Genomic DNA, 144179 nt, shown 5'->3' with positions numbered 1-144179 from the left:
CCATTAAAACCGTCTAAACCTGGAGCCTTTGTAGCATTTAATTTTTCCTTTATAACATTTGTAATTTCTGCTATTGTAATTGGTGTGTTCAAAGAAATAAATTGTGATGGCCTAAGTGTTGGCAGATTACAGGCCTGAAGAAATTTAGCAGTTTCACATATAATACCCTTTGAAGAAGCTACCTTTTCCCCATTATATAAATCAGTATAAAAATCCACAAAGGCCTTATTTATTTCCCTAGGGTCATTAACATATGCCCCCTTTTTAGTCTTAATTGTCTCAATTGTTTGTACTTTTCGCAGCCCTCTCAATCTCCTAGCTAAAAGAGTATCCGGTTTATTTCCCTTTTCGAAAAATCTTTGTTTTGCCCATAGCATTGACGTATATGTATCCTCAGCCAGAGCCAAATTTAATTCTGTCTTAGCTGTAACCATATCCGCATAAATACTGGCATCTCTATTTAATTTATATTTAGACTCTAAGTTCTGTAATTTATTTGTTAACTTATTTATATGTATCTTCCTTTTTCTTTTTCTTTCAGATGCTAACTTAATTAATATACCCCTTATAACTGCCTTATGTGCTTGCCACACCATTGGCATAGAGGCATCTCCTGTATCATTTTCAGAAAAATAAGTCCTTATAGCAGACGCCAGATTTGCTACCTGCTCAGGAATACATAGCATAAATTCATTAAGTCGCCATGAATACCCTGGACGAACTACAAATAATCCCTCCAATGTGGTCTTAACCATTGCATGGTCTCACCATGAGATTTCCCCAATAACAGAATTAAATATTTTGTCAACATAAGGTTGATTAATTAATATATAGTCTATCCTTGTAAATGACTTATGAGGATGTGAATAGAATGTAAAATCCCTCATAGTCGGATTCGCCAATCTCCATGTATCCAACAAGTTATGATCCCCCAGAAGATTAACAAATCTGCACCTGTTTGGGTGACCATCCCCTGTCTTCCCTGGGGGGGGACCTATCCAAAATCTTATCATGTATTGTATTAAAATCTCCTGCTAGCATTACTATGTTACACCAATTAATATTTAATATTGTTGACAACACCTTATAAAATTGAGCATCTGCTTGACTCGGTGCATAAACATTACCCAGAAGACAATCTTTTGCATTGATTGAACCTTTAAGAAACAAATATCGACCTTTCTTATCCACAATTTGATCATTTAAAGTGATACTGACACTAAAAATGTTCTTTTCAAAATATTAATCTACATTAAAAGTTACATATAGGTTGTGTTGATCGTTTTTAGCTGATAGCTCTGCTTTTGTAACTAATTAGTACTTAAAGTTCCTAAACCTGACTGTTTTGCCAGCCTGACTGTCCCATCTCAGTCTGTCAGTTACAGTTTCTAATGCTAACAGACTACTTCTGTACAAATATGGCAGCCCCCTCATAGAGGAACATGGGGGAAAGAAAGGTAATGTAAAAGCATCAGGCAAATACTTTTATGGCAAAATTATAAATAGCATTCAAAGATAATGTTATGATGGATATAAAAAAGGTTATTTTCTGGTGTCAGTATCTCTTTAACTGGAAGTTCAAATTTTTATGGAGTAAAATCGACACACCATTCTTTTTCTCCTGATCTGTTGCATGAAACACTACTGGGTAGGTTTTATCCCCCCATTTGGGGATCTGATCTGTTTTAAAGTGTGTTTCCTGGACCATAATAATATCACCCTTGGAGACCTTGTAATATCTTAGTGCTTGACGACGTTTTTGCGGTATATTCAGACCTTTGACATTATGTGAAATTACATTGATTGCCATTGCAAAAATCTAATAAAATTTTGCAAAAAACTCCAACTCCAACCTTTGCACTGAGCTGCATTTTGGGTTACTCCTATAAAAATAGTACAACAAACATTTATCCCTCCAAATATAACAACCTTGACAAGCATCAGTAACCACCCAAAAAAAAAAAATTTAAATAAATATCAAGGGTAAACCCAAACCCTGATATTTAGTTTTGGGGGTGATTGGGACTGGTCAAAAGAAAATAGGCCTTAAATAGCCTCTGACTCCCATATAGCCCTCCCATAGAAATATTTTTAAATATTTTCCAAAAAAAAAAAACACAAAACAGAAAAAGAAAAAAAAATTTGGGAAAATAGCTTAAACACTCTTGATGTACATAATTATAAGCAGGCAACCTTGAAAACTCTCTATAAAAAATCGTTAGGGAGAGAGAGAAAAAAAAAATTATTATCTTATTAGTTCATTGCAAAACAGATTACAGTTTAGGGGCTTGGATACCCATGCTCTGTAGCCATTCTGTGCCCTCTGCTGGAGTTCTAATAGAGGTTGTAGCTCCATTTCTTGTTACCATCAACTTAAATGGGAACCCCCATCTATAGCGAATATCATTATTACGCAGAGTATCTGTAATATATCGCATCTCTCTTCTCTTCTATAAAGTAATTGGAGAAAGATCAGTGTATAGTTCAGGAGAAGAGCCGTCTATACAAATCTTACTATTCCGTGAGGCATAAAGAATTTTTCTTTAACGGAGAAATAACACATCTTTATTTCTATATCCCTCGGACGCTCACCCGGGCCCGGTTTTTGCCTGCTTATTCTGTGTATCCGGTCTATCCGTAACTCCTGGCGAGGCACCTCTGGGAGCAGTGTATTAAAATAACGTAACATATACGCTTCTAGGTCCGTAATATCCTCAGACACAGCCTTAACTCTTATATTAGATCTACGGGACCTATTTTCAAGGTCCTCATGAGCTTCCCGTAGCTCCCGGATCTCCGTCTGTAAGGCCTGTACTGATGCTCCCAGCTTGGTCGTAGTATCGGTAATCTCTTCCTGGCGTAACTCTAGTCGCTCCGTTCTGTTACCGATAGCCGTAATGTCCGTAGAGAGAGTGAGTTTGTAGGTGCAGCACCAAGGAATCCAGGAGGTAGAAAAATTAAAAATATAAACCTTTATTCAAGCATTTTAAAATGGTAGTAGGAAAAAGCATGCCCCACACTAAACAAAGGGCTGTTCACTCAACGCGTTTCATGGCTCTCGCCACTTCCATGGCGAGAGCCATGAAACGCGTTGAGTGAACAGCCCTTTGTTTAGTGTGGGGCATGCTTTTTCCTACTACCATTTTAAAATGCTTGAATAAAGGTTTATATTTTTAATTTTTCTACCTCCTGGATTCCTTGGTGCTGCACCTACAAACTCACTCTCTCTTTGGAAGCAACCGTTGGGATCTTCGGTTTTGTGACATGCACAGGTGAATCCTAGTACCTGGTAAGTGCTCCCACTATTTTTTGCAAGTTTTGTAATGTCCGTAGCCAGGTCTGACAGGCCTTGCTGAAGGTTATCCTGTAGATCCCTCTTCATATCCGCAAGGTATTCACGTAGCTCTGTAAAATCTTGCTTCGTGCATGGCTGATCAGCCTCCGATGCCATTTTAGCCTTAGTTTGGGCCTTTGTTTGAGTGCCTCTCCCGGAGTCCATTACCACAGAGGACTGCAATGGTTTCTGTGACAGTTTCACAAAGGGTAGCGGTGTAGAAATCGTGGGAGACTTCTTGTTTCTCTTAGCCATCCCCCGTATAATCTATACTGCCTCTACGGATGCACACTACCGCATACTGTGTACTTCAAGTTGCTACAGGGAGAGCAAAAATACGAGCCAGCAGCTCACGCAGCCATCTTCCTCGAGCGCAGACTCTGCCCCTATGCTGGTTTTAATGCTAATACTAAATAAATTATATTATGAGTGAATTAATGATTGTTTGAAGAGTGTTAATTAAAAAAACATACAATATGAAATAGGATGTCTATAGAAACCAAGACTTGTTTAGGTTCTAGTGATCCCAGAAGTTCAAGGCTGTTGTACGCTCACAAATAATGGTGATATAGTAAAGTAGCACAATTTGAGCTCACTTCTAAACCACCTACAGGCATGATTTAAAAAAAGATATATAAAATATGAGTATGCTGTATACCAGACCCTCTTAAGAGACCCAGCACCTTTTACTGTTATGATAACTAACTGAAAACATTTATAAAGGAAGTTTGGTTGTCAGTGGATGTTGTCAGTTTTATGACAGATTACAAATTTTTAACACTGATGTTGCTGTACCCATTCTGCCCAGTCATTGCCTTCTTAATTTGCAAGCACTTGCTATCTTCACACTTTTCCTCTCTGCATCTCCTGCTCTGACGGACTATGTGCCAGGCACTAGGCAACCACCATATCAAAAGGACAGCTCTGCTTATGACTAAAATAAATAATTTCCCTGCCTTAGAAAGATCATCTTCTGTTTCACCAGTTCTCTTGAATACTCGACCAGAAGAAAGGATACAGCAAATAATATGTACCCCATTTACATGAGGTAATAAAACACAGAATAATAGTAAGGAAGTATTACAAAATTTCCATAGGAATTCTTAATTTGAACAAGGTCGATTCACAAAGTCTGCAATCAGCAGATAACGCAATAACAAATTCCTCAGCGAACACGCTGTAATGTGTACACAGAAATAAGACTCGGGCTTAGGATTGAGATATTGCTAAACTCCTAAGGGTATCTCTATTCCACCCATATAACCAAACAGAAGCAGAGATATGATATATAGGTGTTGTTCTCATTATTCTTTTACTTATAGCAGCTTAAAAAAACAGTGCCCACCTCATCCTCCTAAGACACACCAGATCCTGACATCCAGGCCCCACTTTCACAACAAATAAATTTGTAAAGTTGTACAACACCTATAGGTGGGCCTGAAATATGTTTTTAAATATTGTGACTTGCTAACAGTGCACCCTGGCAACCATGTGCAACTCCCTGCAACTTCCAGCTGTGAGCAATAGCTTTCCCCTTAGGTGGATCTTGGCTTGATTCCTGGTACACAGATCAACCAGCTTGTAAGTGACAGCAGTCCAGGGGTTGCTTCAAAACAAATAACTTCTTTATTGAACAAGGCAGTAAATCTTGGTCACAGCTAGTGATTGGCGAATAAATTCACCAGGCATGAATTTGCGGTGAATTTCCTTATTTTGCCGCAGGCAAATACATTTGCAAAGCTGTCGAAGAAATTCGCCGGCGTCAACAAAAATCTGGACGCACGTCGGCATAGTCACTCGCATCAAAACCGTTGCACGTCAACACTATTTGGGCGCTTTTGGCAAAGAGAAACGGGACAAATTCACCCATCACTGGTCACATCATTCAGGCAGTATAGATCAGAAACATGGGGCATCAGTCAGGTAATGTAAAAGCATTGTACAGATACTTAATGGCAAAGTTATAAGTAGCTTTCAAAGGCAATATTATGATAGATGTAAAAATGAGTTTAATTTCTGGTGTCAGTATGTCTTTAAGATATTGCAACTAGATCCCTCTTAAAGGAGAAGTAAAGTCAAAAATCAAATAAAGCTCTAACTGCTGACCATGAAATAAAAGTATCCTTACCAGTAAGCATTCCCTCATTCGTTTTTCTACTAAGGTTTGTGCTGTCATCGTTTTTAAAAAAAGCTCAAAGCTGTATATGGAAGCATTCCCTGGCTGCAGTCCAAAAACGAGTCCTATTAGGGCACACGCATGCGCAATCATTCACAGCAGTGCCCTGCACATGCGCATGAGTATATTGTGGCTTTCCTTTGAAGAGCTGACGTTGCAGGCACGTGATTTAGCCTTTCCTCATTCCTGACCTCTGCCCCCGCCTGCTTTCACTCAACCGCCAATCGCGATGCTTCTTCCCTGTTGAAGCTTACATGCTCCTGCGCTCACTCCGGTTTTAATTTACAGCTTGGCAGTGAGCACAGGAGCTGAGCAACGGAGGTCAGCTAAACATTCCCAGCGTTTTGGTCTGTCTGACAGAGGTCTGTCTAAATACATGTTTAATAAAAGGGAAAACAGCGCAAATTAAAAAGAAGCCTTTATTTTAACTTTGTTTTAATGCCTCCTTGTTTAGAGGCTGTCGGTCTGAAATGAGGCGCATGCGCAGTACAGTAGAGGCGGAAGTGAGGTACCGAATGGAAAATGGCGGCGCCAAAGTTTGAACGGTGGAGAATCTAACGAACAAGGGTACACAAAGCCACTACTAAATAGACACTTTTTAATATGGCGTTTCAGGAGGTGGGCTGCTGGTACACAGAAAGAAATAGGTATCGTTTTTTAACTTTACTTCTCCTTTAATGGGTAGTGCAGCCTGTCTTGGTGATTTTCCCTAGCACAGGGGTTCCCATGGGGTAACTTGCTCCTTGGCACCTTCCCTGCTCCTGAGCTCACCCACTTGTGTCCCTGTCTGGCAGCTTGATCACAGCTAACCCCAACTACTCTCCTTGTTGGAGCTAGAAAGCTGCTCACTAAATACACTGCGTCTAACTTTTGCTTGCTACAGCGACTATTACAGAACTTAAATAAAACTTAAATAAAACTATTACAGAACTTAAATACAGACACTAAATAAAACCCACCCAAACCAGGACCTTTCACCTGCTAAGACCCAGTCCTGTACCCACCTCCCACATGGTGGGATCCAGTGAGAGAGCCCTGAGCATGTCTGTGCTCCCTATTACAGTATACTTTCAAAACTGCCACCTACTTGGTAAGCAATGAACCAGATCAGATTACTGATAACATTCAGGAAAAGGGCTCACTAAGAACCACTTTAGGTGTCCAAACTACAGGGGGAAATTGTCCGTGGAGAGGCCTAACCCTCAGGATCTCTATATAGTCCTAAATCTTATAGCTGCTATGTAAGGCTATGACTTAGACCCATCAGGGCCTAGGTCTCAAACCCTGGCAGGCAAGTCTAAACCTGTATAAAAAGACTACTTTATATAAAAGATATGACACAGAAACATTGTGTTTACAGATTGTTCATAAAATAAACATTTTAAGGACCAGTTTATCAAAAGACCTATTTGTGAAAAAAATGTCCTTTTTACTTACTATGGTCTGTCAAGTTGAAAAGCTCTGGTATAACAGTTCTGCGAAAGTGGATATGTCACAGAGAATGTGGGGTAGTGTCACACAGAATAACTATTTAGCTATGATTGTGCCCCTGTTCATTACCAAGCATTGGGAGGTATATAAGTTGCTAAGAATTCTAGTGCCTAATGCACCATTCAAGACCAAAAATTTGGAAAACCCTGACTAAAATATGAAAAAATATAAAATATGAAAATGAAACTGATGAAGACCATTTCTAGCCAGTGGAGAAAAAGAAATTGGAAGGCCCCATGCGATACAGTGGTTTGGTTTCCTCAGTCTCGGAAAAAACACCTAAACCATTGGGCCAGGCAAGTTCCAAACCTTACTGGGCTGCAGTGCCAAGAGCAACAGGTGGAATTTGAATTGTCAAACTATTTTTTCTGGGGATACCCACAGACGATCATCTTTGTGTAGTTCATATAAAATTGGTATTGCAGTATTGCAGTAACCTTCTTTTAATTAGACCTTTATCTCATTTTGAAATCTGAGCACAAAGGAACATGATGAATTACGTACTAGCAGATATCTTTGACTTTATGCGTTATTTTGATTCTTGATGTTCGTCATTCTCAGTGTTTGCAGGACAGATTGCATAAAGTGCCTGGCATCTTTGCATCTTTAAGTACACAGATCAAGTTCAAGTACCACCCACCCACCCACCAATCCCCTTGAACTATAAACAGTAGCTCAGGTTGAAAGGTTATATTCACAACTGTGGGTCATCAGAACAATGAGGATTATGTGTGTCATAATCATCTTTTGCAGCTTCACTCACCCAGGTAAAGTACACACTAATGCTTTCTTGCTTTAGTTTTAGAATAATATCACAGCGCTGCTACAATTAACGGCGCATGGAAGAGTAATTGGTAAAAATGTTTCACCTCACATTCGATTTAATGAGAACTGTCTTGACACCACGAATGCAGACAGTTTCTATGCTTTAATGTATATGTATGGGCCAAGAAGATTTGCAAATATTTATTTGCAGGGCCTATCTTAGTAAGTGCAAGGCCCAATTTGGATCATTTTGGTGGGGCACACTACACATTGTGATGCTGCACTCCAGTACCTGCCTCTACTGCTACTGTAACCCTGCCTTTTTATCTCTCTCTCTATCTTGTTCCATTATTCTCCAGCATTTCATGGCACAATCAATCATTCTAGCATTTCATGGCACACTATGGCAGCCCACTGCCACAACAATTACAGAAAAAAGAAAGCAGGAGTCCATTCTGCTTTCCCTTTTTTTCTGGAAATTATCACTCCTGCCACCCTTCATTTTTACACCATTTATCTTTTCTTCTATTCCAGCTTTCTCTATCCTGTTTTGTCCATTGTCTGCATATTGTAAAACAGAAAATGGATAACTGCGTCACTATATTATTGTAATATGAGCGTGGCGTGGGTCCTGCATCCAAAGCAGATTACATTGTGAGAGCTTCTGTCACTATAGGCATATTATATGGTGCAATGCAGAATTTCAACTTTTATGTGCTTCTCTTACTTTTCCTTCACATACCGGATATTTTTTTTTTTTTGGATTGTAAACCTTTTCACACTTTATTGGTTTTGGTCTCCAAAACCAATAAAGTCTCCCAATCTCTCCCAATCTCTCCTGCTCTCACATTCTCCATAATATTTTTCTCACATCTCACTTGTTTCTTTCTTAAATTCTCCTCCAGTACAAATGTTTCATCTGCCATTACCCTAAGGATTTGTATTAATGATTTTGATGATGTTGCTATTAATTTAGTAAAACATACAACATAAATTTTAATGTTTTGCAGGGACTTCCCGCTGCACTGGTATGTAATAATATGTTACAATATGAACAAAATCTCAATTAAAAAATATGTGATTAGTGCATATGTGTATATATATTGTTTTATTATGTTTTTTAATTTTACTTGTTTGTTGTTCTTGCAGCTCCTCAAGGTAAGAGACCTCGCTCTGTTGAATGTAGTTTGGGCGGTGACTTGGTTGTTATTGTTGCAGAACTTTTCACACAGTTATTGATATCACAAAAATGCTCTTCACTGCTAATAAAATATTCATAAGACACAGTCCCATGGCACACCTAAATATGCTCAAGGGTCACTATTTCAATATGCTCAACATTTTGTAAAGATGGGATATTATGGATAACTAATCAAGTAAGTATAAATAACATGAAGTATGTTCAGTCCGTTACGAACCTGGACACTCAGAGTTTTCTGTAAACCTAGTATATCTGCTCCATATTACAACCTCTGTCAGTGCTGGAATATATATGTGTGTATATATGTGAACTGGATAGGGGTCATTAGGAAGGGTTGAACTTGATGTTCATTGGTCTTTTTTCAATCCAACTTAACTATGTAACTATGTACCATGTACAGTAAGTATGTGTTACGGTAGGTACTTCAGTTGATATCTAATAAATAGCTGTAAAAAGCATAGCAGAATAAGATTGAAATATGTTTGCAGATACATGAGAAGTGTTAAGGCTCCAGAATTATATGGCATAGAATAGGGATGTCTAACTGGAGGCCTGAAAACTGGATAAAGCCCTTTGTGGTGTTTATACAAATGGCCTGTTGATGTCACTGTGCTCAGACATACTGTGCATACTTCCTGGACAGCTTAAAAGTGAAAGTTACTGTTTTGTAATGGCTGCATGAGAGCCTGCTAATAAAGCACTGTTATACTCTACTCATCCTCGGCTACCTAACACATAACAAATTGACGATGAGATGGCTCTTCTACCTATGCAGCAGCCTGCACCTTTTCTTCCAAACCGCTACCCAAAACATAACACGCTTCAAGAGATTTTTTATGCCTCTAGCATGCATTCGATCTCTATGGACCAATCTGTAAGATATTTGTTTGTTTTTTGTTTTTTCAAATATGGTCCACAGCATGAAACATCTTGGACACCACTGTCATAGAACAAAACAATTTTCCAGAATATGTAGACATGTTCATTTATTATAAGTACAACATACTATTCAAGATATTTTTGTTTTTAAGAGCATCTTGCATTGTGTCCAGTGCCTAACTGGGACTTCCATCAAAATGAGTTGTACACCCAAAATTAAGAGCATGGTGGCCTGGTGGTTTTCATTGTTATAAATTCAACAAGCCAGGTAAAAGCTCACCCCAGTGGTTCTGCTCTTGACAAGCTTGGCTGTTGAAAGGTAATCTATAGTATATAAAGCTTTGGGAAACTGAGCATGCAGCTCATCATATTTGAGAATGTGATTACTGACTAGTAAACTGATTCTAACATCTAGAAAGTGGGGTCACTGAAATGCACGAAGATGAAGTCTGGGTCTTCATAGTAATAATAACAGTAATAATGTAGATTTACATAGAGATTATACAACCAGACTATTCTGTCAAGTAGGATGCATGATGACTCTGCTGTCTACACAATTTTATAATCTATAAATTCCTCTCTGTAGTAATGCTCTGTTCAAGTTGTCCTCAGGAGAGGTGCAGTGAAAATGGCTGCCACTGCATCTCAGAAGGAGGAAACAAAACATACTCTTGTACAGATGACAGCTCCTGCTTGCTCCCCAAGATCAGCTGCTGCTCTGAAGACTCTGTGTTTGATAACACCACCAAATGCTGTGAAGGTAAGTACAGTTATTTTGCCATTGCAGATACAATTTGCATTACAACCAGCTTTAAAATCCTTGTACTTGTATTATTTAGTATGCAAAAATTTGAGTTAAGTTCTTCATTAGTAAAAATACTAATAAGACAGAGTTTCCAGTTTTCTTAGTAAAAAAGGCTTTAACCATGCTCCACATTCTTTTTGGTGTCAGTACAAAGTACTTAATGTATATATGGGGATATCTTTGCATCAGCACAGGCAATATACACAGTTTTAATAAGGTAACATGTTTTAAAACATCAGCACTGACAAGGCATTAAGGCAACTTGTTGCATGATAAAGAGCTAGATACACAAAAAATAATTCCTAATATTACACCAACGTATTATTCACCCTGGGAAGAACAAATAGGCCAGGAGATTTTGGTTTAAATATTTTGCTCCATTTGAAGCAGAAGGGAAAGTGCAGACATGACCAGGATAGTGTTAAGGCCTCTGATTGTCCCTTAAATGTTATTTATAACAAACATAAGCAGAGTCCAGGATGGATGTGAAAGGCCATGGCTTTTATTTTCACAATACTAATTAACAACAGCAAAGTATAACATAAATAACATGGTAATCATCGCCCTGAGAATGCATGCCCACAAAACTCTACTAGAGTGCCATGCCAGAATGTGCCATGAATTGGCATTGTCCCTGTGGTTGGTAACGCTGGCAAATTGTCGCTAGTGTTGCCCCCTTTGTCCTTTAGTGAATCTGCCCCCAAATTTGCCCAGGAGCAGTAACCCATAACAACCAGTTATGTTTTGGGTAGCCGAGGATGCGGAGAGTATAACAGTGCTTTATTAGCAGTCATGCAGGCATTACACAACACTAAGCTTTCAATTTCACTTTTAAGCTACCAGGAAGTATGCACAGTATAAGTATGACCACAGGCAATTTGCATAAACACCACAACCATCAGAAGGTAGAATTTTTAAAAACAAAGATAGTATTGGTTGCTATGGTTTACTGCTCCTGTGCAAACTTTGTCACCTTTTATTGCATATGGGGGTTTGTGCATTAAAGGGATACTGTCGCGGGAAAACATGTTTTTTTAGAAATGCAACAGTTAAAAGTGCTGCTCCAGTAGAATTCTGCACTGAAATCCATTTTTTTAAAGAGCAAACAGATTTTTTTATATTTAATCTTGAAATTTGGCATGGGCATGGGGCTAGACATTTTGTCAGTTCCCAGGAGCCCTCGGGTCAGGTTATTTCTGCTCTGACAAACTCCAGTCACTCTTTACTGCTACACTGCAAGTTGGAGAGATATCAACCCTCCCCATCAACCCTTCATAACAATGGGAAGGTAACAAGAAAGCAGCTGACACCTCTGCTGAAGGCTTTGTTTGCATTGCTAAAATCTCTATTGGTAGACATGAGAATAGCACTCAAGCAGAAAAAAACCCTGCTTTTTCCTGCTTGGGTGCTATTCTCATGTCTACCATGCCTTGGGTCGTATTGAAGTACAATAAAAAGGGGAGAAACGGAGAGGGCGGAGCCGCATGCCGAGCCGATAGGCAGCAAACCTAGGGAGCTCCGCAAGACACAATCCTGAGCAGTCCATATCTGACCTGTTGGAGGGTTATTGCAGCGACCAGACTGTGAGGCGGACACGCAGGTGATACAGCAGCGTGACAATGGGGAAAAGCGCACAGAGGACGCGTTCTGTAGCCGCCTCAAAGCTGGAACAGTTTGCCCGCCATGCTCCGCAAGATGGCGGCTGCGACTCTCCGCCTAGGCAGCAGCATCAGCCACAGCAAGCAATGGGTGAGTCGGGCAAAGCAGACCCAACAATGCAGGACATTATTAATGCTATAGCCTCCTGCCAGTCCTCACTGACGGCGACCTTTACAACTAAAATAGAGGAGGTAAAGGTAGAACTGTCTCTACTGAAGCAAGACGTCCAGGCCATCCGAGAAAGGACTGGGGCCTTGGAGGAGTGTGTCAGTAGTTTGGAGGACCGCACATTACCAATGCCGAACGACATTACACAGCTGCACAAGTTACTCAGGCAAACTAATGACCGCATGGAGGACATGGAGAATCGGCAGAGAAGGTCCAACATTAGAGTGGTGGGTCTCCCTGAAAAGAGTGAGGGGCAGAACCCTGAGAAGTTTGCAGAGCAGTGGCTCAAGGACACACTTGGGACTGATATTTTTTCACACCAATTTGTGGCAGAGAGAGCTCGCATGGTCCCCACACTACCACTTCCTCCTGGTGCCCCGCCTAGACCGTTCCTGATAAAGCTTCTTAATTACCGAGATCGGGACACTGCATTACAAGCAGCAAGGAAAAAGGGGGACATCTACTTTCAGGATGCCCTGGTCTCCTTGTACCCGGACTTCTCTGCAGCACTCCAACGCCAGCGCAGCACCTTCAACGCTGTTAAAAGACGCCTACGTGATCGTGGGATCAAATACAGCATGCTCTATCCTGCTAAGCTGAGAATTATGGATGCAGGGAAAGTACATCTATTCGAGCAACCTGATAGTGCTCAACAATGGCTGGACACACGCAGGGCCGGCCTTAGGCCTATTGGACCAATTGGGCCCAATAGGGCCCCGCTCCTCTGGGGGCCCCGCACCACAGATAATATTTCCCTCAGCACATGATGCTGCCTGGCCTGCCCCCAACTTTGAGAGTCCAGCCCATCCCCAACTCTGACAAGCCAGCCTATCCCCCAACTCCATAGGTCTAGCCTGCCCCCAACTCTCATAGGCCCAGCTTTCCTCCAACCTTGATAGGCCCTGCCTGCCCCCAATCCAACCAAGCCTGCTCCCAAGCTGAATTGGCCCAGCCTGCCCCAAACTAATTGGCCCAGTCCACTCTCCTATTTCCTCCCTCTCTCTCTTACCCTGTGTGCCCCTATTATGTTCCCCTATTTCATCCCTCTCACTCTCTTACCTTGTCTGCCCCTTTCCTTTCTATTTTGTGCCTGTATGCCCTTATTTTCCTAAATACTTGGTGTGTCAGTAGCCAGCAACACTTTGTCTAGGGGCCCCGCCAACATGGTCCCAATTGGGCCCCACATTTGATAGGATCAGCCCTGGACACACGCCCGCGATCTCCACACAACAGCCCTCCGCAGCAGCAGAACAGCCCGTCACACTCACCGCAACGTGCGGAAGCGGCAGCAGTCTGAAGGGTACTGTAAGTAGCCGAATCTAGGCATTCGTGGAATAAAGATACAGGCCTGTATGTTTTGCGCATCATTGGGGAACGTAGGTGAATGTGGTACAGTCCTCAACAGCGGACAAATGCAACTTTCCACATCCACACCTTTATATCGCTACCCAACACAGAGTCAGTGACTGATATTTTTTGCGGTGCATACCCATCATTTTTGGACATATATCATGTACTATATTTTTCAGCCTCACAAGGCTATATAAGTACAAGAGCGATACAAGTTTCACTGCCGATTGGTAGTATAGTTGAGAGTTTGGCTATTGGTTTCAACTATGTGCTCTCACTCAGTAAAAGTGTTATGGGAAAAATGTATCTCCTGTTTTTTTTTAGGTGATACCGGGAGGGGGGACAGTTGGGAATGTTATGCAATACTTGATCTTCTATGCTTCTACCTTTCTTCTCTCCTTTTCTTTGGATGGGTATATCTTGAAATGTGTAATTCATCTGTGCCAGTACAGGGGCTAGGTCACAAAAGCAATAAGTACTACAATGGCAGGTACAAACCTTAGATTTGTTTCTTGGAATGTTAGGGGTCTAAACGATAAAGTGAAACGATCCCTGATACTGGACCATCTAAAAAAACAAGGGGCTGAAGTGCTACTTTTGCAGGAGACACATTTGGTTGGCCAAAAAGTGCTATCTTTAAAGGGATACTGTCGTGGAAAAAATTTTTTTTTACAAAATGTATCAGTTAATAGTGCTACTACAGCAGAATCCTGCATTGAAATCCATTTTTCAAAACAAGAAATGGATTTTTTTATATCTAATTTTAAAATTTGCTATGGGGCTAGACATTTTGACATTTCCCAGCTGCCCTCAGGTCATGTGACTTGTGCTCTGATAAACTTCAGTCACACTTTACTGCTGCACTGCAAGTTGGAGTGATGTCATTACCCCTCCCTCCTACAAGCTGCTGTAATGTAAATAGAGCCTTGTCTGCTGAGCCTGTCAATTGAACAATAGGCAGGAATCAAGATAAGCTCCCACTGACACCACTTCAGAAGGACTGAAATAAGATAGTCCTGTGATCACTGCCCCCACTTACGTTTCAAAAATAAATAAATATATATATATATATATATATATATATATATATATATATATATATATATATATATATATATACACACACACACACAATTCATTTTGGGCACTGGAAAAAATATTTTATAATATAGTTTATTATATTTGTTTACACAAAAATGAAACACCGGAGAAACACAGGAGTACACTCCCACGACTGATGACAGGGAATAGAAAAAAAGGATAAAATAAGGAGGACATACTTGAAAACCAGGAAAACTTAGGAGGAAGTCTAGGAAGGGTTAAAATAGCTCAGGAGAAAGGAGGCAGTAAGTAGTAAATGAAAAAAGAAGTATTGCAGCAGGAAAGGAGCAAGGTCTGAGTGAGGTGGATAGCAGAGGGAACTCACAGCTCCTTTACCTCATCTAGTAACCAGTAAAACACACTAGGAAGGCAGCAAGGAGAGAAAGCTCCCCCCTCCAAAGGAAAGCAGAGAACAAACTTACAGAAGGGCAGGAGCTTTGATAGTGTCTGTGGGAGGAGGGGCTGCTAGTGCAGCTGTAGAGCAGGAGGGGCTGCTAGTGCAGCTGTAGAGCAGAACGTAGGAAAGTGAAAGTAATTGGTTCCCTGCAACCATGTGACCTCTCTCCTCCAAACATCACACGCATGGGCAGAGAGGGGAGGGGGAGTGTAAGAGAAAATTAATACCATACTTACCGAAATTTTCTTTTCCTGGTTAATACATGGCATCACCTTACAAGAGGGTAATTCCCGCCCCCACATCTGACTGGACAGAGCACGTCACACAGCAATCCAAGAAAAAACTCCCCCTAGGTTATATTAACTGTTCCCCTCGCCCTTGCTCCTTGTCTTTTGTAATTAAGCATATATCGGGAGGGTCTTGTAAATTATGCCATGTATTAACCAGGAAAAGAAAATTTCGGTAAGTATGGTATTAATTTTCTCTTTTCCCTGGTTAAGATGGCATCACCTTACAAGAGGGTTCTACAAAGCAATAATGGGTGGGTCAGATATAAGCACAAATGTACACACAATCTCTGCTTTTCCAGAAAAAATAAACTTTTATTTTCCTGCCAACTGGACTGCCCTTAAAACGCTTTCTCCAAATTGCGCTTCAGATGTTGACTTCACATCTAACTAATCTAATGCTTTATAAAAGTTGCGAAAGAGCTCCACGTTGCTGCTCTGCATACTTCATTTGGTGTGACCTCTGCCTCAATAGCCCATGAGGTACTTACAGATCTCGTGGAGTGTGCCTTAATCCCCATTGGCATCTGTTTTCCATTTGCAGTATAAGCCTTCTGTATACTACAAATAATCCATCTGCTTATTGTAGATGCTGCTGCTGCATGTCCCCTTCTTGGTCCTGAAGGGATTATGAATAGCTGTTGCGACTTTCTCCACTTAGCCGTTCTCTCCAGATATACCGATAAACATCTGACTAGATCGAGTTTACTCCACTTTTTCTCTAGTTCAGATTGAGGTTCTGGAAAAAAAGATGGTAATACAATTTCTGTATTCATATGAAAAGGTGTCACTACCTTTGGTAGAAATGATGGGTTGGTTCTTAAAATGACCTTATCTGTCGATAGAACCATATAAGGATGTTCAATTGATAGTGCCCTTAATTCACTCACTCTCCTTGCTGAAGTAAGTGCAGTCAATAAAACTGTTTTATATGTCAGTATTGTCTCTGATACCTCCTTTAGAGGTTCAAAAGGCTGTTCCGTTAATGCCTCCAGAACTAAAGGTAAATCCCAGGAAGGTGAAATATTTTTCCTTGGAGGTCTTAATCTTAGCACTGCTGCCATAAATTGCATCATTGCTGGTTCTTGAGCCCATGATTTTCCTGAAAAAGCAGATATGGCTGATACTTGTGACTTTAAGGTTCTCATACTGAGCCCTTTGTCTAGACCTATTTGCAAAAAATTTAATACCTCTGTGATTGTGAGATCCTTTAACTGCATTCCAATCTTCTCCATATATGTTATAAATACTCCCCAAGTCCTCTGGTATGATCTATTTGTGGACTTTTTCCTTGAATTCATCATGGTATCAATAACTGATGTTGATAGGCCTGCTCTCTCTAATCTCTTCCTCTCAAATGCCAAACCTTGAGGGTCAACGTGTGAACTTGTGGATGCTGGATCGGTCCCTGTGTCAACAACCAGGGACGAAGAGGTAGTTTGATCGGACGTCTATTGTCAATCTCCTCAATAGCGGATACCATGGCCTTCTTGGCCAATCTGGAATTATCGCTATTACATTCGCTTGGTCCTGTCTTATCTTTTTCAATATTCTGGGCACCAATGGGATTGGAGGAAATACATATAAGAGGCCTCTCCCCCAGTTCTGTCTCAAAGCATCTGTTGCTATTGCTGTTGACTCCGGTAACCTTGAATAGAATCTTTTCACTTTCCTGTTGCCTCTTGTTGCTATCAGGTCTATCTCTGGTAATCCCCACCTTTTGACAATCTCTTGAAATATCTCTTGATTTAATTCCCATTCGTGTCTGTTTAATAAACTTCTGCTCAAGAAGTCTGCTGCCTTGTTCTCTTTCCCTGGTAAATATACCGCTGATAGATATCTCAGATTGTTCTGAGCCCATTGCATGATTGGTTCCATCTCTGTCATTAATTGTATACTCTTTGTTCCGCCCTGTTTCTTTATGTAGGACATTAGCTGCTACATTGTCCATCTGAACCAGCAATGACTTGTCTCTGAACAAGTGCCCAAAATTTCTTAACGTTAATGCTACTGTTCTTGGCTCTCTTACATTTGCTGGTAAAATGCTGTCCCTGGCCGACCAAAGTCCTTGTGTTGTCTTCTCTTGCCAAACTGCTCCCCAACCTGTGGAACTGGCATCTGTAGTCATCACTTCCCATCTTACATCTCCTAATAGTCTTCCTCTTGCCAGGTGATTGGTATCTGTCCACCATTCCAAGGCTGTCTTTACCTCTTCTGAGATAAATAATCTCTGATCCCAATCTTCTCTTAAAGTGTCCCATTGTGAGAGAAATTCTCTTTGTGGAATCCTCATGTTCCATCTGGCCCACTGAGTCATCGGTATTGCTGAAGTCAATAATCCTATTAGACTCATGAACTGTCTTGCTGAACAACTCGTTCTTCCTTGTATCCATTCAATCTTTTCCTTTATCTTCTGTTTCTTGTCTTCTGTCATAGACACTATTCCTTTGTTTGTCTGAAATCTCGCTCCTAAATATGTCAGATCTTGGGACGGTGACAACTGGCTCTTTTCTATATTTATGACCCAACCATGATCTTGTAGGAATGCAATCACTTGATCCCTGTGTTTCATCAGAATGTGCGGCTCCTTTGCCAGTAGAAGGATGTCGTCTAAGTAATAAAATATGTTTATCCTTTCTCTTCTCAATTCTGCTATAAGTGTCACCAGAATCTTTGAGAACACCCTTGGTGATGTTGCCAGACCAAAAGGCAGACAAGTGAACTGGTAATGATGCACCTGTCCCACTGTAAACCGGAGAAACCTCTGATGAGTTATTGCAATCGGTATGTGTAAATATGCGTCTTTTAAATCTATCGATAACATCCAATCTCCCGGCATAACTTCTGGAATTATTGTATATAATGACTCCATCTTGAATTTCTTTACTATAAGATGTTGATTCAGACGTCTTAGATCTAACACTGGCCTGTAGTCCCCTGTCGTCTTCTTCTTCAACATGAATATTGGTGAGTAAAACCCTGTCATTCTCTGTTTCCCTGGTACCTCTGTCACTGCACCCTGTGCCTTTAATTGTTGTATATAGTCTTGTAGAATTTTGCTCTTTTCCCTGTTGTGTGGAATCTGTGATATGACGAAATGGTTCTTCTTTGGCATCTCTACAAATTCTAAATAGTATCCTCTTTTGATTGTTTCTATCACCCAGACATCTGAAATTGACCTTGCCCAGACCTCTGAATATTCCTCTAATCTTCTGGGTATCTTTAAGGTCTGAGCTGCCTCCATCTCAGAAATATCTTCTGGATCCTCTTGTTGAAGGATTTCTGCCTCTGTAAAGTCTTGCGGTTGTACTTTGTCCTCTTCTCCAATCCTGTGCCTGTGGGTATTCTCTACCTGGTCTGTATGTTCTTTGTTCACGAAAGGACCTCTTGTCCCGAAAATAATGTCTTTGTCTATCTGATGTTGATTCAGTCAAAAATTCTTGTCTACGGTCTTGAGGCAGGAAGACACTCTTTCCCCCTGTTACCTTCTTTATTAATTCTTCCAGCTTTGCTCCAAAAAGCATGTCACCTTCAAATGGCATATTGCACAAATTTATCTTTGATGCCTTGTCTGCACTCCATGATCTGAGCCATAACGCCCTCCGTGTTGAGACTGATAAGGCTAAAGCTCTGGATGATGTCTTCACTAAATCAATAGATGCATCCGCCATAAAATCAGCTGCCATCTTTAGTTCTGTCAATGATTTAATAATACTTTCTCGATCTACCCCATGTTTTAGTGACCTTTCCACATTGTGTATCCATGACTGCATAGCACGTGATACTGAAGTTAAAGCTATGGCTGGTCTGCATGCAGCTGCCGTAGCTAAATAATTCTTTTTCAGGATAGTTTCCATCTTTTTATCCATTGGATTGGCGAAGGATGATATATCATCTACTGGCAATACCGTTCTCCTTGACAATCTTGCCACAGCCGCGTCCACCTTCGGTGGTCTTTCCCAAATTCTCTCTTGCTCTGCCGCAAATGGGTACAATCTCTGCATCTTCGTCTGCACCGTGTATCTAGCATCAACTTTTCCCCATTCCTTTACAATTATATCTTTAATGGTTTCATGCAGAGGAAAAGTGGCTCTTTCTCTCTTGAGCATCTTAAATGGATTACTAACAGAGGGTTGACTTTCCTGTGTTTCTGGCAATTTAAGTTCTTCTCTCACTGCATTTATTAATGGTTCCACAAAATTAAAATCAAACATTTCAAATTGCTCAGAAAATTCCTCTTCTTCATCTTCTGATAATTCACCCACTGATAATTCTCTATCAGGTGATTCTTCTCTGGAAACTCTTTCCTTTTGAGTAATTCTCTTTCTTGTTTGCTTTGAAGTACTAGGTACTGCTGCCTCTTTTATTCCCTGTGCTACCGCCTCCTTAATCCAAGACATGATGTCTACTGAATCTGCCGATGATTCTCCTGCAAGCTTTTTTGTACAAGCCTGGCAAAATTTTTAATGTTTTGCTGATGGATTATCACATGCCACATATCTTGATCTTTCTTTAGTTCTTATTGGGGAAGACACACTAAAAAAAAAAAAAAAAAAAAAAATTAATATCTTCCTCTTTTTTTCCTTCCTTAAAAAATATCTGCTGCAAAATACTGCCCACCTCTGGGCTATGAGAATGTCGAGACTCCATCCCACACTTAGTCTGTAAGAGAGAAGCAACCATAAGCATACATCTTGTAAAACTTACTCAGGTTTTCTTTTAAGCATGCCTACCAATTGCGCCAACTGTAATGCTTCTGTAGCGTCTGACACGCTGCTCTCCGTGTAGGCCAACGCTGCCGCCGTCTCTGACTTGCGCGCGTACCTAATGCTTGTCCCCGCTTATGACATCACTCTTGTGCGCCTGATTGCGGAAGTAGCCGGCTGTTGCGCTGCGTGTCAACAATTCTATCTTTCTGCCTATCAGCCACCAGGTCTGACAATCCGCAGTCTCATTACTGCTTACCGAACCATCAGGTAAAGGTATTTTCGCAGTATCTCACTCTCTCTTAGCTGCGCTCTTAAAGAAAAGCCACCAGGCGTTCTTTGATATTTAAAGAGACACAACCAATAGGCAATAAAAACTCTTGGTGGGCAGTAAAAAAAAAAAAAAAATGCTCCTCCAGTCATTGTGAGACAGAGAAAAAAAGACAAGGAGCAAGGGGGAGGGGAACAGTTAATATAACCTAGGGGGAGTTTTTTTCTTGGATTGCTGTGTGACGTGCTCTGTCCAGTCAGATGTGGGGGCGGGAATTACCCTCTTGTAAGGTGATGCCATGTTAACCAGGGAAACAGCTAGATTCTCATGTCGTAGTGCGACCTGGCTTTTCATTACAGAGTGGCTGCCTCCAAGCACACAGGTAATGCTGTGCCTGCTGTTAGAGCAGCACAGGATGAATGTGTAATGAGCAGAAATGGAAGCCCCCATGACAAAATACAAACTAAAATAACTTATGCATGGATTTGTGGATTAACATTTTATTTGCTAGACAGTGTTTATGGATGTGTGTTTTTTATAAAAATGCAAAAAAAAAAGTTTAAAATGACGACAGATTCCCTTTAAGGAGACAATGGCTGGGGCCTATTTTCCACTCCGACTACTCCTCCCATTCTAGGGGAGTAGCAATTCTGTTTAAAAAAACAGTGAGACCAGCTGTAGAAAGGGTAATGTCAGATAGGATGGGGAGGTTCATAATCCTAAAGGTAACAATTGCCACCCAAACTATGATACTAGTTAATGTTGATTCCCCTCCCCCAGGTGATATTAGCATACTGCACTTAATACTCAGGAAAATTGCAGAAATTGGCGATCTACCCACATTTTGGTTTGGGGATTTCAATGCAGTCCCTGATCCAGACCTTGATAGGTTAAGACCACTTAAAAGCGACTCAAGAGGGTTAGGGGAATGGCTCCAATCTACCAATCTGACAGATGTGTGGAGATGGTCCCACCCTCAAGAACGCCAATATTCCTGTTACACTACATCTACTTCTGCCCTGTCGCGAATAGATTTAGCCTTAGCGTCACCTCAAGCTTTGCAGGCAGTAGTCTCAATTACCATTACCACAAGAATTTGTTCAGATCATGCCCCTCTTCAAGTGAATATTAGGGTTGGTAAAGGGGGTGGACCGCGACAGTGGAAACTCCCTACCAAATGGATTTATCACGAACGTATAAGTGAAAACTTTAAAAAGCAGTTTAGGGAGTTCTGGGTACTGAATGAGGGTACTGCGCAAGACCAAATTATTTGGGATACCAGCAAAGCATATACTAGAGGCCTGTACATTTCTCTGATTAAGGAGGCAAGAGTTAGGCAAGAGACTGAATTGACATCCCTTCAGGACAAGTTGGGTGAGTCCGAGAGAGTTTGCAAACAACCCAACCGAACTCCAAAGCACGGCCTTGGCATTAGCGCAAAGGGACCTTAATCTAGCGTATGTTAACAAATATTCCCAATCGGAACTACGTAGGATAGCATCTTGGAATGATAAAGGAGATAAATCGGGCAAACTTTTGGCAATCCTATCCAGGGAACCAACACAATTGACGTCTATACCAAGATTAATTACCTCTGAGGGCCAAGAAATCCGAGATCAGAAGCAGATCCTTTCCCAATTTGTGGAATTTAACTCTAATTTATATAGTCCTAAAACACAGAACTCCCCCAAAATGCTTAGTCAGTATCTGGACACCGTTCCTCTTCCCCGGCTAGGATTGGTACACTCAGAACCCCTTAACCAGCTTATCACCTCGGAAGAAATAACAGAGGCTATTGCTGAGTTCCCTAACGGGAAATCACCCGGGCCCGATGGGATCCCTATCGAATGGTACAAGGCACATAAAGAGATAATCGCACCCAGGCTATGTTCCCTATTTAATGCCATACAACAAGGGAAGGGCTTGCCAGAAAGCTTAAAGTTAGCTACTATAACCTTAATTCCCAAAGCAGGAAAAGCCCCAGAGAAGTGTGAATCATATAGGCCAATTTCACTCTTAAACTCAGATGTTAAGATACTGGCAAAAATTTTGGCCAATAGGTTAAAACAAGTGATAGAACATTTAATACACCCAGACCAGACCGGCTTTATGCCTACCAGGGCCACAGATATAAATATTAGGAGACTTTACAATAACATCTGGACCACTCATGATGTCACAGGAGAAAGAGTAGTGGTGTCCCTTGACTCCGAAAAGGCGTTCGACACCGTGGAATGGCCCTAGCTCTGGGCACTCCTAGAACGATATGGGCTAGGTAATCCCTTTATCAATTGGGTAAAAGCCATATATGACGCCCCGAAAGCCCGCATACTGGTGAATGCAGAGCTTTCACAAGAGTTCCCTCTGGCGCGGGGAACCAGGAAAGGATACCCACTATACCCATTACTATTTGCCCTTGCCATTGAACCTCTAGCGGTGTTAATTCGTAATAATCAGAGCATTGCAGGGCTTAAGAAACAAAGACTTGAGGAGAAAATTTCGTTATACGCTGATGACATGTTGATTTATCTGGCCAACCCCAGGGAAGCACTCACAGAACTTCTGAAGGAAGTCAAGAACTTTGGGAATTACTCAGGCCTTAGGGTCAACTGGGCAAAATCAGTGGTATTTCCTATAGATGACAAGGGTAATAGGCCAGAACTGCACTCTGCACAGCTGCAATGGGTGTCCTCCTTCACTTACCTGGGGATGGAAATCCATAAGGATCCTAGTAAATACATGGAATTAAATTTAGCCCCAATAGTCAGGTCATTGAAGACTAAAACCCAACAATGGCTCAATCTTCCGCTGTCACTGCCGGGACGCATTAATATTCTAAAGATGATTTTTCTTCCCAAATTTCTTTATGCGTTTCATAATTCACCCATTCTGCCTACCAAGCAATGGTTCAAAGAGGTGGACGCATGTATTAGAAATTTTGTCTGGGCAGGGGAGCACCCCCGAATTGCCATGCGAATGCTTCAAGCCTCAACCAACAAGGGGGGATTAGCCCTTCCCAATCTGACACTATATTTCTATGCCAGTCAACTGGTGTACGCGTGGTGGTGGCTTAATCCAGATCCCAATAATCAGGCCACTGTTCTGGAGGCGGCAGTGGTCTCTTCCTTTGAAGCCTTAGCTAACCAACTACATAGGGGTTTGCCATCGATTTACCCCCTAACGCCCCCTATGAAGACAGTGACACAGGTGTTCCATAGGACTGTGACAGTAGCGTACAAAAAATCAAATAGCTGGTCCAAATGGACTCCCTTGTGGGGAAACAGCACTCTAACGCACTTTTGGGCTATCCCAGATGTAAGCATATGGGCAACTGCAGGGGTAAAATACTTGAATGACATAGTGAAGCAGGGAGAACTTAAGCAGTTCGATCAGCTGAAGCAGGAACTAGGGCTGAGCAACCAAATGCTGTTTCGATATCTTCAACTAAGGCATGCATACGCTGCACAGTTTTCGGGGGAAGCCCTCATGGTTCAAGAGCTTACTCTAGAAAGGTACCTGCGTCGACCGTATCTTTCCAGGCCTCTTAGTTGGTTCTACGCCATCCTGTTAAGGGAAGATCATGATCCCATTGCACACATTCGCCGTAAATGGGCTCAGGATCTCCCCCACTTGGAGAAGGGATCCTGGAAGGACATTTTGGAACAGGTACCCGATGTTCACATTTCAACTAGGGACAGATATATACATATAAAGTTTTTAAACAGAGTCTACCTAACACCCCATAGGCTGGCACAGATCTATCAGGGACATCCTGATGTTTGTGTGAAATGCAACTTTGAACAAGGTAATTATATGCATGTATTTTGGGAGTGTCCTAAAATCCAGAGGTTCTGGGCAGCCGTTCTTCAATTCATGGGATCCTCATTAGGTCTGCCCCAAATTCGAACTCATGAATATTGCCTTTTGGGGCACGTGGAGGACCTCAGCTTACCAGTTGGAGACAGACTTTGCCTGCAGCAACTACTTCACTTTGCAAGGAAAGCCATTCTTTTGACATGGAAGGCCCCTGAACCCCCAACTCTGGGTTTTTGGATTAAGCTGATAGATGAGACGCTTCCGAAACAAAAACTTACCTACATGGCACGCGGCTGCCCAGCCAAGTTTGGGAAAATTTGGGGCCGGTGGTTGATTGATCCACAGACAGACAGCAGATCTGTAGATATTTTGGACTGAATGTACTATTAGAACCTGGTATATCACAGGATGTAAGAAACCCATCCCCTTCTTCTTTCTCTACCTCTTCTCTTTCTTCCTAATTCTAACTATCTCTACTATCTATGTTATAATAAAAATCAATAAAGAAAACCTTTAAAAAAAAAAAAAAGGGGAGAAACAATACCTGTCTCAAAGCAGTTCCATACTGAAGAGCTGGTTCCTTCTCAAAGCTCAGGTACAATGCACAAAGATGGCTGCCTCCACACCAATATTACAGTTAAAAAATACTGTAGATTAAAATGGTAGAGTGAATTATTTGCAATGTAATGTAATTTATAAATAAAAAGTAAACCATAAAAATCATGACAGAATCCCTTTAAGTCTACTACAAAATCATGTAAATATTAAATAAACCCAATAGGCTGGTTTTGCTTGCAATAGGGATTAGTTATTTCTTAGTTTGGATCTAGTACAAGGAACTGTATTATTATTACAGAGAAAATTGAAATCATTTTTAAAAATATAGATGATTTCGATAAAACAGAGTCTATGGGAGACGGGCTTTCCATAATTCAGAGCCTTCTGGATAATGGGTTGCTGGATAACGGATCCCACGCCTGTATTGCAATATATTAAATGGATTTTGTGGTCACAATAAAACTTCACCCCGCCTAATGGTTTAAAATTTATAAAAATGTTCTCTTTTAGCTTTATCTTGGGACTTCCCCACATTTATTGTACAACATAATTAAGCAAGTTCTGTATAAATCTAAGAGAATGTGACGTCTCCAGTTATTTAACTCCACCTCTGCTTTTTTTCTAGTTGTTTTGGTGATAATCCCAGCTACCATTAGCTCCCCAAGTTCTGGTAAGATATGAGTCCATATGAGTTTTTCACAGAATGAGGTAGAAAAACAGACAAAATTCAGTTAACCAGCAGGGCTTATTTATTAAAGGAGTATATTGTAGTAAATCCCTGCACAGAACTACCCCTCCTTTCTCCAATTGCCAATGATCTGATTGAGCAAATAAAGCAAAAAAGTTATTTCACCCGCAGGTTTGTAATTACTTAATACAACAAACAAATAGAGAACTATGGGCTGTGACCATTGTAGCCCCGGGGTACAGTCTCTATCTTAAATTCAAACCAGTTCAGGTAACAGTATGACTGAATCAGTGCTGACATTAAAACTTTACCTTTAATTCATTATATTTAAAAGTAGTAACCTAGGCCGTGCCCACACAAAACAACACAAGAATTTACAGACTCACTGCATTTCTACTAGATACGTTGGGATCGGATGGGAGCTACTTCCCCCACCGTCCACCTATTGGGTAATTTGCCTATGGGGAGTCAGGTATAAGAAGGGAGGGGGCTTACAATACACTCAATAGAGCAGATGCAAAATTAACAATAACTGGCGGCTTCTCAAAGCAGGTACTTGAGACCATCATCCTCCACCTATTGTGGCTTTTTAATTGTATTTGCTTTTAAAGGCAGAAGTCCTGCTCTGCATAGATTACGAAATGCAGTCTGTAAATACTTGTGGTGTTTCGTGTGGGCGCGGCCCAGGTTACTACTTTTAAATATAATGAATTAAAGGTGAAGTTTTAACGTCAGCATTGATTCAGTCATACTTTAATTATCACCTGAACTGGTTTGCATTTAAGATAGGGACTGTACCCTGGGCCTACAAGGGCCACAGCCCATAGTTCTCTATTTGTTTCTCCAATTGCACCAAACAGAAACCCCAGAATGGCTCTGTTTCACCATATCTGAACTGCCATATCTAGCTTCTTCACTTCAAGCCCCTGGCTTTCAGGAACAAATCAGCTTCCACTGCACATTTCAAGGCTAGTTACGCATATCATTCCAAATAATTGTAAAGTCTGCCTGCTTAGTGGTTGCTATTGGTTACTACACCAGTAGCAAACCTTTTAGGTTGTATTACACAATGCTAGTGCTAAGTGCACCTCAGCCACTAACAGCAGAGATGATCAGCTTCAAGATAAGCTCATTAATTCAACACCTTCTTTTTTCAGCTGCTCTAATAACAAATGCTGCCAGTGACAGACTCAGTGGAGCAGGTAATACATACAATATGATATTTTAACAACTGAAATCACTGAAATAGCCAAGAGAAATTACTATGAAGCATTTCATACAAGTAGGAAACTGTTATCCTCCCTATGTTTTATATACACAGATTTTCAATTATAAGGTCAAACCATATAAAAAAAATCTGTAACACCCGCAGGTTTGAATTAACTATATGCCAAACATCAGAACACTGAGGTATTGTGGGTAGGTTAGCCCTAGAATTACTAAGCCCACTCCCCCACACCCATGCAAACCAATTCAGGTGACCAGCAAATCTGGCTAAAGTAATAAACTGACTGATAAAACTTCACCTTTAATCGTTACTTTAGAAAACAATAATTCACAGCAAACCAAACTAAAGTATGTGCAAACCCACTGCCATTCACAGATATGTACAGTGCAGGAGTTTAGCCTTAAAAAACACTTATTTAAAAACTGCATAAAGGTGATAGATGAGGATATCTAGATACTGCTGGGTGTTTGCAGATTATCAGAGAAAAGTTTAAGAAAGTATGAGTCAATAGTCTTCCGCTTCCACTCCCTTCTTTTGCCCATTTCCCCAGTAGTCAATTCTACCTATCAACGTTGGGAACGGGTGGGAGCTAGGTCTCCCACTGTCCACCTATGCTGCCCTACGCATTTCGCCATCTATACGGCTTCCTCAGGGGCATATGTCATAGGACACATTTGTTAATGGGTTTGCATGGATGTGGGGAGGGGGCCTCGTATACACAGCTTTTGTTGTATAAGAGAAAGGCCAAATCCTTTGTGTTGAGATGAACCAAATGTGTGATTTTAAAGATTTGGAAAACAAAAAGAAATCCTTTTAATTAAATATGGAGATAAGAGTTTAACATTTGTTCACATTGAGATGGCCAAATTGGACAAGTTCCAACTGTTCAGGAAGCTGGCCATACAGTCAAATGATACCACATATGTATGACTGGAGTAAGGCCACTTTAATACCATTTAACCAGGCATCTGCAGATGGGTGAATTTACTATTAATCAATCATCTCAAATGAAATCTAAAATTGTTTAACAATAACTGTCCCTATGACACTTTGGGAGAGTAGCAGTGGGTAGAAAGTATTTTCTGTTGATCAGCTGTTTTCAGAATAAATGACAATTCTTGAGAAAATTCTAAACATATCACTTCAATACTATATGGTTCTATTCTGAACCAACATTCGCTATTTCTTCAATTTTTGTGTTTTCAGAACTATGTCCATATCTATTGTGCATCACTGTAGTTGAAATGTAAATTGCCGTCTGGTTACTAATCCTTATTAATCCTATTACAGGATCTTACAAATAAAACTCTGTAACATTGGATTAAAATTCCAAAAATCCTTTCATTAAAAAACTAAACTGTTGCATTAATTTAATAAATACCTTAATTCATAACATATTTAAGAGTTAAGGTAAAGTTTGGCAAAAATTTTTGCCAAATCTGAATATTCCAAAAAAAAAAAATCAGTAGAATATGGGCAGCACCCCTAATGCAAGGCTCAATTCTGGCTTTATTTTTATTTACTTTTTTAGTTTGTTTTCTCTCCTATTCATCTTCCCTGAGCCTTCCTCTTGCTCCTAGAATGACAATAACATAACTAGCTGTCACTAGCTAACTTTATCTATAATTCAACATACAGTGTCGGACTGGCCCACCGGGATACCAGGAAAACTCCCGGTGGGCAAAAGTGTCAGTGGGCCCTGAAGCTGCTAAACTTTTGGCCTATTTCATGGCCATTCCCTATTATATGAGAACAAATAGGCTAAATAAATGGAATAATAGATTATAGTATGTAAAGTAAACAAACTAGGAGAATAGAGCTTGATTGAGGAGATGAAGAATATTAGTACTGAGAGTGGGCCCCTGGTCTAAGGTTTTATGATGGGCCCCTAGTCTAAGGCTTTTTGGTGGGCCCCTGGTGTCCCACTCCGACACTGTCAACATAGCTGTAACCCTGGCCCTGTAACTACCTCCCAGAAAGGTGAGGTCCCAGGAAAGACCCTGAGCACATGGTGCTATACCCTTTTATAACAAGACACACTGCCCTCTACTGGGCAACCCACAAACTAACTGACCCAGCAAAGGGGACAATAGCTGCCTGATTAAATCAAAGGTGTCCAAATATAGGGGAACTGTCTGAGTAAAATCCTCAGGATCTCTACAAAAATACAGGGTGTTTATATGCAGGGTTATCTTACTCATCTGTGCCACTGCTGCTAGGTATGAATAAACCAAAACTTTGACTTTTTTTTTTTAAGGTTTTTCAACAAACACAAGTTTGCATGTATAGTCATCTGTCTTAGAAAATAAGGCTATATAGGTATGGGATCTGTTATCCAGAAAGTTCCACATTTTATTTAAATAGTTTAGATTTTCAAAAAAATTATGTAATTTTTCTCTGTAATAATAAGACAGTACCGTGTACTTGATCAAAACTAAGATATAATTGATCCTTACTAAAAGCAAAACAATTCTATTTCATTAATGTTTAAATTGTTTTTAGTAAACTTAAGATCCAAATTACAGAAAGAACGCTTATCTGGAAAATCTTAGGTCCCAAGCAGGTCCCATACCTGTATTTGTCTCTAACAGGATATAGTAGGATACGACTACTAGAATCTATATCTTTCAAAACATTGAATATTGTGGTATGATCTCTTTACAGGTTTCTTCACTATTCTTTTGTTCTGGAGTGTTATCTGACAACAAAACAAGACTGAGCAGCCCTTTGCGCCCCCTACTTCTCTTTACTGTTTATCTGTTGCTCATGTGATGTTTAGAGAAAACTGTGTTGTAACAGCTTATCCTGAACAAAGTGAGCAAGCAGAACAGTAAAAATATTTTTTATTGCTATATATAATATTGAATGCTACATTAAAGGGAAACTAAATCCCAGCACAAACTTCACTAAACTTAATCAGAATCAGGGCATAGACTACTGTATTATTACCATTAACAACTGCCCAGTGTTATTTAAGATACTCCCCATATCCAGTGGTGTCATTAATGACCTTTGGTTCACATCTGAGGAAGTGACTGGAAACAATGATCTGTGCTATGGTTATTTAATATAATTCTGTTCATGGTTCATCTATGTTTTTAGTGTAAAGAATAAAGGAATGTTTAACCTAACAGAAATTTCTCTGGTGCTTATTGGTATTATCCAGTTATACTTTTGGTTGAAGATGCCAGTCAATCAATATCACTTTTCCTTTCTGCAGTCAGATGCAATTACCGTTGCCTGATGCAGGCCAGACTACTCATGTTCCCTGACCCTTTCATAAGTGTACTTTATTAGCTCACCAGCTAGTACGGGATATGACATATGGGGCTTTAGGTCCAACACCGCACAACTTTGTGAAAATGTTGCCTTGTGTCCCTAAATATGTTAAAGTTATAACTTAAGTGTGCCATGCCCAAGCTGAAAACTCACACATCATGTGCTAAAAATGCACCGTGCTTTTGAAAATCTAAGATGAAAGCAATTTTTTATAATAAAAATGAGGACACACCATGCATTGTGCCACAAACCACACTCTTTCTTTCCCTTATAACTTCAGGGCATATTGTGACCTATCTATGATTTTACTTGCTTACGTTAAAGCACGTAATGTTAAATTTCCACATGAAGGTGGTATACTGCATCAAGGAAATAACTTTGCAATTGAATTAATCACCTTTTAAAATAGAACATTTTGCAGTATATAATCTCTCCTCACTAATATCACCCATCCATTCCCCTTCCTGCTAGCTGCTTTCTTTGGTTGTGTAGGAGATCCTGCAGCCAATCAGCATTTAGGTAGACCTGACAGAACTGTCATTATGTGAAGGCAGAGGAAAGCAGGATATAGTGAATAAAGCACCCCTATTGTAAAATATAAGGATATAATAAGTCACCGAGGGGTTCCATGACCATATAAAAGCACGAGGCCAACATCACTAGTCACCATTTATAAGGATATAATTTACAAGATATTCTTTCCTTTAGTGTATTATATATGTTTATATATATATGTAGAACAGGACAGCTCCCACCTTCAATTAAAGCTACCTTGTAGCTGCCCCTGTGCCCGGAGTAGAATGCAGATACAAAGAGAACAAAAAACCAGCACCAGGGGTCTTTGCAGTGAAGAAAACTTGTATTGTTACATTGGTATGTATAACCGACGTTTCGGTCCCTCTTGGGACCTTTATCAAGATAAAGGTCCCAAGAGGGACTGAAACGTCGGTTATACATACCAATGTAACAATACAAGTTTAGGTCCCAAGAGGGACCGAAACGTCGGTTATACATACCAATGTAACAATACAAGTTTTCTTCACTGCAAAGACCCCTGGTGCTGGTTTTTTGTTCTCTTTGTTTTTATATATATATATATATATATATATATATATATATATATATATATATATATATATATATATATATATATATATATATATATATATATATATATATATTATAGTACAAACACCTGCACTCTGTCCTCTTTTTTCTCCAAGCCGGGTGCTCGGTCAAAGTGTTTATATATGCATAGAATGGACCAGCACACCGTTTTCTTCAATCAAACGTGTTTATTCAATACACACTGTGCATCCAACGTTTCGGCCCGCATCCGGGCCTTTATCAAGGATAAAGGCCCGGATGCGGGCCGAAACGTTGGATGCACAGTGTGTATTGAATAAACACGTTTGATTGAAGAAAACGGTGTGCTGGTCCATTCTATGCATATATATATATATATATATATATAGATATATATATAGATATATATATATCTATATAGATATATATATATATATATATATATATATATATATATATATATATATATATATATAAAAAACAAATGCTTCACCGGCACTCACCCTCAATAGATCAAGTCCCGGGTGCTCCTCAGAGGAAAATAGATAGGTACAATCAGGAGCACTCACGGTTGTAGTGAAAAAGGTATATCTTTTATTGGAGCATTACAAACTACCCCACATCAACGCGTTTCGGTTCTGTCAGAACCGTCGTCAGGATGCACCCAGTGGTCGTCACATGATGTATAAATACAAACATCCACCAATCAGTGTGAAGTGTCAATTGAAAATTCATGTCAGTGAACAAGCTCATCGTTTAAATGTCAATCACAATTACAATACTCATTGAAAACATATACATAAGTGATAAAATCATATACAAAGTGTAAAAACGTGTTCCTAAAATTGTCATAAAAAAGCACTGGTGCTGGTGAACCAACCAAGCCTCATCAACATATGGGCATGTGTGTTAAAAATTATTTTACATAACTAGAGGTTTTTAATAAACTGGGTTGTCATGGATGCCATGGAGGAATAGCCACAATCTGGGGTAACAAATAATCGAAAAATTAACATTTGAAAAAATAACATTTGAAAAAATAGTGTCGGTAGAGGCTTAAATAGCAACAATGTTGCATAAAAAGCCCAACCGACCATTTACCTTAGAGTGTACATCATTGCCAAAATGTCAATCAAGTAGGTTTGCATCTATATTTATGCTGCATACAAGATGCCGCAAACCAATATTCATATCGAACTTTTACTTTGATCCAAACTTCTGAAGGTTATTTAGAGAGGCATTTTGCATGGATAGGCCAATTCCTGCGGTCATCCCCGCAACCCAGTTTCTAAAGCAACATTACACGTATAAAAACAATTATCAAAAAAATTATCAAAAAAATTGTGACAAAGTGTCACCATTAACAATGCTAGACTCTTATAGGACCCTCTAATGTCTCCGACCATTGTGAAATTAGAGGAAAGACTAGAAAATTAAAAACTTATGTTGACAAAAATATATAGAACTGGTGAAATCTGTATAAAGGATGGACAAACATATTATCTAAATGAAGCAAGCCAATGAATACATCTCATTAAGGCCCCTCGGGGCAACTGTCTCGAGAGTCCTGATCCACATGGCCTCTTTTTGCAGTAGTATTCTCCCCCTGTCACCTCCCCGTTTAAGTGGAGGGACATGATCTATTAATACACATTTAATGGAGGGGAGTGAGTGTCTATGGTTGGCACAATGTCTAGCAAGTGGAGTATCGGCTCTCCCAGAGGTCAGGGCAGTACGTATCGTGGATCTATGGTTGTTCATGCGGATCCGAAAACTTGTGGTACATTTCCCAACATAGTATAAACCGCACGGGCAAATAATGCAATACACCACAAATTCTGACAAACAATTGAGCCTGTGCCTGATTTCATACCTCCTGCCACTGTGTGGATGGGAAAAATGAGAACCCGTTAACAAGAACCCACATGTAATGCATCCACTACACCTAAAACAACCCAGCTTGTTGAACTTCAGCCAGGACTGTGATGAGCTGGTGTCTCGATCGCTCTGCAAGTCTGTGACCATCAATATGTCACGCAGGGCCCGACCTTTGCGATAAGCACATCGCGGTGGTTTCACCTTAGTGAATGGTAAATTATTATCCATTTGTAATATGGGCCAATTTTTTCTAATGGTGGCACCTACATCCTTGCTTATGGGCGAAAAATTGGAAACGAAAGTCAGGATCTCATCATTGTCTGACACTCCTGAGGTTAACTCAGATGTACCTCTATTGTCATTTTTTAACGCTTTCTCCAATTCTCTGTCTAGAAACTCTCTTTGATATCCACGCTGTAAAAACCTGTCGCGCATCTCATACGCCTGTTGCTTTGCCAATTCACAATCTGAATTATTTCGAAAGACTCTTAGAAACTGTGTGTATGGTATTGATCTCAAAATCGCGGGTGGATGAAAACTGTGCGCATGCAAAACGGTATTTCTGTCGGTGTCTTTACGGTATAATGTGGTACCGAACCGAAACGCGTTGATGTGGGGTAGTTTGTAATGCTCCAATAAAAGATATACCTTTTTCACTACAACCGTGAGTGCTCCTGATTGTACCTATATATATATATATATATATATATATATATATATATATATATATATATATATAGAATATATATAGATATATATATATCATTGTTCTGAAAGTACCTGCACTCTATGGGGCAAATTCACTAAGCGCCGAAGCGCCTAACGCTAGCGTCAATTCGCTAGCGTTGGTCATTTTCGTTACTTCGCAAATTCACTAACGAATGCTGGCGTAAATTCACTAGTGTTACTTCGCACCCTTACGCCTGGCGAATTTTCGCAACAGACGTAACTACGCAAATTCACTAATGCACGCATTGTACTGAACGCTACCTTTTACGCTAGACTTCCTTCGCCACCTCAGACCAGGCGAAGCGCAATAGAGTAGATAGGGATTGCTTCAAAAAAAGTTCAAATTTTTCCTAAGTCCCAAAAAACGCTGGCGTTTTTTCTATATTATGGGTGATAGGATGAAAAAGATCTAAAAAATTTTTGGGGCTCCCCTCCTTCCCCCCTACATTTCCTAATCATGGCAACTTAACTATACAGTGGGCACATGTGTAGGGCAAAATAAAAAATTTTATTTGATGTTTTGAAGGTTTCCCAGGCATTTGTAGTGATTGTACGTATTCCTCCATTGAAATTTGAATTTGGCGCCATATGCAAATTAACCATCGCTAGCGTAACTTCGCTTTGCGAATCAACGCTAGCGCAACTTCGCAACCTTATGCTACCCCTGAGCGCAACTTCGGATTTTAGTGAATTTGCGGAGCGCTGGCGAAACTACGCCTGGCGAAGTGTGGCGAAGTGCGGCGAAGTTACGCCTGGCGCAACTACGAATCTTAGTGAATTTGCCCTTATATCTTTCAAAACATTGAATATTGTGATATGATCTATTTACAGGTTTCCTCACCATTCTTTTGTTCTGGAGTGTTATCTGACAACAAAACAAGACTGAGCAGCCCTTTGCACCACCTGCTTCTCTTTACTGTTTATCTGTTGGTCATGTTCAGATAACACTAATGTTTAGAGAACACTGTGCTGTAACAGCTTATCCTAGAAAGAACTTAGAAAGTGAGCAAGCAGAACAGTAAAATTATTTTTTCTATTGCTCTATATAATACTGAATGCCACATTAAAGGGAGCATAGATTACTGTACTATTACCATTAACAACTGCCCAATGTTATTTTAGATATTCCCCATATCCAGTGGGGCAACTGAATGACCTGCGGTTCACATATGAGGAAGTGACTGGAAACAATGATATGTGCTATGGTTATTTACAGCGCCGCATTTAGTGGGCACACGCCCCAAGGCCGCGCAGTCCTGGCGCCCGCCCGCATACCCCTCTCCAGTGCGAGCGCGCACTCACCACAAATTCGGGCCTGGTTATTAAATATAATTCTGTTCATGGTTCGTCTATGTTTTTAATGCAAAGAAAAAAGGAATGATAAACCTAACAGAAATTCCTCTGGCACTAATTGGTGTTCTCCATTTACAATGTTGGCTGAAGATGCCATTCAAGCTAAATTTACTTTGATTATTGTTTCAATATTGCTTTTTCTTTCTGCAGTCAAATATGCAATTACTGTTGCCTGGTGCAGGCCAGACTACTCATGTTCCCTGACCCTTTCATAAGTGGACTTTATTAGCTCATCAGCTAGTAAGGGATATGACATGTGGGGCTTTTGGTCCACCACTGCCACTGAATGAAAATGTTGCAATGGCACAGTACCCCTTAAGTTATAATTTAAGTGCACTATGCCCATGATGAAAACGAACATCATGCTCTAAAACTGTGCTTTTAAAAATCTATGAAAATGAAAGCATTTTAATACAATAAAAATGAGGGGACACACATGCATTGTGCCTCATAGCAACAAAATCCACACCCACAAAACAAAATAAATCATCTCAAATGTTTTCTTTCTTTCCCTAATAACTTCAGGGCAAAATATGCCATATATATAGATAGATAGATAGATAGATAGATAGATAGATAGATAGATAGATAGATAGATAGATAGATAGATAGATAGATAGATAGATAGATATAGATATATATATAGATATATTGATAAAAAACTAACCAATGTGGGGCTATAAACAGGGTCCAAATCTAAGAGGGTCTGTTAATGAAAATCGTCCAGTGTTATGAACCTAAAGGTAGCATCCTTGGTAAATTAAAGAAAGGCTGTTATAAATGTGCTGGATTTACTACATGTAGATCTATGATGTCTGGTGATACATTTAAACAAAATAATTAATATTAGACATCATATATCATGTAAATCCACAAATGTAATTTACATCATAACATGCCCATGTGGTCTAACATATGTGGGCAAGACCCAAAATACGCTAAGTGAAAGAATGGGCAATCATAGATCATCCATCAAAAAAGCTTTTGAAACTGGTAAATCTGATCAACCCCTGCCACATTTTCTAAAAGAAGGACATAGGGGCAAATTTACTAACCTCCGAAAATTCGCCAGCGACAGCGTCGCTCACATCTCAACAATTCGCCAGGCGTAGATTCGCCAGGACAACGCTAATTCACTAAAATCCGAAGTTGCGTCCAGGGCGACGAATGCTGGCAAAGTAGTGCTAGTGTTACTGCACCAAGCGAATCGAAGTTGCACTAGCGTTGCCTAATTTGCATACGACAGGAAGTTAAAATTTAATGGAAGTATATGTTGCAGCCAATACATTACACCAGTGCTGTCCAACTTCTATGGTACCGAGGGCCGGAATTTTTCCAATCTGCATGGTGGAGGGCCGATAACGGAAGCCAGTGATAGCCACTCCCTGTTTTTAGACCACACTCACTTTAAACCACACAGACCACACCCATGTTACTGCAAGACCATACCCACATTAATAGCACACCAAAAAAACAAATGGTTGGTGCTCACTGCAGGATCAGGGCCGGAACTAGGGGTAGGCAGAGTAGGGGCACACTTTTTTCAAGCATTTATTTAATAATTTGTTTCAGTAATCATGGTCACCCAGTTGGTGGAATCCATTTCCTTCCCCTTCTCCCTCTTGCCGGCAAGTAATAGCTCCTTCTGTGCGGTGCACCGCGATGCTGGCGGCCTGCTTGGTGTGGCTCTCACTGCTTTCAGCCTTGCACAGTTGCACTGAACTGAAGACATTCTTTCTATTACTGTAAAGTGTTGAAGCTTCCTGCTGGCACAGCCAGGTACAGATTTGGGGGCCATATGTTTGCTGTTGCTGCTGGGCGCTGGCACAGTTACTTAAATACTTGGGGGCAATATGATGTGATCAGATTTATTTTTGGCTGCTGCTGACACAGGTAAAGATTGGGGGCAATATGATGACTGCTGGAGGGCTGTATGATGGATGGCTGCTGGGCTTGCTTGCACAGGTACAGGGGGCAGTAATATAAATGAAAAAGTGTTGTACACTTTCTTGCTCTCTATTTATTTAAAATATTTACCATCATGGGAGGGAAATGGTAATGCAGGACAGGGGGCACTGATTGAAGCTCTTGCCTAGGATGCCGAACTACCTTGTGCCTGCCCTGGCAAGGATGCCACTCATATAGGAAAAAAGATAAGTCATATTAAGACATACCCATAAATCCATATGCCTCCTCCTCCCCTGTGTATAATACAGTACCCCAGCATATGATTAAACAGCTTATGGGCCACTAACAATAATTTTCAAATGCTAACAAACCCCCAGAACAAATACCAAAGTATGACACACACAGTGAGCATAGGGAAGGCAGAACAGAGCAGGAGACAGGAATCAGGACCAGTCTAATATGTACTACATACAGTCATACAGTGCTGGTGCCCAATTACCATTTTGTATAAAGTTTCACAATATCCAAAGAATAGAAAAGAACCCCCACTAGAACAGACTAAACTCAGGCAGTCACAAAGTATTATTGACACACTTATTTATAGTTAGTTGAATAGACACTTGAATATGCCACTTATTAAATTGTTATAAAGTGCTGTGCAATAAATTATAAAGTGCAGTGCAAGGATTATTAGTGAGGAGCTTGAAAGACCAAATTTCTTCTTTCCCACAATATTATTAGACAATTAATAGAGTGATACCAAATTGATCACCAATTTCTAAATTACTAGTAGTGCTAAAAAATTTTTTTAATAATTATAATTGATTGACTAAAATGAGAATATTGAATATATTAGATTATAAAGTGCTACAGTGCTAAATGAATTTAGTAGTCCTTCCTAATTAGTAAGGTTAAATTCGTTAAATAACTAGACTGCCATTAGATTGGATAAAAATAAGAAATTAATTAAATCATTGCTCAAATTCATGAGAAAAGGAGGAAAATGAAAAAAGAGAGGGTGGAGTTGTCCCAAAACTACTACCTAATTTGTTCTATCCCTAGGACACCACAAAGATGGAGAAGGCAGAGTAACCGGGACTGTGGTCTCGTGATTAACTAAGCCCTAAGCTGATTTGAGAGACTACGATATCCTATAAAACCACAATTCCACGGTCTCCTGGGAGTTTAGTATTGCAGAGAAAGAGAAGGAGTTGAACCGAGCAAAGATTCTTTCCACCACCCTCCAAAAATTGTTTGACCCCAAGTTGAATATATAGTTTTAAAAGATAACCAGATCTGGAAATGAAACGCCGACGCGCGTTTCGCTATGTTAGCTTTGTCAAGGCAGAATATTACGCCTTGACAAAGCTAACATAGCGAAACGCGCGTCGGCGTTTCATTTCCAGATCTGGTTATCTTTTAAAACTATATATTCAACTTGGGGTCAAACAATTTTTGGAGGGTGGTGGAAAGAATCTTTGCTCGGTTCAACTCCTTCTCTTTCTCTGCAATACTAAACTCCCAGGAGACCGTGGAATTGTGGTTTTATAGGATATCGTAGTCTCTCAAATCAGCTTAGGGCTTAGTTAATCACGAGACCACAGTCCCGGTTACTCTGCCTTCTCCATCTTTGTGGTGTCCTAGGGATAGAACAAATTAGGTAGTAGTTTTGGGACAACTCCACCCTCTCTTTTTTCATTTTCCTCCTTTTCTCATGAATTTGAGCAATGATTTAATTAATTTCTTATTTTTATCCTATCTAATGGCAGTCTAGTTATTTAACGAATTTAACCTTACTAATTAGGAAGGACTACTAAATTCATTTAGCACTGTAGCACTTTATAATCTAATATATTCAATATTCTCATTTTAGTCAATCAATTATAATTATTAAAAAAATTTTTTAGCACTACTAGTAATTTAGAAATTGGTGATCAATTTGGTATCACTCTATTAATTGTCTAATAATATTGTGGGAAAGAAGAAATTTGGTCTTTCAAGCTCCTCACTAATAATCCTTGCACTGCACTTTATAATTTATTGCACAGCACTTTATAACAATTTAATAAGTGGCATATTCAAGTGTCTATTCAACTAACTATAAATAAGTGTGTCAATAATACTTTGTGACTGCCTGAGTTTAGTCTGTTCTAGTGGGGGTTCTTTTCTATTCTTTGGATATTGTGAAATTTTTGAATACTGACTGTAGTCAGACCTCCACCGGAATTGGAGGGATAGGAATCAAGGGGTGATTCGTGTTTGCATTTTGTATAAAGTGTGAACAGGAGAACAATGTGGGCAGTTTCAGTCTGGGTCTCAGGTGTGAACAGTACAGGGCTTTAGGGGAGTGAACAATAGAGGTGTCACAAGTGAGAACAATATAGGGGGATCACAAGTGTGAACAATGCAGGGGATTAGTCTGAATTTGTGGTTTAGACAATGCAGGGGCCAGTTTATCTCTGTAGTGATACCTTTTAAATTTTATATATGGTAAGCAGACACAGCAGGCAGACTTTGATTTGGAGGGCCATATGAGGGGGGGGTCGCGGGCCGCCAGCCCTGCATTACACTATACAAGGCCGGGAAACCTTAATAAAATAGAGTTGTTATATTGCCCTACACATGAGCCCAGTATATAGTTTATATGTTAGGAAATGTAGGGGGGAAACCGGGTACCCCAGAAAAAAATTATGATCTTTTGCAGCCTATCATCCTGAAAAATGAAAAGTCACCAGCGTTTTTTTGGGATTTAGAAACTATGTTTTGAGGAAGTCCGATCTACGCTATTGCACGCCGCCTGGTCTGAGGTGGCAAAGGCAAGTCTGGCGCAAGAGGTAACATTCAGTAAAATCCGCATCTCAGTGAATTTGCATAGTTACGTCCATTCGACAGAGCGCAACTTCATCAGGCGTAAGGGAGCGAAGTACCACTAGAGTATCTCTTTCGCTAGCGAAGTTATGCCATACGAAATAACGTCACGCTGGCGAATTTTCACTATGGTTAATCCCTTCGCCCTTTAGTAAACCTGCCCCAGAGGCTCCCCACTCTAAGATTCATGGGTATTGAATCAATCCCAGAACCCAAAAGAGGAGGAGACTGGGGTCGATTATTGTTACAAAGAGAGGTATATGGGATTAGAATTCTTGACACTGTAGCTCACAGAGGTTTGAATAAGTATTGCTCTTTCACACCGTTTTTAGAAGTGTAGTCAAAGTAACTTCTAATGTATCATTGGAAGAGATGATTATGCTGTTTTTGCAAATATATTCAACATGTAAATTTCTTTTAGAATCTATTTTTAAATATTTATATATACATGTGGTACTATTTATATGTAGGGATGTGAAAATCTTAGACACCCTTACACATTACAGACAGGCACACCCCCAGTAATATGGACACCTCAGTGGGTCCTTATGGGGACCTTGTGCTTATGTAATCCCTGCAGTTTTTCACAGTGGATGCTAGATGGCACTGTGGTATAATATAAAAGGGCCTGAAAGCCATGAGGTAGAGGTCATTGCTGCTGAACCTTTCCTCTGTTAGGCCACAGAGGTTAGGGGTGGTGGAACTCAGCCTGTGTATAGTGAAGTGATAGTTACTCTAGGAGTGATAGATAGGGTATGTAGTTGAGCAGCTCAAAGCTCCGACGAGGATATTAGAGGATTAAGATCCCGGGTATTACTGACCCCATAGTAGGGCCTAAGTGTTAAGCACAGGGAAGTAGGAGTTTCTGAGTTCCACTTAAGGTAATCCTGAAGATTGGGGAAATACCTTCCAACAAGCTGTATTGTTTTCTACATGTACACTTTACTCTTCAGAGAGTTGTTCTATATTAATACAGTGAGTATGCCTTGTTACCTTGATTAATCTCTGTTTTATTCTATGTTCCATGCTCCATGGTGAACTCTAGTTTTGGTTAATAAACTCTGTTCATTGTTCAAGCAAATAAAACTACTGGCGCCCAATTTCATTTACAGTTATACTACACCCTGCCTCCACCCCACTGCGAGGGCTTACCCCTGAGAAAGAGAGCTCATCTGTGGTCTCAGCCCACAAAGGAAAGTAGTGTAAACTGCCCTCTCATAAAGCAGTTTACTATAGCGCTACATATATATTTATTCACTGTATTGGTATGGGTTATTATGCGCCACTATTTATACTGTTACTTTTATTGGTTATAATTGTTTATAAGTATAAGATATTAAAAGCTTGCTAAACTCAATGACCGATCACCGTTTAAACAAAGTGGTTCGGGTGCACTATGCCCTGAACCCCTCTCTTATTATGTTAGGCAAATCCATCCATGGCAAGTGTTACCCCAATTCTCAATCTAAGGAGGCAACTTGTGCAAAGACGAACCAGATGAGCTTCAAATGGTTAAAAAAAGTGCAAATAACATACTTAACATTTACCAATTGTAAACATAATCCCACATAAGAATATGAAAAAACGCCAGTATTTTGTCTTTTTTTTGCCATACAAGATATCTCAGGAAAATAATGTTGAGGATATATGGCAGGCAGAACCTGGGGAAACAGACTCTGTCAAAAAGGGTAACATGTTTGAAAGTTCGCACTTTGATAAATTTGTAATGATTTGTAATTGAGTAATGATCGTTCAAAAATCTGAGCAAAACTTCTCTAGGGATGAGCTTTTTTGTTAGCGAATTGTACACTTTGCCTTTTAGTAGATTGGCGATGTCCCTGCGCATTGTCATTTTGGCGAATTCGGGCTAAAAAAGCCCCCTTTGCCCTTTAGTAAATCTGCCCTTATGAGCGAATGAGTGGTATTATGTAGTAGTGGTGGGCGAATTTTGTCACCAGACATGGATTCGCAGAGAATTTTCCACGTGAATGTTTTTGCGAAACTGCGGCAAAAGTTTGCCACAACAACAACAAAATTAATCAGATGACCATTGACTGGAATGCATTTGGACAAAATAGTCGCTCGTGTAAAAACTGTTGCACATAAAAATTATTTTGCTGCCTATTGACTTCAATGCATTTTTGTGAATTTTTCGCCAAACACTGTTCATAAGTGCTCATAGTTGATGGGCATCAGTGAATTTTTAGTTGGTAGCACTGAAGCAGCACAGTACGTGATGAAAACTGATATATAATATATATATATTTATATAATATATCTATCTATCTCTATCTATATAATATATCTATCTATCTCTATCTATCTATCTATCTATCTATCTATATATATATATACTCCAATCAAGAAAAACCAGCACCAAGGGACTTTAAGTATGAAAAAAAGGTTGTATTTAAAACATATGTATCACCGACGTTTCAGTCCCTGTTGGGACCTTTTTCAAGGTACAAATACATATAAAAGTGTCCATTAAATAGAAAACACCCCCCCCCCCTCATGTGATCGTGTCTGTGACATCATGTGCATTGTTAACCCCTTGTAAGGCTGAATAACAGCAATAATGCAATATAAAACTGCTAAAATTCCTCTTTAAATAAGCAGTCAAAAAATTACATATAGTGTACAGCTTCAAATTTAGGTTAAAACTCAATTTAAAACCCTGTGTTAACACATTTAAAATAATCACTGATGGATCATTTAGACCGGTATTATCTCTAATTTGTTATGTAAGTATGTAAAAGTAACAATATTAACTTTAGATACAATCTATTCAACATAAATAACTCAAATCAGATTTTTTAGAGATAAGGTTGTAACACTGTTTCATCAACCTTTCAGAAAGAGACATTATCTTTTATTCAAAAAGCCATTTAACTGTAGCGTGGAGTTCAGTCCTTTGGGGGAAACACATCCCAATTCGAAAGTCCAAAATGCCTCCCTTTGTAGCAGTAACTGATCCACATCTCCTCCCCTACGTGGTATTCTCACACAGTCTATAGGCATGCATTTGAATGAGGCAATGGAATGGTGTGCATTTAACCAGTGTTGTGCTAATGGTTGCTTAGAGATATCCTGCTTCATCTTTTTATTGGCATAATTAGGGTCTAATGCTGCCCGTATAGTAGAACGGTGCATGCTGATTCTGTCCTTCAATTGTCTTGTGGTTTTTCCACAGTACAGCATCCCACACGGACATTTAATAATGTACACAACATTTTGGGACTGACACGTTAGTCTCTGCCGCATATTGTAAGATTTTCCATTATGTGGATGGTAAAATTTATCACCTAAAATAAGTGTATTGCACATCACACAATTGTTGCACACACCTGGTTTGAGCAAACTGCCTCCTGTTGACTGTGTATATTTGCTTGCTGGATCAGCTGGTGACAGTATTTCTTTCAAATTTCTGTTCCGTTTGTGCCCAAAACGTAGTTTCTTACTCACTAGTTTGGACATCTCCAGATCTGTATTAATCAAAGGCCAAAACTGTGTAAGAGATTTTTTAACCAATGAGGTACTAGGTCCATATGTACACATATAGAACAAATCATTTTTAGCTTTATCTCCAATTTTAGTGTCTTTCTGGAGTAAGGAAGCCCTATCCAAAGAGAGGGCCCATTCCTTGGTCTGGGATATGATCAGTTCCGGATAGCCTCGTTCCAAAATTCGTTTGGACATTGCCTCAAGTTCATTTTTCCGTTCCTCCATCTCACTTGTTATCCTTACAACCCGAAGCATTTGTGATCTCGGTAGTGAGTGGATTAGGTGCCTGGGATGACTGCTGTTATACTGGAGTAATGTATTTCTGTCAGTCAACTTTTGATAAATTTTTGTTTGCAATTTCTTTGCAATTTTATCCGAATATACCGTGACATCCAAATAATTAATTATTTCTTTGTCAAAATGTACGGTTAATTTGACTGGATTGGGCAACAAATTCAGATCATTAGTAAATGTAATCAGTTCCTTTGAGGACCCATACCAAACAAAAAACAGGTCGTCGATGTAGCGCCTGTAGTACGCACCAAATCGACGAAACATGGGATGACTTAAGATGTTGTCAGATTCATATTTATACATGTAACTGTTAGCATACATAGGTGCTACATTAGATCCCATAGCAGTGCCGGTTAATTGGATATAGAACTTATCCTCAAATTTAAAATAATTTTTGTAAAGGATAAATTCAAGTAGGGAGATTAGGAATTCTATCGGTGGACCTTCATGTTGAGCATAATTGCTTAAAAGTTGCCTTACTGCCTCCAAACCTTGTATATGGGGAATGCAGGTATAAAGGCTTTTTACATCCATAGTAACGAAGTAAAAGTCCATTTGCCCACATGATATACTTTCCACCAACTTTAGAAAATCATTCGTATCCCTCAGGTATGTACTTAATCCTTGAACCATGGGTTGAAGCCATTCATTTACATATATAGCTATGCATTCTCCCAACGACCCTCTCGCAGCTATGATGGGTCTTCCTGGCGGGTGTGTCAGGTTTTTATGAACCTTAGGTAAAGTATAAAACACTGGCCTTACCGGTTGTTCCACGTACAAGTAATTCATTTCTTGTTCCGTAATCCAGTGATGTAACACCGCCTGGTCCAATATTCCCTTCAACTGTAGCTGGAATTTAGAGGTCGGATCAAACATTAATAGTTGATAACAAGACGCATCTGATAGCTGTTGTAAAATTTCCTGGCGATAATATTCAGAATCAAGCACAACCACCGCTCCTCCCTTATCGGCCGGCTTGATTATAATGTCACGATTATCAATCAGATCCTTAAGTACTTTCCTATCTTCACAAGACAAATTATCCATGTACTTAGCACTGTGCGTTATTTGTGTTGATTGATCATTAATGATCCTAGTGAAAGTCTTGAGTGAGGCATTATTCGTGGCCGGATCAAATGTACTTTTCAATTTAAATTTACTGCCCTCTGAGCCTAAGTCCCCCTGTGCTTGTACGTTAGTGGTAGAAAAATATTCTTTTAGCCGTAATCGCCGTGTAAATTTATAATTATCCACTATTGTGTCAAATGTCCGACTCCTCGCAGTGGGGACAAATGTAAGCCCTTTAGATAAAAGTCTTACCTCCCTTGCTGTTAGTTCGTGTTCCGAGATGTTGATAACTACTTGGTCCTGGTCACCCGTCCCCCCCGGCGGGGTGGCTTGCTTGCCGATACTCCTGTTCTTATGTTTTCTGCCGCCACGTCGGTGCCGTGCCCTCCGGGCTCCATCGCTTCGGCGTTCCCCTGTTCTAAAAAATTACTGGACTGCCGCGTCTGTGTTTGAGCTCCCTCTGCATCTCCCTCTGAGTCTCCGCTGCTCGATTGGTAGTCTGCAGGTTTGCGTGGTTTCCGGAACACCGGTCTGCGCCTCTGTGCGCCCTGGGTTCCCCCGTGTCTCCACCGATAGACGCTATTTTCCTAATAATGCCTCACTCAAGACTTTCACTAGGATCATTAATGATCAATCAACACAAATAACGCACAGTGCTAAGTACATGGATAATTTGTCTTGTGAAGATAGGAAAGTACTTAAGGATCTGATTGATAATCGTGACATTATAATCAAGCCGGCCGATAAGGGAGGAGCGGTGGTTGTTCTTGATTATGAATATTATCGCCAGGAAATTTTACAACAGCTATCAGATGCGTCTTGTTACCAACTATTAATGTTTGATCCGACCTCTAAATTCCAGCTACAGTTGAAGGGAATATTGGACCAGGCGGTGTTACATCACTGGATTACGGAACAAGAAATGAATTACTTGTACGTGGAACAACCGGTAAGGCCAGTGTTTTATACTTTACCTAAGGTTCATAAAAACCTGACACACCCGCCAGGAAGACCCATCATAGCTGCGAGAGGGTCGTTGGGAGAATGCATAGCTATATATGTAAATGAATGGCTTCAACCCATGGTTCAAGGATTAAGTACATACCTGAGGGATATGAATGATTTTCTAAAGTTGGTGGAAAGTATATCATGTGGGCAAATGGACTTTTACTTCGTTACTATGGATGTAAAAAGCCTTTATACCTGCATTCCCCATATACAAGGTTTGGAGGCAGTAAGGCAACTTTTAAGCAATTATGCTCAACATGAAGGTCCACCGATAGAATTCCTAATCTCCCTACTTGAATTTATCCTTTACAAAAATTATTATAAATTTGAGGATAAGTTCTATATCCAATTAACCGGCACTGCGATGGGATCTAATGTAGCACCTATGTATGCTAACAGATACATGTATAAATATGAATCTGACAACATCTTAAGTCATCCCATGTTTCGTCGATTTGGTGCGTACTACAGGCGCTACATCGACGACCTGTTTTTTGTTTGGTATGGGTCCTCAAAGGAACTGATTACATTTACTAATGATCTGAATTCGTTGCCCAATCCAGTCAAATTAACCGTACATTTTGACAAAGAAATAATTAATTATTTGGATGTCACGGTATATTCGGATAAAATTGCAAAGAAATTGCAAACAAAAATTTATCAAAAGTTGACTGACAGAAATACATTACTCCAGTATAACAGCAGTCATCCCAGGCACCTAATCCACTCACTACCGAGATCACAAATGCTTCGGGTTGTAAGGATAACAAGTGAGATGGAGGAACGGAAAAATGAACTTGAGGCAATGTCCAAACGATTTTTGGAACGAGGCTATCCGGAACTGATCATATCCCAGACCAAGGAATGGGCCCTCTCTTTGGATAGGGCTACCTTACTCCAGAAAGACACTAAAACTGGAGATAAAGCTAAAAATTATTTGTTCTATATGTGTACATATGGACCTAGTACCTCATTGGTTAAAAAATCTCTTACACAGTTTTGGCCTTTGATTAATACAGATCCGGAGATGTCCAAACTAGTGAGTAAGAAACTACGTTTTGGGCACAAACGGAACAGAAATTTGAAAGAAATACTGTCACCAGCTGATCCAGCAAGCAAATATACACAGTCAACAGGAGGCAGTTTGCTCAAACCAGGTGTGTACAAATGCAACAATTGTGTGATGTGCAATACACTTATTTTAGGTGATAAATTTTACCATCCACATAATGGAAAATCTTACAATATTCGGCAGAGACTAACGTGTCAGTCCCAAAATGTTGTGTACATTATTAAATGTCCGTGTGGGATGCTGTACTGTGGAAAAACCACAAGACAATTGAAGGACAGAATCAGCATGCACCGTTCTACTATACGGGCAGCATTAGACCCTAATTATGCCAATAAAAAGATGAAGCAGGATATCTCTAAGCAACCATTAGCACAACACTGGTTAAATGCACACCATTCCATTGCCTCATTCAAATGCATGCCTATAGACTGTGTGAGAATACCACGTAGGGGAGGAGATGTGGATCAGTTACTGCTACAAAGGGAGGCATTTTGGACTTTCGAATTGGGATGTGTTTCCCCCAAAGGACTGAACTCCACGCTACAGTTAAATGGCTTTTTGAATAAAAGATAATGTCTCTTTCTGAAAGGTTGATGAAACAGTGTTACAACCTTATCTCTAAAAAATCTGATTTGAGTTATTTATGTTGAATAGATTGTATCTAAAGTTAATATTGTTACTTTTACATACTTACATAACAGATTAGAGATAATACCGGTCTAAATGATCCATCAGTGATTATTTTAATTGTGTTAACACAGGGTTTTAAATTGAGTTTTAACCTAAATTTGAAGCTGTACACTATATGTAATTTTTTGACTGCTTATTTATAGAGGAATTTTAGCAGTTTTATATTGCACTATTGCTGTTATTCAGCCTTACATGGGGTTAACAATGCACATGATGTCACAGACACGATCACATGAGGGGGGGGGGTGTTTTCTATTTAATGGACACTTTTATATGTATTTGTACCTTGAAAAAGGTCCCAACAGGGACCGAAACGTCGGTGATACATATGTTTTAAATACAACCTTTTTTTCATACTTAAAGTCCCTTGGTGCTGGTTTTTCTTGATTGGAGTATACACTAATTTTTTCCGTGCACAGGGGCAGCCACAAAATGACTTACCTGACATGAGGTGCTGTCTGCTACGAAAATTTTTATATATATATATATCAGACGTAACCATAGGTTTAAGTAACTCCCTACGTTCAAGAGACATAGTCAAGTCTATGGTTTCCCTGATTAATGTATCGGGGTAGCCTCTCTCCAGGAATCTCTGGAGAGTGTATAAAAATGTTTGTTTTGCTCCTGACGAAGATCCCTGTGGGGGATCGAAAAGTTGAGGCTTAATAATAAAAAATTTTTTGTTTTTTCACTAAAACCCTGCGAGTGCCGCAATCCTTTTTCACTGCTTATTTCCCATGCTGGCACCCAGGTATTAATTTTGTCTACGGAGTGCACCATTCCTTTGGTTTTATATATACACACACACATACACACACACATACATACATACATACACACACATACACACACATACACACATATACACACATATACACACATAAACACATACACACACATACACACAGTTATGCAGTTTTAAGTTTAAAATTAAAACATATTGTAAATTAATTAGATCGTATACTATATTTTAGCTATTTTTAGAATCCAGAACAGCAGTGAAACAGTTACAATATCAGTCAGATATACATTGGACTTTTACAGGTTATGCTTGGAACTACCCTGAAACACGGTTCCACATCTTACTGGGAAAATGAGCATTTTCATCATAATGTGTTTCCAGATTTCTATGTTATATACTGTCAAGATGTAAAAATGAAGATTTCAGAACTAGCACAGAGGATTATATTCAAATATAGTTAAGTATGAGTTTTGGGAGTACATTTGGTAACAGATGACAGAATAAATTTATATAGCCTATGTAATAGAAATGCAGTGCTAACTTACTTTATAGTTATAGAAGTATTTAGTAAAACATACCATGCAGGTAGGGTTGCCACCCTACCTGCATAGTAGCTGCCGGTAATTTGTAATACCCTTAACAAAAGCCCTTGGGTGGAAACTTACCTTTTCTTCATTTTCTGCTCCTCTCGCGATGTGGCCCCACCCCTTTTTTTGCAGCACAACCTGTGGCTCTGCCTCTTTTTACATCACAGCCCGCCCATTTAGTTACCGCCCCCACCACTGGCTGGTAAATTTTTTTATAAAAAAAGTGGTAACCCCACATGCAGATTTATTCTACAAAGAGACTCTATCACCATTTTTGCATTAAATATACAAGGTGGTTTAGTGGGTAGCACTACTGCCTTGCAGTGTCAGGGTCCTGAGTTTGATTCCAGCCAGTGAACTAACTTCAAGGAATTTGTATGTTCTCCCAGTGTCTGCATGAGTTTCCTCCCAAGCTAAAAAAACATACATGTAGGTCACTTGGCTCCTGATAAAAAATTGGTTGTGTGTGAATGTTATATGGTCATTAGATTGTAAGCTTCACTGGGGCAGAGACAGATGTAAGTGATTACAGGATTACATCAGCCTTGGAGTTGGTTACTGCCATGATAAATTGTGGCAGAAGTATTAAAGGATGTGTAAACCCTACATTATTCTACCATAAATATAAGTTGGGCACATCTCCCACACCAGAATCACATCAATTACCCTAGCAACCATGCATTGATTTGAAAAAGAAACTGGAATGTGAATAAGGGAATAGAAAGATCAGCAATTAAAAGTAGCAATAACAATACATTTGTAGCCTTACAGAGCATGGGGTCAATGACCTCCATTTAAAAGCTGGAAAGAGTTAGAAGCAGAAGGCCAATAATTAAAAAACTATTTAAAAACAATTGAAGGCCAATTGAAAAGTTGCTTAGAATGAGCCATTCTATAACATACTTCATCAGTACTGATGGCAATAGAGTTAGACTAAGCTGAAACAAAAATATAATTATTCTAAATTATCTGAAATAACTATGCACATGATTACTTTATATAAGCCAGTTGAAAGCAAGGAGAGAAGCCATAAAGGCGACGAGGAGTGCTGCAACCAAGGCGGGGCACTTGCTAAGTTAGCTTAGTACGAAACCTCTCTATACTTTATAGCTATAGGACTGGTTATCCAGAGTGCTCGGAACCAGGGGTTTTCCGAAAAATTAATCTTTCCATAAGTTGGATCCCCGTGCTTTGTCTACTAAAAAAATTAGATAAATAAAGCCCAATCGGATTGTTTTGCCAATAATAAGGATTATTTAGATCTAAGTTAGGATCAAGTACAAATATACAGTTTTACTATTACAGAGAAAAAGGAAATAATTGTCAAAAATGTTTCAGGAAAACATCAAAGGTAATATTGATGGATGCAGGAGTTGTAAGACTTGTGTTCTCAGGAGTATTGGACACAGACCTTTCTCTTGCATTGAATGCAGCATTTTTAGACTCATAATATAGAAAAGCATATCAGCTTATTTCTATAGTGGTCTGTTGGGTGGTTTTGAGCTCTTTGTCACTGTCTTTTAAGCTATTTAAGAATGTTGAGAGCTATAGAAAAAATGTCATATCACTGGAGGATTTGTTGGAGGATGTGATGAGCGAATCTCTCCCATTTCGCTTCGCCACAAAACCAGCGAAAAATATACGAAATGGCAAAAAAAATTGTAAACACATTGAAGATCAGTGGAGCATTTGTTGATAATTACTTCCCATCGCTTGCAAAAATATCTGTATCATTGCAATTTGGACAGGGCCACATTGGGCCCTTGAGAAGTTTGTAGGAGAGATCAATTCTGCACTACCCTGCATTAAATTTACCTCCGCATTAAAGTTGATGGGCATCAAAATAATTTTGACACGCAACAATTTTTTTTGTGGCAGCGAATGTTTCCACTGCAATTTTTCGCAGCAATCCATGCCTGGCGAATAAATTCGTCCATCACTATTAACAGGCATTGTTGTTGAGTAAAAGAAGGAAAGAGCGTAAAATAAATTTTTTTTAACACATTTAACACACATTTCTGGTCTAGTCATAAAGTAGGTGAAATTTCTTACTGTAAGTGGTGCCAATAAGATCCATTATAATTCTACCACATATGTCCATGAATATATGGATACAGGTATAGGATCTGTTATCTGGAAACCCGTTATCCAGAAAGCTCTGAATTACGGCAAGGCCATCTCACACACACTACATTATAATCAATAATTGTGAAGCAAGTGACAGAATGGCATTGAGAGGAGGCGAGTGACGGCGGATCGGGCGTTTGGTGTTTCTTGTGCACCACAGTAGCAGCTTCCACTCACTCCGGGTGCCATCACAGCAGCTGCCTGGCGGGGGGCACTTGCGTGTCTTCCTGCCCTGTGGATTGTAAATCCCCCTCCCTCTCTATTCCTTGCCACCGCAGAGTCGCTGGTAGGAAGGCGCAGCTAATCACAGTTTAGCCTATGTGAGGCATTTGTATCATATCTTTCACAGCATGCATCAGCAGTTCAAGTCTCACATTAATTGCAGCAAATCTGGTCTATTATAGTTTAGCACAATCCATTAGAAAAGTATATTTCTCAAAATCAATTAGAAAGATTTGTATATAAATATATATATAAATAACAATGTCATGTCATAAATACTTTGCACTAATAGCCAGTACCATAAATATATTCATATTATAAACATTAAAAACCGTCACTTATTCTTTTTGTCACCAATTCTCTAATAGGATTATTTGTTCTATTAATCATTCTCCAATAAAGGTGTTCCCCACATTTCGAAGAGATCTCTATTTTTGCATATTCAGGTATAGCAGGTAACATCAAATTCATGATTGAGTCCTGATGGGAAACGTGTACCTAGGTGAAAAATCCAGAACACTTCTCTCCTTTCTAAAAGACTTAAATGGTCTCCTCCCCTCACTCCTAATCTCACTCTTTCTATCCCTTGAATGGAAAAGCAATCTATGTCCCCTCCATTACATGCTGTAAAATGTCTAGTGATATTACTCTTTTCTGCTGCTCGGGGATTTCTAATCTGACTCATATGTTCTCTTGCCCTTTCCTTCAGTTTCCTGCTTGTACACCCCACATATTGTTTCTGACATCTCGAACACAAACAAACATGGTGTTACAATTAATATACCCTTTAATATCAAATTCTTTGCCTGTCACTGTCAACTTAAATTTCTTGGATATCCTCATATGTTTACATATGTTTACAGGTTATACACCTACGGCTCCCACACCTATAGTTGCCTTCCAATGTAAGTGGACCCCAGTCCCGTTCCTGACGATTTGTTTCAAAGTGACTAGGCGATAGCATGTCTTTCAAGGTCTGAGTCCGTTTTGGGACAATATTTATTCCCGAGCTCAATACCTTGAAAAAGTGCTCCTCATCGTAGAGAATGGGTAAGCACTTCCTTACAATTCTAGAGATTTCAAAGAATTGTTTGCTATACCTCGTGGTCAAAGCCACTTTCCCAGACCATTCCTGTTTTTTATTTATTTATTTTTTTGTTAGTTCCTCCTCCTTCAAGTAGGTCTTTTCTATCACTTCCTTTTGCTCTCTGAAATGCTTTCTGTATAGTCTTTTGCTTATAACCCCTCTCCAGATATCTCATCTGCATATCCCATGCCTGGCAGCCAAAGTCTTTATCTGTGGAACAGTTCCTCCGAAGCCTTAGGAACTGTCCCATAGGTATGCCTTCAATTAAAATCCCTCCCAAAATCCCAGTTCAGTAGGGTTAAACGTATTGTTAAGGACGAGTCATTACTCAATTTGAGACTATCTGAAATGCAGGACAAATTTAAGGAACGGGGTTATCCAAATAATTTGCTAAAAGAACAACGTAATGAGGTAGAGAGAACTGATGTTAAAAGTAAGAGATCAGGCCGGGAAACACAACAGGAAGATCGTATTCCCTTTGTCTCCAAGTACAATACCTTGTCTCACAATGTTGCCGACATTGTGAAATAACATTGGAAAATTTTAAAGGAAGGCCTCCCCAATGTTACTAGCTTCAAAAATCCGCCTATTATGTCTTATAAGAAAAATAGAACCATAGCCTCAGTATTAGTAAAGTCGGACTTGGGGAGCCAAAAGATGAAACAAGGTACACTGCGGTCAGTAAAAAATGGCACCTTCCCATGCCTAGGGTGTAACTGCTGTTCCAATTGCCAGAAAGGGGGGAGTGGTTTATCATCCCTGACAAGGTACCCCGATTAAAATACGGGGTTACTACACATGTGCCACAAGTTTTGTGGTGTATAGCATTAAATGCCCTTGTGGCTTACTGTACATGGGACAAACATCACGCCCCATTAGAGAAAGAATTAGAGAACATAAATTTGCAATCAGAACAAAAAAAAAGGAACAACCAGTTGCTGCCCACTTTTTAGAGGCTGGACAGATAGTACTGAAATTCCAGATAGTGGATCTTGTACCTACATTCAGACGAGGTGGGGGCCGTACTAAATTTTTACTGAGAAAAGAAGACTTGGGACACTTTCCCCACATGGGTTGAATAGGGAAATACGATCTACAAGCCATTTTTCGCTGTTTGTTTTTATCTAGATTTTAATCTGTTTCTTTTAAATATTTTGTTTTACAGCAGGGGTCAGCAACCTTTACTATCAAAAGAGCCATTTTTGCCCCTCTCCCAATAAAGAAAAATAGTCTGGAGCCGCAAAACATAACATAACAGCTTATAAACTTTTTTTAACCTTTTTTTAATTGTAACTGTTACAACAACAGAATACAACAAACAGAAGTGCAGTGTGTATATGCAGGGCTACTTTGAAATAAATTAAACACTGAATAGCCCTATTAAATGCTAGTGTTCTCATCTGTTTAATGTGACTTCTGTTTCTGAAGCTCCATGCTGATCGTCTCTCTTGTCTTGAGTGTGTGACCGCGGTAAGGACCATGATGAATCATCTTGCTGTGGCTCACTCTTGACTGTCACTCCTGGGACGTCTATACAGCCCTCGCGCCTGCTGGCGGCTTCTTGGGTGTGCTTACCGCGGTCGCACACTCAAGAAGCCACCAGCAGGTGCGAGGGCTGTAAATACGACCTGACAGGCAAAGCCGCAAGACTGAGCCGCAGCAAGCAGGATGAAGAGCCGCATGAGGCTCTGGAGCCGCAGATTCCCTACCCCTGTTTTACAGATAATATACATTTGATTGGTCTGTGACCTACAAAGAGTTAACCACAAAACTAATTGAGTTGAACTACTTAGTAACAGTATGTATGTAACTTGTTTTTCAATATTGATATGTAACCAGTAGATGGCGTTTAATGAATAGACTTGAATTACAATTGTAACAATATGTATGTAACTTGTTGATAGTACTAACTTACAACCAGTAGATGGCGAAAATCTCCCCTATATAAAGTTTAAGTTTAGGGGCCTGAAACGTTGCGGACCAAGTTGTTTGCCATGTGAATTTCCATTTTAATTTTACACTACTGGTGCTGCACGATCAGGTTTTATGAAGTTGTGGTCTAACATCATCAAAGCTGAATTCCCCAAGCAACACTACCTGATACTTTTGTTCAGCTTTCTCATTTTTTTGGCCCCTTTTTGTTCATGCAATTTTTGAAGGAGTACAAACGAAAGAATACGATGTGGCTAATGGCAGAGCACTTCCCTTGCACGCCAGCTCCTGCTAAGCCGCAGCTATCGCGATAGATCGGCTCCTTCTAGCCGGCTTCCACTTCACGCTTCTGTTATCGCTGCAGAGCGCAAGTTAGTATCAATTTGTTGGCTTTATTGAGCACTTTAAAATTGCTGGGGAGGGGGATTCACATCTAACGCGTTTCGTGTCAGAAGACCTGACACTTCATCAGAGTAATTAGTGCATACCTGTGTAGGTGCTTTAATAGTGACATGTATGCATATCATTAATAAATTAAAGGTGAAGAACATTCTTGTGAAACAGCAAACAAGTTCTTAAGATTAGACATATAAAAATAAATAAAAATAATACTTGTACCAAAGTGACATTCGTTATTACTAAATGTGATACCTTTTTCTTAATATTGTGTGTATATTTATTTAAAAGGTTATTTAAAAATATGTGCATTGTATTAATAATTTATTGTACTCCATGTTATCATATTGCTGTAAATAAATAAAATGTGAAATATATACAAGAAGTACTGTGTTATATTAATAAATATAAACTTAAAATGAATAAATTAAATTCTTAAATGACCATTTTGTGATTAATTCGTTAACAAATATTAGTGTAATAATTTGGTTTTAAATTTTAAATGTCTTAATAGTTAGATAGTGCACTTATGTTAATAAAAACTTTTTTGTTCAATTGTGTATATCTTTACATTTCTAATAGCAATTAAAAGTACATATCCATATAGATACAAGAAGACCTGATTAATGTATTAATATGTTCATTATAAACATTCCGAACCATTTCCTTTGTTTCTACTTAATTTTTGTTCGTATCCAACCCATTGTTGGAACAGTTTGATAGATAAGGAATTTCTCTAAAGAAAAAGTGCACTAGCCTATTCCAATTTATTCTAAATTATGAATTAATAAAACATATATTGGAAAGATTAATTCCACTCCATTCACTCTTTACTTATTTATTTCAATTAGTTTAAATTTTTGTTGTATTTAGTAGGTTATTTAGTAGATTATTAACTAATATTCTCATGTTTGTTCTTACTGTACTTAATTGAGTTTATTCTCTTGACTCTATGGGAATAGTATCAAATTGTAATAACAGAATTGCAATATCAAAATAGAATAAGGAATGAATGTATAAACAGTAATCTATCCAATAAAGTTTTTTATCTCACATTCTCTGTTCAGCCCATATGGTGTAACTGTATCCAATAGGGTCATCCATTTGACCTCTTTCTTAGACAACAATGTATCTATATCGCCTTTTCTCTTCCCCAGTTTAACTGCTTCAATTACCTGGAAAGATACAAAATATTCATTATCCTCGTGTTCTTGTATTACATGTTCTGCTACAGCTGAGGATACGTCTAATCTATTTATACATGCTAGATGTTCTAGTACTCTATCTTTTAACCATCTCTTTGCCTTACCGACATATTGCTTACCACAGCGACATGTTGCTAGGTATATAACATCTGATGTCCTGCAGTTGCCATATGTTCTGCAGTTATAGATTTTTTTAGTTACAGTACTCTGAATTTACTTTGATACATTTATAAATCTACAACAGTTGCAGATATTCGCACCACATTTGTATGTTCCAATGACATTCAGCCAATTAGTTTTATCTTTCTTATTAGGTAACATACTTGGGGACACCTTATCTCGCAGATTATTTGCCCGTCTATAAATAAATTGAGGTTTCTTTAAATCTAATTGTGTCAAAATAGGGTCCGATCTCAATACCCCCCAATGTTTTAAAATTATAGTTTGTATTTCCCTGGCCTCCATACTATATGTAGTGATAAATTTCATTCTGTTCTTATCAAATGTTGTCCTCTTGTTTCTGTATTCACTTTTCTTGTTATTCAAAAGGTCAGATCTATTGCTAAGTACTGCTGTTTCATAAGCTTTCCTAATGCATTCCGTACTGTAACCCCTAGATGTCAATCTGTCCCATAGTTCCATGGACCTGTCGTGGAAGGAACCCCATGTGGAGCAGTTACGTCTTAGGCGTATAAACTGGCCCACCGGGATACCTTCCAAGAGAGGTCCAGGGTGATTGCTTTCCCGCCTTAATAAGGAATTTCTACTGATGGATTTTCTATATATATATTGGTGTCTATCTGGGTGCCCTCAGTAATAAATTGTATGTCTAGATATTCAATTGTATTTTTATCACAGTTATATGTAAAACGTATATTTTTATCATTAGTGTTGCAGTAATCAACAAATTGTTTCAACTGTAATTCTGTCCCTTCCCAAATGAGTATTAAATCATCAATAAAGCGATAATATCCTTTTATGTTAGTACTGTATATAGATTGTTCACAAAAGATATGATGTTTCTCGAACCAGCCCATAAATAAATTAGCATATGAGGGCGCAAATCGTGCCCCCATTGCTGTCCCACATCGCTGTAGATAGAATTCATTGTTAAACATGAAATAGTTGTGGGTCAATAGATACTCCACTGCCTCCACTATAAATTCATTCTGTTCATTTGTGTAAAGATCCTTTTCTTTTAGCCAATATTGTAATGCATATATCCCATCACTATGTCTGATAGAGGAGTATAAAGCCGTGACATCCATCGTCACCCACATATACCCTTGTTTCCACTCAATATTGGTAAGTTTATTAATAGCATCTCCACTGTCTCGTAGAAAAGAGGGCAATTGCATTACTATCGGCTGTATAAGTTTGTCTATGTATTAGCTTAATCCCTCATTTAGGGAACCTATCCCCGCAATTATGGGGCGCCCCTTAGGCTGTTCAAGTCTCTTATGCACTTTGGGAAAAGTATGAAAGACGGGTATTTTAGGAAATGGACGCCATATGTACTCTATTTCATTCTCACTCAAGATACCTTCAAATTTGCCATATTCTATCAGTCTCCTGAGTTTTTTTTGAAAACAGGATGCCTTTGATGGAGGCATTCAAATATTAGTGTGCTATAACTCTATAAAAGTCATTAGTTACAGAATTCTAGTCTAATTAAGGTCAGGTCTTCGTTCTCTTTTATGACTTCTAGCATCATTCCAGCTAAATCCATGACACTGTTAAGGACCCCTTGGAGCAGATAAATTGTATAACTGTAGTAACTCTCAAAGTCATGCACAAATTATTCATAGTTGCTTTTATTAGGTACCAGAACAAGACAAATTAGGGGTCATTTACATAGATCCTGGGAGCAGTCATTTTGAGTATTTGAGCTTGGACCGCATACTGAATAGAAAAGTCTGGTGCAAGGTGCACCCAAAAAGAGTACTTTACAAACTGAAAGCCTGGTTTCATACAGTTTACAGATGTATTCTCCTTTATATACCAAAGGAAAAGCCTTTATAAAACGAAATCCAATCTTTCTTAGTTTGATAGTGTACATGAGGAAGTGTTGTAACACTGGTTTATAAGTAAATATACTATTTGATGAATCAATACAGATGCTCACAGTTATACTGTATTTATTCTCTCTATGAAAAGTGAATAGTGAAATACAATTTGATGTCTGGTGACATCTTGTGGGTGTTTAGGAGTATTACAGATATTACATATTTAAAGAGCTACTGTCAAGATTTTTTAAATTTTTTTGTCTACCTGCCACAGCTTCTAATAATAAATCAAATTCACAAAGGGTGATTCACATAGTGTATTGGTGCAATTTTTCATGTGCTTCGGATCACCCACTATAAGCTAAAATATGCAGTTGAAAAACCGCCCAATATGTCATTATTTTCAGAACCAGAATATACTGGTGTCTGGGGCATGGCACGAGTGCTAACCTTTCCTAAGTGCTAAAGTTTCACAAGTGCTTAGAAATGACAGTTAAACAAGGCAGTTGGACAAGACATTGACAAGGCAAAAGGAACCGGATTCCCCTGCAATCAACAGTGAACCATCTGGGATAAGAAGAAAACAGATTTGTTTGTACCTGCTAGTTTGTAACTTCTTACTCCAAACATGCTTTATCCTGCATTTCTCCTCCTTTCACTCTCATGTTTCATAAAACATTTTTCACTACCTCCTCCATCAAATCCCAGTTCTATACAAATCTCAGCCTCTCTACTCTCCTCTCCTTCCCTCTCCACACATGAAGTTTATAAAGTACTCTGTTAACTATTCCACAAAACTCCTCCTTTTCATACAAACCAAGGACTTATAAATCCCACTCTCACTTAGTCTATCTTTCCTTTCTACTGCTGGCAGCTGGGGACATTTCCCCAAACCCTGGCCCTTACCCCATCCCAGTTATATCACGGCCACGAGCTCCTTCTCTCCGGAGCAATTTCAAACAGTACAGAACACTTACTCCTATACCCAAAAACCCAGTTAATCTTTCATGTGCTCTCTGGAATGCCAGATCTGTTTGCAACAAACTCACCACTATACACGACCATTTCATTGCAAATTCCTTTAACCTACTTGCGCTTACTGAAACCTGGCTCTCTCCTACTGACACTGCCTCCCCTGCTGCCCTGTCCTATGGGGGCCTACACCTTACTCATACTCCCAGACCTGGTAACAGACCTGGAGGTGGGGTGGGTTTGCTTCTCTCTCCCCGCTGTACTTTTAAAGTTCTTCCACCTGTTCCCTCTTTATCATTCTCCTCATTTGAGGCTCACTGCATTAGGCTCTTTTCTCCTGTTTCACTCTGCATTGATGTTATATATCGACCACCAGGACCAACTGCACAATTTCTGGACAACTTTGCTGCTTGGCTTCCTTACTTTCTTTCATCTAACATCCCATCCATCATATTAGGTGATTTTAATATACCCGTTAACAACATCAACAACTCTTCTGTCTCTAAACTTCTTTCACTAACCTCCTCCCTAGGCTTATCTTCAGACTCCCCCTCTCACTCCAATGGTAATGCTCTGGATCTCATATTTACCAGACTCTGTTCAACCTCCAATTTTACTAACTCCCCATTTCCCCTCTCTGATCACAATATGCTCACATTTCAACTCTCACTAACTCCCTCCTCACCCCCTGCTATTCCCCAAACACGTACTTACCGTGACTTGCAAGCTGTAGACGTGTCACATCTCTCTTCTTCCTTTGACTCTCTTCACTCTAATATCTCAGCCATCTCATGTCCTAATGTGGCTACCTCTGTCTACTATAGTACTCTCACCACTGCCCTAAATGAGCTTGCTCCTATAAAAACTAAACGTTCTCGACCCAAACCACTTCAACCTTGGCATAATGCTCATACAAAAGCGCTCCAAAGACAATCACGTGCACTTGAGCGTCGCTGGCGCAAATCCCGTTCAGAATCAGACTTTTGGAGCTACAAATCTGCCCTGCGCTCCTTTAACACCAGCCTCTTCCAAGCCAAACAAACATACTTTACTTCACTCATTAACTCCCTTTCTAAAAAACCAGCACAACTTTTCTCCACCTTTAACACTCTCCTTTCCCCTTCTCCACCCCCTCCATGCACATCTGTCTCTGCTCAAGATATTGCTGAGCACTTCAAAAACAAAACTGACACTATCAGAAGGGACATTACACTACTCAACCCCCCTAGACTTCCACCACCCTCCCTCCACACTGCCCAGTCTCTCCTGTGCTCCTTCACCCCTGTCACTGATGAGGAAGTCTCAAAGCTTCTGGCCTCTTCTCACCTTAACACCTGCCCGCTTGATCCAATTCCCTCAAAACTTCTCCGCAATACCAATCCTTGTCTAATCAAAGCCTTAACTCACCTATTTAATCTTTCGCTCTCAACTGGACTGTTTCCTTCTCAACTAAAACATGCTCTTGTCACCCCCATTCTGAAAAAACCCTCTCTTGATCCCTCCAATCTTGACAACCTCCGACCTATCTCTCTGCTACCTTTCATCTCTAAACTACTTGAGCGCCTAGTCTACAACCGACTTACCTCATTCCTCTCTGACAATAACCTGCTGGACCCCCTACAATCTGGTTTTAAGCCACAACACTCCACGGAAACTGCCCTGACTCGACTAAATAATGACCTTTTAACCGCTAAAGCCAACAATCATTTCTCACTACTAATACTGCTTGACCTCTCAGCCGCATTTGACACTGTAGATCACCCTCTCCTCCTCCAGTCGCTTGGCCTTCGTGACACAGCCCTGTCCTGGTTCTCTTCTTACATCACCAATCGTTCCTTCAGTGTCTCCTACAATGGAGTATCATCTTCTCCCCTACCTCTTTCTGTTGGAGTTCCTCAAGGCTCTGTCCTGGGACCATTACTATTCTCCCTCTATACTTCCTCCCTTGGCAAATTAATAAATTCATATGGTTTCCACTACCACCTCTATGCTGACGATACTCAGATCTATCTCTCATCTCCTGATCTCAACCCAGAACTCCTAACTCGCGTCTCCTCCTGCCTGTCCGCTATCTCTACCTGGATGTCGCAACGCTACCTTAAATTAAACCTCTCTAAAACTGAAATGGTTCTCTTTCCTCCAATTAACACCAGTAGCATCCCCGAAGTATCCATCATAGTTAACAATTCCACTATCACCCCCTCTCCCCAGGCCTGGTGCCTTGGGGTTATCCTAGATTCTGCCCTGTCATTCACTCCTCATATCCAGTCACTTATTAAATCATGTCACTTCCACCTAAGGAACATATCCAAAATACGATCATTTATCATCCTAGATGCTGCCAAAATTCTTATTCACTCTCTCATCGTATCGCGTCTAGACTACTGTAACTCTCTTTTAATTAGCCTCCCCCTCCAGACACTGTCACCTCTCCAGTCCATAATGAACACTGCTGCGAGGCTCATACACCTCAGCAACCGCTCCTCCTCTGCCTCACCATTCTGTCAATCCCTGCACTGGCTTCCGTTACCTTTCAGAATCAAATTCAAATTAATGACACTGACTTTCAAAGCACTTCACAACTCTGCTCCACCCTACATCTCTGAACTCATCTCTATATACTCACCCACTCGCTTACTACGCTCCTCTACTGACCTGCTACTCAACTCTTCTCTCATTACCTCCTCACATGCTCACATTCAAGACTTTGGAAGGGCTGCACCCCTCCTCTGGAACGCTCTCCCACGGTCTGTCCGACTTTCTCCCAACCTTTCTGCTTTCAAAAAATCTCTGAAAACGCACTTCTTTCGAGAAGCCTACCCTCACTCTGCTTAACTACCAAACGCAACACCACATACAACACCACATTTCTCACCCACTTACTTCGATTTTGCCCACTCCCACACCTTGTGTATTACTCCCTTCCCTTTAGACTGTATGCCTATGCATAGGGCCTTCCTCACCTCTTTGTACCTGTATTGATTATTGATTATAAATACATGTTAATAATAATAAAATACTGTTTCTGCATGTACATGATCATGCATAATGAACTAATATAGCGGCCCACAGCTGCTACTTATTTTGAAACACTGGTTTTCGGAATTTGTTTATATTGAAGTTTTTTTCCTCTAGAGTGGCCCTGTGAGGGGGGGGCACGGACTGATAAATTGCCTATCTTTGGTCCTGCTAAGCATAATCATTGAGTTTCATAAATGGCAGCTGTTGTAATTGATACAATAGCTGCTTACATTTCACAGACACTGCTGAGAAGTAGCTCAAAGTATGCACTGGGATTACTGAGCTGCCAGACTCAGAAAGAAAAGTAAAACTTCAATTTTAGAAAAACTAAATAGAAAAACCCCTTGTTTTTGGAAGGTGAACAACTCTTTTAAATCCTTGGTATGTGCAGGGTGCATTCACAGACTGGGAATCAAAATACTCTAGCATATCAAGTACACACTACACAGCCCACCCACAGGCCCAATACTGTCTACAGCAGCTTGTATGAGGTCTTCTGGCATTTGTCAGAATATCCAATAGCCTATGATTAAGCGCAATATGGCACAAAACATGCCAGGCTTCAGAAATGTTGCTGATCTAAAGATATATTTTTCTCAGTGGCAATGTGGATCTTTGTAGCGCCTGTTTTCCAATTTTTGCTGTTAAGAGAATATCCAGTTTGCAAATCTAGTCCTGTCTGTGTGATCCATACTGGGTCCCTGTTGGAGAAGTGCAGTGTCATCCAATACTAGATGGCTGCTAGGGAAGCAAACTTAAATTAAATTGTGGGGAGCACAGGGAGTTATAAAAAATATGCTGGCAGGCCATAATGTGATCAGTCCATTGCTACTTGGCGTGTGCTGTGTAATTTGTAGCAGGCTACTATTAAAACACACAGGGATATATCATGCTGCTGGGGAGCACAGTGTTATCCAGAACCATGGAGCTGTTGGGAGAAGTGCAGAGTGATAAGCAATTTTTTTCCGCAAAGTTTCACCGCAAAAATTATGCCCATGGGTGAAAAAAAATTGTTATGCATCAAAAATAAAATTGTCAAAAAAAAAAGCTGCCCATAGACTGCATTTCGGCAAATTTACAGTTTCACAAATTTTCGGCAAAGCAAAACGGATCAGATTCGCCCAACATTAGTGATAAGTATAATGTTGCTTGTGGGGTTTAGTACAAATCTGTTTAAAACCCCAAAGTTATATTTGTTATTATAAAGGCTGATCTTCCAAATTCATTAATAGAGCTGTATAATGAATATAATGACCAAGTTGCAGTGACAAGCTTGGGGACAGTGTCGGACTGGCCCACAGGGATACCAGGAAAACTCCCGGTGGGCCAAAGTGTCAGTGGGCCCTCATGCTGCCTATTTCATGGCCATTCCCTATTATATGAGAACAAAGAGGCTAAATAGATGGAATAATAGATTACAGTATGTAAAGAAAACAAACTAAGAGAATAGAGGTTGACTGAGGAGATGAAGAATATTAGTAATGAGAATGGGCCCCTGGTCTAAGGTTTTATGGTGGGCCCCTGGTGTCCCAGTCCGACACTGCTTGGGGATGCTAATGTGTTACTACAGGTTACTACATCTATGCACTTTCACAAGTGCCATTAATATGAGCTCCAGTGTCACATTAACATAAGCATATTAAGTTTCCAATGTGAACTTTATTTCACTTAGTAAATAATACGTTTGCAAACATTTTAATTGCAAATTTGATTTAATAAATTATGAAACCATAAATGACAAAAATATTTTCATGGAGGATATTTGAAAGAACACTTTTTCAGTTGTAAAACTTATTATAAAGAAAAACTTCTGTTTCACAGAAAAATGGCACACAATTTAGGGTATTTTTATTTTTAGCTAATAGTAATGGCATGCAGTAAAATTTGTTGCCTACAGAAAAATCTGCGCTGCCGCAGTTGAAAAATTTCCTGAATATGTCTTGCCACTGCATAATATTACGATAGCCGCAAGAAAACATATACTCGCAGTTATCTGGCTTAATCACAGAAAATAACCTTGTTTTGCATTTTCCCATGATTTAGTCATGATTATCTGTTTTACTAGGGACAAGCGTGTAATGTTCCTTAATAGCAAGTCTTTTTCAGGAGATTTCTTAACCACGGTAGTGCTGGTGACAAATCTTACCATGCACAAAACTCTGAGCAGGCAGATAATGAAACACTAGAATTGCCCCTCCCCGTGCATATCAAAGGCAATCACATGGAACTGCAGGTGTATCCGGGAGAGCACATATTTGCACAATTCTCAAATGACAATCACCTGATCCACGTGTGAAATCAATTGCCATTAAAATGAATGAGGGATGGTTCTAAAGGTTTAGTTGCCTACAACGATAAACATCTTCACAACAGCTTGGGTGCCAATATTTGCGATATATTAGATGCCCAGCTCTTCAAACAGTCTGCACTTTTTTATAGATACAGACTTAAGAAATAGAACAATGTTTCTGCCCTAATCCCCTGTATTTATTAACAAAAATCAGGTGCAAAATATTGACAGGCTGCAGAAATGGATGTGTTTGGCTTCTTCATTGCACTGATTTACAGATATTACCATATAATTATTTATCATCTTTATTACAGAACCAGAAGATCCCATGGAGCAGTTAAATCTACTCTTGTGGAAACAATTTTACACTGCTTAGATATGAGTTGGTGATGCTAGTACTAGGCAGAATTTTGAATGTGGTTCTCTTTGTGTGTACCATCACAGTACGGAGGATTTTTTGTCTGTTTGCAGCCACAAAGCCACACTTCTTTGTCCTCTGTGGGTGTGAAGCGCAGTGGTGAAAGGCCAGGGGCAGCTTGTCGGTGGGAACCATCACAAAACGGCTAAAAACAATGGATAAGAAAAGGTAGATGCAGTGTTATAATGAAATGGAGCGTGCCTGGGGAAAAACTGGCTAGAATCAAACACGATATAACTGAAGTAAGAAGTGGCACAATGCTTTCTGCTTTGGGAGAACATGGAACGTTCCTCTTCCCTTTCCTACATTTTTTTGTTTTATCGGTGACTTGGTGTAAACTGCTTCCAATAAGCCCTCCTTCTGTCCCCTTCCTCTCTGGGTAGTCCTTTACATTACCAATTGACCTAGGGTTACCAGATCATTTGAAAATTCAGGGACCCCTCTCATAAATGCATGTTGCAGGGCTGGTCATATAAAAAAAGTTTGGGAACCCCTCTTAATTCTTTAGAGTTTTGTTTATCATTGGCTGAGCTTTCAAAGTAGCAACTTCCTTTATAACATGCCTTATGGAAACAGTAGTATTTCAGCAGGGAGATAAAGGTTAACAGAAAATATGCAATATGCATCATAACAAAATTAGACAGGTGCATACATTTGGGCACCCCAACAGACATATTATATCAATACTTAGTTGAGCCTCCTTTTGCAAATGTAACAGCCTCTAGACATTTCCTATAGCCTTTGATGAGTGTCTGGATTCTGGATGGCTGTGTTTTTGACTATTCGTCCATACAAATCTCTCCAGTTCAGTTAAATTTGATGGCTGCCAACCATGGACAGCCTGCTTCAAATCATCCCATAGATTTTCGATGATATTCAAGTCGGGGGACTGTGAAGGCCATTCCAGAATATTGTACTTCTCCCTCTGCATAAATGCCTTTGTAGATTTCAAAATGGGTTTAGGGTCATTGTCTTGTTGGAATATCCAACCCCTGCGTAACTTCAACTTTGTGACTGATACTTGAACATTATCCGGAAGAATTTGTTGATATTGGGTTGAATTCATCCGACCCTTGACGTTAAAGAGATACGGACACCAGAAATTAAAACTTTTTTTACATCTACCATAAAATTGGCTTTGCATGCTACTTATAATTTTGCCATAAAGTATTTGCCCAATGCTTTCTCATTACTTATTTGACATCCTGTGTTCGTCCATGAGGGGGCTGCCATATTTGTGCAGCAGGAGTCCATTAGCATTAGAAACTGTAACTGACAGGCTGAGATGGGACAGTCAGGTTGGCAAAACAGTCAGGTTTAGGAACTTCAACTAACAATTATTTTCAGCAAAAAAACAGCATGACCTATAGGTAACTTTGAATGTACATTCATATTTTATAAAGTAGTTTTTTAGTGTCAGTATCACTTTAACAAGGGCCCCAGCCCCTGAACTAGCCCCACAGCATAATGGAACCTCCACCAAATATGACAGTAGGTAGCAGGTGTTTTTCTTGGAATGCGGTGTTCTTCCATCATGCAAAGCGCTTTTTGTTATGACCGAATATCACTTTGTTCCAAAATGACTGTGGCTTTTCTAAATGAGCTTTTGCATAGAACAAGTGACTCTGTTTGTGGCAAGGGCTTCTTTCTCATCACCCTGCCATACAGATGTTCTTTGTGCAAATTGCGCTAAATTGTAGAAAGATGTACAGATACACCATCTGCAGCAAGATGTTCTTGCAGGTCTTTGGAGGTGATCGTTGGGTTGTCTGTAACCATTCCCACAATGCTCCGCATATGCCGCTCCTGTATTTTTCTTGGCTTGCCAGCCCTGGGTCTTACAGCAACTGTGCCTGTGGCCTTCCATTTCCTGATTCCATTCCTGACAGATCAAACATCTAAGATAGCTTTTGGTAGCCTTCCCTAAACCATGATACTGAACAATCTTTGTTTTTAGATCTTTTGGGAGTTGCTTTAAGGATGCCATGCTGTCACTCTTCAAAGGAGAGTCAAACAGAAGCACAACATTGCAGTTGGCCACCTTAAATACCTTTATGAATGTTTGGACACACCTGCCTATGAAATTCAAGGCTTAATGAGCTAATCCAACCAATTTGGTGTTGTCAGCAATCAGTATTGTGCAATTACATGCATTCAAATTAGCAAAATTACAAGGGTACCCAAATTTTTGCAAAGACAGTTTTTCAGATTTGATTTAAATTCATACAACTGAATACTGCTTCACTAAAAATCTTTGTTCAGAAAACACCCCAGTACTCAGATGTTCCTGGGAGAAAGACATACCACTGTTATCTATTTTGTTGAAAGTGGAGTGAATTATTATGCAAGCTGAGAGGGGTTCCCAAACCAACATTTTCATGTGACTCTCTCTCTCTCTCTCTCTCTCTCTCTCTCTCTCTCTCTCTCTATAAGCTTTGATAGATACGGGTAAGTGACTAATCCAAAGGCATGTTCTAATATCTGTCCAGAATATATGCCCCAAAGCCTTTATATAAAGACCCTATTGAGATGATAAATGTAATGTCACACAAGCTGCTATACTCACTTGCTTCTTGCTATGTCCGCAACTACACCATGGATACATCTTTCCTGCTTTCAGTTGCACCTTAAAGGGGTGCTTGGCAGCAATAATGGCGGTAGACTGTGAAGTTGTGCAGGCTTGCTAAGAGGAAAATAATAAATATGGCAATAGACTGAAATAGCAAGTATACAGGTCAAGAGCAAACAGTTAACATTTTATCAAGCATGTAATAATAAGTATGCACAATTCCAAGGAGTGGTCAGTAAGGATATCTTAAAAGAGAGGCTCATTAAGGGGTGGTTCACCTTTAAATTAACTTTTAGTATGTTATAGAATGGCCAATTCTAAGCAAATTTTTAATTGAGCTTCATTGTTTTTTATATATAGTTTTCAAATTATTTGCGTTCTTCTGACTTTTTGCAGCTTTCAAATGAGGGTCATCGAACCTATCTAAAAAACACAAATGCTCCATAAGGCTACAAATGTATTGTTATTGCTACGTTTTATTAATCATCTTTCTATTGAGGCCCCCTCTTGTTCATATTGCAGTATCTTATTCAAATCAATGCATGATTGCTAGGGTAATTTGAACCCTAGCAATCAGATTGCTGAAATAGCAAACATGAGAGCTGCTAAATAATTCAAAACCACAAATAACAAAATATGAAAACCAAAATATCTCTCTACATCATACTAAAAGTTAACGCAAAGGTGAACAACCCCTTTAATGAGAATGAATGTTAAAGGAGAAGGAAAGCCCCAGGGCGCAAAACCCCTCCCCCCCTCCCGTGTATTGCCCCCCCTCCCTCCTCCCCCCTGGCCTACCCCTCCCGCTGGGCAAATGCCCCTAACTTGTTACTCACCCCTCTGCGCAGGTCCTGTCCACGGAGTTCACAGTCGCCATCTTCTCCCACGCGCGTCTTCTTCCTGCTCTGACCGGCGTCTTCTGGCGCATGCGCAGTAGGAACAGGTACCGGTACAGCTCTATTGCGCATGCGCCGAATGTCACGAAGTTTTCCGATTTCACTTCGTGACATTCGGCGCATACGCAATAGAGCTGTACCGGTACCTGCTCCTACTGCGCATGCGCCAGAAGACGCCGGTCAGAGCAGGAAGAAGACGCGCATGGGAGAAGATGGCGACTGTGAATTCCGTGGACAGGACCTGCGCAGAGGGGTGAGTAACAAGTTAGGGGCATTTGCCCAGCGGGAGGGGTAGGCCAGGGGGGAGGAGGGAGGGGGGGCAATACACGGGAGGGGGGAGGGGTTTTGCGCCCTGGGGCTTTCCTTCTCCTTTAATGATGGGAAAAAAAGGATTAATGAGAGTGTTGCCAGAGAGAGGCAAAGGTTAATAAAAATGTGTGTATGCTAAGTAAGTCAGAATTGGTCAAAAGGATAAGGTTAATGGGGGTGCTGGAACTCTTACTATTTCAAGGCAGCAGTGCATTGCTTGATGAGGCTAGACAAGTTAAAGGGGAACTATGTGAAAATGAAAATTTAACATACTGTAAGCTTCAGCATATTGAAATAAGAAGTATTCTGAAATGTTTCTGAAATATTGAAGTTCAAGTTACTCTTCACTATCCCCCTCTCAGCATCTGTCTCTCTTCAGTCGTCTCTCTTCATGCAGGAGTTGGGAGTCTGATTTTGAATGACAGTTAAATCCAATATATGTTTTAAGGCAGGGGTGCCCAAACTTTTTGCAACGAGGGCCAGATTTGGCGAGGAGAAAATGTGTGGGGGCCGACCATCCAGCCGGACATTCTTTGACCCATTAACATTAAATTACAGGAGTAATTTTAGCAGTAATATTTGGGCACATTACTGAAATGATCTGCCACTTGGTCTATACTGCTGCCTGTATGCTGAAGGTGTTAGCAAGAGACAAGTATGTAGTGTCGCCATACTTCTTTAGTTTACTGTACTGGCACATCAGTACGTCTATTAACAACTTCAGCCCTAGTATGCGAAAACAGCGCGTCTCTACCTGGCAGTAAGTTGCAAATCATTTCACTAATGTGCCTTAATATTACTGCCATGGGATTCCTGGTCGCACTGTGCTGGAGGGCCTCATTATTATTAATTTCATGATGGAGGCTGAGGGCCGGTGTAAATTTGAAAACGGGCCACAATTGGCCCCCGGACCACACTTTGGAGATGCCTGTTTTAAGGTGACTCTTTTTTTTCCAAGAAGATAGATAGAGCTCACTATATTAAAATCACCAGAAATCCTGTCTCTCTACATGCAGGGTCTGTGTCGGTCAGTTATTTTGTTAGATTTTGATTGTACTGGAATCAGTTATTTGATTGAGCTCTAATACATCTGCTAAAAAAAGGGAGCCCCCCTAAGGTTAGTTCACACGAGGATATTTGGGGAGATTTTGTCGTCTGGCGACTAATCACCTCGTCTTCTGAGCGACAATCTCCCCGAACTGTCTCAGCGTGTTTTCCCATAGGCTATAATGAAAAGTCGCCTGTGCTAATGCACACGCGAGGCAACTTCAGGCAACTATGGAAAACGCATCGCCGCGTGTGCTTTAGCGCAGGCGACTTTTCATTATAGCCTATGGGAAAACACGCTGAGGCAGTTCGGGGAGATTGTTGCTCAGAAGACGAGGCGATTAGTCGACCAGGCAACAAAATCTCCCCGAATTTCCTCGTGTGAACTAACCCTTAAAGATACATTGGATCAAACGGTCAATGAAAATCTGACACCCAACTCCCGCATGAAGACAGAATGAAGATAAACAGATGCCAAGAGAGGGACAGTGAACATAAACTTGATTATTTCAGAAACTGTCCAGAATTTTTAATTGATTGTATTTATTAAGTTTCTTATTTCAGTGTGATGAAGCTTATAATACATTTTCATTTTCGCAATAGTTCCCCTCTTGCCGTCCAAGAGGAACCATGGGAAAGGGTTAATGATAGCTGGATGAAAAGGTAAATGTTAATGAGATCTCAACCCATAATGACTTGTAAGTTTACAAAATAGTCTGCTGAGCACATCTGCAAGTTACGTTTCTAAGTGATTTAAGATATCAGAAGTTTTAAATGGCTTATAGCAGACTTGGCTCACCAGCCATTTTTGAATACCTAGACTGCCAGTGACCCAGTCTATGCACTTAGTTAGCCCTTTGGTTGCTGAAAGGTCTAAAAATGCACATATTTCAGTAATACAATAAATGTAAATTGAACAGTGCTCAGAGATGAACTTAGAGAGTACGATTACATCAATTAATCTTTGAGTTTTGAGTTCGTTAAAGGAAAACTATACCCCCCAAACAATGTAGGTCTCTATTAAAAGATACTGAGTAAAACAGCTCATGTGTAAAACCCTGCTTCATGTAAATGAACCATTATCATAATAATATACTTTTTTAGTAGTATGTGCCATTGGGTAATCATAAATAGAAAATTGCCATTTTAAAAAATAAGGGCCGCCCCCTGAGATCGTACGATTCACTGTGCACACATACACACCACATGTAAGGTCACATGAGCCAATTAACAGACAGAGTTGTGTCTTTTGCTTCCTCACTTCTTCCTGTTACAGTTAGTGTTGTAGTATTTCTGGTCAGGTGATCTCTGAGGCAGCACAGATAGAGTCACGAAATGGTGGTTCAAGGCAAGAGATGTAAAAGGGCAATATTTATGTAAATATATATTCCAGTTTGGTAAGATTCTTTAATATGTCATTCAATTTGATATAAACTATCTGTTGCTTAAGTATTCATTTTGGGGGTATAGTTTTCCTTTAATGAAGCTGCACATTAATAAAAGAGTGCTAGCTAAAAGGCAAAGGTTAATAGCAGTGTAATCAGAGAAAAGGAGTTAATGCGTGTGCCTGGCCTGCTGGGAGTTCAGCGTGTAAAGCCACGACTTTGAGAGTTGAAGTGTAATAACAAGACATGCAGCAATTGCAGAATAAGGTTCTATGGTGAAGTTGAATAACCGATCTGTACCGTAAGAGAGTAAAAAACTGGGGAACACGGAGGTAAAATTCAAACGCTTCCCATGTAGCACACACTCACCCGAATCACTATAAAGCGTAATGCCTGCATTGCTTTCATGTTTCTCCTTGACAGACGCTAGTCTGTACAAGCTTCGGGAGGGCGTGACGTCACAACCATGTGACCAAACTGTGGGCGGAAGTGTGGGTGGTCAAAAATTAAATTACTGCTTTAGTTTAGAAAACGGCAAACACCCCATGAGCACAGCAAACCACCCCCCCAAAAAAAACCTGTCCCCCTAATAATGCATCTGCAGAATTCCCACTCCCCTTTGACATATTAATACAACGTTATCAGAACGTAATATTTAAATCGTCCCTTCCCTTTTCTGTATGGTCGGCAACATTCTGAGCTGAAACTGTGACATCATGAGTTCAGATCTGTTCTTTCTAGCATCTAGTCATCATGTGGAATAGTTGCAGGCAGCATGGAGTTGTGGATATTTTCCATGTTTACAGTTCAAGAATATATTTATTTGTGAACAAGACACATGCAACGTGTATTTAAAAAATCAAGGGAAACTGAATAAACAATGCAAATGGCAATGGCAAATTTTAGTCCTAATTTGCTTTGCCTAGGGGATGCTATATGCTGAAATTAAATTTTTACCACAGATAAAATAGTAATATAATCCCGTTGAATGCAACTTCATTTTTAATGCCCCCAGAACCAGGATATGCTCGGAAAACACATATACAAAGTGTCATCTTTTATGCTTTTGTGTTCAATGTTCCAGAACACATCAATTGGCAACTGTATAATTTAAGCCCGTAGCAGCAGTATAAATACAGAGACAACAACATGTTATTTAGTGTTTTATTCAGCAGCTCTCCGGTTTCAGCAGTCTGGTTGCTAGATTCTAAATTACCCTAGCAACTGTGCATTGATTTAAATAAAAGACTGGGATATATCCAGTATAAGTATAGGAGAGGGCCTGAATACAAAGATAAATAATATAAAGTAGCAATAACAATACATTTGCAGCTTTACATCACATTTGGTTTTAGATGGGGTCGGTGAACTCCGTTTGAAAACTATAAAAATAAATAATGAAGACCAATTAGAATGGCCATTTTATAACATAATAAAAGTTAACTTAAAGGTGAACCACCCTTTTAATATTTCAGGCTGTAGTCTACAGTGGCAAAGGTACCATAGCCAAATGGATGAAACTTTGCATTGCGGGAGCCTATAAACAACAGCTAGTACCAGAAAAGCTTAAAGCACATTCTACCACAATGTAGTGCCATTCTGCACCTTCCAAGCTCCAGGCCTCTGAAGTTTTTATGTAGACCTGCACTTCACTACATGACATATTAAGGCTGCAAGAATTCCATGACACACTGCAGCATCTGTACTTCATGAAGGATACAATATGGCAAAAGAATTTCATGTCTGCACCCCTTATAAAACAATGAACAGCACCGTCCATTAGTCCAAAATTAAAAAGCCTTTTTTGTAACATCATGGCTTTAATCACAGATACACAGTAATATTTCAGGCCACTTTAGGCACTTTTCAGGCTAACTCAGCTTCATTATGTTTACATGATGGTTCATTGCATGAATGAAACAATACAAATGTCCAATATCTATAAAAAATATTAAAGCAGCAATGGCGCAACTATAGATGAAGTAGACCCCTTTATCATAGGGTGGCCTGAACTGCGGGGTCTGCTTCCTCTACAGTTAAATGGAACCCTCCTTCTCAGCCACTTCTTACTTTTGGCCAGGGAAGGGGGATGCTGGCTACTCCGGCCTTGGGCAGGGAGTAAGCGGGCATGACGCGGGAGTAGCTGGGTATGGGGCAAGGAGTAGGCGGACAGCTTAGGAAGTGCAGTGCACTGGGCGCTCCAAAGATTTTTTTGCACTGTAGTTACACCACTGCAAAGCAGAAATGCTCGAAGTGGGTGTACATATATGCGATAAAAGCACCTTGCAGATCCATCAATAGAGCACTGTGCAGCCAAAAGTCCAACTATATTGCTATTAAAGGGGTTGTTCACCTTTAATTTATTTTTTTGTATGATGTAGAGAGTGATATTCTGAGACAAATTTCAATTGGGTTTTGTTTTTTATTTTGTGGTTTATGAGTTATTTAGCCTTTTATTCAGCAGCTCTTCAGTGCAATTTCAGCAGTCTGGTTGCTAGGGTCAAAATTACCCTAGCCACTATGCACTGATATTAATAAGAGACTGAAATATTAATAGAAGAGGGCCTGGATAGAGATGAGTAATAACAATACATTTGTTTTTCTAGGTGGAGTCAGTGACCCCTATGTCAAACCTGGAAAGAGTCAGATAAGGAAGGCAAATGAATAAACAATGCAAATGGCAATGGCAAATTTTAGTCCTAATTTGCTTTGCCTAGGGGATGCTATATGCTGAAATTAAATTTTTACCACAGATAAAATAGTAATATAATCCCGTTGAATGCAACTTCATTTTTAATGCCCCCAGAACCAGGATATGCTCGGAAAACACATATACAAAGTGTCATCTTTTATGCTTTTGTGTTCAATGTTCCAGAACACATCAATTGGCAACTGTATAATTTAAGCCCCTAGCAGCAGTATAAATACAGAGACAACAACATGTTATTTAGTGTTTTATTCAGCAGCTCTCCGGTTTCAGCAGTCTGGTTGCTAGATTCTAAATTACCCTAGCAACTGTGCATTGATTTAAATAAAAGACTGGGATATATCCAGTATAAGTATAGGAGAGGGCCTGAATACAAAGATAAATAATATAAAGTAGCAATAACAGTACATTTGCAGCTTTACATCACATTTGGTTTTAGATGGGGTCGGTGAACTCCGTTTGAAAACTATAAAAATAAATAATGAAGACCAATTAGAATGGCCATTTTATAACATAATAAAAGTTAACTTAAAGGTGAACCACCCTTTTAATATTTCAGGCTGTAGTCTACAGTGGCAAAGGTACCATAGCCAAATGGATGAAACTTTGCATTGCGGGAGCCTATAAACAACAGCTAGTACCAGAAAAGCTTAAAGCACATTCTACCACAATGTAGTGCCATTCTGCACCTTCCAAGCTCCAGGCCTCTGAAGTTTTTATGTAGACCTGCACTTCACTACATGACATATTAAGGCTGCAAGAATTCCATGACACACTGCAGCATCTGTACTTCATGAAGGATACAATATGGCAAAAGAATTTCATGTCTGCACCCCTTATAAAACAATGAACAGCACCGTCCATTAGTCCAAAATTAAAAAGCCTTTTTTGTAACATCATGGCTTTAATCACAGATACACAGTAATATTTCAGGCCACTTTAGGCACTTTTCAGGCTAACTCAGCTTCATTATGTTTACATGATGGTTCATTGCATGAATGAAACAATACAAATGTCCAATATCTATAAAAAATATTAAAGCAGCAATGGCGCAACTATAGATGAAGTAGACCCCTTTATCATAGGGTGGCCTGAACTGCGGGGTCTGCTTCCTCTACAGTTAAATGGAACCCTCCTTCTCAGCCACTTCTTACTTTTGGCCAGGGAAGGGGGATGCTGGCTACTCCGGCCTTGGGCAGGGAGTAAGCGGGCATGACGCGGGAGTAGCTGGGTATGGGGCAAGGAGTAGGCGGACAGCTTAGGAAGTGCAGTGCACTGGGCGCTCCAAAGATTTTTTTGCACTGTAGTTACACCACTGCAAAGCAGAAATGCTCGAAGTGGGTGTACATATATGCGATAAAAGCACCTTGCAGATCCATCAATAGAGCACTGTGCAGCCAAAAGTCCAACTATATTGCTATTAAAGGGGTTGTTCACCTTTAATTTATTTTTTTGTATGATGTAGAGAGTGATATTCTGAGACAAATTTCAATTGGGTTTTGTTTTTTATTTTGTGGTTTATGAGTTATTTAGCCTTTTATTCAGCAGCTCTTCAGTGCAATTTCAGCAGTCTGGTTGCTAGGGTCAAAATTACCCTAGCCACTATGCACTGATATTAATAAGAGACTGAAATATTAATAGAAGAGGGCCTGGATAGAGATGAGTAATAACAATACATTTGTTTTTCTAGGTGGAGTCAGTGACCCCTATGTCAAACCTGGAAAGAGTCAGATAAGGAAGGCAAATGAATATTATAAAACAAATTAAAAAATGAAGGCCAATTAAAAAGTTGCTAAGAATTAGCCATTCTGTAACTACAAATACCAAAAGACTCCTGTTCTTTTACCCTTGGAGTACTTGAGAAGTAATTTTCTTTAACACATTTCCCTGAGTTTATGTTTCCCATATTCTACGGCAATCGTCAACTCATTTGGGAGTAAAATTTGTTCCCTGGTTGAAGTATGCATTATAAGCAAATAGACACAAAAGACTTTGTTTTGGTCAGCTATTAAAAGCGGAAGCTATATTGGCGGCGTCCAGCCAGGATTTTTTTTATTTAAGTAAGTGACAGCAGCACAGAGCATGTGCAGTGAATCAGCAGAAAAGAAGATGGGGAGCTACTGGGGCATCTTTGGAGACACAGATCTTTACTGCTAAAGGGCTGTGGTTGCCTTGGGCTGGTACAGAAGCCCAAAACATAATGTACAATATTTCTAGCTACTTCTTTAGTTTAACTTTCCTTGTCCTTTATCACCAGGCACAAAACCACAGGCATCTTGACAATTAGAGGGTAGCAGGCACTAAATTGCAGCAGGAAAATTGTGGGCAATAAGAATGTGATATCAGCAAACATACTAGTGCAGTCACCAGCACACGTACTAGGTTATTGGAGAAAGCAATACAGACTTGGCTAAAACCAGGCAGCCATTATACCATAGTCAGTTATTGCTTTGTGCATCCCCCCTCCCTACAATGGGCTTTTAGTGGCAACATAGTGTCTGCTCGGGGGAAGCAAATGCCAGGTCCCCAGGTTACAGCGGACTATAAAGTAGTTATATGAGGGCGGGGGGGGCGAGATTGGCCTGATGATAGTGTGCTGCGTCATAGCATGACATGATAACTGTGAGTTGTTTTCAGTCAGAAATAGCCGTATTCATATATGTTCTACATATATAGACTAACTATCACAGATCAGCGGTATGGTCATATTATAAGAATTATATATATAAGAATATGTATCTATATAATATTGTGTGTGTCTGTGATCACAATGACCAGTCCACCTCCCATAGGCTCACAGTGTAATGCAACCCCTCCCTCACTTTGTTCCATTGTGAAGTGGTGGAACTATAGGCTGTACAATTCTTCTATAGGCTGTACAATTCTTCTATAGGCTGTACAATTCTTCAATAGGCTGTACATTTCCTCTATAGACTGTACATTTCCTCTATAGGCTGTACAATTCTTCTATAGGCTGTACAATTCCTCTATAGACTGTACATTTCCTCTATAGGCTGTACATTTCCTCTATAGGCTGTACATTTCCTCTATAGGCTGTACAATTCTTCTATAGGCTGTACAATTCTTCTATAGGCTGTACAATTCTTCAATAGGCTGTACATTTCCTCTATAGACTGTACATTTCCTCTATAGGCTGTACATTTCCTCTATAGGCTGTACAATTCTTCTATAGGCTGTACAATTCTTCTATAGGCTGGACAATCCTTCTATAGGCTGGACAATTCTTCTATAGGCTGCAGTGCAACAGTAAAGATTTCTTCAGTTTATTGAATGATCTTCCTGACACCAGTCCAGTGGAAGGGACAGAATGGGCTGTCTGCACTAAGCCTGATTGGGGTGGTGGGAGGGGTAAGTACCTCTGGGCTGGGGTGGAATTTTATCTTTGCTTTATTTTATTTTTAAATTTGTGGCATTTCATTATAAGTAAAGGCTGACGTGTTTCTATTGATTTTAGAATGGGTCAGTATAGCAGTGGTTCCATTTTAAAGGGGTTTTCAAAGATGTATAATTGTCACAATCACAAGTACAAGGTCACACCATTAAGGTACTATTAGAGTAATGACACACGTGGCTACTTTTTGAATACTTCAAACACTGCAATTAGTAGGACAAAATATGGCACCCCAATCAGCCTCCACAGATACATTTGTGTTCAGAATAATAGCAGTGTGTTTAAAAAACCAAATTGAGCTCAAAATCCTTATGATAGCTTTAATTTCCATACATGCAAATGCATTGGGAACACTGCACATTCTATTCCAAATCAAAACATGAAGAAACATTTATCAAATTTGTGTTATTCCTTTACAGAAAGTTAAAAAAAAAGGAATATTAGGGCTCTTACACTGCGCATGCTGCATCTAAACAAATGCACTTAAACGCAAATTGAGTAAAACGCAACTCAGAGCGCTCATGAGGACAGCCTAGCAGAACATAATGGAATCAATTAGTGAATGCATTTTTTCGAGTTCAAACCTGCGATTTAATTCGCATCAAATGCATAAAAAACGCAGGAAAAATGCCCATGTGTAAGAGCCCTTAGGCTGCTGCAAAATTAGCAGTGTCTGCATTATTTACAAACTCAAACATTCACTGTATAAACTGAAAAATGCTTCAAGATTTTGCTTTCCTTTGAATCACTGAACTAATATTTAGTTGTATAATCAGAGTTTCTGAGAACTGCTGCACATCTGTGTTACATGGAGTCCACCAACTTCTGGCACCTGTTACATTCCAAAATTCTTCTGCATTTCTTGGTTTTGCCTCAGATACAACATTGTTGATGTCACCAACAAGTTTTCTATTGGATTAAGGTCTGGGGATTGGGCTGGCCACTCCATAACGTCAATCTTTTTGGTCTGGAACCAAGATGTTGCTCGTTTACTGGTGAGTTTGGGGTCGTTGTCTTGTCGATGCTTGGGACCAGGGTTTTACAGATAAGGGAACTTACTATCATTTGGATCACTCCATAACTCTTCTAATACCATTTAAACATTAAAAAAACCAATAGGATTGCTTTTTTCATCAATGTGAATTTATGCTTCTTATTTGCCATCAAGTACAAAAGTACTGTTTTATTATTAGAGAGAAAAAAGAAATGTTTAAAAAAAAAATTACAATGATTTGATTAAAATGCACTTTATGGGAGATGACCTTCCTGTAATTTAGAGCTTTCTGGAAAAAGGGTTTTCGGTTAAGAAATACCATCTAGGGGTTAACCATAAAAAAGCAATGGAATATAACTCTTTGTATGGTTGGCCAGTCTATCCGCTTCTCAACTCACATTATTTAGTAGGAAAGCACCGAATCCTTGATTCAGTTTTGGATTAATGAATCTTTTATAAAGCAGTTATTTCCACAGCAGTTTTCAGTGGTGTGTTTGGGGTCATTGCCTTGTTGAAACCCCCATTTCAAGGGCATTTCCTCTTTGGCATAAGGCAACATTACCTCTCCAAGTATTTTGATGTATTGAAACTGATCTATGATCCCTGGTATGTGATAAATAGGCCCAACACCATAGTATAAGAAACATCCCCATATCATGATGCTTGTGCCACCATGTTTCACTGGCTTCACACTGTACTGTAACTAGAATTCAGTGTTTGGGGGTCGTCTGATAAACTGTCTGGGCCCCTAGACCCAAAAAGAACAAAGTTGTTTTCATCTGTCCACACAATGTTGCTCCATTTCTCTTTAGGTCAGTCAATGTATTATTTGGCAAATTGTAACCTCTTCAGCACGTGTCTTTTTTCAACAATGGGACTTTGTGGGGGCCTCTTGCCGATAGCTTGGCTTCACATAGGCATCTTCTAATTGTAACAGTATCACAGGTAACGTTAGACCTTCTTTGATCTTCCCGGAGCTGATCATTGGCTGAGTCTTTGCCATTTTGACTATTCTTTTATCCATTCCAATGGTAGTTTTTTAGTTTTTTAGGTTTTGGTTGCCATTTTCAAGCATTTGACATACTGTAATTTTAGCTGAGCAGTCTATAATTTTCTGCACTTCTTTATATGTTTTGCCCTCGCCAATCAACGCTCTTATCCAAGTACACTTTTCTTCTGAACAATGTCTGAAATTACTAATTTTACTCAGATTTTCAGAGAGAAATGCACTATAACCAGCATGCACAACATTTGCTGCCTTCCTTCCTTAAAGGAATTGTTCAGTGTAAAAATAAAAACTGGGTAAATAGATAGGCTGTGCAAAATAAAAATGTTTCTAATATAGTTAGTTAGCCAAAAATGTAATGTATAAAGGCTGGAGTGACTGGACGTCAAATATAATAGCCAGAACACTACTTCCTGCTTTTCATCTCCCTTGGTTTCCACTGATTGGCTACCAGGCAGTAACCAGTGACTTAAAGGGGCCACATGAGTCATAACTGTTTGCTTTTGAATCTGAGCTGAATGCGGAGGATCAATTTCAAACTCACTGAACAGATATGTCCCATGTGACCCCTCTTATAGTAAGTAACTAAGAGTTAGAGAGCTGAAAAGCAGGAACCCATTATAGATTACATTTTTGGCTAACCAACTATATTAGAAGCATTTTTTATTTTGCACAGCCTATCTATTTACCCAGTGAATGACCTCACTAATTGAACTCCACACTGCTATTATTTGGAACAAGCCTCGATTAATGATTCAATTACACAGAATCATCAGCACGCATGTTATGTCTGTTGGATTTCTATTAATTTACCAGTAGGTGTTTTAGAGTATTTGCCATGTAGAAATATCATTTCTATGAAAAACAGTGATTGATGAGGTTAGTTATATTGGACTGCTATTATTCTGAACACAACTGTGTGTGTGTAAATAACCATGACAAGCACTTTTGTCACCATTTTCAGGGGTTGCCTGGAAACCTATCAGTACAATTTATCAGGTTATAATACTGTCCCTAGCAGTGATACTTGCACTTGTCAGGCAATTAACATTCATACTGTATGTATGGGGGCTGCTTTGGGCACTTAGGTGACCAGCTACTAGAAATCGTGGCACAAAAAGCACCCAAAGCATCCCCATGTGTCATTGCCCTTATCCATATTATATATAATGTCAATAAGGAATACTATAGGAAACCACAAATATACTCATATACAAGGTACATCATGTTAGCGCAAACATTTTCTTCATTGTCTCTAGTTTCAGAGTGCGTGATTGCTGCAGAGGACCACTGTAAGATGAAGGACTTTGCTTTATTCAGCCTGGCAAGAAAATCTTTGGCATCCGCAAACTCCTATTCATGTTCCGAGCCTGCTCACCAACCTGTTATAAAACCTTCATGAGTCAGACAGAAACACTTGTGGAACAACTATATGGAAACTGATCACCTCATGCTGTTTTGGCTGTCTGTAGTCCACATATTCCCCTACAATAGCATCTCTCCCAGAAAGTCCTGCGTGCAGCATTAAATATGGCCAGGCAGTCAGCTTTGCAGAGGGCTCTCTCAATACTCGTCTCAGTTCCCAACATGTACTGTGGCTCATAATGCTGCAAGATTCAAGAACGGAGATATTTTATACAGCTGCATGGCATTTTTTTCATTTTTATACGGATATGTGGACTAGTGCAGCAAGTGGTGCTGAAAATAGAGCAATGTTAATATGTAAGCCTCATCCAAATGTGAAATTTCTGTACTGTGTCAATATTTTTTTTTTTAAATAAAGATACAATATATCACTATGGGCTATGCATTCTGCATATATTTGTGTGTTCTGCAATTACTACACTGCGTGTTCAGCACCAAGGTGAGAATTATTTGGGTAGTAAACTTGAAGTATACACAGTGCATAGGTTGGCATGCTTTGGGTTGACTCTTTACTGGGTAGAGGGTCATAATCCTCCATACTGCTACTCTAGCTGTCTCTAACAAATTGCCCTGGTCTAAGACTGCTGCCAAATTGAATTTATATTATATTGGTGATGACAGGCACAGGTTATTTAAGTATTTGTAGTGTGTCAAGTTGGGCTGGCAGAGGTTAGGGACAGCTTGCTTATCACTATTACTGAAGCCTATGTCTACTAGTCAATGCTAGTCTATGGTAAGGAAGCTTTTGACAAATTAGATTTCAGCCACAGACTTTATTTACGCTAATGACAAACACTCTTCTGGATTGACATACTTAACATTCTAAAAGGAATACCAAAGCCTACAAAAGTATATACTGCATTCTATATTGTGAACTTTCTCCTCCAGCCTTATAAATAAATGAAACGTGTTCAAGTTTCTTCACAGTAGCTCCACATCTTTGAATGTCAGTGGCACTGCACATACTCAGTGTTACTTTAGAGAAGCTAAGCTTAGGCATTGTGGGAAATCATTAGCAGAAAAAAATGAGGTTATATCTGCTATGTAATGTGAATCTCAGCCTTTTATTGTGACTTTTATATTGTATATACACAGAGTGAGTTGACCCCTAAGCCCAGGTCATCAGGAACAAAAAAAAAGTTGATGTGCTAATGCAGGCATTATCAAAGGTATATATCTTCTTCATTTTGAACCCAATTATGTGATGAGGTTTAGTTTCTTTCAAGAGCATTGATGCAAGAGACACAAAGCAACAACTAAAACTTAAGCTTGCAGTAGAGCATGAAGTACTCCTTCAACAAATATGCATGGCATGGGGGCAAAGACTAAGTGTATCTCAAAACAGATCCAGTACATCAGACACACTTGTGACCTTCCTTGGGGACAACCACAGCAGTGTAAACTTGCCTTAAAGGACCAGTAACACCATTTTTTTTCATTAAAAAAATCAAAACTACACCCTCCAAATAATACCCATATCCTATTGCTTTTTATATTAACCTTAGGTTTAGCTAAGAATTCACTTATAAAAATCCCCTCCATGCTCTAATGAAAAACGGCGACCAGCAGCTGCAGCTTCTACCTATAAGCGCGTCCCCGACAGCTCTCCTCCTCACGTGACTTCCGGAACCAGGAAGTCACTTCATTTTCAGAGCAGCCAGAGAGGATCCATAGAGCGACGCTGCGCACAGAGCTGGGGAGTAAAGGCACACAACGGAATGGCTGGGGAGGACCTGCACAGTGGAAGGGCTGCTTCAATGATCGGCCAGGGCTGGGAGGGAGGCACACACACACGGAAGAGCTGGGGGGAGAGGCACACAAAACGGAATGGCTGGGGAGGTCAGGCAAAGTGGAAGGGCTGCTTCAACGATCGGTGAGGGCTGAGAGGGAGGCACACACACACGGAAGAGCTGGGGGGAGAGGCACACAAAACGGAATGGCTGGGGATGACAGGCAAAGTGGAAGGGCTGCTTCAACGATCGGTGAGGGCTGAGAGGGAGGCACACACACACGGAAGAGCTGGGGGGAGAGGCACACAAAACGGAATGGCTGGGGAGGTCAGGCAAAGTGGAAGGGCTGCTTCAAAGATCGGTGAGGGCTGAGAGGGAGGCACACACACACGGAAGAGCTGGGGGGAGAGGCACACAAAACGGAATGGCTGGGGATGACAGGCAAAGTGGAAGGGCTGCTTCAACGATCGGTGAGGGCTGGGAGGGAGGCACACACACACAGGAAAGAGCTGGGGGGAGAGGCACACAAAACGGAATGGCTGGGGAGGACAGGCAAAGTGGAAGGGCTGCTTCAACGATCGGCGAGGGCTGGGAGGGAGGCGCACACACACACACACACACACATGGAAGGGCTGGGGAAGAGAGAGGCGCACATGTCAGAGGCTCGTGGAATGGCTGGGGCTTGATGAGAGGCAGTGGAGGGGAACAGTTTGTTAGAACAGATAAGAGCATGCTGACAGCGCAACAGGTAACTAGTGGTTGCTAGGTGATGTCACTTCCGGAAGTGACATCACAAACTAGGAAGTTGGATCCCGAAGGACAGGAAGAGGCTCACAGCGGCGCGCAGGCAGAGAGAAGAGGCTTTTCTAGTGCTGCAAGATGGCGGGCCCCATTGGACTCCACAAGAAAGTTGCGGTTTCCATTTGTATCGGTTTCCTTACTAGAAAGCAGGATGCAGCTGCATATTTGATGTTACTTATGTAAGTGCATTGATTGGGACTGGGTTCTCTAAAATGTGTTACTGGTCCTTTAATTGCTTCAATCTCATGTATGATCTCTGCACCAAATGCAGGTATGGGATCAACTATGCAGAATGCTTGGGATCTGGGATTATCTGGATGAGGCATCATGGACTCTTTGGGAAATGGTCTTCACGTAATTTAGAGCTTTCTGGATAAGGGATCATGCACTTGTAGAAGAAACCATTTTCTCCCTTGGGTAAAATATGCAAATACAAAACAGCTTGTACTTTCATGCTTGATTTATTTTAAAGGAATGTATTATGATAAATGTTGAACAAACAGCATCCAGAAGTCCAGACATTTTTTCTTTGCATACCTTATTGTAATAATGCAAATCTGCAAAAGTAGGACATTTGTTTAAATAAAATAACTAATGAAAAATAAGACTGTTCCTACATAAATATAGTTGGGGGGAAAAAAAAAAGTAGGTGATGTCATGGTGTTTTGGCACAAGACAAAGAAATGTCAGTTACTTAATTTATTTAAATTAGAAGAAACTGAAAAAAATAAAATAAAATAGAAAACAAAGATTATTTTTTTAAATTAACTTAGACTGATATGATAATAGTTTTTCTATACCTATGCTGGCCGGTGGCTGCTGTAAGCTTCACTGCTGCTGCTTCACTTCCTAAATTATTGCTTGGACCAGATCCAGAAGTCAGAGCAGTGGGGCATCTATAACAATCTCTTGAAGATTTACATAGGAAAGGAGTGCAAAAGGTGTTTAGCAGTCAATTTAGTGAAGTGTGCATCATGAATAGTTTTTTCACATGTATGGATGTCCCAATGTTCTCATATGGTCATCTGACTTAAAGGAGAAGGAAACCCCCTGGGCGCAAAAATCCCTCCCCCCTCCCCTGTGTTGCCCCCCTCCCTCCTCCACCCTGGCCTACCTGTCCCCCCGGGCAAATGCCCCTAACTTGTTACTCACCTCTCTGCGCAGGTCCTGTCCACGGAGCTCACAGGCGACATCTTCTCCCAAGCGGTCTTCCTGCTTTGATCGGCATCTTCTGGCGCATGCGCAGTAGGAGCATTTACCAGTACCGATCTACTGCGCATGCGCCGAATGTCACGAAGTGAAATTGGAAAACTTCGTGACATTCGGCGCATGCGCAGTAGATCCGTACCGGTAAATGCTCCTACTGCACATGCGCCAAAAACGCCGATCAAAGCAGGGAGAAGACCGCTTGGGAGAAGATGGCGTCTGTGAGCTCCGTGGACAGGACCTGCGCAGAGGGGTAACAAGTTAGAGGCATTTGCCCGGCGGGACAGGTAGGCCAGGGGGGAGGAGGGGCAACACAGGGGAGGGTTTTTGCACCCAGGGAATTTCCTTCTCCTTTAAATGATTATTAGAAAACGTAACAGTTGTGGAGACCCTTGGTAAAACACCTATATAATCAGTGCAGTTCAGAAGAAAAGCAGAAGTTTAGATTTCTCCAAATCCCCACATGTAACATTAAAAAAAATGATTTTAGGATTTAGTTCTACTCAGATGCCCTAATCCTATTGGTATATTATCCAGTAGAATCAGGCAGCACTAGCAGGGCTGGTGGGAATAAAAGTATGAGTTAGTGGTTGTTCCTAAACATATTCAGCATCTGAGACATTAAAAAAGGCTGTTAAAATATAAATAAAATAGAAAACCCAAAAACTTCGACACAATAAAAAGAGCTTACAAAAATTCTGTTAATTTCTTAAATAAACTTCTGTGCATAATATACAGATTGAGGTATAAAAAAATGCATCATTGCACTGGTTTCCTTTCAGTCTGCTGTAGACTTGGCAACGGATTTCTCTTCAGGACTGTTCTCCTTTTGATTCTGCAGCACTTAGAGCAATCCCTGGTGCTGAAGCTTTTGTTGTGATAGCAGGTTTTGCAAACTAGACAAGAGAGAAACAGGCAGAGGATATAAAGAGGTGCTTGCACACACACAACAGCACAAACAACGGTTCAAGCTGGATGGTGGCTGTACAGAAAAGAAAGCTCTTTATCCTCTATCTATTCTTATTACAGCATAAAAAACATACAAATGAAATATGACAAAAAACTCAAAATATGGCCCCTAAGCATTTCATGACCGACACAGCATAACCTCTATATCAGCAATAGAACATGTTCTATTGCTGATTGTTCCCCCATGTCCTCACAAGCTTTAAGGACATAAGAGCAATTATTTAATCTGTATTGTAATGTTGTGTATTAATGTATACCTCAAATAAAGCCGTCTTGTTAATAACAGGCCCGGACTGGCAATCTGTGGGTTCTGGCAAATGCCAGAGGGGCTGCTATAAGCTTCCATTGAAAGTCAGTATTTAGTGGGCTGGTTGGGGCTGTTTGGGCTGTTTGGGCCTCTGTGTACCTGAAATGCCAGGGCCTATTTTAATTCTCAGTCTGGACCAGGTTAATAACCAAAGTGAATCTGATTGGTTCAAATCAGGCCCCAGGGGAACTTGGGGGCCAGGCTCAATTTGATTCAGTATTTATTCAAATCTAAGAGGGGCTTACTCATTGTGGTCCAGAATCCTATATCCCAAATTGAGAATCCTATGGGAAGAGGCGTGAGAATATATGAACCCAACATTGGTCATATCTTTTTATATGAAAAAATATTGCACAAACCAGCCAAAAGCTGCAAAAAGTAACCCAAATCCGTAGCTTGGCTAGTTTGGACTTTAAAAACCTACCAGAGGTTTAAATTAGTAGCCCAATTTGGCAGGGAAACCGCCAACCTGGCAACCCTGTGTCATATTGTGTTACTGACATCAGTCTATATGCAGCATCACTTCCTGTTTCCCAAGATGCAATGGCCTGGTCACTGCCAGAGTAATGAATGATTTGTGCTGCTGCCCCACCCATCTGTCCCTTACTAGAAGAATATGCCCCCCCATACATACCTTGTATATTCCCCAACTAAGAACAAAGCCCTTTCTATTGTTTGGTCAGAGTGTAACCCCATCTATACCCACTATTCAGGCTAAGGAAGGTAACCCCTACAAGCAAAGGACCCCCCGGTTCCACCAGACTTAGCAACAGCAGCAGCAGTGATTGGAACCATGGCTGATGAATGAATGGATCCAACAGATGTGGCAGCACAGTAACTGCACTGACTCAATAGGCCACACATACAAAGCAATGCTCTGTGTACATAATAAGCTGTTTATGTACTGCACATCTAAGGCAAAATATAAACCTCACTCAACAACAGGGGACACTTCCCCTTTAAAAGCAGGGAACAGAGGTGACTTCATACCTGGGGATGCGACAGTTGGTTCAGTCTGTTGGTTGGCATTGTGGTGAGAGGTAAGTAAACTTTCCCTCTGAGAGATTTTTTGCCAAATAGTTTTAGTGCAAAAAAAAAAAAAGAGGGGAAAATTGGGTGATGCCCCCCAGACTAGCGGGTGTTGCTATTCTCACAACATTTTAGTGAATCTGGAGATTTTTCCCCTAAAATTGGCTTTGAAGATGCCTTTAATCTTAGTGCTGCTTGGGAGATACAGACCCAAGATTTGAATGTTATGCAGTGCTGCCAGCAAATATACACATTTTCTACTGTTGGGAGCATTTGGGGACCCCTGTACTACACCATGAGGTGCTTCATTTTTTTTTAAGAGGCACAGTGACCCCCCCTTACTCCACAGAAATCCAGAAGCACAGTGATCCCCCCAACCCCACAGAAATTCAGAGGCACAGTGACCCCCCCAACTCCACAGAAATTCAGAGGCACAGTGACCCCCCCCCCAACTCCACAGAAATTCAGAGGAACAGTGACCCCCCCAACTCCAAAGAAATACAGAGGCACAGTGACCCCCCCCCCAACCTCACAGAAATTAAGAGGCACAGTGATCCCCCATAAAAAATCAAAGGCACAGTGATACCCCCATAGCAAATCAGAGGCACAGTGATACCCCATAGCAAATCAGAGGCACAGTGATACCCCCAGGAACTTGGATGAAGCAGCGCACACTCTCCTCACAGTTTGATAGTTTGAGCCCGGTGCACAGTGTAGAGGGCACGGCAACCCCCAGGAATACGTACTAGGCAAACAGAATCACTGGCACACGTGGCAATTCAGGTGCCGGGTTACCCCGTGCTCTTTATTGTGCGGACGTGCAACGTTTCGGGGTGACAACCCCTTTATCAAGCATACTAAAAAAGACCAAAATGCAAGTATATAACATGTGATCAATTAACATGTTTAGCATAATTAATAAAGTGACCAGCCCCTGTAAGGGTTCATACAAAATAGTAAAACATTCATAAAATACTTGTGAGAGTGTCCAAGCAGATGACATTGTAGTGAAGAGTAAAAGGTTTCGTATATGCAACAAATGTATCAAAGTGTCCATATTGTGAAAAAATGTGTCGCTTGTTCCACAGTTACAACATTGTTGCATCTATAAAAAGATAAAAGATGTACTGATAACAAGCTCCTTGTGCTAAAATTTCCTGTGACAATGTGTTACAAAACAGTACAAATTACAGAATATACATGATTAAAAGATGGTTAAAAAAACATTAAGCTACGCTCTAACCCTGCTAATAAGGGAAATTTAATTACCTGTCCCTGGGGTATACAAGATTGTTCTTATCTGAAAAAATTTTTTAAAGGAGCATTAATCATTCTGATCCAATTTTCAACACGAATTAATATCTCATAGGACAGCTGAAAGGAATACCATGATGAGTTATAAATAACAGGATAAATTATACTCTTCATTGAGACCCCTAGGGCTTCTGGACTGAAGCAGCCATATCCAAAAGCATTCTCTTTGGAGCAGTCTACATTTCTTTTCTTGCCCTTGCTGAACGGTGACCTTCTCTAGAATTTGCCATCTCAACTGCGCTATCTGATGGCCCTGCTCGAAAAAATGCTTTGCTAATAAAGTTTCCTTTTTCATTGTTTTGGTTGTATCTTGTTCCTTATTTTTACTTCCTTGAGGTATGGGTACCAATGGTTTGTAATTTCTGATCGTGCTTTTATGCTCATTGAGCCTAACTTTTATAGATCTTGATGTTTGCCCAATATATGCCAATCCACATGGGCATTTCAAGCAATAAACTACTTCACTGCTATCACAAGTGAAGCAGCCTTTTATTGTGTGTTTCGATCCTTTCTGTGGATGTGTGACATGGTTACCCTGTATAATACTATTACAATTCCCGCAATTTCTACAAGGGAATGTCCCATGTAGCTGTGTTTTTTCAGGAAAATTACCTTTTAGATTTCCTTTCTTATCTGGTTTTATGTAGTCTCCAATACTTTTCCCGCGTCTGTAGGAGAACAAGGGAGGCTGTCGGAATAAATGACCATGTTTAGGGTCAGAACTTAGTATCCCCCAATATTTTAGAATAATCCTTCGGTGTGCTTTTGAATTTTTATCATATGAGGATACATACGGTATTCTCTGTGATTTATTAACAATTGGGGCTTTTCTGGTGAGTAACTGTTCTCTAGACAATCCTTTAACCTCTTCCTTGCATAAATCCAAATGTGCTTTATCATAACCTTTTTCCAGAAATTTACCAATCATTTTTTCTGATTCACATTCGTATAGATCATCATTCGAAGTAATTCTTTTAACCCTTAAAAATTGACTTTTGGGCAAACCTCGAATCAGACCAGGTGGATGAAAAGATGTGGATTTAAGTAAGTTATTGCGATCAGTGGGTTTTGTATAGACAGTGGTAACCAATTTTCCATCAGAGTATGTTACATTTACATCCAAAAAATGGATTTCCGAATTATTCATTTCCATGGTAAATTTAATGGTAGGATGTACTTCATTGAGATATATTAAAAAGTCACCCAAAGATTCCTTTGTTCCAGTCCACAAAAAAAACGTGTCATCCACATAACGCATATATGCTTTAATGTGTTGAGAAAAATATTCATTGGCAAAGATATAGGTCTGTTCGAAGTTGTCCATGAATATATTTGCATAGGCAGGTGCCATGTTGGCACCCATGGCACAGCCTTGCATCTGAATGTAAAAATCTTTTTTAAATTGAAAATAGTTAATACTTAAATCCACATCTTTTCATCCACCTGGTCTGATTCGAGGTTTGCCCAAAGGTCAATTTTTAAGGGTTAAAAGAATTACTTCGAATGATGATCTATACGAATGTGAATCAGAAAAAATGATTGGTAAATTTCTGGAAAAAGGTTATGATAAAGCACATTTGGATTTATGCAAGGAAGAGGTTAAAGGATTGTCTAGAGAACAGTTACTCACCAGAAAAGCCCCAATTGTTAATAAATCACAGAGAATACCGTATGTATCCTCATATGATAAAAATTCAAAAGCACACCGAAGGATTATTCTAAAATATTGGGGGATACTAAGTTCTGACCCTAAACATGGTCATTTATTCCGACAGCCTCCCTTGTTCTCCTACAGACGCGGGAAAAGTATTGGAGACTACATAAAACCAGATAAGAAAGGAAATCTAAAAGGTAATTTTCCTGAAAAAACACAGCTACATGGGACATTCCCTTGTAGAAATTGCGGGAATTGTAATAGTATTATACAGGGTAACCATGTCACACATCCACAGAAAGGATCGAAACACACAATAAAAGGCTGCTTCACTTGTGATAGCAGTGAAGTAGTTTATTGCTTGAAATGCCCATGTGGATTGGCATATATTGGGCAAACATCAAGATCTATAAAAGTTAGGCTCAATGAGCATAAAAGCACGATCAGAAATTACAAACCATTGGTACCCATACCTCAAGGAAGTAAAAATAAGGAACAAGATACAACCAAAACAATGAAAAAGGAAACTTTATTAGCAAAGCATTTTTTCGAGCAGGGCCATCAGATAGCACAGTTGAGATGGCAAATTCTAGAGAAGGTCACCGTTCAGCAAGGGCAAGAAAAGAAATGTAGACTGCTCCAAAGAGAATGCTTTTGGATATGGCTGCTTCAGTCCAGAAGCCCTAGGGGTCTCAATGAAGAGTATAATTTATCCTGTTATTTATAACTCATCATGGTATTCCTTTCAGCTGTCCTATGAGATGTTAATTCGTGTTGAAAATTGGATCAGAATGATTAATGCTCCTTTAAAAATTTTTTTCAGATAAGAACAATCTTGTATACCCCAGGGACAGGTAATTAAATTTCCCTTATTAGCAGGGTTAGAGCGTAGCTTAATGTTTTTTTAACCATCTTTTAATCATGTATATTCTGTAATTTGTACTGTTTTGTAACACATTGTCACAGGAAATTTTAGCACAAGGAGCTTGTTATCAGTACATCTTTTATCTTTTTATAGATGCAACAATGTTGTAACTGTGGAACAAGCGACACATTTTTTCACAATATGGACACTTTGATACATTTGTTGCATATACAAAACCTTTTACTTTTCACTACAATGTCATCTGCTTGGACACTCTCACAAGTATTTTATGAATGTTTTACTATTTTGTATGAACCCTTACAGGGGCTGGTCACTTTATTAATTATGCTAAACATGTTAATTGATCACATGTTATATACTTGCATTTTGGTCTTTTTTAGTATGCTTGATAAAGGGGTTGTCACCCCGAAACATTGCACGTCCGCACAATAAAGAGCACGGGGTAACCCGGCACCTGAATTGCCACGTGTGCCAGTGATTCTGTTTGCCTAGTACAGTGATACCCCCCCATAGCCAACAGAAAAACAGAGGCACGATGATACCCCCCATAGCAAATCAGAGGCACAGTGATAACCCCATAGCAAATCAGAGGCACAGTGATAACCCCATAGCAAATCAGAGGCACAGTGATACCCCCCATAGCAAATCAGAGACACAGTGTTACCCCCCATAGCCCACAGAAAAACAGAGGCACGGTGATACCCCCCCATAGCAAATCAGAGGCACAGTGATACCTCCCATAGCCAACAGAAAATCAGAGGCACAGTGATACCCCCCCATAGCAATTCAGAGGCACAGTGATACTCCCCATAGCAAATCAGAGGCACAGTGATACTCCCCATAGCAAATCAGAAGCACAGTGATACCTCCCATAGCCAACAGAAAATCAGAGGCACAGTGATACCCCCCATAGCAATTCAGAGGCACAGTGATACCCCCCATAGCAATTCAGAGGCACAGTGATACCCCCCATAGCAATTCAGAGGCACAGTGATACCCCCCATAGCAATTCAGAGGCACAGTGATACCCCCCATAGCAAATCAGAGGCACAGTGATACCCCCATAGCAAATCAGAGGCACAGTAATACCCCCCCCCCAGAAAATCAGAGGCACCGTGATCCCTTCACTCCATATAAATATCCAGTGACACAGTAACTGCCCTAAAATCTAGAGTAGAGGTTGCAGCCTGTACTAAACCTACATTACAAGTTGCCAGCCAAGTTAAATTAAAAGTTGCAGGTCCTGTGAAATGTGCGCTGCCTGCCAGTAGAATCCATTAGCGCTTCTGCCTCTATGAATGTACCACTCAAAAATCGGTAATGCGCAATGGAGCGGTCACATGGTATGACCACATGACCGTGACGTCAAGGAGGTCCCTTCCGAGCACTGCGCCTAAATACTCGTGTAGTCAAAGGGTCAAAGTCTCATCTCGCGAGCTTGTGACGAAGCTCTGATACTGAGCGGGTCGTCAGGGTCAGAGGAGCGGGATACTTAAACTGCTGTCTGAGACTGCGGGCGCCGGACAGTGTTGTGAAAATAGGTGTTTGCGGGACACTAAGGCGGTAGGAAAGCGATTTATTAACATGAGCAACTGTTATTGGGTGGACAAGTTGATTTTTAGGGTCCGCACGTTATTTAAACCTTTATTTCTCCTTTAAGAAACCTTGGACTGGAGTCGCAAGACCCGACACAATCATAGTTTGTATAAGGTGCCAAGTTGTACTATACACTTCAGAGGGTTGGGCAATTGATACCATACAATAAAGAGAAACCAAAACATGAGTTTGGACAGTTCTGTTTATTATAGTTTACTGTCTTGTTCCATAGCGTCTGTATTTGTTTTTTCTTAGAAACGTCTTTTTCCTGTTGATGCTATGGAAACAATGGAAAGATTTCAGGATGCAGGATACCAGCGAACAGGCAGGGCAGGTAAGGCTCATTTATGAACACGAGTGCTAGATTTCGTTTCCATAGTAAGATATCGAAATGTGATGATTAGTTGCTAATAGTAACTGTATGTTGTTATTGTGGCATAATCTTAGCTCAATCCAAGTATACCATGAAAATCTACAGACCTTCGCAGTTACGGGTTGGTTCTCATGGGCATAAGAGTCCAGCACAGACGTCAATACATAATAATTATTTTATAATAGTTTTAGAATTATTGGTAAAAGTAAATTTAAGCTGGTACAGATGACAACTTGTAAAATAGTGAGTCTACTGAAAGCTGCATAAGAAACTAATTTACCTACTTTTTTTTTAATTTCAGAATCTGGACCTTCTCAAAAAAGTGTTGAGTGGCAAACCCCTTTAGTATCTAATAAAGCCGTTAGCAGATTTCCTTCTGGATATGGAATCATTAAAGGTGGTGGCCCACAGTCTGGGACCTCCTGCCCTGAAGGCATGGAAGGTGAGTTCCAAGAAACGGATTTTTGCAAAGTATTCATAATGTCATTTGCATAACAGTGATGCACAATTGGATTTCCAGGTGATGCATCTGCCCTTATTTAGTTACTTGCTAGTGGACACGACTGGACATCCTTCGACAGACGCATTCAGATGTTTTATGGAGTGCTCGGTAATATTTGTAATTTGCACACTTTACTATGTTCTTGGGTGGAGAACTGTATGACAATGGCTTTGTACAGGAGTAGCAATATGAATAAGGATACTGGTATGAAGCATCTTAAAGGGCACCTATCACAGCCAAAATCAAAGCCATATTAACAATCTGACCAGTACAACCTAAACATGTTAATCAAACTACATATATATTTTTTAAAAAAACTGCAGGTTTTAAAAAAATCTTACTTTGTCAAATGGGTTATTTCACTGAGGGAGTCCATACAGTGACTATAACATTTTTGCAAACGTGCTCTGATTGTAGCACTGCCCTGAGTATTCTGCCCAGAATGCCTAGTTTTTGTAAACTCCTTCTCTAGAAATATCACGAGATTTCCCTATCTTGTCCCGTGCTGGTGATGTTAATATGCAAATTAAGGGCACACACTAACTTCCAGACAGATGGCAGCACTACTGAACAGCAGCTAACAAAGAAGTTTGGCTGATTTGAAAATAACTTAGAAGGGTTGCTAAGCAACCAAGGAATTTCAACTGAGCATGTGCGAGATTTCAGAACTGTGAAGATCTAGATAGGAGGAGACCGTAAAATCCAAGATGCCTGCCTCAGCTAGAACCACAGTGGAGATAGCGGAGATTTTGCAGAAGGTATAGTGAGTTGATGATTTACATTATACAAACAATTCTAACTGTTTTAAAAATCGGATTTCTTGAACTTTCACATAGTGTCTTTACTAATGATTTTAGTTATGATTGGTGCCCTTTAATTTGTTTATTAAAATAATACATTTTAATAGTGCCATTTCATGAGCATGAAATGTAGCCTTACCGTGTAAGCTGAAGCCACATGCAAGACCCTTATTACAATAGCATGTTTACAGTGAGATTATAGTTGTCCAAATGCTTCCTTCTATAGGGGGAATATGTGGTGTTTATACAAATGGCCTGTTGATGTCAATGTGCCCAGACTTATACTGTGCATAGTTCCTGACAGCTTAAAAGTGAAAGTTACTGTTTAATGGCTGCATGAGTCTCTGCTAATAAAGCACTGTTATACTCTACTCATCCTCTGCTACCCAAAACATAACATATCTTTAAAAGCATTAGTTGTTAAACACCTTGCAGTGGTTTTCATGCTAGGCAGTTTATCACAACGACCTGTTCTTATTTTCAGCTGCATGCAAACATGGAAAACCTCAGCTTTGTGTTCACATCTATAAAAGATTTGCGTACAAATCATTATTCATGCTTTTTGGGTAGAGGGTCTTGTGTTTTGCACCTTCTCCTTCATCCCAAACAGCACCTATTTTATCACCTCACACGCAAGCCACACTAGAGGGGGTACAGATGCAAACTATCTAGCTCTAGAATTGAAAAACCACAGCAGGTACTGGGCACTACCGTTTCCTCTTTAACTGCCAGAGTCTGCAACTTCCATTCCATGGAACTAACCCTCTACTTCTCAATTCCCTTCACATCTAGGACATATTCTGGAGTGACTTCAAACCACATTCCAACCACTCAATTTCCTCAGCAAAACAAATATCATAAAACCAAAAGAACCACTTTCAGACTTTTATCAGCCAGGTTAGAGAACTGCAGCTTTCTGGCCAACAATTCTTAGATACACCCTCAGACACAAACCACCTAAGGTGAACTCTGTCATAGCCTGGCTTTCCAGAATATGATATGAAGAAACTGCTTTAATGAGTAGTCCTGCAACAGAAAAGTTAGGACCAGCTGCTGGATCAGCCTAATGGCCCAAGAGAGAGCATGCAGCCTCCACAAGCTCAGTTCAACACAAATCAGCTGAAATTGAAATACTTAAAGGGATACTGTCATGGGAAAAAAATGAATCAGTTAATAGTGCTGCTCCATCAGAATTCTGCACTGAAATCCATTTCTCAAAATAGCAAACAGATTTTTTTTATATTCAATTTTCAAATCTGACATGGGGCTAGACATATTATCAATTTCCTAGCTGCCCCCAGTCGTGACCTGTGCGCTGATAAACTTCAATCACTCTTTACTGCTGTACTGCAAGTTGGAGTGATATCGCCCCCTCCCTTTCCCCCCAGCAGCCAAACAAAAGAACAATGGGAAGGTAACCAGATAACCGCTGCCTGGTAGATCTAAGAACAGCACTCAATAGTAAAAACCCATGTCCCACTGAGACACATTCAGTTACATTGAGAAGGAAAAACAGCAGCCTGCCAGAAAGCATTTCTCTCCTAAAGTGCAGGCACAAGTCACATGACCAGGGGCAGCTGGGAAATTGACAATATGTCTAGCCCCATGTCAGATTTCAAAATTGAATATAAAAAAAATCTGTTTTCTCTTTTGAGAAATGGATTTCAATGCAGAATTCTGCTGGAACAGGACTATTAACTTGATTCATTTTGAAAATTTTTTTTTTTCCCATGACAGTATCCCTTTAAAGGAACAGTAACAACAAATATGAAAGTGATTTAAAGTAATGAAAATATCATGCAATGTTGCCCTGCACTGCTAACACTACTGTAGTTCATATAAAAAAGTAGCTTGTGTAGCAATGGCGGAAATTGAAAAAAGGCTGTATGGCACAGGTTAAATAGTACATAACTAATAACACCATTATGTTCTACAGAGTTTATCTGCTGTGTAACCTGCACAATTTCTCCTTTGAATGGCTGCCCACATTGCTACACAGCAGCTTATTTATATAAACTATATTAGTGTTTCTGAAGAAATATAGCAGTTATATCAGTGCAGGGCAACACTGCATTATTTTTAACCAATGTAGCCAAATACTTTGTTCAACTAGTTGCTAAAACCTCAGTCTATTCTGTGGTGGCTTGTTGTGTGCTATAGCTGCGCAAAAGGTTGGGGGGGATATGGCATCAAAAAACAGGCTGCTAGGACTGAAATTTTTAGGATTTTTTGGAATCTATTTTTGGTTCAGACTTCGGTCAAATAATAACAGGGGAGCAGAAAAGGCATGTTCCTCCCTTCTAGAAAGAGAAGAGTAATCAATACTCTGTTAGGTTATGGTTTGGTATGTAATAGAAATGTTCCCTCTTTTTGCACATCTGGATATAGAAGGCAAGCTTTGACTAGGGAACCAAAAAGAACAGAGTTGGAAGCAACACAGGCAGCCAAAGAAATCAAATATCCGAAATACAAATTCAGCTTCACTTGCCCTCCATAATTGGTAAATACGTGTCTTAGACAGCTGGGTTTAACAAATAATCCAAGCGAAAAACAAGATTGTTTAACCCTTCTGACATGCAAAATTAGAACACACAACTAGCCACCAGATTGTATCATAAGGCTGGTATCATCATACCAGCACAATCTACCAGCTTGGCTAGTGCCATTTAGCAATAGTTAACCAAGTCTATAAACTGTGACGAGCTCCACCACCTTTCTAAACCCACTCTATCAGAGCTTAGAGTACCTCATTTTGAATTTGACAACATCAGAACAGATCTTTAGAGTAGCCACTTGGGCCTCACCAAACATGTTTATTAAGTTATACAGTACAGGTGATGTGTATTACACCAGCTATTTTGCCAGAATGTTCTTTGGATTGCTGTGCTTTATGAACACTATTAATCTTTCCCTTGCTATTACTATTTCTCTTGTTCCTCCTACTATTCCATCCTCCACCTCACAGAGCTTCACAACTGAACTGGGGATTAGAGGATGAGATGTCTTATATAGCCAGAAGTAGGGACCAAGAGTCCATTTCTTTCACCCCTGCCTCCAGAAGTAAACCTACACAAAAACCCTGTCTGAAGCTCTTTACAAAAAAATCTCTGATTCCCTGACATTGCAAATTTAAATCGGCACACCTAAAACTCCTGTATGAATTTAAGTATAATTTTTGAAGGAGACTTGAGGAAGCTGGATGTGGAGCCGAGTCTTCATATTAATGAATGCATGTGGACCCTGCTTACAAAAGCTTACAATGTACTGATTTAATTGTTCACTATTGTGAATAGTAACAGTCAAAATAAATGATAGGGTTAAAAAAACACCAGATTCACAGGCTGCTACACCAAGAATTGTTACTGCAAAATAGTCTCTGAAAACAAATATTAAACACTTTATTTTTAATATTGCTGCTTGTAAGTAACGGAAATAAAGGAATTTTGTTAGGTATACAAATGAAAGCAATATTATATAGTATGTTACACAAGTATTCATATAATTTACAGGAGACTTTGCAGAAGTCCATAATTTTTTTTACAGGCTTGGTTAGCAGTTGCTGACTGAAATATTAACTTGTATTTTTAGTGCTACATTAAAGCATTTTTCTCACTGCTATCCCCCTTGCAATCTTATACTGTAGGCGAAGCTCATCTGTATTTAGTGTTCCTGGGGTTGTAAATGACATACTACCTCTTGGTATATCAAATTTGGGCTGTGTGCCTGGGACAGATGTCCTGGTTTTTCCTACTCCCATAGCAACGCCTTGATTTGAAACATGAACAGAGGCACAAGGCCAATCCCTGTTGAGTTATTAGAGAAGGCAAGGTTGATCTCTGCGGAAAACTGACCTGCATAAGTGCTTCATACCCTCAGATGAATGTGTTAAAGAGGTAAGCACTGATTATTGCAGGTATGAAAAATGTAGTCTCCGTAGACTAAATTATATAATTGACTATTCACCTTCCAAGAAATAAGGTCGGCTACATTCTTTACCACATGAGACACTAGACCATATTTTATAATGTATGATTTTATTTGACTTTACTAGTTTCTAACTTTGCATGTAGCTTCATGTTTTTTGAAGTATTGTTTTATTGCCTCCTAAAGCCACCCTGCCAATCTACCATGCATGTACTTGCTAGGATGGCTTTGGGTGTTGAATGTTGTGGCGTGATAAGACGGGCAGTCAACCGCAAGCAGGTGAATATTAAACAAAAAATGTTAAGGGAATGGGAGAAAAGATGGATGGTGATAGCCTGAAAAAGACTTGTTGGCAAATAATGTCTGTCAATCTGGGCAGTTTAAACACATGACCCATCATACCTAAAACTATATGGCATTTCATTTGTTCATGAATGTTCAAAAAACCCTCTAAATGGGGTCATCAACCTATTTGTGTTGCTTGGTAATGAATCTGTCATTAATTTGGCTTCTGAAAGATCTGTATTTTTATTGTTTATTTTAACACTCCACCTCCATTTTTTTTATTTTGCCAGAAAAAAATGAAAGTGGGATCGCTAAGCACAAAACGAATGCCAGTGTTTTAAATTACTTTATTTCACAACAATGATTTCTCATGATTTGTTTTGTAACAAATATAGTGTTTGCTCTATGTTTGTGAAGATTCTCATTCATCCAGGTCATGGTATATCTGTGGGTGGAGGGAAAAACAAGTGGGAAAGATCAACTTCTAAGTTGAGCTATAGCCTATACATGAACACAAACCACCATGACTGTGACTGCAATAAATTATACAGTTGTTGAGGTTCTGTATAATGCCTTAACTTTGCAGACAGATATCACATGGAGGCATCTGACCCATGCATGGTTTCTTCCATGTCTATTGGCAGTTTATAATTTCTCATTCACTGCCCCTCACTACCCCTTGGGGAAGGGGGGTGGCAAATTGTATTTTCCAGCATGTTCTTAATAGAAATAAGTCAAATCAACTGTACTTGCTGTGTTTTTTTTCCATTGAAGACTTTTCACCAGTTATCCAACTGGCTATCTCAATTCAGAATAACTTGAGAAAGCCAGTTGGATGACTGGTGAAAAGTCTTCAATGGAAAAAAACACAGCAAGTACAGTTGATTTGACTTATTTCTACTGATCTAGTGTTTGTTCCATCTTACCTGCCTTTCTTATTAGGAGTGATTTCGTTGGATAGTTGTTAGAACATGCTGGAAAACACAATTTGCCACCCCCCTTCCCCAAGGGGTAGTGAGGGGCAGTGAATGAGAAATTATAAACTGGCAATAGACCTGGAAACCATGCATGGGTCAGATGCCTCCATATGATATCTGTCTGCAAAGTTAAGGCATTATACAGAACCTCAACAACTGTATAATTTATTGCATTGTCACAGTCATGGTGGTTTGTGGTCATGTATAGGCTATAGCTCAACTTGTTTTTCCCTCCACCCAGTTTTTCTACTCTTTCTTGCATCCTAGCAAACAACGGAGCCACATAGAAGATATGTAAATGGTTTGTGATTCTTAGTATCCAGCCTGAATTACTTACAGTGATGCAGAAAGACAGTGGTCAGCATTCAGGGATGGAGAAACATTTTGTTTTGACATGGTAGCCATTGATACAATGCATTGTATGTGGTGGGTTGTGACATTTAGACGTCCCTGTTGTAAGAAGTGACAAAAGTCAAAAAACAGTGCAAAAGTGCCTGTATTTTTCATTGCCACAGTTACATTTTTTTTTTAGACTTTTGTAATGCAAGTGGAAACATGACATTCCAGCCAATCAGGAGGCAAATCACTATCCCTACAGCTCATGTCATGCCTTCTACCCTTGGCCCTCCTTCAAGTAACACAAATGAATGCTTTGGAGCCCATCCTAAAGACTCCGCATTGCATGCCTACTCAAGTGTAGCTCCTCCAGAACATGCTACAGCAGAAGATACTAGGAAATTTGAAACACCCACTATAGAACCAACACTCAACCAGTCTGGCATACTGAATACCTTTTGCACAGACCACCATCCAGGTGCTTCCACAGGCATAGTCAATACAGATACTGAACCATATGGTGCTCTCCCTGAAATACGGGCATCTGGAAAAGGGGAATTTACATGCAAGACAGAACAATATGCCCCATATCAAAACAGTCATGGGTGGAAGCCTGAGCAGTACAGTCTACAACCAGGTGCTGAAATAAGTGCTTGGAGACAGCAGCAAAATGCTGAGAACATGAGATTGAGAATGGAACAGCTGCAGGTAATTGTACAAATAATTCCATGAAGCAGAGACCTCTTTGGGCAGAATAAATATCCTAATAGCCGTTCTTTTGTGTCCCCCAGCTGATGAGACCCTGTCCCCCAACAGCTGTTTATGGTTCAGGGCTGCAATCTGATCCTGGCCAGTGGGAAAGAATCCTTAAGACAAGAGAGGGTGTCCTGCAGGAAAAGGAAATGCTGTTTGAGAGGTAAGTAAATGGCATATAATATCTATATTATTTGTATGAAATCTGTAATTACAATAAAAAGTACTGACAACAAGAATAAAATGTATAGTTCACAAAGATGTTGGTGACTTACTTGTTTGCTGTAAAGAGACTAGAGACTTAGGGGGTTATTTACTAAAATCTGAATATCTCCTCCTATTTTATTTAAAAAAAAAAAAAAAGCCAAAGCCAAACTCTCATTCCCGATCTTTGCTTATTCATTAATAAAAAAAACTCTATTTAATCAGATTGCATCAAAACTCCACAAAAATAGTGCGAAAACCCAGAAAAAGTTGGATTTTCAGGCTAAACCAGTGCAGAACACAAAAACTTCAACTTTAAATAGGTGCCTCTCCCATTGGGACCTCGAAAGGTGTGAGGTGGTGGAAAATTTGAGTTTTCTAGTGAAAAAAACCCAAATTTTTCTAGATTTTAACATTTGGATTTTAATAACCCCCTTAAAGTCAGGACTTGAAAAGCAGCAAGGCATTTCGTGCAACATTGCAATTCCATATTTTTTCCCAAGAATCTAAAGAAATTATTATGAATGAGCTATGCATTTTTTAAATATAAAGATATATCTTTAATATAATGAAATGTAACATATCCCAAAGTGAGTTTCTAAAGAAATGTCACAGTATTTATGGCAGGGATGCATAATCCATAATATTTGGAACTGGATGAATACTAAATCCTAAACCAAAAAAATGTAAATCCTGAACAGAATCAAACCAAATTTACACTTTTAAGTTTGAGGAGAATTCACTAATTGCATCTTGTGGAAAAAAAATGTCCGTCACAGGTTTCCCCCAGATTTGCCAACACTGCACATATATTGCAGTATTGAGCGGTATGGTTTATGCTTGACAGTTGAGCAAATCAATATAGCTCTCACACTGCAAGTTGAAGTGATCTCAGTGTTGGGCAAGTTCGCATTGAAATTTGGCAACCATTTCGGGTTATGTTTGGGTGTAGGTTAGACTGGGGAAGTACACTCCTTCTCTGCTCATGAACATACGCCTACCTCCCAACTTACCAGTTTTTTGCTGGACAGTCTGTATTTTGACTGCTCAACCCGCAGTCCCGGATTATTACTTTCTCTTTGATCTCCTGCAATGAACAACCAGAAAAGGATACAAAGTTTCTAACTTAATTGGCTAGAACCAATTAAGTTAAGTGCACCTGCCAGAATATATGGCAGGTGCACTTAGATACTTTTGTTACAATTTAAGATAAGTGTCACTGGGCGCATGTAAGTACAGTAGCCAGGCAGATCTTCAGTGGAAAGTTTGTGCTTTATTTTTCATGCAAATGAAGAAAACAATGTGCAAAGCTGCAGTATGCACTTTTCACCAGCAGGAGGTCAGCAGTAACCCTGCAAGCACACATATTCCTAAGCTCCAGAACAACCTCTCCCAAAGGCTTAACACCCCCAATGATTTCAGTCTGCAGCTTTTATAGCTTCCAGACTGCTCTATGCTGACACCATGTGATCAGCATCTACCCTATAAATATTCATTAGGCGAGGCTGCCCACCCCTTTAGGAAGTGGCTTCTCTGAGAGCTGTAGGTAAGTGCTTTGTACAATAAATTTCACTATTATATATAAAAGTAAAGCTTTCCATGCACACTTGTGTATTAACATACAGCAAAAACAGCTTTCAATATACAATTGTTTTAGCACCATTTACATATACTCTGAACATAGCTGAGTCACATGCTTCAAACAAAGTAGGCCTCAGTATGTTAACCAAAGCTAAATAACACCCAAAGTATTTACATAAATTATACACATAGCTATTTACACAGATTACTGGCCAGCAAAACAAATTAGCATTAACAAACAATAAAAAAAAAACGAAATTCACCCCTTCACATATCCCCCTCCTTAAGAAGAAGGGTACCTTCTTCAGAAATAATCCAAAAAACCTTATCAGTACTCACATGACCGTGAGTTTCCTCAAAGACAGAATTATTCTTCCTTTTCAGTTCCTACACCATATCTAGATAAATAGTCAGCATTGTGATGTTGACTACCCCGCCGGTGGTGAACTGTAAATCTAAATGGTTGGATTGCAAGGTACCATCTTGTAACTCTTGCATTTTTATCTTTCATTCTGTTAATCCATATAAGTGGGTGGTGATCAGTCACTAAGGAAAACTCTTGACCTAGTAGGTAACATCTTAATGACTCTAGTGCCCACTTTATTGCTAAAAACTCTTTTTCAATGACACTACCTAGTTTCTCTAGGGAATAGTTTTCAGCTTATGTAGAGCACAGGGTGCTCCTCTCCATCAATTTCTTGACTCAGTACAGCACCTAAACCTTTCTCAGATGCATCAGTTTGTACTATAAATCTGTAATCAAAATTAGGACTCTTAAGAACTGGTTCAGTACATAACATGTCTTTAGCTTCTGAAAAGCTACTTCACATTGTGGATTCCATATAACTTGGTCTTTGCAATTCTTTTTAGTGAGATCAGTCAATGGAGCAGCAATTTCAGAGAAATTTGGCACGAATCTCCGATAATAACCAACCAAACCTAGGAAAGAACGTACCTCTTTCTTTGTTTTTGGTTGAAGAATCTCAGCAATGGCTTTAATTTTGGTTTTGTCAGCTTTTACCTTGCCATTTCCTAGAATATAACCTAAATATCTAGTTTCTGTAAAACCTAGAGCACACTTTTTCGGGTTAATTGTAAGACCAGCAGATTTTATAAGAGACACAACAGTATCTAGATGTCGCAGATGACTTTGCCAATCTGGGCTAAATATCACCACATCATCTAAATAAGCAGAATATTATGAATCATGCCCTCTTAGGATGGGGTCCATAAGGCGCTGAAAAGTAGCAGGCGCCCCATGGAGACCAAATGGCATGGTTACAAACTGAAAGAGTCCCTGGCTAGTTGCAAATGCTGTTTTCTCTTGTGACTCTGGATCTAAGGGTATTTGCCAATAACCCTTTGACAGGTCAATGGTAGAGATAAATTTAGCTCCACCTAGCTGGTCAATTAACTCATCAATGCGTGGCATTGGGTATGAGTCAAATTTTGATATGAGTGATTTTCCTGAAATCAACACAAAAACGAATAGAACTATCTTTTTTTGGAACCAGTACTACTGGTGAACACCAATTACTTACAGACGGTTCAATAGCACCAAACTCTAACATCTGCATTACTTCTTGCTTTATAATTTTTTTGTATTTTTCAGGCATCCTATAGGGTTGCTGACGAATAGGTTTTGCATCACCTGTATCAATGACATGCTCAATAAGATTAGTTCTACCTGGTGTTGTCACAAAAATACAATTGTACTTGTCTAATAACTTGCCCAGTTCTGTTTGTTGATCTAAAGTTAGCACAGAAGATATATTAATCTTACAGGCTTCAGAACTTTCTCTGTCCAGTCTCTGATATGCTTCTTCAGCCATATCAGGTGAACATTCCTTCAACACCATCAAAGAAGTATTTTCTTTCCTCTCCTTCCACTTTCTTAAGAGATTTACATAAATCTTTTTGTTCCTTCTACCTGGAATCTGAATTTCATAATCTACAGGACCCACTTGTCTCAAAATCTGAAAGGGACCCTGCCAACGAGCCATTAGTTTATTCTGCTGACTGGGAAGTAAAAGTAGGACTTTTTCACCAGATTTAAATGTTTGTTCCCTTGAACGTTTATTATACCAGGTACTTTAACTGAGAAAGGAGAATTTTTCAGAGGAAGAAACTACTCTAGATGTCGCAGCTGTTGACAGTTTGATTAAGGCTGTAAGAAAAGCGCTGACATTAACAGAAGAGGCTCCGAAAGGTTCCTCAGCAGATAGATTCTTTCCATCTCTCAAGAAGAAAGCACCGACATTTCCGGTACATGAGTCGATTAAAGATTTAATTCACTACGGAGAAGAGTCGTTATATATAGTGATCATCAGCTAAATTTTGCTGTGCCATTTCTGACATTTTGCACAATTTCCCAAGTCACCATGGCAGCAATTCACCAACATGGGTTATCCCCTCCCCTTTTGGTCATTGGACAGGAACAGAAAACCTCCTCTACAAAGCCTCTTCCCTCCCCCTCTTTTTTTCCTGTCCTTCGGTCATATGGATTGTTGGAGTGCTTACCCGGGATGTATTCCGTAAGAGGGGGGTTTTTCTCTCTCTTTTCCCCCCTCTTCGATGCCTCCCTTGTGCTCTCTGCGGAGGTCGCCATGGGAGAGGAGCTTCCAGAGGACGATGTGGGTCCAAGAGTCCGTACCCTTTGAAGCAGGGTGGGTGCTGGAAGCTAACAGTATAATATGCAGGGAAATGGGCCTAGCATACTTTCCGGAGCGTGTGCAGTCCAAAATGGTGCCTATGCGTTCCAAGGACCGGAAATGACGCACACATCCGGAAGCGCGTTTGGACGCAGAACGCACGGCGTGTTTATGTGGGCGTGTTTACGCGAGCGTAATTGCGTCACTTTCAGGCGCCTTAAGGGAACGCCGGCGTGTTTTCGTCTGCGACGGTCGCCATCGCTGGAAACGTGTTTCAAGATGGAAATGGTTAGCTCTGGGAAAGGAGCGCAATCTAAAGGCTCTGGGTAAGCGAAACAAAGATTGAAAAAAAAAAAAAAAAGAGAGAGATATATGTAGTATATGGCTGATGATTTATATCTTGCCTTTTAGTCTCCCTGCCTCCAGTGACACTCAGAAAGATGCTTCTGGATCCAAGAAGTCAACAGAGGGACAATCTCCTGCGGGACAACAACAAGCCGCAGTGATGCCTCAGCTCGATGCTTTAGTATCGCTAATCAAGCAGGCTGTGGTACAGGGAGTGCAGGAAGCCTCAGCATCGACGTCTGTACCTGTAGCTAGCAGGAGGTCTAGGAGAGTCAGGGAATCGCTCTATGACTCGTTATCTGAAGTTTCAGAACAGGAATTGTATGATCCAGAGGAAAGTTTAACTGAGGAAGGAGAATTTTTCAGAGGAAGAAACTACTCTAGATGTCGCAGCTGTTGACAGTTTGATTAAGGCTGTAAGAAAAGCGCTGACATTAACAGAAGAGGCTCCGGAAGGTTCCTCAGCAGATAGATTCTTTCCATCTCTCAAGAAGAAAGCACCAACATTTCCGGTACATGAGTCGATTAAAGATTTAATTCACTCGGAGTGGAAGAATACGGAGAAGAAAGTGGTTATACAGGGGAGATTCTCGAAGAGATATCCGATTGAAAATGCTTTCTCGAAGCTGTGGGATAATCCACCCAAGGTTGATGTAGCAGTGGTTAGGTTGGCAAAGAAGACTACGTTGCCAGTCGATGATGCGGCTGCATTCAAGGATCCTATGGAGAAAAGATTAGAGTTTAATCTTAAAAAATCTTATGTTTCAGCTGGAGCAGCTTGTAGGCCAGCAGTGGCAATAACTTCTACCTCAAGGGCAATGAAGGTGTGGCTGGATAACCTGGATGAGGCCATTTCATCTAATGTGAGAAGGGCGAATTTGAAAGAAATGCTTTCGGAGTTGAGGCTCGCTGTGGAATTTATGGCAGATGCCTCTTTGGATTTGGTAAAACTTTCGGCGAGGTCCATGGCACTGTCGGTGGCTTCAAGGCGTGCCTTATGGCTGAAGCCATGGTTGGCAGATTCAGCATCTAAATTAAATCTGTGTCAGTTGGCCTTCGAAGGAGAGATGCTGTTTGGTGAAAAATTAGATTCAATTATTAAAAAGGCATCTGGAGGGAAGAGCGTATTTCTTTCCCAGGAAAGAAGGTTTAAGCAGCAGAGGTCTAGACAATCGTCCCCAACTGGGAATACTTTTCGTGACCGAAGATATTCCAGACGAGGTAGAAGCTATGGCAAACAGCAGAATTGGAGAAACTCTCGCGGAGACGGACGGCAGTCCAATAAGAAGACTTCGACCTTTCTCGCAGGTTCCAGTAAGTCACAATGAGATTTGGCGGACCCAGGCTGTGGCGGTGGGGGCGAGGTAAGCCCTTTTTCAACAGATCTGGGTCTCAAAAATCCAAGATGTCTGGGTCTTGAAGATAATCCAGGAGGGGTATCGACTGGAGTTTTCCAAGATGCCGAGACACAATATTTTTTGTTGTTCAACGGCCCCGAAAGTTTTAGGGGCGGAAGCTATTTTTCAAGATTATGTTCAACAGCTCAAGATGTCTGGCGCGGTGGAGATGGTGCCGGTCTCCCAGCAGCACTTGGGATTCTATTCGAAGCTGTTCTTGGTGAGGAAAGCATCGGGAGCCTTCAGGCCAGTTGTGGATCTGAGGCCCCTCAATCGGTTCATTTCATGTCGAAATTTCAAGATGGAGTCATTAGCCTCAATCATTATGACGATTCGTCCAGGGTCTTGGTTGATAAAGTTAGACCTAAAAGACGCCTATTTCCATATACCAATTTACAAGCCGCACAGGAAGTTCCTTCGATTTATGACGGGAGGCCAACATGTTCAGTTCACCTGTCTTCCCTTCGGGCTGTCAACGTCGCCAAGAACGTTTTTGAAGGTGCTAATAACCAATATAGCAGCCTTAAGAGAGGTCGGAATTTCGGCATACCATTATCTAGACGACATTCTGTTGGTGGCCGAGTCAGAGGAAGAGGCCGCAAGAAACAGAGACAATGCGATACAGTCATTGCAAGCTTTCGGATGGGTCATAAATTGGCAGAAAAGTTGTCTTGTGCCAACTCAGGACTTGGTATTCTTGGGGGCTCAAATAGAGATCGGCAGAGACCGAGTAAGTCTTCCTCAGGAAAAGGTAGAACAGATTCAAGAAAGGATGTCTTTATTTGCGGCACAAACAAAGGTCACAGTGAAGGACTGTATGTCACTTCTAGGAGTGATGACATCAACCATTCAGATGGTGAAGTGGGCGAGATGGCATCTCAGGCCTTTGCAACAGTTTCTGATCAAGTCAGGTTCGCTGAACCCTCTAAATCTAAAGAGATCTTTACTTGCCAGAGGAAGTTCGAGCAAGTTTAAGATGGTGGATGGAAAGACAGAATCTTACCAGGGGCATGCCTCTGTCCGAACCCCAGTGGGTTACAATTACAACAGACGCATCGGAGTCAGGTTGGGGAGCAGTCATGCCTGGCAGATCAGTGCAGGGAAGCTGGGATCTGCGTGCCGTCTCTTCCAATATTCTGGAGTTGAGAGCCATAGGTCAAGCTCTAAGAGCCTTTCCGGAAGAAATATCTCACAAGTGGGTGAAGATACGTTCCAACAATGCCACAGCAGTGGCTTACAATCACAAGCAAGGGGGAACCAGAAGTCCCAGCTTAATAAAAGAGTTGACTCCAATTATGTTCTGGGCAGAACAAAATCTAGCAGGACTAGTAGCCTTTCATGTGCCTGGGGTTCAGAATTTGCAGGCAGATTATCTAAGCCGCAATGTCCTAGCTCCTGGGGAGTGGAGTCTCAACTCTGCGGTTTTTCACCAAATAACTCAGAGATTTGGAATACCAGAGGTCGATTTGATGGCGACAAATGTGAACTGGAAATGTCAAAAATTCTTTTCCAGAAGAACCTGCCCGTCAGCCGCAGCGGTGGATGCCCTGTTGCAGGATTGGAGCAAGATGTTCTCCTATGTCTTTCCTCCATTTCCTATGATCCGGAGAGTTCTGAAAAAGATAGATCAGGAGGGTGCCATAGTGATAGCGGTAATCCCTCATTGACCCAGAAGGCCTTGGTTCCCATTGTTGCGACAGTTGGCGATAGAGAAACCATGGAGACTGCCAGTCAGACGGGACCTGTTGTCACAGGGTCCTGTGTTCTGCGAAGAGGTGGCACACCTGTCCTTGACGGTGTGGAAATTGAGAGGCAGAGGTTGTATGAGAAGGGGGTCAGAGGAGACCTAGTGACCCTTCTTTTAAAGTCCAGAAAGACTACCTCATCACAATATTATCGAGTTTGGGATCGATTCGTGCAGTTTGCTCAGTCCAAAGGGTTTGAGCCTAAAGATCCGGAGTCCTGCCACATCGTGGATTTCCTTTTCTCTGGATACGAGAAAGGCTTGAGTAATAGTACGTTAAGAAGCCAGATTTCAGCCTTGTCAGCTTTGAATGGTAAAACCTGGGCTGAAGACTCTTTGGTTGTAAGATTTTTTGCGGCATTGAAGAGGATTCGTCCATATGTTAAGCCGCGTGTCCCTCCTTGGGAGTTGCCAGTGGTGCTGAAGGTTTTGATGGGTTCACCATTCGAGCCAATAGAGAAAGCTTCAGATTGGCATGCAACCTTAAAAGTACTGTTCCTGGTGGCAGTCACCTCAGCATGTAGGGTAAAGGAGATCCATGCCCTTCCGGCAAAGGAGCCGGACACAGTAATCTTTCAAGACAAAGTTGTGATGAGACCTTCGTTTGGATTTCCTCCGAAAGTAATCTCTCAATTCCACATGGATCTGGAGGTGGTCTTACCCTCATTTTGTCCCAAGCCAAAGACAGAACGTGAAGAACAATGGCATACACTAGATTTAGTGCGAGCAATCTCTCACTATTTGGAGCGAACAAAGAGTTGGCGCAAGTCAGACAGACTCTTTTTGATTCCAAGAGGCCCAAGGAAGGGTCAGGCTCCGTCTAAATCTACGATTAGTCGATGGATAATTAATTGCATCGTGACAACTTACCAGTTGACTAGCAGGGAGGTTCCCAGAGACCTGAAAGCTCACTCAACCAGGGCTGTTGCTACATCCTGGGTGGCAGAAGCCAGGCCCCGCCAGAGGTGATCTGTAAAGCGGCTAGCTGGACATCGGCCTCAAACTTTGCATTATAAGTTGGACGTGTTACAGTCCCAAGAAGCTAGATTTGGGAGGAAAATCCTTCATTCTGTTGTTCATTAATCAATTAAAAAAGTGGAATTATGCAGCAGACAATATGTGTCCCTCCCTTCTTTTTTGCTTGGTAGATCCCATGTTGGGGAATTGCTGCCATGGTGACTTGGGAAAGGTAGAAATTTTTTCTACTCACCGTAATTTCTATTTCCAAGTCACTTTCATGGCAGCATTCACCAACTGCCCACCCTTCAGACGCTGCTTACGAAGACAGTGGTGAGGGGGAGGGAGGAGGCTTTGTAGAGGAGGTTTTCTGTTCCTGTCCAATGACCAAAAGGGGAGGGGATAACCCATGTTGGTGAATGCTGCCATGAAAGTGACTTGGAAATAGAAATTACGGTGAGTAGAAAAAATTTCTACCTTTCTGTCTCATACAATCAATGTACCGTATATACTCGCGTATAAGCCGAGTTTTTCAGCACCCAAAACAAGCTGAAAAACGCTGCCTCGGCTTATACGCGGGTCAGTTACTGATGCGCTTCCGACCGGCAGCTTCTGACCTGCAGAACCCCGGAAGTATGCTTAAAGCGATTCTGACGCGTTCCTATAAAAATCATAGGAACGTGTCAGTATGAAGAAAATGCTGCACATAAAATATTTCTGCAATATTATGCTGCACATACCGGTAAAATATTTCCTGCAAAGGCCCCCCCCCGCAAATCCGCCCCCAGCCCTGCGCACCTTTTTCAGCCGAATCGGTTCCTGCACTGACTGATCTTCCGGGTTGCTTCACTGACGCAGGGCTGGGGGCGGAGCGATCCTTCCATAGGCTGAGCACATACCGGTAAAATATTTCCTGCAAAGGCCCCCCCGCAAATCCGCCCCGCTCCGCTCCGCCCCCAGCCCTGCGTCAGTGAAGCAACCCGGAAGATCAGTCAGTGCAGGAACTGATTCGGCTGAGAAAGGTGCGCAGGGCTGGGGGCGGATTTGCGGGGGGGCCTTTGCAGGAAATATTTTACCGGTATGTGCTCAGCCTATGGAAGGATCGCTCCGCCCCCAGCCCTGCGTCAGTGAAGCAACCCGGAAGATCAGTCAGTGCAGGAACCGATTCGGCTGAGAAAGGTGCGCAGGGCTGGGGGCGGATTTGCGGGGGGGCCTTTGCAGGAAATATTTTACCGGTATGTGCTCAGCCTATGGAAGGATCGCTCCGCCCCCAGCCCTGCGTCAGTGAAGCAACCCGGAAGATCAGTCAGTGCAGGAACCGATTCGGCTGAGAAAGGTGCGCAGGGCTGGGGGCGGATTTGCGGGGGGGGCCTTTGCAGGAAATATTTTACCGGTATGTGCAGCATAATATTGCAGAAATATTTTATGTGCAGCATTTTCTTCATACTGACACGTTCCTATGTTTTTTATAGGAACGTGTCAGAATCGCTTTAAGCATACTTAAGGGAGCCGGCAGTGGAGTCCCTTACCTGTACCTCACCAACATGGAGATCTCTGTACAGGACCTGCAGGTGAGGAGGGGGAGGGGAGTCACGTGACTCTGAGAGCTGTCACTGAAGTGTTGTTTCAGTGAGCACAGCACACAGAAGTGAGACACAGAGAGTCTTTAGCTTTATTTCTCACCCTAGGCTTATACGCGAGTCAATAAGTTTTCCCAGTGTTTTGGATCATCCCCCACAAACTTTTTAAGCATACGCTTTAAGGTTTGGTTCATCCTCTCTACTAAACCATCAGTTTGGGGATGATAAGGAGCAGTTCTCAGTGCTTTTACTCCAAGTAGTACATACAGCTCTTTTTTAAAAGACTTGAGGTAAAATTTGTTCCCTGATCAGTTAAGATTTCTCGGGGAATACCAAGAGAGCTGAATATTTTAATTAGGACATCTGCCACAGATTTTGCTGTAATGTTTCTTAGTGGTATGGCCTCGGGATATCTTGTTGCATAATCACAAACAACAAGTATATACTGATTACCCTTACTACTTTTTTCTAAAGGGCCAACTATATCCATTGCTACCCTTTCAAATACTTTCCCCACAACTGGTATTGGGATCAAGGGAGCTTTGTCACTTGGCTTAACAGGTGCAGTTTTCTGGCATACAGGACAAGAACTGCAGTATTCAGCTACTTGCTGATGAATACCTGGCCAAAAGAATCTGTATAAGATCCTATTCAGGGTTTTCTCTCTACGCATACGACCAGACCATGGTGTTTCATGGGCCAAACTAATTATTTCCTCCCTAAACATTTTGGGAACCACTACTTGTTCTTGTATTACCCCCAATTTTTTGTTTTGTCTTACCCTTATAAGGATACAATTTTGCAAAACATAGCAAGGCTGTTCATCAGATATTTCGGAATTACTTACAACCTTTTTAAATAATGGCAACAAACTGCTGTCTTTTCTCTGAGCCTTTTCAATATCAATGTCCCAATTGACTGTAGCAAGAAAGTCTCTTTTGGGCTCATTGTGTTCTGCTTTCCACTGAGCCTTTAAAAGTCTCTTTTCCCTTTTGGTCTTACCAGGCTTACCTTGTCCTTCAAACAAATCTGAAGAAAAGGGGAAAAGTTTATTCCAGGTTTCCTCACTGGCAACAGCTTGCTTTGCTTGTGCCCTCGTAGTTACTGCTACCATAGGAGACTCTGTCCTCTGTTGTGGCAACAAACTTAGAAAATTAGGAAAGTCTCTCCCAATAATCAAATGGTAAGGCAACTTGGGGACCAGTCCAATAATCAGTCTGTGGACAGTTGATCCAACTTTAACTTTTATTTTGGCCAAAGCATGTTCTTGTCACCATGGACACAGGTTATCGTGGTGTTTCCTAAAATATTAAGATTTCTTAATAGACCAGCTTTAAGCAGTGTCTGGGGACTTCCACTTTCTGGCCATTTACATGTGCTTCAACCAAGAAACCACCATTGTCTCCAACAACATTAGTAGGGTTACTTTTGCTTTGTACTTTATGACAAAATCTGGCAATATGTCCAAGTTTTCCACAGCTGTGGCATTTTACATTTCCACGGTCTTGAGGATTTACTCTGGGCTGTGGTTCTTTTTGCAGAAAGGGTTTGTATCGTACAGTATTTCTTTGCTCTGCTTCCCTTCTAACAAGCAAAAAGTCCTCCGCTAGAGCAATTGCCTTTGAGCTTGTTTCAGGACGATGCTCCTGTACCCATAACTTTGCTTTTTCAGGCAGAATTTCAACCAATTGCTCCAGTGCAATAATTTCAAGGATTTGCTCACCAGTTTTTTTTTCTGGTTGAATCCATTTTAACAGTTCATAAAGCTGGGCATATGCCTCACGAGGACCTTCAGAGTTGTTGTACTTGTATGTCCGAAATCTTTGTCTGAAAGTTTCAGCATTTAGCTCATATCGACGAAATATGGCATCTTTCACACAGTCATAATTCTGAGCATCTCTGGCATTTAAACTGCTGTATGCTTTCTGTGCTTGCCAGTTAAATATGGAGCAAGACGTATCACCCACTGTTCTTTGGGCCAAACGCACATTTCAGCAACTCTTTCAAACATGGTGATATAGGATTCAATATCATCTGCAGTCAATTTAGTCAGGCGGAGATCTTTGACTTGTAGGATTAGGACTCTGTGCTTTCCAGGATTGCAGTATTTCAGCAAGCTGCTTGTGCTGCATCTGTTGTAGCCTGAGCATTTCCTCACGGTGCTCCCGTGCCTCTTGTTGAAATCTCCTTTGCTCCTCTTCTCGCCTTTTAGCCTCATCTTGCCTCCATCTTTGCTCCTCCACCTTGTGCTTCTGATCTGATTCTATTTGTTTCAGAACCATCCATTTCAGAAGTTCATCTAAACCTGAAGGTGGTAAAGATGCAATAGTCACTGGCATTGTAGGCTGCTCTTCCTTTTCTGTAGAAGCCTTTAAGATATGTGCCTTTGGTTTCACTGTAAGCTCAGCAGTAGCATTTCCCATGGCACCAGAAAGGAGTTCTGCTTCACTTGGAATTTCCTCTTTTCCTTCAGGAGAATCATGTGAAGGGCCTCTGGAAGAAGCATCATCATCCCGCTTGGCATTCTCGCTTTCCTTGCAGGTTTCTTCCACTCGCCTATTAGTTTTACTCCTTGCTGTGACCTTGTGCTCACTTTTGCACCCTGCTGTGACTTCTGGGTAATTTTTGGGGATTCTCTCCAGGCTTGTCTTTTCTGTACCCTGGCATTGCCTTATGCGGCACTTTAAAGGGGACCCGTCACCCAAAAAAATTATTCAAAATCCTATATTATCACATTAGTCAAGCAAAATGAACTTTAATTCCACTGTTTAAATGATTTGAATCTTGTTTCCTTCAGTCTGGGAATTCAAAATGATAGCAAGCAGGCAGCAGCCATTTTGTTATTAAGACAAGCCTTGCATCATCTCAGAATTTTGTTTGTGCACCAGAATAGGGGACCCGATGTCCATCCCCATGCCCTGGCTACACAATTAAATGGTAAAGAGAACGGGGGAATGTGTGGAGAGCAGTGACATCAAGGAAGTGCTGAATGGAAAGTGTAAGTAATTGTCTGCCCCGCCTCTATGCCCATGGCATAGAGGAGGGGCAGACAATATTTGATTGACATCTGAGATTTTTAAATGAGCTTACAGCAGCTATGAATGCTTTAATAAAAAATAGAAATTGGATTTCATCTTTAATTTGAAAAGGACTTTTATTATATAGATTTTTGTGTCTGGGTGACAGGTCCACTTTAATACTATCCCACTTCTGACACCATATGTCACTGGGCGCATGTAAGTACAGTAGCCAGGCAGATCTTCAGTGGAAAGTTTGTGCTTTATTTTTCATGCAAATGAAGAAAACAATGTGCAAAGCTGCAGTATGCACTTTTCACCAGCAGGAGGTCAGCAGTAACCCTGCAAGCACACATATTCCTAAACTCCAGAACAACCTCTCCCAAAGGCTTAACACCCCCAATGATTTCAGTCTGCAGCTTTTATAGCCAGACTCTATGCTGACACCATGTGATCAGCATCTACCCTATAAATATTCATTAGGAGAGGCTGCCCACCCCTTTAGGAAGTGGCTTCTCTGAGAGCTGTAGGTAAGTGCTTTGTACAATAAATTTCACTATTATATATAAAAGTAAAGCTTTCCATGCACACTTGTGTATTAACATACAGCAAAAACAGCTTTCAATATACAATTGTTTTAGCACCATTTACATATACTCTGAACACAGCTGAGTCACATGCTTCAAACAAAGTAGGCCTCAGTTTGTTAACCAAAGCTAAATAACACCAAACGTATTTACATAAATTATACACATAGCTATTTACACAGATTACTGGCCAGCAAAACAAATTAGCATTAACAAACAATAAAAAAAAAACTAAATTCACCCCTTCACAATAAGCAAAGAAACAGATAAGCAGGTCTCTTGGGGAATCTGTGACTTGCAGCTTTAAGGGAAATTCACCTTCATTAGCAAAACTGTAATAACACATAAAAAAACACAGAAATGTGTTCAAACTTTCATAACTTGCCAAATTGTAAAATGAACATGGTAATTAGGGGCTATGGTTAAAAAAAAAAAATTAGCTGAGTGAAGCAAATCTTTTTGTCCCTCTTTCTGTTTTCACAATGTTAGGAGGTATGCATACCCTTTCTTGGAACCAGAGGTGCACACAGAAGTAGCATGTGGAGTGCGACAGAGTGATTACAGGTTTGGGTGGGTCCTACAATAACTGCAGGCTGCAGTTTGGGTGCAGGTTAAGGCTTTGAGGGTTAGGTATGGGTACTGTTTGATTTTTTTCCTGACATGCACATCATTACTGATCATAACTCTTACAGTAGGAGAAGCAGTAGGAGTAGGAGACCATAGCTTATCTGACCTTGTGACCTTTCTCAAGGGACTAAATGTTGAGATTTCAATAAATGTGATTATTTTCAAGAGCTGTTTAATGCTATACTTATCTGGTGTTAATGACTTGTGTATTATTATTTTTGCAGACAACGACAGCATATTTTACAGCTGGAGCAAAAGCTTAGAGGGAATGAGGTGCAGGCACACAGCACTTTACTTAGCCAGACCAACCCATATAATGACATGTATATAATAAAGATGCAGGTAACAAAGCCAGTCTAAAACTACTTTCCTTTTGATTTATATATTTAAAATAAAGCTCACCTTAATATTCAAAATAAAGCTCACCGTTTTGAATGTTCTTAGGAACTGCAGAGGGAGGTTACTTTCCTGCGAGCACAGTTTGCAGAAAAGGTGGAATCTTCTAGTAAAGAGAAAGCAGAGTTGGAAAAGAAGTTGAATGCTGGTGAAGCAGAAAGCAGAGGCTTAAAAGAAGCAATGAAGGAGGCTACCCAGAAACATTCTGAGGAGCTAAGGAAACAGGAGGAGCGGGTAAAAAATATAAGGAATCTAGATCCATAAGTCTTTGGCATTTTGGCTAAAGTGTCCCAATTCTCCTTTTTGAATAGAAGTTTACCTGTATTTCTAATTAATAGTTTTTCAAATTTCTAGAGGCTTCGTCCCAGCATTTAGGGCATGCAGTGAGTAATGATTTAACACTAATGGAAAGAGACAAATTAAAAAATAAACATTCATCAACAAAAAGTAAATCTTTTTCTGTAGGTGAAGGGAAGGGACAGACATATAAACTCTCTGAAAAAGAAGTGCCAGAAAGAGACCGATCAAAACAAAGAAAAACAACAGAGGATTGAGACTTTGGAAAGATATTTGGCTGATCTCCCCACTGTCCAAGACCACCAAAAACAGACCCAAGAGGTATGTTGCTATATGCAATTCCTGGAAATTCTGCTATTCCAAACTTGTAATCCGCGGAGGTAGCTTGCTTTTATTTGTTACATTTGCTTTCAGTATTAAAACATACATTATTTGCAGAGCTGGAAGCATTGCACAATTATGGTATAATTGAAGGTTGTGTGTATCCATTGCAGGGAGGTTTCAGATTTGACCAAGCTGGTTTAGGTTACATTTGCCTCTGCATAGTCAATTTTATTTGAAATCACTCCTAAATATAAGATACTATTGAGTAGGCAGGACTAAATGTAATTAAAAAACAGCGTTGTTGCTGTTTTGTTAGGTCACATGGCATAATAAATATTTCTCTACCCCAGATTGGGGGACATAGGCACCATGGGGCTATAGATCCTGCAACTAGAGAAAGGACACTAAAAAATTAAAAGTGTCTCCTCCTGGTGCCTTTAGAAGGAGGAAGGATTCCAGGTGGCTGGGGAGGGGGTCTGTTGTTCCCACACGATCCAAGGACGGTGGGATCCATCGGAACAACTCGTTCCAAATAACATACATATCTTCCTCACCCTAATGCATTGGATGGATCTCCTGAGAGGCCCTGCTGTCCGGATCCAATCCAACAACGTGACTGCAGTGGCTTACATAAACCATTGGGGCGGTACATGCAGCAAGGTGAAACAGATTCTCTCCTGGGCAGAGGTCAACATCCTCTACCAGCGTCCGATTGAGAGACGTCCTAATTTCAAGACCTTCCTTCAGGGGGTAACTCGTCTGGAACTCCCTTACCGCCACCCAATCCCTCCTTGGGACCTTAACCTTGTCAATAATATACACAAAATCACATTCAAGTGAATAATTATTATGCTCCTTTATAGCTTTTATGCGCTCACCCAATTACTAGGCAGGTTCGGGTGCTCATGCCCCGAACCTATCGTTTAAAACAAACGTTAAGTACATCATAATGTTATTCCAGGTCACTCACTGCTCCAAATTGATAGTCTGCGTGCAGCGTCCTGAACCTGCAGCAAGGGGAAGCCAATCAGTCCACAGAATAATGATGCACACTCCACGGACTCTCAGACAGTGGTGAATGTTAAAGCCGCTTTATTTCACATTTCCTGATGCGTTTTGTGTGATCCCACACGTAATCATAGACATGAGTATAAAAAACAAGTAACTCCGTTTAGAAGAGAATTTGGAGCCCCCCGTCACCACTGACGTGTTTCCTACTAAATCAATTAACCCTTTCGTTGCTAAAAGCATTATCAAGAACAAAGCTATTTTTTTCGTTGCCAACCATGTCTTCTCAAGAAACTATACACATTAGAACACATATAACCATTTGTATCTGTAAAACATTTATGTCAATTTTGTCAACATACGCTAACAAGCTTACACTTAATATTCATTAAAAACATATTACTTCATAATCTGCATTCCTCGGAAAAACCTCCATTATTTTACATTCAACTCATTTTATACAAAATGAATTATCTAAATATAACAACTGACATCCCACTTTATATTTAAGTCAGTTGGTTCCCAGCTAGCTAAATTAAAAATCCATTTGACTTCTAATTGTAACCGCTTACTTCATTTATATCTCCTCTGCTCTGGGGTTTTACTCCAGAGCAGAGGAGATCCAGATATGTCTGGAGACTGTGGTACTATCGCTCTTGGCGGATATCCGAATGTGTTAACATATATGATTTTCAAGTGCGCGAGTTGTACATCCTAAATATTGTATGCCACAATATGGCAGCACTGTTTGTTCTGCTGTATGGCCCCAAAAAAGGCCAGAGGGCATCCAAGGTTAACTTGGCCAAATGACTCCGCTCCACCATTATCATGATGTGATCAAGGGTGGGCCACCGCCATTTCGGGTCCGAGCTCCCTCCGCTCCTCTTGGGCAGTAAGGCATCAAGCATCGGCCCACACAGGCTTCTGCTGAGGCCTTATTTGGGTGAAAGGTACTTCAGACTGCTGTGGTTTAAGCTCTCGTTCTAGAGTACCCACCCTCATGGGAAGTTTTAGGACGTCCCCATGGTGTCTGTGCCCCCCAATCTAGGGAAGAGAGCGATTTTTATACTTCACATTAAATCTTTTTCTCTAGCCTTCATTTGGGGACACAGACCATCTCTTCCTGGAATTCTGTTTTGCCAAAGGCCTTATTTTGTTTGTGTGTGGAGTTCTTCTGATGTTCACGGTTCTTGAAGTCACTGGGCTGTTCTCTCCATCTACGGTCTGCAAACTGGAGATTGAGGCAAGCAGGCAGGGGATGTTGTCCTGGGCAGGAGGAGTTATTTTTAACCTTTTAGTGTCCTTTCTCCAGCTGCAGGATCTACATCCCCATGATGCCTGTATCTCCAAATGTAGGAGAACAGAAAAATATTAAGCAAGACCACAAAAGATAATGGTGCATGTATATTATTAGTCTGTTTAGAAGTGTCTAAATGTTAATATACTCTTCAGTGAAACATATAAGCAAAGTGAAATAATATACTAACATATAAACAAATTAATAGAGCTTTCTAATACTCCTTAAGGAAACTGTTATATTACAGAATATACTCACAATCACAAGAATGTTCTTTTCCAGACGTTGATCTCTTCTAAATGTCTTCCCCCAGCTTAATGGTCTTCAGGAGAAAAGTAGCCTCTTGCAGGAGCAAGTGAGTGAACTGGAAAAGAGGCTTAGAGAGATCAGAACTGTAAACAGAGAAAAGGAGACCCAGCTGGCAGCAGAAAAGCACAGAGGACAGGAGTTGATGAGTACTATAGACAGGTAATTTTTGGAGAGAAGACGTAAGATGTCCTGGCAGTTGGTGTGTGCATTAGGATTGTTTTAGTTAGCATATTACAAATTACCAGAACATTATTTTTAACAGTTTAAAGGAGGAAATAGAGTGTTTCAAACAAACAGAAGCAGGAGAGAAAGAAAAACGTTTGACTCAGGAGTCAGAAGAACTCAGACAAGAAGTGCTGTCTCTACGTAAGGAGCAGGAATGTCTAAGGAAGGTAAAACTCTCTCTAAATGAGTGTTTCTTTCAAATACAAAAGGCCGTGTTGAATTCTTCTTGTTTTTCACAGGTGATAGAAAGCCAAAAGAAAAAGATAGAACAAATGTGCAGTAAAGTGAAGGTGAGTGTCGGTGGGATATAGTACAGGGTTACATAATGTCAAATCAAACAAAAATCCACATGTGCATTCTTCAGACATGTACGCCTGATCACAATTCAAATGTGTGCTTGTCTATTCTGTGTCCCTCTTCTCTTACTTGCTCTTTCTTATTTCAGACATATTCTTCTCCTTTCATCATTTTTCACTTTTTTTTTGTTATCTCTATGTTCAACTCCCCCCCCCCTCTTTCTTTTCGTTCCCCCTATCTCAGTCTCTCTTCCCCCTCATTCCATTAGTGCAACTTTTTGAATTCCACCAGCATGTTTTAAAAGCATGGTAATTCCTATTTTTGACTTCATTTATATAGTTCCTGGAAGACCAGGTGGCACAAGAAGAAGGTACTGGCGATGCCCTTAAGGAAGAAGCACAGAGGAAAGAAACTGCTCTACAGCAATTAGGGGTAGCTGTGAAAGAGGTTGGTGATTTGAAAAACATCTTTCTCAACGTGATGACAAATTCTAACTGGTATAGAGAAACCTGGGCTGCATTAAAGGAAAACTATACCCCCAAAATGAACAATTAAGCTACAGATAGTTTACATCATATTAAGTGACATATTAAAGAATCTTACCAAACTGGTCTATATATTTAAGTAGATATTGTCCTTTTGCATCTCTTGCCTTGAGCCACCATTTCGTAAAGGTCTCTGTGCTGCCTCAGAGATCACGTAACCAGAAATACTGCAGTTCTAACTTTAACAGGAAGAATTGTTGAAGCAAAAGACAGAACTCTGTCTGTTAGTTGGCTCATGTGACCTAACAAGTATGGTTTGTTGTTATGTTTGTGTGTGTGTGTACAGTGAATTGTAAGATCCCAGGGGGCGGCCCTTATTTTTTTAAATGGCAATTTTCTATTTATGATTACCCAATGGCACATACTACTAGAAAGGTATATTATTATGAAAATGGTTTATTTACATGAAGAATGGTTTTAAATATGAGCTGTTTTATGCAATATCTTTTTATAGAGACCTACATTGTTTGGGGGGTATAGTTTTCCTTTAAGCAAAATAATATTTTCGAAATTTTACAGAAATAAAATGTATTTTGAGCAATATCCATAAGATTTTGACACTGTTAGAAAATTAAGTTGGAGGTTAGAGTTTCTATAAATGTTTTGTTACAGTACTAATTGCTATTCATCCAAACTCCAGTGAAACAGAGTTTCACAAGTCTGCTTTTGCATTCCTGAGCAAGAGAAGGCACAGTTTACTAATAGCTCTGTTGAAAGTGCTCCTTAAGGTTCCTATGGATGCCGCAAATTTGGGGACAGTAAGTCCAAAATGTTCTAAATGCCCTTCTTTTTGCAATGTGTATGGCTACCTAAGTGTAAAAATCATTGTCTTTGACTGTGCCAAAACCATTAAAGGAATTGTTCAGTGTAAATAGGCTGTGCAAAATAAAAAATATTTCTAATATAGTTAGCCAAATATGTTAAGCCAAGTTAGCTCTCCTTATTAGCCAATCCAATTCCCAGTTCCTCAGCTGGCTCTTCAGTATGAAGTCCCTAAAAGAGATCAGCGCCCCAAGGCTAAGGAGGAAAAAATAAAATCTTGCACAATAACGTTGATCAACCCTGCATCAAGCACCAAGCTTGCTTTTAGTGCATCAGAGACCACATATACATCAGTTTACATTTCCATGTCTGGAAGTCAAGTGTCACTGTGAATCATTCTTGGTTAACTTCCTCAACACCTAGTAAAATTGGCAACTTAAAGGAGAAGGAAAGTCTAAATTTAAGTAAACTTTATCAGATGGTCTATATAAGTACACCAGTAAAGCCTCAAAGTAATGCTGCTCTGAGTCCTGTCAAAAGAAACACTGCATTTCTTTCCTTCTATTGTGTACTCATGGGCTTCTGTGTCCAACTTCCTGTTTTCAGCATAAACCTCCTGGGCTAGGGCTTGAGCATGCTTGGTTTACTCCTCCCTTTCCCTCCTCCCCTCCCTTCTGTAATCTGAGCCCAGAGCTATGAGTGAGCAGGGAGAGACTCAGGCAGGAAGTGATGTCACACCAAGCTAATATGACAGCTGCTATACTAAACAAACAGCATCTAGAGCTGTTTAATCAGGTATGGTAAAGCATTCTGTAGAATAAATATAGTGTTATAGCTTGCACTATTGTGACTAATCTGGCAATAAACTGCTTCAGTAGCTTTCCTTCTCCTTTAAGGTGGCCATACATGATAATTTCGGCTCATTTGGCGAGGTCGCCAAACAAGTGGATCTTTCCCAGATATGCCCACCCATTGCAGGGCGATATCGAGTTGATCCAAACGTTCGGCCCTACGGCCACACAATCCGGTTATACGGAGGAAATGGGCACAGATGGATCGTAGGGCTGCAACAACTATCCGATGCAGTCCTCGATTTCGGATAAAATCAAACCTGCCCTGTCCAATCGATATCTGCTTCAAAGCAGCATATTGATATTCCTCCCAAAAGGACCTTCAAATTCTCTCTGAAAGCATTTTGGGAGGCAAGGACATCACCCATAGTGTAAATAGTTTGTCATATAAGAAGATAAAAAAGTAATACAAACCTAAAAACGTATTGTCCGCGCATATATATTAGGATTAAGTGTCCTCTGGTTCTCAGAGAAAATCCCAGGTTGCAAGTTCTACTCACAATGACTTTGCAGGGTTGTTGAATTTGTGAGCATTTGTCTTGTTCCTTTGTACTCCACCTTGAGTGGGCAGCAAGGTAGAATGCCATGGAGGAAGGGTGACCTAATTTTAATCAAATAAAGATGATTGGGTGTATTTAAAGGAAATTTTATTCTGCCTAATAAAAGAAAACATTAATTCTAAGTCCCTTTGCAATAAACATTTATTACAAAATGTCTATGGTGTTTATTTGTATATGTATTACTTTAAAAGCAGTGTTTGTCCCTCTCTATTCTCTGTCCTGGTGGCTCTGACTTGAGACAATGTAAGACAAGCCAGCTAATTAACTGACCTGTCTTTAATTGGAAATCAAGTGTTTTGCAATCAGCAGTTGCGCAAATGCTGCTTTCAGTAACAATTGTTTTTACAAATAATATAAAAAGCACTGGAAATTTTTAATAAATGTATATTGGAAAGTTGCTTAAGGGCTCTTACTGACGAGTGGTTGAAGCTGCGCTCCCTTGCGTTCCGTTATTCTGCGTTCAGCCGCAGGGGAGCGCAGGAATAGACGCATTAAGCTTTTTTCCATGGAGCTGTACTCACGCAGGCGCATGTAGGTGCCGAACGCAGGAAAAATGCAGCATGTTGGTTCTCAACCTCCGTTCGGCGCCTACACGCGCCTGTGTGAGTACAGCCCCATTGAAAAAAGCTTAATGTGTCTATTCCTGCGCTCCCCTGCGGCCGAACGCAGAAAAACGGAACACAGGGGAGCGCAGCTTCAACAGCTCGTCAGTAAGAGCCCTAAAATTGTTTTCTTTTATTACCCAAATTTTTATTTTGGGGTTGACTTGTGAATGTGTTTGTATTTATTTAAAAAAAAAAAAAAAAAAATCTATGGAGATGCAGATTATGGAAATATCCCTTATCTGGAAACCCCCAGGTCCCAAATCCAAGACGTGATGAGAGTGCAATTCTGCATCCAAATTATAAATAGCTTGCCATTTCCAGGAAATAACCTTTGAATTAAACTACCATACAAAATACCATGCAGTTCCAGTATTCCTTTCATAATCCAAGTAAATAACCTTGGGTAATCCTTTACAGCTTGCAGTGCAGAATCAAGACTTGATGGAGCAAAATGTGACTCTACAGGAGAGATTGCGCCAGACAAGGGTTGCTGCAGAACCAGCTGAATTAGAAGCTGGGACAATCGTCACCCTCTATAGTGAGCTGAATCTCTGCCTGAAGGAGCTGAAATCCATATGTACTCTTCTTAGTCAAAGAATGGAGGGAAGAGACCCCAACCTGTCACTACTCCTGGGGATACATTGTGAGTAGAACAAAATGTAGCCACACAAAGCTGATGTAATAATGAATTACGCATGTACACCTTTTTATATGCTCTGTTCTGATTTGTTGTGATTTTATAAGGGAAACTTTATTGAATCCCAGTTTGCCATGGTTAAAAAGAGGGAAAGTTCAAAGCTTTTCTTCACATCTGAAGGCTTTTTAGGGGCAAAGAAAATGTTTTTTGACAAAAATTTGATAACTGGCCCAAAAAATCATATACAAGTAAACCTAGAGAAATTTTCTGTCTGGAAAACCATGGAGAGCTCTTTTCACCAATATACCCCTATACTTTCTAGAAGGTGTGTGTTTTGGGGGGGCAGTGATTTTTGTTTTTAAATTTAAAAATACCTTGTAATTCCTTTGCAAATCCTTCTGGCCTGAGTGAACTTATTTATGTATACATATAGGGCATTTTAACTTGTTTTTTTTAATGACCATTAAATGCATAAGTAGTAACTAACAAGCAGTCCAACACTTTGGGGGTTATTTACTAGAATCTGAATTTATTTCGTCATATAAATTAAAAATCAGACTCCCATGATCGATTTTTCGCTTCTTTAGTAATAAAAAATAAACAAATCAGATCGTGAAAAAACTCAATAAAATCATGTGAAAACTCGAATCATACAAATTTTTCAGGCTTTTTCCCCAAATTGCTCTTTATTTATTTATTTGTTTAGTTATTTTTTCCCCTTTTGTCGTTGGATTTTCTGGCACCCAGCCCAGCACAGACCTCGATAACTTCAAATTAGGATAGGTGCCTCTTCCATTGACTTATACAGGACCTCGACAGGTCTTAGATGGAGGATTTTTGGTCAAGATTTCACAACTCGACCTTTAATAGATAACCCCCTTTGTCTTGTATGCATCACAGCCTCTACCCTACACACACTCTTCAGTCCAACTACATCTCTAAACTTCTTCTTATTTCTATTATTCATTTATCCCTTCAGTTTCCCTTTTCCTTTGTTTTTCTAATTCCTGTTTTCATCGACAGCTGCTCCACATTTCGAGGATCAGGGTGGGACAAGTGATTCATTGTGTTTGGATAAACATTTGGATGCAGTGAGGCATCTGAAGAGAGAAATTGACGACTTGAGAACCATCATAAGTGACCATTATGCACAGGATATGGGTGATAATTGTATCACACAGTAATTGGACAGTTTTATAACATTTGGCACAGACTCTCTGCAAGTACTGGAAATCCATCCTGCTATGACACGTGCATACAAAATATGTGGTGGTTAAGAGTAATGTGCCTTATGTATGAACAAAACAAGGTATGAGCTGCACATCAATGTGCAAGATTCTATGGTCCTATTTAAGTAAAGGGACATTTCTAACCCTCTGCACACAGAACAGGAAAAATGTGCTTGTGTGAGTAAAACCATTGTTTTTCACTGGACTGTATGTTTAAAAACAGAACCCAGTATGTGAGCCATCTCAGATGAAACAATTGTATTGCAGTACTTGCTGCAAGAAACCCTTGGGCTTACAGTGCATTGCTAAACTTATAATGTTGCTTTGGCAACTACTGCTCATTTAGTGCCTTTGTAATAATAAGTGCAGATAACTTATCGCCTGATGGCACTGAGCTAGGTTTTAATACTGGATAAAAGACTCTTTATACTGTTTTTGCCATTACATGTCTCTGAGTGATGACATGCAGTAATGTTTGCAAGCCATGTATTGGCTTTTTATTGGTTATTTATGTTTTTGAATGCTTTGTGTTTTACCCTTCAAATAATAAACTAATGCAAATATTTTAAGTCATGATATTCTGTAAACTTGTTCTGCGCAAATCTGAGGTAAATTAATTGTCTGAAAAGGGGGCTTGTATCTAAATAGTCTGAAAAGTTCTACTTTATGGCATAGTGCACACTATGATTTACCCACTTGTCAAATTGCAGCTACATTCAATGTCAGATGAATGTAAAAGTAGAGACAAAGTACCGCTGCTTCTGATCTGATTGTTGAAAGGAGTTGCTGAATTTTTTACAAAACACAATAAGCTTGGAAGATGTTATTCAGTAGCACAACTAAACTTTCAGCCAGATATCGATCAGGGAAGCCCGTTGGAGGGCCTCACACACAGGCCAATAAGCTGCCCACTGTCAGCAGCTTTTATCGGCCCGTGTATAACCAGCTTTAGACTGCATTTCATTCTACTCTAATTGGTTGCACTGACAATACAAACTGAATCTCGCTTGCAGGGAAGTCTGTTTGAATGAATGCCTTATCCTACTGTGTTTTATATGTAACCTGAATTAGAAAATACAACATTAAATTCTTTTGGACTCCTTAAGGCAAAAAAACAGGAACTGACAATGTTACTGCCATACATGAAGTAGGGAGTTCTTTATGGCCTTCCTTCCAAGGTTTGGATAGCATGAATTACTGATTTAGATTCATGAACCCAGGAAGAAATCCTTGCCCTGCTCACCTACTTCAAACTCTTCCACATCAGTTATCTAGGAGCCATGTATTGGCTCGGTTTTCTTATACAAAAACTTTTTAGGACAAAACATAGGGAATCTTTGTAGAGTAACTCACCACAATAGACCAGTGGCCCAGGTGCTCCTGCCCCAGGCCCTCAGCTCAAGGGAGTGGACAATCTGTATGCAAACAAACAAGTATTGGTGCAAGGCACTCCGGTAAGCCACGTTTAGATCAGACTAGGCCTATGACTAAGTGTCCCACTGACACGAAACGCGTCAGGCAATAGATGTTTGTATAAATAAAGGTTATCCATTGACTTTGGTCTGATCTATACATGTCTTACAGGAGCGCCTTGCACCTATACTTGTTTGTTTGCATTCAGTTTTCTTATACACCAGGGATCCCCAACCTTTTTACCCGTGAGCCACTTTCAAATGTAAAGAGTTTGGGAGCAACACAAGCATGAAAATAGTTCCTTGGGATGTCAAATAAGTGTTTTTATGCAACTAAAACTTGACTCCAAGCCTGAAATTAAAAAATAAGCACCTGCTTTGAGGCCACTGGGAGCAACATCTAACATGTAGCTCACGAGCCACTGGTTGTGGATCACTGTTATAAACCTCATACAAATTTGTCTATGGAACACATGGGTAGACAAGAGGCTATAAATTTAGGTTTACATCTACCTAAAATGCTTTCCCAGATGGGGAAACATACAGCTTTTTGTTTTCTGAGGCGGCTGAAGTTTCCTTGCGAGGCAACTTTGGAAAACATAGCACTGCATATGCCTTTCAGTTCTTGTTGTAGGCATCTTTGTCCACTTATTTTTGCAGATCACTTCTAGTTCTGAGATTGTGGAGCTCTGCAACACCACTCCTGTGTCAGACAAACTTTCTTGCATTTGCAGTCGTATGAGGTTTTGCTGGAGGAAGACCATCCTATTGGTTTTAATTAATGTTAAATAAGGTATGGAGATCCAAATAAGGAAATGATCCCTTATCCATAAAACACAAGGTCCCAAACATTCTGGATAACAGGTCCCATATCTGTATTATGGGATTCCTCAAAACAATGTTTAGGCATGACCTAACTCTGTGCTGTCCAACTTTTGTGTTAACGAGGGCTGGAATTTTTCTTGCCTACATGGTGGAAGGCCAATAATGGATAGCAGTTTTGGCCATGCCCTGTTTTTAATACACACCCACTTTAATGCACACCCATGTTACCACAAGACCATGTCCACATGGTGGTAGCACACCAAGAAAACCAAATGGTTTGTGCTCACTGCAGGGATATCACTAATGAAAAATGTTGTCATATTCAGACATATACTTAAATCCATATGCCTCCTCCTCCCCTGTGGATAACACAGCACCCCCTGCACATGATTAAATTCCTTAGGGGTCCTTAACAAGAATTTTCAGATTCTAAAACCCCCAGAGCAAATACCATGTTATGTTCCACAGGCAGAGTATGGCAACAAATCAAAAGCCAAGTATGGCGCACCCAAGGACCAAAGGTCAGGCAGAGTATGGAACACCCAGGGAGCATAGGGCAGGTGTAATATGGCACACACAGGTAGCATGGGAGAGACAGATTGTGGCACACACAGGCAAAATAGGACAGGTAAAGTATGGCAAACACAGAGAGCATAGGGCAGGTAGAATAAGGCAAACAGAGCATAGGACAGGCAGAGTAAGGCACACACAGAAAACATAGGACAGGCAGAGAATGGTGCGCACAATGAGCACAGGGCAGGCAGGGTATGGCACACACAGGGAACATAGGGCAGGCAGAACAGAGCAGGAGACAGGGAAACCTATCAGGACTACTCTAAGATGAACAGGTGAACAATGTTGGCAGTTTCAGTCAGGATCTCGGGTGTGAACAATAGAGGTATTACATGTAAGAACAATACAGGAGTTTACTGTCTGAATTTGAGGTTTAAAAAATACAGGGTCCAGTTAGTCTCTGTAGTGATACCTTTTAAAGCCTACATATGGAAGGCAGACAAAGCAGGCAGACTTTCATCTGGGGGACCACACAAGGGGGTTGCGGGTCACCAGTTTGACAGCCCTGACCTAACTGATTGCCGGGGAACAAAGCAATTGCTTCCACAGATTTGTCTTCAAAAAACAAAGAATACTATATGTATGCTGCTTTGCATTGATAAGTGTGTGTGCAAATTGCAACACATCGAATACACTATTTTGGGATTTGGCTGAATCTCAAATCCTTTGCCTTCTGCCAAATACCGAACTGAATCCGAACAATAATTTGCATATATAATTATGGAGTTGAGGGGGAAGGAAAACTGCAGTGTGTGGTTAAAGATTTTTTGATTTTCTACTTTGTATGATGTAAAGTCTCGTGACTTTTCGGATTTGGTTCAGCCAGGCACTTGGGTTCGGATGAATCCGAATGCTGCTGAAAAAGGCAGAATCTTGGCCAAAACCCATACAGAATCCTGGATTTTGGGCACCCCTACTTTTATTATTTAATTTTAATTAAATACTTCAAAGTCAACTGTTTTGTGTATGCGTACAGTAATTCTGAGCACTTCATAAAATCTATGCAGGCAGCTTCTTGGCTGGTCAACTTGAATGGGTGCTGCAGGTGAGCAAAGCGGGATTGTATGCTGGGAAGTTCTTTTATAGGATATAGTGCTCCAAGAGGAATTAGGTTATTAATTCTGTTTAATGGAAGTTTGCTTCTACTTTGAGATATCCTGGTTGATTGTTTCTGTGTATGACTGAACACCAATTCAGTAAATCAGAATGTATCTGATAAGCATTATAGGCAGCTGCTCATAACATGCATTATAAAATGCTTTCATTATCTTAAAGGGGACCCGTCACTAAAAAAAATGATCCAAATCCAAATTTTATCACGTTAGTCAAGCAAAATAAACTTTAACTAGATGGTGTTGTTTCTGAAGAAACCACAAGATGTTGGCTTTGAAACGCAAGAGGTGTTGGGGCCAGTCGCCCCTGGTGCATAGAGAGTACACAAAGTTGGTAGAATCTGGTTTAAAACTGTGAAAATTTAAGCAGATCAAATTGTACCATTAAAATCCATCAAAAAACCTGATTGGCTGTTTTTGGCTCCACCCACTTTTATAATTTGAAGCGACAGTTTTAACTTTTCCCATTTAAACAAATGGCTAAGCTTTGATTGGCTGTGGTAGACTCTGCCCACTTTTCAAAATTTTAACCCCAGTGACCCATGGTGCCAAGTTTTGGGTCTCTGGCTTTAACACTGTGGGAATCACAGTGTTTGACATTTTCTCATTGAAGTCAATAGGGAAAATCTGATTGGCTGTTTGTTGCTCCGCCCACTTTTTGGAGTCCCCAAAATGTGACAGAACTTTTCAGGTTGACCCCATGACTAAGTGACCCAAGTTTGGTGAGTGTAACTTTAATGCTGTACAAGTGGCAAAAGTTTCAAATTTTCCAATGAAAGTCTATGAGAAAAAATGGGGTCTTTGGGGGGGCCGCCACAGGGCCACGGAGGGTGGGATTGCTTAACAGAGCACAAGCAACCTATTCGGGTATGAGCCGAACAAGTGTGCAAAGTTTCATAATTGTACTCCTAAAACTCTGGGAGGAGTAGCGTTTAGAAAATTGCTAAAATTTCATTGGCTGTTGGTAGCTCCGCCCACTTTGGGGTGCCCCCCAAAATACATATTTTTATTCGGGGTGGCACCAACAATATGCGGTCCGAGTTTGGGGAGTGTAGCTTCAAAACTGTACGAGCGGCAGCGATTTGAAAATTTTCCCTGTCAAAGGCAATACGAAAAAAGGTGTCTTCGGTGGTCCGCCGCACGGGCGCAGTGGGTGGGATCGCTTACTAAAGCACAAGCAACGTACTATGCTATAAGGCGAATAGGTGTGGAAAGTTTGGCGCTTGTACCCCTAAAACTGTAGGAGGAGTAGCGTTTAGAAAATGGGGGGGGGCGCTGATAATAATAATAAGAAGAAGAATAAGAACTAGATGGTGTCGTTTCTGAAGAAACCACAAGATGTTGGCTTTGAAACGCAAGAGGTGTTGGGGCCAGTCGCCCCTGGTGCATAGAGAGTACACAAAGTTGGTAGAATCTGGTTTAAAACTGTGAAAATTGAAGCAGATCAAATTGTACCATTAAAATCAATCCAAAAAACCTGATTGGCTGTTTTTGGCTCCACCCACTTTTAAAATTTGAACCCCAGTCCCCCTGTGACCGACTGTGCCAAGTTTGATGTCCCTGCCATTAACTGTGAAAGAATGGCAGCAACTTATATATTGACATTGATTAGCAATAGGTAACATTTGATTGGCTGTTTTAAGCTCCACCCAGTTTTCCGAATTTTAACCCCAGTCACCCAGTCCATGGTCTGTACCAAGTTTGGGGCCTCTGGCTTTAAAACTGTGAGAATGGCAGTATTTGAAACTTTTACATTGAAGTCAATAGGTAAAATCTGATTGGCTGTTATTGGCTCCGCCCACTTTTCCTAAATTTTGACCACAGTCACCCAGTGAGTAATTGTGCTGAATTGGGACACTTGGCATGGACGCCATAATAATAGCAGCAATTTGGCGTTTTTCATTAAGGTCAATGGCTGAAGTCCGATTGGCTGTTGTTGCCCCGCCCCCTTTTTTTCCTAATTCTGAACCAGAGTCACCAAGTGACTAACACTTTAAGGTTTCGGAATCATGACATTTAACCTGTAAAAATGGCAGCAGTTTTATGTTGTTCTCTTGAAAATCAATGAATGACATTTGATTGGTTGTTGGTGGCTCCATCCACTTTTCCTAACTTTGAAGTGCAAACACCCAGTGAGCACATTTGTGATATTCGAGGTCCATGACATCAATAACGTGCAAATGGCAGCAATTTTAATTTTTCCCATTGAAATCATCAAAGAAATCTAATTGGTTGTTTTTGGCTCCACCCACTTTTCCAGATTTTGATCCCGGTCCTCCAGGGACCAACTGTGCCAAGTTTGAGGACCCTCCCATGAACAATCTAAGAGCGGCGACAGTTTTAACTTTTCCCATTGAAACAAATGGCTAATATTTGATTGGCTGTGGTAGACTCCGCCCACTTTTCAAAATTTTAACCCCAGTGACCCATGGTGCCAAGTTTTGGGTCTCTGGCTTTAACACTGTGGGAATGACAGTGTTTGACATTTTCTCATTGAAGTCAATAGGGAAAATCTGATTGGCTGTTTGTTGCTCCGCCCACTTTTTGGAGTCCCCAAAATGTGACAGAACTTTTCAGGTTGACCCCATGACTAAGTGACCCAAGTTTGGTGAGTGTAACTTTAATGCTGTACGAGTGGCAAAAGTTTCAAATTTCCCAATGAAAGTCTATGGGAAAAAATGGGGTCTTTGGGGGGCCACCACAGGGCCATGGAGGGTGGGATTGCTTAACAGAGCACAAGCAACCTATTCGGGTATGAGCCCAACAAGTGTGCAAAGTTTCATAATTGTACTCCTAAAACTCTGGGAGGAGTAGTGTTTAGAAAATTGCTAAAATTTCATTGGCTGTTGGTAGCTCCGCCCACTTTGGGGTGCCCCCCCAAAATACATATTTTTATTCGGGGTGGCACCAACAATATGCGGTCCGAGTTTGGGGAGTGTAGCTTCAAAACTGTACGAGCGGCATCGATTTGAAAATTTTCCCTGTCAAAGTCAATACGAAAAACGGCGTCTTCGGTGGTCCGCCGCACGTGCGCAGTGGGTGGGATCGCTTACTAAAGCACAAGCAATGTACTTTGCTATAAGGCCAATAGGTGTGGAAAGTTTGGCGCTTGTACCCCTAAAACTGTAGGAGGAGTAGCGTTTAGAAAACCGGGGGGCGCTAATAATAACTAGAGGGTGTCGTTTCTGAAGAAACCACAAGATGTTGGCTTTGAAACGCAAGAGGTGTTGGGGCCAGTCGCCCCTGGTGCATAGAGAGTACACAAAGTTGGTAGAATGTGGTTTAAAACGGTGAAAATTGAAGCAGATCAAATTGTACCATTAAAATCAATCCAAAAAACCTGATTGGCTGTTTTTGGCTCCACCCACTTTTAAAATTTGAATCCCAGTCCCCCTGTGACCGACTGTGCCAAGTTTGATGTCCCTGCCATTAACTGTGAAAGAATGGCAGCAACTTATATATTGACATTGATTAGCAATAGGTAACATTTGATTGGCTGTTTTAAGCTCCACCCAGTTTTCCGAATTTTAACCCCAGTCACCCAGTCATGGTCTGTACCAAGTTTGGGGCCTCTGGCTTTAAAACTGTGAGAATGGTAGTATTTGAAACTTTTACATTGAAGTCAATAGGTAAAATCTGATTGGCTGTTATTGGCTCCGCCCACTTTTCCTAAATTTTGACCACAGTCACCCAGTGAGTAATTGTGCTGAGTTTGGGACACTTGGCATGGACGCCGTAATAATAGCAGCAATTTGGCGTTTTTCATTAAGGTCAATGGCTGAAGTCCGATTGGCTGTTGTTGCCCCGCCCCCTTTTTTCCCTAATTCTGAACCAGAGTCACCAAGTGACTAACACTTTAAGGTTTCGGAATCATGACATTAAACCTGTAAAAATGGCAGCAGTTTTATGTTTTTCTCTTGAAAATCAATGAATGACATTTGATTGGTTGTTGGTGGCTCCCCCCACTTTTCCTAACTTTGAAGTGCAAACACCCAGTGACCACATTTGTGATATTTGAGGTCCATGACATCAATAACGTGCAAATGGCAGCAATTTTAATTTGTCCCATTGAAATCATCAAAGAAATCTGATTGGTTGTTTTTGGCTCCACCCACTTTTCCAGATTTTGATCCCGGTCCTCCAGTGACCAACTGTGCCAAGTTTGAGGACCCTCCCATGAACAATCTAAGAGCGGCGACAGTTTTAACTTTTCCCATTGAAACAAATGGCTAATATTTGATTGGCTGTGGTAGACTCTGCCCACTTTTCCAAATTCTAACCCCAGTGACCCATGGTGCCAAGTTTGGCTTCTCTGGCTTTAACCCTTTCCCTGCCAGCCGTTTTGTCCTAGATGCGAACATCTACTGCCAAGCAGTTTTTAGATATTTTGCACTCTTTCACTTTAAGGGCCTTTCCTGGGGTGGTCTTTTAGTTAACCCAGGAAAACAATATATTGTTTTTTTCAGGACAACCTGAACTTTCACAATATGCAAGAATTTTGGTGTAATTCTACTTCTCTAAAAAAATATTGGATTCTAAGTGTCAAATAAAATGAAAAAAATCATGTTGCACGAAGAACAATCACATATATCAGAAACATCATTCATTTTACGTACGAGAACACAGCTGATTTAGAAAGGTCTATGTCTCCTGAACGCGACAATACCAAATATATATAGTTTTATGGAGATTTCTCACTTGTATAGCTCAAAATCTACAAGCAGTACACAACCAAATTTCCAAAGCAACACTCCCCAAACGGCATACTTTTGATTTCAAGGCCAAACATTCCACTAACAGTAGGTTTACCCAAGAAAACTACCCATTACTAGAAAGAACAGATTCTGGTGAATCAAAAATGGGTAGAAATATCTTTGTACTCCAAACCACCAAGTTGCAATTGTTTCCTAAAGTTATAGTGTTTTATAGAAATTGGTGAATTTTTTGAAAAATGACCTCAAAGCTTCCACTCTACAGCAACATATCTCCCACACATCATTAGGTATCAATGTAAAACACCCCAAATATAAAATCCTGGGTCCACTGAACAGTTTGATGCCCAATATGAATAGATGTACCCAAGCACGTGGCATAGGAGGCCCCAAAAGGAAGACCCCCCGTTTGTTCTGTAATTTCAGATACTGCAAAATCAACACATTTACATCGTTTTGGGGGGCGGCAAAGGTAGAAAACAGTACGTTCACCCCAGAAAACCATATATTTTCGGAAAGTACACATTCCCCTGAATCTAAATTGGGTATGCATGTCTTTCTACGCCAAAGTACCAAGCCGCAAATCATTCCTAAATTTGGTGATTTTGGGGACATTTCCAAAAATGACTTCAAAATTTCGACCCTGCAGCATCGTATTACCCACATACTTTTAGGTATCAAGACAAATCACCCCAAATATGAAAGCCTGGGGTCCTCTGAACAGTTTGATGCCCAATATGTATAGGTGTACCCAAGCACGTGGCGTATAGGGGCCCCAAAACGAAGACCCCCATATGGTCTGTCATTTCAGGTACTGCAAAATCAACACATTTACATTGTTTTGAGGGGGGCAAATGTAGAAAAAAGTAAGTTCACCCCAGAAAACCATATATTTTCGGAAAGTACACATTCCCACGGATCTAAATTGGGTATGCATGTCTTTGTACTCCAAAGTACCAAGCCGCAAACCATTCCTAAATTTGGTGATTTTGGGGACATTTCCAAAAATGACTTCAAAATTTCGAACCTGCAGCATCGTATTACCCACATACTTTTAGGTATCAAGACAAATCACCCCAAATATGAAAGCCTGGGGTCCTCTGAACAGTTTGATGCCCAATATGTATAGGTGTACCCAAGCATGTGGCATATAGGGGCCCTAAAAGGAAGACCCCCATATAGTCTGACATTTCAGGTACTGCAAAATCAACACATTTACATTGTTTTGGGGGGGCAAAAGTAGAAAACAGTAAGTTCACCCCAGAAAACCATATATTTTCGGAAAGTACACATTCCCACGAATTCAAATTGGGTATGCATGTCTTTCTACGCCAAAGTACCAAGCCGCAAATCATTCCTCAATTTGGTGATTTTGGTGACATTTCCAAAAATCACCTCAAAATATCTACCCTGCAGCATCGTATTACCCACATACTTTTAGGTATCAAGAGAAATCACCCCAAATATGAAAGCCTAGGGTCCTCTGAACAGTTTGATGCCCAATATGTATAGGTGTACCCAAGCACGTGGCATACAGGGGCCCCAAAAGGAAGACCCCCATATAGTCTGTCATTTCAGGTACTGCAAAATCAACACATTTACATCGTTAGGGGGGGGGCAAAAGTAGAAAACAGTAAGTTCACCCCAGAAAACCATATATTTTCGGAAAGTACACATTCCAACGAATCCAAATTGGGTATGCATGTCTTTCTACGCCAAAGTACCAAGCCGCAAACCATTCCTAAATTTGGTGCTTTAGGTGACATTTCCAAAAATCACCTCAAAATATCTACCCTGCAGCATCGTATTACCCACATACTTTTAGGTATCAAGACAAATCACCCCAAATATGAAAGCCTAGGGTCCTCTGAACAGTTTGATGCCCGATATGTATAGGTGTACCCAAGCACGTGGCATACAGGGGCCCCAAAAGGAAGACCCCCATATAGTCTGTCATTTCAGGTACTGCAAAATCAACACATTTACATCGATTTGGGGGGGGCAAAAGTAGAAAACAGTAAGTTCACCCCAGAAAACCATATATTTTCGGAAAGTACACATTCCAACGAATCCAAATTGGGTATGCATGTCTTTCTACGCCAAAGTACCAAGCCGCAAATCATTCCTAAATTTGGTGATTTAGGTGACATTTCCAAAAATCACCTCAAAATATCTACCCTGCAGCATCTTATTACACACATACTTTTAGGTATCAAGACAAATCACCCCAAATATGAAAGCCTAGGGTCCTCTGAACAGTTTGATGCCCAATATGTATAGGTGCACCCAAGCATGTGGCATATAGGGGCCCTAAAATGAAGACCCCCATATAGTCTGTCATTTCAGGTACTGCAAAATCAACACATTTACATCGATTTGGGGGGGGCAAAAGTAGAAAACAGTAAGTTCACCCCAGAAAACCATATATTTTCGGAAAGTACACATTCCAACGAATCCAAATTGGGTATGCATGTCTTTCTACGCCAAAGTACCAAGCCGCAAATCATTCCTAAATTTGGTGATTTAGGTGACATTTCCAAAAATCACCTCAAAATATCTACCCTGCAGCATCGTATTACACACATACTTTTAGGTATCAAGAGAAATCACCCCAAATATGAAAGCCTAGGGTCCTCTGAACAGTTTGATGCCCAATATGTATAGGTGTACCCAAGCATGTGGCATATAGGGGCCCTAAAATGAAGACCCCCATATAGTCTGTCATTTCAGGTACTGCAAAATCAACACATTTACATCGATTTGGGGGGGGCAAAAGTAGAAAACAGTAAGTTCACCCCAGAAAACCATATATTTTCGGAAAGTACACATTCCAACGAATCCAAATTGGGTATGCATGTCTTTCTACGCCAAAGTACCAAGCCGCAAATCATTCCTAAATTTGGTGATTTAGGTGACATTTCCAAAAATCACCTCAAAATATCTACTCTGCAGCATCGTATTACCCACATACTTTTAGGTATCAAGAGAAATCATCCCAAATATGAAAGCCTAGGGTCCTCTGAACAGTTTGATGCCCAATATGTATAGGTGTACCCAAGCACGTGGCATATAGGGGCCCTAAAAGGAAGACCCCCCCTTGTATGTTCTGTCATTTCAGGTACTGCAAAATCAACACATTTACATCGTTTTGGGGGGGGCAAAGGTAGCAAAAAGTAAGTTCACCCCAGAAAACCATATATTTTCGGAAAGTACACATTCCCACGAATCTAAATTGGGTATGCATGTCTTTCTACTACAAAGTACCAAGCCGCAAACCATTCCTAAATTTGGTGATTTTGGGGACATTTCCAAAAATGACTTCAAAATTTCGACCCTGCAGCATCGTATTACCCACATACTTTTAGGTATCAAGACAAATCACCCCAAATATGAAAGCCTGGGGTCCTCTGAACAGTTTGATGCCCAATATGTATAGGTGTACCCAAGCACGTGGCGTATAGGGGCCCCAAAACGAAGACCCCCATATGGTCTGTCATTTCAGGTACTGCAAAATCAACACATTTACATTGTTTTGAGGGGGGCAAATGTAGAAAAAAGTAAGTTCACCCCAGAAAACCATATATTTTCGGAAAGTACACATTCCCACGGATCTAAATTGGGTATGCATGTCTTTGTACTCCAAAGTACCAAGCCGCAAACCATTCCTAAATTTGGTGATTTTGGGGACATTTCCAAAAATGACTTCAAAATTTCGACCCTGCAGCATCGTATTACCCACATACTTTTAGGTATCAAGACAAATCACCCCAAATATGAAATCCTGGGGTCCTCTGAACAGTTTGATGCCCAATATGTATAGGTGTACCCAAGCACGTGGCGTATAGGGGCCCCAAAACGAAGACCCCCATATGGTCTGTCATTTCAGGTACTGCAAAATCAACACATTTACATTGTTTTGAGGGGGGAAAATGTAGAAAAAAGTAAGTTCACCCCAGAAAACCATATATTTTCGGAAAGTACACATTCCCACGGATCTAAATTGGGTATGCATGTCTTTGTACTCCAAAGTACCAAGCCGCAAACCATTCCTAAATTTGGTGATTTTGGGGACATTTCCAAAAATGACTTCAAAATTTCGACCCTGCAGCATTGTATTACCCACATACTTTTAGGTATCAAGACAAATCACCCCAAATATGAAAGCCTGGGGTCCTCTGAACAGTTTGATGCCCAATATGTATAGGTGTACCCAAGCACGTGGCGTATAGGGGCCCCAAAACAAAGACCCCCATATGGTCTGTCATTTCAGGTACTGCAAAATCAACACATTTACATTGTTTTGGGGGGGGCAAAGGTAGAAAAAAGTGCGTTCACCCCATAAAACCATATATTTTTGGAAAGTACACATTCCTGCGAATCCAAATTGGGTATGCATGTCTTTGTACTCCAAAGTACCAAGTCGCAAGCCTTTCCTAAATTTGGCGATAAAAGCAACTGTTTTTACATTTCTGAAAATCGCCTAAAAATATTGCAATTGGCCGCATTTATCTCACCCAATTTCTTACATACAATTGTAAAACACCATAAATATTGATGCCAAGGGTCTACTGAACAGTTTGATGCCCAATATGCATAGATATACCAAGGCAGCTGGCATGTGCGGACCCCAAATAAAAATAGTGAATATGAGTTTTCTCCGCTGCCCATTCGCCTTCTGTGAACATAGACCCTTGACTTCATATTATTTGCCTCAAGACCCTCCTAACAGCAATGACCCCCCAAAACCATACATTTTTGGAAAGTACACATTCTGCCGATTCCAACAAAGATAACGACGTCTTTCTACACGAAACTACCAAACTGCAAAGCTTTTCTAAACATATAGGTTTTTACAACATTTCTGAAAATCGCCTAAAAATGTTGCAGTTTGCCGCATTTATCGGACACAATGTTTTACGTACAAAGAAAAATCTCTCTAAATATGGACGTCAGAGGTCTAATAAATAGTTTGATGCCCAATATGTATAGATTTACCAAAGTATGTGTTGTGTATGGACCCCAAATGAAAAACGTAACTATGAATTTTCACGCTAGCCAACTAAGCTGCAGAAAAGAGAACCCTAACTGTACGTTATGTGCCGTAAGACCCCCAAACTGTAAAAAGACCCCCAGAAACCCATATATTTTTGGAAAGCACATATTTTGGCGGATCAAACTAAGTAAAATCTATCTTTCTATACCAAAGCACCAAACAGCAAAACGATACTAAAGATACATAGGGAACAATAATGCAGGGATAAAATTGCAATAAAACCACAAAAATAGCGTAAATCAATGAAATAACAAAATAATTGTTCTGACAGCGTAATTAGTGGCCGAAATCGATTATCCAATAGTCACGCTGCCAAAATAACACGTTTTTAGGCAAAAAAAACAAAAGATAACAGTATAATGAATTCGTAAAAAAAAAAAAAAACACCTGTTTGTGTATACATATTTGTGCACTAATAAAAGTTATCTGAGTGTGCAAATACATGTAAATAAGTGTAAATAAGTGTAAATAACTGTACAAAAGGGACCAAGTGTGCTAAAATTAAAAAAAAAAAATTTAAAAAAATTCCAATCTTTACTAAAATGCATAAATGTACTGTAAGTATGTGTAGGTGCAGGTAAGTGTGTAAAAAAACGTGCACTTACCGTTTTTGGAGCAGGAGAATCGCTGTCTTCTTTGGAGGAGTCCTGGCAGCGTGTCTGCAGAGTTGCTGCGCAGCAGGAAGTGCGTGGGCGGCTCTGCAGGCAGGAAGAAGGTGAGTGTAGTAGCAGACGCTCCATGCGATGCGTCTGCTACTTTGAAGTCGGATCTGCGACAATCGAGTCGCAGATCCGACTTGACAGCCCCCCAGCCTCGTTGCCTAGGGGGCTGTCTTCTCTCCCCACTCTCTGCGGAGGCGGCAAAAGCCGCCGAAGCAGAGAGAGCGCTCAGCTGCTAAAGAACGTACAATGTACGTTCTTGGCAGCCTGAGCATTTGCCTGCCAGCACGTACGCCGTACGTGCTTGGCAGGCAAAGGGTTAACACTGTGGGAATGACAGTGTTTGACATTTTCTCATTGAAGTCAATAGGGAAAATCTGATTGGCTGTTTGTTGCTCCGCCCACTTTTTGGAGTCCCCAAAATGTGACAGAACTTTTCAGGTTGACCCCATGACTAAGTGACCCAAGTTTGGTGAGTGTAACTTTAACCTTTTAAATGCCACAGATCGTAGAATCTACGTTCTGTGGCAAAGGTACTTGAAATGCCACAGAACGTAGATTCTACGTTCTGCAGCATTTCCTGTTTCAGGAGCGGAGGAGCGGCTGTTAGAGCCGCTCGCTCCGTTCCTGCTCGATCCCCTGCCCCTAGGCAACGAGCAGAGCAGGGGATCGAGTGGCCCCTGGGGCGCGATCGCCCAGGGGCCCAAAAACAGCAGCAGGCACGTGTTACTTACGTGTCCTGCTGCTGCAGCCTGCACCGGATCGTCGATCTCCGCCCCCACAGCACACAGACAGGAACCACGAGGCAGATGTCTTCCAGGGGCTCTTCCTGATCGCCTGCAACAGTCTCCAGCGATTTTTTCAGGTTAGTGCAACAATTACACACACAAACACACCAACACACACTTATTACAGTAATACACACTTAGATTCACACTTACACACACTTACACATACATTTTTGGGGATTGGGGGGGTCACTTACACTCACTGCACTTACACACATGTGCACACGCACACACGCGCACATAACATGTAATTTACCATTTGTACACACGCACACGCACATACATGGCATTGTGGCCTTTTTTTTTTTTTTCTTATCGCATCGTTTCTTTTTTTGGCTGAAAAAAATGTTTTATTGCCATTACGCATAGCGTATTCGCTAACCGTACTGTGCAATACCTTTTGTATGTTATTTCGGTGATTATATTGCAATTTTGGGTATTTTGGTGCATTTTTAGCCATTTTATTGAATTTTTAGCCATTTTATTGCATTTTCAGCTCTGCATATATTGTGTTCACTTTTTTCTAGCCGTATAACCTGTTTGGCCCATCTAAAATATTCAAACTGTGATTCTGACAGCTGATAACACTAGTCTGGAAAAAAAACATTGATTTTTGTGGTTTTATTGGATTTTTTTGCATTTCACCCTTTACTGCCTTATTTTGTTTTGCCTTGTAAATTTTATCTACTATATATCCATTTGGGGGTCTCTGTGCGCCACATAGTTTGGTATATCTATGCATTTTGGGCATCAAAGTGTTCAGTAGACCTCTGGCGTTCATATTTAGGATGTTTTATGCTGATACGTTACAAAATGTGGGGCATATAATGGGGTAAAATTCAAGCTTTCTGACAATTTTCAGAAATTTGATAAAAACCGTTATGTTCAGCATTGCTTTGCAGTTTGGCAGTTTGCAGTAGAAACACTTATTTACCCATATTGGATTCGTCAGAATGTGTACTTTCTGAAAATATATGGTTTTCTGGGGTCTTTGTACTGTTAGGGGGGTCTAATGTCGCATAATACACACACCAGGTGCTTATATTGCAGCAGCCAGCGCGTCAGCTGTGAAAATGTATATACACTATTGTCATTTGGGGGTCTCTGTGCGCCACATAGTTTGGTATATCTATGCATATTGGGCATCAAAGTGTTCAGTAGACCCCTGGCGTTCATATTTAGGATGTTTTATGCTGATAAGTTACGAAATGTGGGGCATATAATGGGGTAAAATTCAAGCTTTGTGACGATTTTCAGAAATTTGATAAAAACGGTTACGTTCAGCATTGATTTGCAGTCTGGCAGTTTGCAGTAGAAACACTTATTTACCCATATTGGATTCGTCAGAATGTGTACTTTCTGAAAATATATGGTTTTCTGGGGTCTCTGTACTTTTAGGGGGGTCTAATGTCGCATAATACACACACCAGGTGCTCATATTGCAGCAGCCAGCGCGTCAGCCGTGAAAATGTATATACACTATTGTCATTTGGGGGTCTCTGTGCGCCACATAGTTTAGTATATCTATGCAAATTGGGCATCAAAGTGTTCAGTAGACCCCTGGCGTTCATATTTAGGATGTTTTATGCTGATACGTTACGAAATGTGTGGCATATAATGGGGTAAAATTCAAGCTTTCTGACAATTTTCAGAAATTTGATAAAAACCGTTATGTTCAGCATTGCTTTGCAGTTTGGCAGTTTGCAGTAGAAACACTTATTTACCCATATTGGATTCGTCAGAATGTGTACTTTCTGAAAATATATGGTTTTCTGGGGTCTTTGTACTGTTAGGGGGGTCTAATGTCGCATAATACACACACCAGGTGCTTATATTGCAGCAGCCAGCGCGTCAGCTGTGAAAATGTATATACACTATTGTCATTTGGGGGTCTCTGTGCGCCACATAGTTTGGTATATCTATGCATATTGGGCATCAAAGTGTTCAGTAGACCCCTGGCGTTCATATTTAGGATGTTTTATGCTGATAAGTTACGAAATGTGGGGCATATAATGGGGTAAAATTCAAGCTTTGTGACGATTTTCAGAAATTTGATAAAAACGGTTACGTTCAGCATTGATTTGCAGTCTGGCAGTTTGCAGTAGAAACACTTATTTACCCATATTGGATTCGTCAGAATGTGTACTTTCTGAAAATATATGGTTTTCTGGGGTCTCTGTACTTTTAGGGGGGTCTAATCTCGCATAATACACACACCAGGTGCTCATATTGCAGCAGCCAGCGCGTCAGCCGTGAAAATGTATATACACTATTGTCATTTGGGGGTCTCTGTGCACCACATAGTTTAGTATATCTATGCAAATTGGGCATCAAAGTGTTCAGTAGACCCCTGGCGTTCATATTTAGGATGTTTTATGCTGATACGTTACGAAATGTGTGGCATATAATGGGGTAAAATTCAAGCTTTCTGACAATTTTCAGAAATTTGATAAAAACCGTTATGTTCAGCATTGCTTTGCAGTTTGGCAGTTTGCAGTAGAAACACTTATTTACCCATATTGGATTCGTCAGAATGTGTACTTTCTGAAAATATATGGTTTTCTGGGGTCTCTGTACTGTTAGGGGGGTCTAATGTCGCATAATACACACACCAGGTGCTTATATTGCAGCTGCCAGTGCGTCAGCCGTGAAAATGTATATACACTATTGTCATTTGGGGGTCTCTGTGCGCCACATAGTTTGGTATATCTATGCATACTGGGCATCAAAGTGTTCAGTAGACCCCTGGCGTTCATATTTGGGATGTTTTATGCTGATAAGTTACGAAATGTGGGGCATATAATGGGGTAAAATTCAAGCTTTGTGACGATTTTCAGAAATTTGATAAAAACCGTTACGTTCAGCATTGCTTTGCAGTTTGGCAGTTTGCAGTAGGAACACATATTTACCCATATTGGATTCGTCAGAATGTGTACTTTCTGAAAATATATGGTTTTCTGGGGTCTCTGTACTGTTAGGGGGGTCTAATGTCGCATATTACACACACCAGGTGCTCATATTGCAGCAGCCAGCACGCGTCAGCCGTGAAAATGTATATACACTATTGTCATTTGGTGGTCTCTGTGCGCCACATAGTTTGGTATATCTATGCATATTGGGCATCAAAGTGTTTAGTAGACCCCTGGCGTTCATATTTAGGATGTTTTATGCTGAAAGCAGAAAGGCATGGGTACCCATTTTAGATTCAGTAGAATGTGTACTTTCCAAAAATATATGGGTTTGGGGGGTAAACATATATTTCTGTGTTTTTACCCCACAAAAATGCAGTCAATGTGTTGATTTTTCATTAGATGAAGTTACCCACGGGACTGTTTGTATGCGCTAACTTCATTTTGGGGCCTCTAAATGCCAGATACTTTGGTAAACTTATGAACAATGGCCATCAAAATGTTCAGAGGAACCCTGGCAATCATATTTAGGGTGCTTTTTCTTAGTACGTAATGACACATGGGTGATATGGTGCTGGGAAGTTGAAGCTTTGAGGCAATTTTCAGATATTTCACCAAAACCGACAACTTTGGGAAAGCCTTGCGACTCAGTAGTTTGGAGCAGAAAGGCATGGGTACCCATTTTAGATTCAGTAGAATGTGTACTTTCCAAAAATATATGGGTTTGGGGGGTAAACATATATTTCTGTGTTTTTACCCCACAAAAATGCAGTCAATGTGTTGATCTTTCATTAGCTGAAGTTACCCACGGGACTGTTTGTATGCGCTAACTTCATTTTGGGGCCTCTAAATGCCAGATACTTTGGTAAACTTATGAACAATGACCACCAAAATGTTCAGAGGAACCCTGGCAATCATATTTAGGGTGCTTTTTCTTAGTACGTAATGATACATGGGCGATATGGTGCTGGGAAGTTGAAGGTTTGAGGCAATTTTCAGATATTTCACCAAAACCGACAATTTTGGGAAAGCCTTGCGACTCAGTAGTTTGGAGCAGAAAGGCATGGGTACCCATTTTAGATTCAGTAGAATGTGTACTTTCCAAAAATATATGGGTTTGGGGGGTAAACATATATTTCTGTGTTTTTACCCCACAAAAAATGCAGTCAATGTGTTGATTTCTCAGTAGCTGAAGTAAAGTCCTGATCAATTTGGATGTGCTAACTTCATATTGGTGTCTCTAAATGCCAGATACTTTGGTAAACCTATGCATAATGGGTATCAAACTGTTCAGTGGACCCCTGGCAATCATATTTCAGGTGCTTTTTCTTGGTACCTAATATAGTTTGGGATATGCGGAGCAGCAAAATAAAACCTTTGAAATGATTTTTCAGAATTTTGAATTTTTTTTTGAAAAAACCGCTATTTTCAGACAAGCTTTTATGTTTGGTAGTTGGGAGTAGAGAGACATAGTTACCCATTTTGTAATCGGCAGAATGTGTACTTTTCAAAAATGTATGGTTTTCTGGGGTAAACCTACGGTTTCAGGATTTTTTGCCTTGGAATCTAAAGCATGCCGTTTTCTGCCTTAGTGCTTTCAAAATTTGGTAATATACTGCCGGGAGTTTTTGCTGTACAGAAATCCTAAATCTCCCTAAAACTATACATATCTGGTATTGGCACGTTCGAGAGACATAAGGCTTTCCAAATCAGTTGGATTATCATCCCTAAAATGAAATATTTTTCTGGTATAAATTGATATACGATGAAAAATGGTAATTTTTCATTTTTTTTTGGTATTTAGCACTATAAATTTTTTTGCACAGGTGGAAATACATGAAAACTCCGGCAGATTTAGAAAGCTCAGTTTCTACCGAAAAAAACAATGTATAGTTTTCCTAGGTAAACTATAGGTTTCCCCTCAGAAAATGCCCCTAAAGTGAGAGAGCACAAAATGTTTCAAAAACGGCTGGCATTTCGCGTAACCAAAATGTGAAATTCTGCTGGCACTTAAAGGGTTAATGCTGTACGAGTGGCAAAAGTTTCAAATTTTCCAATGAAAGTCTATGGGAAAAAATGGGGTCTTTGGGGGGCCGCCACAGGGCCACGGAGGGTGGGATTGCTTAACAGAGCACAAGCAACCTATTCGGGTATGAGCCCAACAAGTGTGCAAAGTTTCATAATTGTACTCCTAAAACTCTGGGAGGAGTAGCGTTTAGAAAATTGCTAAAATTTCATTGGCTGTTGGTAGCTCCGCCCACTTTGGGGTGCCCCCCAAAAATACATA

The 144179-nt window shown here is 40.3% G+C and overlaps 2 protein-coding genes and 1 long non-coding RNA gene across 6 annotated transcripts; 2 read left to right on the top strand and 1 right to left on the bottom strand.

Annotated features, from left to right (window-relative positions):
- Window positions 1-63782: 63782 nt before the first annotated feature.
- On the bottom strand, window positions 63783-71359 carry LOC108708105 (CDGSH iron-sulfur domain-containing protein 3, mitochondrial). Its single transcript, XM_018246447.2, has 3 exons — window positions 71201-71359; window positions 67192-67308; window positions 63783-64770 (listed from the first exon to the last, which is right to left on the bottom strand). The coding sequence occupies exons 1-3, from the start codon at window positions 71237-71239 to the stop codon at window positions 64606-64608; spliced, it is 321 nt and encodes a 106-aa protein (XP_018101936.1). The 5' UTR covers window positions 71240-71359; the 3' UTR covers window positions 63783-64605.
- A 10176-nt stretch (window positions 71360-81535) lies between these two features.
- Window positions 81536-83411, top strand: LOC121399942. Its single transcript, XR_005965356.1, has 2 exons — window positions 81536-83085; window positions 83178-83411. It is a non-coding gene; the product is annotated as an uncharacterized LOC121399942 (long non-coding RNA).
- Window positions 83412-91672: 8261 nt separating this feature from the next.
- cep85.L (centrosomal protein 85kDa L homeolog) lies at window positions 91673-124418 on the top strand. 4 transcript variants are annotated; one of them, XM_018246442.2, is made up of 14 exons: window positions 91673-91834; window positions 92123-92201; window positions 92542-92682; window positions 99261-99772; window positions 99856-99980; window positions 114732-114849; window positions 114952-115137; window positions 115369-115521; window positions 118143-118297; window positions 118401-118530; window positions 118603-118653; window positions 119000-119107; window positions 122401-122626; window positions 123644-124418. In XM_018246442.2, the coding sequence occupies exons 2-14, from the start codon at window positions 92147-92149 to the stop codon at window positions 123802-123804; spliced, it is 2121 nt and encodes a 706-aa protein (XP_018101931.1). In that variant the 5' UTR covers window positions 91673-91834; window positions 92123-92146; the 3' UTR covers window positions 123805-124418. The 4 variants fall into 4 exon arrangements, with proteins under 4 accessions (XP_018101931.1, XP_041437874.1, XP_018101934.1 ...); XM_041581940.1 differs by lacking the exon at window positions 91673-91834 and adding an exon at window positions 91858-91981; XM_018246445.2 differs by lacking the exons at window positions 91673-91834; window positions 92123-92201 and adding an exon at window positions 92761-92850 and having other exon boundaries at window positions 92543-92682.
- Window positions 124419-144179: the final 19761 nt, after the last annotated feature.

This window comes from Xenopus laevis, chromosome 2L (genome assembly GCF_017654675.1).
Source record: "Xenopus laevis strain J_2021 chromosome 2L, Xenopus_laevis_v10.1, whole genome shotgun sequence".
NCBI lineage: Eukaryota > Metazoa > Chordata > Amphibia > Anura > Pipidae > Xenopus > Xenopus laevis.
Note: the sequence above shows the minus strand (reverse complement) of the source record. Positions and strands in the feature narration are given on the sequence as shown.

Bases quoted from the DNA above. Each gene is read 5' to 3' on its own strand.
- LOC108708105 (XM_018246447.2), bottom strand. From the start codon at position 71,239: ATGAAAGCAATGCAGGCATTACGCTTTATAGTGATTCGG. The intron at 67,309-71,200 runs GTGAGTGTGTGC...TTTTCCTCTTAG, and splicing joins TACGCTTTATAGTGATTCGG to CAAGCCTGCACAACTTCACA. The intron at 64,771-67,191 runs GTGAGTATAGCA...CATTGTTTTTAG, and splicing joins GCGGACATAGCAAGAAGCAA to CCGTTTTGTGATGGTTCCCA.
- cep85.L (XM_018246442.2), top strand. From the start codon at position 92,147: ATGGAAACAATGGAAAGATTTCAGGATGCAGGATACCAGCGAACAGGC. The intron at 115,138-115,368 runs GTAAAAAATATA...CTTTTTCTGTAG, and splicing joins TAAGGAAACAGGAGGAGCGG to GTGAAGGGAAGGGACAGACA. The intron at 118,298-118,400 runs GTAATTTTTGGA...TATTTTTAACAG, and splicing joins TTGATGAGTACTATAGACAG to TTTAAAGGAGGAAATAGAGT.